Source organism: Alexandromys fortis, unplaced genomic scaffold, assembly GCF_014885135.2.
Source record: "Alexandromys fortis isolate MF-2015 unplaced genomic scaffold, M_Fortis_MF-2015_v1.1 scaffold_150, whole genome shotgun sequence".
Taxonomy (NCBI): Eukaryota; Metazoa; Chordata; class Mammalia; order Rodentia; family Cricetidae; genus Alexandromys; species Alexandromys fortis.
In genome coordinates this window covers 1383374-1520463 of record NW_026068027.1, presented here as the reverse complement: position 1 = coordinate 1520463, position 137090 = coordinate 1383374, and the positions used below count along the sequence as shown (strand labels likewise).

At 49.2% G+C, this 137090-nt stretch overlaps 8 protein-coding genes and 2 non-coding genes across 23 annotated transcripts; 3 read left to right on the top strand and 7 right to left on the bottom strand.

Moving 5' to 3' along the window:
• Positions 1–15399: 15399 nt before the first annotated feature.
• Lpcat3 (lysophosphatidylcholine acyltransferase 3) lies at positions 15400–53707 on the top strand. The gene is made up of 13 exons (XM_050164183.1): positions 15400–15642; positions 47717–47824; positions 48905–49011; positions 49752–49845; positions 49996–50033; positions 50428–50606; positions 51182–51290; positions 51883–51969; positions 52061–52224; positions 52567–52714; positions 52788–52946; positions 53043–53171; positions 53330–53707. Exons 1-12 carry the CDS (start codon positions 15492–15494, stop codon positions 53157–53159), a joined length of 1461 nt encoding a protein of 486 aa, XP_050020140.1. The 5' UTR covers positions 15400–15491; the 3' UTR covers positions 53160–53171; positions 53330–53707.
• Positions 53708–53911: 204 nt separating this feature from the next.
• On the bottom strand, positions 53912–61047 carry Emg1 (EMG1 N1-specific pseudouridine methyltransferase). 2 transcript variants are annotated; one of them, XM_050164185.1, is made up of 6 exons: positions 60800–61043; positions 55210–55311; positions 54969–55110; positions 54578–54636; positions 54347–54496; positions 53912–54174 (listed from the first exon to the last, which is right to left on the bottom strand). In XM_050164185.1, exons 1-6 carry the CDS (start codon positions 60965–60967, stop codon positions 54061–54063), a joined length of 735 nt encoding a protein of 244 aa, XP_050020142.1. In that variant the 5' UTR covers positions 60968–61043; the 3' UTR covers positions 53912–54060. The 2 variants fall into 2 exon arrangements, with proteins under 2 accessions (XP_050020142.1, XP_050020143.1); XM_050164186.1 differs by lacking the exon at positions 54347–54496 and having other exon boundaries at positions 60800–61047.
• Positions 61048–61181: 134 nt separating this feature from the next.
• On the top strand, positions 61182–66155 carry Phb2 (prohibitin 2). The gene is made up of 8 exons (XM_050164184.1): positions 61182–61469; positions 61630–61714; positions 62017–62096; positions 63158–63342; positions 64014–64143; positions 64260–64363; positions 64766–64843; positions 65148–66155. The coding sequence occupies exons 1-8, from the start codon at positions 61343–61345 to the stop codon at positions 65226–65228; spliced, it is 870 nt and encodes a 289-aa protein (XP_050020141.1). The 5' UTR covers positions 61182–61342; the 3' UTR covers positions 65229–66155.
• On the top strand, positions 64432–64681 carry LOC126514932 (small nucleolar RNA U89). The gene has a single exon (XR_007595710.1). It is a non-coding gene; the product is annotated as a small nucleolar RNA U89 (small nucleolar RNA).
• A 3851-nt stretch (positions 66156–70006) lies between the features above and the next one.
• On the bottom strand, positions 70007–88414 carry Ptpn6 (protein tyrosine phosphatase non-receptor type 6). Of its 2 annotated transcripts, none has more exons than XM_050164181.1 (16): positions 87849–88414; positions 82049–82171; positions 81606–81800; positions 77884–78073; positions 77623–77739; positions 77409–77522; positions 77182–77278; positions 76808–76887; positions 76474–76623; positions 74737–74868; positions 74455–74609; positions 71281–71348; positions 71036–71187; positions 70849–70940; positions 70339–70481; positions 70007–70194 (listed from the first exon to the last, which is right to left on the bottom strand). In XM_050164181.1, the coding sequence occupies exons 1-15, from the start codon at positions 87860–87862 to the stop codon at positions 70367–70369; spliced, it is 1794 nt and encodes a 597-aa protein (XP_050020138.1). In that variant the 5' UTR covers positions 87863–88414; the 3' UTR covers positions 70007–70194; positions 70339–70366. The 2 variants fall into 2 exon arrangements, with proteins under 2 accessions (XP_050020138.1, XP_050020139.1); XM_050164182.1 differs by lacking the exon at positions 87849–88414 and adding an exon at positions 82257–85976.
• A 142-nt stretch (positions 88415–88556) lies between these two features.
• On the bottom strand, positions 88557–90938 carry CUNH12orf57 (chromosome unknown C12orf57 homolog). Of its 2 annotated transcripts, none has more exons than XM_050164188.1 (3): positions 90782–90938; positions 90026–90202; positions 88557–88785 (listed from the first exon to the last, which is right to left on the bottom strand). In XM_050164188.1, exons 2-3 carry the CDS (start codon positions 90147–90149, stop codon positions 88634–88636), a joined length of 276 nt encoding a protein of 91 aa, XP_050020145.1. In that variant the 5' UTR covers positions 90150–90202; positions 90782–90938; the 3' UTR covers positions 88557–88633. The 2 variants fall into 2 exon arrangements, with proteins under 2 accessions (XP_050020145.1, XP_050020144.1); XM_050164187.1 differs by lacking the exon at positions 90782–90938 and adding an exon at positions 90416–90762.
• On the bottom strand, positions 90718–90779 carry LOC126514936 (U7 small nuclear RNA). The gene has a single exon (XR_007595713.1). It is a non-coding gene; the product is annotated as a U7 small nuclear RNA (small nuclear RNA).
• Positions 90939–92256: 1318 nt separating the features above from the next.
• Atn1 (atrophin 1) lies at positions 92257–105978 on the bottom strand. 3 transcript variants are annotated; one of them, XM_050164024.1, is made up of 11 exons: positions 105836–105978; positions 105128–105198; positions 99227–99402; positions 98842–98979; positions 98590–98703; positions 95808–97789; positions 95413–95635; positions 94469–95165; positions 93440–93583; positions 92945–93125; positions 92257–92822 (listed from the first exon to the last, which is right to left on the bottom strand). In XM_050164024.1, exons 3-11 carry the CDS (start codon positions 99251–99253, stop codon positions 92789–92791), a joined length of 3540 nt encoding a protein of 1179 aa, XP_050019981.1. In that variant the 5' UTR covers positions 99254–99402; positions 105128–105198; positions 105836–105978; the 3' UTR covers positions 92257–92788. The 3 variants fall into 3 exon arrangements, with proteins under 3 accessions (XP_050019981.1, XP_050019983.1, XP_050019982.1); XM_050164026.1 differs by having other exon boundaries at positions 95808–97786; XM_050164025.1 differs by lacking the exons at positions 105128–105198; positions 105836–105978 and adding an exon at positions 99690–99745.
• A 3931-nt stretch (positions 105979–109909) lies between these two features.
• Eno2 (enolase 2) lies at positions 109910–119334 on the bottom strand. Its single transcript, XM_050164027.1, has 12 exons — positions 119179–119334; positions 117959–118062; positions 117427–117522; positions 117263–117321; positions 116886–116955; positions 116379–116512; positions 115945–116167; positions 113587–113784; positions 112648–112849; positions 112253–112361; positions 111151–111209; positions 109910–110866 (listed from the first exon to the last, which is right to left on the bottom strand). Exons 2-12 carry the CDS (start codon positions 118041–118043, stop codon positions 110797–110799), a joined length of 1305 nt encoding a protein of 434 aa, XP_050019984.1. The 5' UTR covers positions 118044–118062; positions 119179–119334; the 3' UTR covers positions 109910–110796.
• A 245-nt stretch (positions 119335–119579) lies between these two features.
• On the bottom strand, positions 119580–129382 carry Lrrc23 (leucine rich repeat containing 23). Of its 9 annotated transcripts, none has more exons than XM_050164153.1 (8): positions 129243–129382; positions 128301–128473; positions 128089–128198; positions 127427–127680; positions 124921–125051; positions 121693–121829; positions 120361–120654; positions 119580–119919 (listed from the first exon to the last, which is right to left on the bottom strand). In XM_050164153.1, the coding sequence occupies exons 2-7, from the start codon at positions 128424–128426 to the stop codon at positions 120381–120383; spliced, it is 1032 nt and encodes a 343-aa protein (XP_050020110.1). In that variant the 5' UTR covers positions 128427–128473; positions 129243–129382; the 3' UTR covers positions 119580–119919; positions 120361–120380. The 9 variants fall into 9 exon arrangements, with proteins under 9 accessions (XP_050020110.1, XP_050020109.1, XP_050020107.1 ...); XM_050164152.1 differs by having other exon boundaries at positions 128301–128467; positions 129243–129350; XM_050164150.1 differs by lacking the exon at positions 129243–129382 and adding an exon at positions 128918–129166.
• Positions 129383–137090: the final 7708 nt, after the last annotated feature.

Here is a 137090-nt window from a genome sequence, read left to right as displayed (position 1 = left end):
TTGGCTGATTTACAGCACACTTGAACTTCTGGTGTCCTGATATCTGCTCTGAAACTGAAGAACTTGTCTGGGAAGTAACAGGATCCCATCCTCTATAATGGGGAAGTTAGACCTCAGTGAAGCAAAGACATCAAGTCCCTAATTCTGATGAAACTCCTGTATCTGTGAAAGAGGCACGCCCATCTTTAGGGGAGGTAACAACCATACTCTGGGTTTTTTTTTTGTTGTTGTTGTTTTGTTTTGTTTTGTTTGTCAAGACAGGGTTCTCTGTGTAACAGCCCTGGCTGTCCTGGAACTAGCCCTGTAGACCAGGCTGGCCTCTGTCTCCCGAGTGCTGGGATTAAAGGCATGCACCACCACCGCCTAGTCAATCCTCTTTGTTTTAAGTTATGTTCTGTGCATGTGTGCGTGCATGTGCGTGTTCAGGCAAAAGATCCTGAACTTTCCATGACCCTTTGCCTGCCAGAGTGAACAGCTTGTTTTTACTGTGCTTGCAGCTGCTCTGAGCATGAGACCTTCATGAGTTCCTGACGGCAGGGGAGTGGTTTCTGGTGGGTTTGCAGCTAAAAATCCTAAGAGCTGGGGCATGGCCATTAGTTAAGGAGAGCTTAAGCTGCCCTGGAACACAATAAAATTGGCATTCTTGTTTCAAGAATGACCTGTGTCTCTGTGTGTTTTTTAATCTCCAGCCCCTTTCCCAACTCACAAACCACCCAGTAGTGCAGGTGCTTCATGCGTGTGTGTGCACACGTGTGCATGCATGTGTGGAGGTCAGAAGACAATTTACAGGAGTTGGTTCTCTTCTTCCACCACGTGGGTCCCAGAGATTGAATTTGAATAGTCAGGCCTCAAAGCAAGAGCCTTTAGTCGGGTGGTGGTGGCACACACCTGTAATCCCAGCACTCAGGAAGCAGGGGCAGGCAGATCTCTGTGAGTTCGAGGCCAGCCTGGTCTACAAGAGCTAGTTCCAGGATTCCAGAACAGGCACCAAAACTACAGAGAAACCCTATCTCGAAAAAAAAAAAAAAGAGAGAAAAAGAAAAAAAGCAAGAGGCTTTACCTATGAGGCCATCACACTGGTCCAGAAGTGTCCTCTGCATCCCAGCCTTCCTACTCCCTTCTACAGGATTACCCCACTGTTGACATCAGTCTGTGCCCCATCCAAGTAATTTACATTGTCCAAAGCAGTGGCTCTTCTGGTTGTGTCTCTCTAGGGGCAGGGGATGCACTGGACAAGGACTGTTGAACTCCATCTTGAGTGCAGATGCAGAAGCGGGCTAACTCTGCACCTGACCGTGTATGGAGACATCGCCACCAGCCCAGCACCACCCATGAGGCACAGACTGATAATTTCATTCCTCAGAGGACAAAGGGTACTGCTCCATAAGCTTATCAGAGTCAGTGGGACCCTGTCAAGAAAAACAGGCTGGAGAACCGATCAAACACACCAGAGCTAAAAGGAGCACCACACCCTCATCTGGCTCCCATAAAGAAAAGGACATCAACACTGTGCTGGCAATGACCCCAAAGGACCTGTCATCTGACCACCCAGTGTGTGTATCAAGAGACAGACAGGCAGAGAACTGACTATCCCACTGGCTTCAGCTCAGTTGTCACCACTGTTAGCGTGACCTACTCAAATTTCCATCTGTCTGTCTACCTAGTTGTTTGTCCTTCTGGACTCACGCGATGCTCGTCTCTCAGCTTGACTGAACCCTGATGCTCAGCTGAGCTGTGACCTTGCAGACTGGAGGCTCGGCTCTTCAGTGTGTCCTCACCAACCACTGGAGTTCCTGTTCTATGACTAGGACAGGGACTGGTGTGTGTGTGCCTGTGTGTATGTATGAGTGTGCTTGCGTGTATGTGTGTATGTATGAGTGTGCAAGTGCTCGGACATAGATGTGTGCACTTGCATAAGAAGGCCAGAAGTCAATGTCAGGTATTTTTCTCTGTTGACTTCTGCCTTTTCTATAGTTGGGTTTTTTGTTTTGTTTTTTTACTCTTTTGGAAGCTTGCCACCAGCTCCCAAATAAATACACAGAGACTTAATCTTACTTATGAACACCCGGCCTTTGTTTGGCTTATTTCTGATCAACTTTTCTCTCTTTTTTATTGTATTTTTTTAAGATTTATTTATTTATTATATATACAACATTCCTTCCATGTATGCTTGCATGCCAGAAGAGGGCATCAAATCTCATTATAGATGGTTGTGATCTATATCCCCATGTGGTTGCTGGGAATTGAACTCAGGACCTCTGGTAGAGTAGTCAGTGCTCTTAACCTCTAAGCCATCTTTCCAGCCCCCCCCCTTTTTGTTTGTATTTTTTATTGATATTTAGCTCTACATTTTTCTCTACTCCCTTCCCTGCCTCTCCCCTCCCCACTTCAATCCTCCCCCAAGGTCCCCATGCTCCCAATTTACTCAGGAGATCTTGTCTTTTTATACTTCCCATGTAGATTAGATCTATGTAAGTCTCTTAGTGTCCACATTGTTGTCTAAGTTCTCTGGGATTGTGGTTTGTAGGCTGGCTTTCTTTGCTTTATGTTTAAAAAACACCTATGAGTGAGCACATGTGATAATTGTCTTTCTGTGTCTGGGTTACTTCATTCAAAATAATGTTTTCTAGTTCCATCCATTTTCCTGCAAAATTCAAGCTGTCGTTATTTTTTTCTGCTGTTTAGTACTCCATTGTGTAAATGTACCACATTTTTCTTATCCATTCTTTGATCGAGGGGCATTTAGGTTGTTTCCAGGTTCTGGCTATGACAAACAATGCTGCTATGAACATAGTTTAGCACATGCCCTTGTGCCACCATTGAGCATCCTTTGGGTATATACCCAAAAGTGGTATTACTGGGTCATGAGGAAAGTTGTTTCTCAATTTTCTGAGAAATCTCCACACTGACATCCAAAGGGGTTGGATGTCAGCTTGCATTCCCACCAGCAATGCAGAAGTGTTCCCTTTCCCCCACAACCTCTCCAGCATAAGTGGTCATCAGTGTTTTTGATCTTGGCCATTCTTACAGGTGTAAGATGGAATCTCAGAGTTGTTTTGATTTGCATTTCTCTGATGACTAGGGATGTTGAACATTTCCCTAAGTGTCTTTCAGCTATTTTATTTTTTTAATATTTATGTATTATGTTTACAATATTTTGTCTGTATGCCTGAAGGCCAGAAGAGGGCGCCAGACCTCCCTACAGATGGCTGTAAGCCACCATGTGGTTGCTGGGAATTGAACTCAGGACCTTTGGAAGAGCAGGCAATGCTCTTAACCACTGAGCCATCTCTCCAGCCCCTTTCAGCCATTTTAGAATCCTCTGTTGAGAGTTCTCTGTTTAGGTCTGTACTCCATTTTTTAATTGGATTATGTAATCTTTTGATGTCCAATTTCTTGAGTTCTTTGTATATTTTGGGGATCAGACCTCTGTCCGATGTGGGGGTTAGTGAATGAAGGTCTTTTCCCATTCTGTGGGCTGTCATTTTGTTTTGTTGGCCATGTCCTTTGCTTTTCAGAACCGTCTCAGTTTGAGGAGGTCCCATTCATTAATTGTTTCTCTCAGAGTCTGTGCTGCTGGGGTTATATTTAGAAAGTGGTCTCCTGTGCCAATGCATTCAAGTGTACTTCCCACTTTCTCTTCTATGAGGTTCAGTGTGGCTGGCTTTATGTTGAGGTCTTTGCTCCATTTTAACCAACTTTTCTTAAATTAGCCCATCTACCTTTTGCCTCTGGGCTTTATCTTTCTCTATTCTATATCTTTCTTTACTTCTTACTCCATGGCTTCCTGTATAGCTAATCTGGTGGCTGTGAAGCTGGGTGACTGGGGGGCTGACCCCTGAAGTTCTTCTCTCCTTCTCCTTTTCTTGCTCCTCCCCGTTCTTCCTTCCTATTATTCTCTCTGCCTGGCAGCTCTGCCAAACCCTCTCCTGCCAAGCCTAGCAACCCTGAGACCCACATGGTGGAAGGAGAGAAGTGACCCTTGAAAGTTGCCCTCTGACCTCCCACCTGTGAGTTCGGGCATGCGCATGCAGGCCAGCATATATGCAAACATATGAAATATGATAATTTTAACAAGCTGAGTGTCACTTAGAGTAGAGCCCATCCCTGAAGTATGTATAAGGATCTACATTCCGTCTCTAGTCACACACATACACACACATACACACATGCACGCTCACACACACATTTCTTATGAAGACAGAATAGTGGGTAGCCAAGCATGGTGCTGCATACCTAACCACTCAAGAGGCTGAGGCAAAAGGATTGTAGCAAGGTCGAGATCAGCCTGGCCTACATAGTGAGTATGAGCTATATAGTAAGACCCTGCCTTGAATATATATACGTATATATATATATACGTATATATATGTGTATATATACGTATATATATTGTTTAATGCCAGGAGTGGAAGTTCCGACTTGTGATGCCTACAATTTAGAGGCAGATGCAGGAGGATCAGGAGTTCATGGCCATCCTGAGCTACCTAGTAAGTTTGAGGCCAGCCTGAACTACATGAGACCCTGCCCCCGAAACAAAAACAGTCCTATTAGGTCATTTAAGCAGTAACCTTGAACTCTATAGTTTTAACAGTATATAGATTTATTTGTTGTTCAAGACAAGTCTGTTGCCAGCTGCACGCCTTCTCCCACTCACAGGTACGCCACACAGACCAGGTGGCTTGAGTAAGGTGAGAGGAGACAGAAACTGGAAAGCGCACTTTAGCAGAACCTTGGCTTTGAAACAATACACTTGAGAGTTGCTTACAGTCATTGGCCAGCGTAGGTACCTGGCCTGACCACAAGGAAGTGGAGCAGTTACAAGGGCATACACAGAGACAAGAGCGCAAGCTGTCCCGGAGATTGGGTTTCAGAAGTGTGATAGGGAGGAAAAGAAGGAGCGGTAACTTGAGAGAAGTGGGGGGAGGGTCTTCCAGGACGGAAGGCCCTGCAGATGATAACAGACAGAAACCAAGAGGCCAGTTGAGATGACGTTCTGTGGTTAAATATGTTCCCCAAGACTCATATGTTGAAACTTAATGACCGGTGTGTTCATATTAAGAGACTGGAGGCTGAAGATGTGGCCCACTTGATATGGGCTTGCCTAGCACACAGGAAGGCCTGGGTTCAGTCTTCACCAACCAAGCGTGGTATTACAGACCTGTAATCCTAGCACTGCACAGAGTCACGAGGACCAGAAGTTCAAGGTCATTCTGGGCCACCGGATATTGAGTTCTATGCTAGTGTGGGCTACAGCAGACTCTCTCAGTTTGGACTTGTTGGAGATCACAAGCCCGGAATTGTAGCTCAGTTTGTAGTGAGCTTGCATCGAATACACAAAGTCTTGGGTTTGATCCCCCAGCACCGCACAGGACGTCTGTGCGATCCCAGCACTGAGGAGGTGGTGATGGGGGGGGAGGGGCTCAGAAGTCCAAGGTCAGTCTTTGCTAAGTAACAAGTTCAGGGCCAGCCTGTGTTATCTGCGAACGCGTCTCAACAAACAAAATTTTAAAAAACAGGGTTAGGAACCTAGCTCAGTTGGTAGAGTGCTCGCCCAGGATATATAAGGCCCTGGATCCCATTTCCAGCACCACATAAAACCAGGCATGGTGCCAGGCTTGCTTGCTTCTGCCTTCTTTCTTCTCCTACTTTGCTGTGCTTAGATGTAACCCACGGCCTCGCCCAAGCTAGGCAAGGACTCTGCTAGCCTAGCTTTCGGTTTTAGTTTCCTTATGAAATATCAGAAAGGTAGTAGAGGTCAGAAGTCAGGAACTGGTTCTCTCCTTCCACAAGTGGGTCTGTTGGACTCTGGCGTCCAAACACCAAGAAGGAGTCACCCCCAGAGACCATCTCACACACTACAGCCGATGCAAAAGCATGAGGATTTTATTAATTCTGTCATGACACGGTCCCCCAGCATTCGCGAAGCCGAGGGACCTCGAATAGCGGGTACAGTCTACTTTTAAAGGGGCCACAGAAACAAGGGGGGTTGTTCTTTGACTATTCTGATTGGCTTATTTGAAAGGGCTAATACCAATAATTGACTGGAGAGCTGTTGCCAGATCAGATGAGGTAAGAGGTCATTTTGACCCCGTTTCCCAGGGGACCGAACCAAAGCATACGTATATGGGTAATTGTTCAGGAACTGAGTACGTGCGAGTGTAGCTGTTAGGTCCTTGGTTCCCAGGGGAGGAGGGGAAGCACTATGGCACAGAGGCTGAGAGGATTCAGAATTGTCAAAAATGGCTTCAGGATTGTCTTAAAGTCTTACAGGTCCTGGGGGCTGAACTTCAAACTCTTAGCAATCCTCCTGTCTCATCCTCGCAGATGCTAGAATTATAGGTGTGTGTCAAACCTCATCTTTGTATTTTGAGAGTCAAAATCTGAGTTAGTAAGTTCTCAGTGGGACCATGTTAAATTGTAAGATAAAAGGCCTTAGAACCAGTCTCTCTCTGTCTCGCACATGCACTTTTTCTCTTAAAGAGAGAGAGAGAGAGAGAGAGAGAGAGAGAGAGAGAGAAGCTGGGCGGTAGTGATTCATGCCTTTAATCCCAGCACTCAGAAAGCAGAAGCAGGCAGATCTTCTGAGTTCGAGGACAGCCTGATCTACAGAGCTAATTCCTGATCTAGCCAGAGCTATGCAGAGAAACGATGTCTTGAAAAACTTAAAAAAAAGAGGAAGAAGAGAAAGAGTATAAAGTGAGTGTCATGAATCACTACTAAATCTTAGCCAGCAATTTTTTGTTTTGTTTTGTTTTTGTCTTTCGAGACAGGGTTTCTCTGTAGCTTTGGTTGGTTCCTGTCCTGGAACTAGCTCTTGTAGACCAGGTGGCCTAGAACTCACAGAGATCTGCCTGCCTCTGCCTCCCAAGTGCTGGGATTAGAGGCGTGCACCACCACTTTTTAAAATGAATGTAAATAGAAACAGTCAGAGAACATGTGGTAGTATGTATTGTGTGTGTTTGTATATATATGTACATATATATGAGTAATACATATATTTATTGTTTTGATATATTTTGCAGTAGGTCCCAGTTAACTTTTAAATTTTTTTTTTAAATTTTATGTACATGGGTGTTTATGATTTGTGTGCCTGATGCCCTCAGAGGCCAGAAGAGGGCACCTGATCCCCCTGGAACTGAAGTTACTATATGTGTGCTGAAAATCAAACCAAGTCAGTGCTCCTAACTGCTGAGCCATCTCTCCAACCCCCTAGTTAATTTTTTTCAATATTTAGAAGCTGAAGTCCTAGAGAAACCCTCAGCGTTGGTTAAAGAAGAATGCCTACTGCAGCCTGGCCAGCCCGGGGCATATCAGGAAACCTTATCTCAAAAGAAAACCCAACAAAAAAGATAGTGCCTGGTTCCTGCTTCCACAGCCACTGCAATACTCTGAGCTCCACCTCTCAGCGGCAGGCAAGTGAAAGCTGGCCAAACCCTGGGTGACCCCATCCCTCCCTGAGGAAAAAGACTAAACACTGACAAAGGAGATGCTAAGAAGCCAGAATGCCATCCTATGCCTTCTTCCTGTAAATGCCCGAGGAAGGCTCAAGAAGCAGTCAGATGCCTCAGTCAGTTCCTCAGAACTTTCCAGAAAGTGCTTGGAGAGGTGGGAAATCATGTCTGCCAAAGAAAAATGAACACTTGAGGTTACCACAAAAGGAGGGCCAGACTGTTGTGTTCTGAATATTGCCACCAAATTACATCCCTGCTTATCCGCTGTGACGGGAGGAATCGGGAGGAGATGGATGACCACTGCACACACCAGCAGCTTTAGGGAAATAAGGATATTACTGTCTACAGAGGGAAAGGAAATCCTGGTGGGGAAAAAAAAAAAAAAGACACTGCCAAGGCTGAAAAAATAAGAAAAAGAGGAAGAGATGGTGGTGGCCACTATCGGTTCTAACTGTTATTTCTTCTTTCTATAAAGTATGTAGCTCTCTTCTCAGAAACTGACCACATACTAGGTAACAAAACAAACCTCAACAGATACAAAAACATTAGAATAACCCTATGTATCTTATCTGATCACCATGGCTTAAAATTAGAATTCAACAGCAACACTAATTCCAGAAAGCCCACAAACACATGGAAATTAAACAATGCTCACCTGAAGCACCAATGGGTCATAAAGGAAGAAATTAAAGACTTCCTAAAATTCAATGAAAATGACCACACATACCCAAATTTATGGGACACAATAAAAGCAGTGTTAGAGGAAAGTTCATAGCACTAAATGCCTACATAAAGAAGCTGGAAAAATCCCACAGTAGTGAGATAATATAGCACCTGAAAACTCTGGAACAAAAACAAGCAAACTCACCCAAGAGAACTAGATGACAGGAAATAATCAAATTGAGAACCGAAATCAACAAAATAGAAACAAAGAAAACAAGACAAAGAATCAATGAGACAAAGAGTTGGTTCTTTGAGAAAATCAACAAAATAGACAAACCTTTATCCAAACTAACCAAAAGGCAGAGAGAGAATATCCAAATTAATAAAATCTAAAAGAAAAGGGAGACATAACAACAGACACGGAGGAAATCCAGAGAATCATCGGGTCATATTTCGAAAACCTGTACTCCACAAAATTAGAAAGCTTAAAGGAAATGGACAACTTTCTGGATAAATATCACTTACCAAAATTAAATCAAGATAAGATAAGCAAATTAAATAGGCCTATAACTGCTAAAGAAATAGACACAGTCATCAAAAGTTTCCCAACCAAAAAAAAAAAAAAAAAAAAAAAAAAGCCCAGGACCTGAGGGCTTCTGCTTAGAATTCTATAGGATTTTCAAAGAACTAATACCAGCCGGGCGGGTGGTGGCACACGCCTTTAATCCCAGCACTCCGGAGGCAGAGGCAGGCGGATCTCTGTGAGTTCGAGACCAGTCTGGTCTACAAGAGCTAGTTCCAGGATAGGCTCCAAAACCACAGAGAAACTCTGTCTCGAAAAACAAAACAAAACAAAAAAAGAAGAACTAATACCAATACTTCTCAAATTGTTCCACACAATAGAAACAGAAAGAACATTGCCAAACTTTTTTTATGAGGCTACAATTAGCCTGATACCCAAACCACAGAAATACATTACTAAGAAAGAGAATTACAGACCAGTCTCACTCATGAATATTGGTGCAAAATTACTCAATAAAATACTGGCAAATCAAATCCAAGAACACATCAGAAAAATTCATCCACCATGATCAAGTCGTCTTCCTCCCAGGGATGCAGGGATGGTTCAACATACAAAAATCTGTCAATGTAATCCACCATATAAACAAGCTGAAAAATAAAAACCACATGATCATCTCATCAGCTGCCGAAAAACCATTTGACAAAATACAACATCCCTTCATGATAAAGGTCTTGGAGAGAGCAGGGACACAAGGAACATACCTAAACATAACAAAGGCAATATACAGTAAGCCAACAGCCACCATCAAACTAAATGGAGAGAAACTCACAGCCATCCCACTGAATAAGACAGGAATAAGACAAAGTTGTCTTCTCCCCATATCTATTCAGTATAGTTCTTGGGATCCTAGCTAGAGCAATAAGACACCAAAAGGAGATCAAGGGGATACAAATTGAAAAAGAAGTCAAACTCTCACTGTTTGCTGATGATATGATAGTTTACATAAGTGACCCCAAAAATTCTACCAAGGAACTTCTACAACTCATAAACACTTTCAGTAATGTAGCAGGATACAAGATTAACTCAAAAAAATCAATAGCCCTGAGTTCGAGGCCAGCCTGGTCTAGAAAAGCTAGTTCCAGGACAGGAACCAAAAGCTACTGAGAAACCCTGTCTCGAAAATCAAAAAAAAAAAAAAAATCAGTAGCCCACCCACCTGTACACAGATGATAAATGGGCTAAAAAAGAAATCAGAGAAATATCACCCTTCACAAATAGCCACAAATAGAACATAAAATATCTTGGATTAACTCTAACCAAGTGGAAGACCTGTATGACAAGAACTTTAAATCTTTGAAGAAAAAAAATTGAAGAAGACACTAGAAAAGGGAAAGATCTCCTATGCTCTTGGGTAGATAGAATTAACAGTAAAAATGGCAATCTTAACAAAAGCAATTTACAGATTCAATGCAATGTCCATCAAAATCTCAGCAAAATGCTTCACAGACCTCAAAAGAACGGCACTCAACTTCATATGGAAAAGCAAAAAACCCAGGATAGTCAAAGCAATCCTGTACAATAAAGGAACTTCTGGAGGCATCACAATCCCTGACTTCAAACTCTACTACAGAGCTACAGTACTGGAACAGCCTGGTATTGGCATAAGAACAGACAGGAGGACCAATGGAACTGAATCAAAGACCCAGATATTAATCCACACACCTACAAACACCCGATTTTTGACAAAGAAGCCAAATATATCAAATGGAAAAAAAGAAAGCATATTTAACAAATGGTGCTAGCATAACTGGATATCAACATGTAGAAAAATGAAAATAGATCCATATCTATCACCATGCACAAAACTCAAGTCCAAATGGATCAAAGACCTCAACACAAAGCCAGCCACACTGAACCTTATAGAAGAGAAAGTGGGACGTCCACTTGAATGCATTGGCACAGGAAACCACTTCCTAAAGATAACCCCAGTAGCACAGACACTGAGAGAAACAATGAATAAATGGAACCTCCTGAAACTGAAAAGCTTCTGTAAAATAAAGGACATTGTCGACAAGACAAAACGGCAGCCTACAGAATAGGAAAATATCTTCATTAACCCCACATCAGACAGAGGACTGATCTCCAAAATATGCAAAGAACTCAAGAAATTGGTCATCAAAAGAACAAATAATCCAATAAAAAAAATGGGGTACAGACCTAAACAGAGAACTCTCAACAGAGGAATCTAAAATGGTTGAAAGATACTTAAGGAAATGTTCGACATCCTTAGTCATCAGAGAAACACAAATTAAAACAACTCTGAGATTCCATCTTACACCTGTAAGAATGGCCAAGATCAAAAACATTGATGACAACTTATGCTGGAGAGGTTGTGGGGAAAAGGGAACACTTCTGCATTGCTGGTGGGAATGCAAGCTGGTACAGTCCCTTTGGAATGTCAGTGTGGTGATTTCTCACAAAATTAGGAAACAACCTTCCTCAAGACCCAGCTGATGGGGAAACCTTGTTAGACAATTATCTTTAAGAGGTGGATCCCAGTTAAGGCATGGCTTTCTGGGACAGAGAGAAAAGGGGTGCATGGCCCAGGTGCACTCTCTCTGTGTGACTCCCGCAGGGCACAGCTGGGCTTGGACTTCTCGTTTCTGTTTCATGAGTTTTTCACTTGTAATAAATAAAATTATAACTGTTTTATCCTTTAGCTAGCCTGGTTATTTCCCAAATTGAGCTATTTTCTACAGGTGGGGCCCAACGTGAGGCTAAGGTCCAGCAGCTCCTACCTGGGGCTAAGGTCCAGAGGCCCTACCCAGCCGTGGTCCAACTTACTCAACTTGCCTTCTTCTACAACCCAGAACCGCCTGCCAAGCATGTGCCTTTAATCCCAGCACTTGGAAGGCAGAAGCAAGCAGATCTTTTGAGTGCAAGGTCAACATGGTCTACATAGGGAGTTCCAGACCAGCCAGGACTACATAGTGAGACCCTGTCTTAAAATAAATAATAATAAAATTAAAAAGTCAGATGTGGTGACTCACATCTGTAATCCTAGCACTTTTTTTTTTAAAAAGATTTATTTATTTATTATGTAGACAACATTCTGCCTCCGTGTATGCCCACCTGCCAGAAGAGGGCACCAGATCTCATTACAGATGGTTGAGAGCCAACATGTGGTTGCTGGGAATTGAACTCACAACCTCTGGAAGAGCAGCCAGTGCTCTTAACCACTGTGCCATCTCTTCAGCCCCAAGCCTAGCATTCTTAAGTCCAAATGGGATAGAGTGACATAAGAAGTGGCCAGAAGTTAAAACAGGCAGTCCTTGGGCATCTGCATCAGGAGAACCAGAGTTCCAAGCCAGCCTTGAGCTATCAAGTTCCAAAGTTCCAGGTCATCCTAAACTGAAAGTATAAATAAGTAAATATAAGAACAACAACAACAACAAAACCAAAACAGATGGAGATGAGGATGGGCAAATGGCTCAGTGGTTAAGAGTACTTGCTGTTCTTGCAGAAGATGTGGGCTTGGTTCTGAGCACCCACAAACCATCTGTAACTGCAGTTCCAGGGGTCAAACATCCTGTTCTGGCCTCCTTGGGCACTGCACACATATAGTGTACACACAGACAAGCAGACACAAACACACTCAAACAAATAAAATAAATATTTTAAATGAATGACTGGGTAAATGTATCAATTTGTATATGATATATTTATTGCAATGTCATTAATATAAAGTTTAAAAACAGCCTGGAGGTGGTGGTACATGCCTTTATTTTCAGCATTGGGAGGCAGAGGCAGGTAGATCTCTGAGTTTGTGGCCAGCCTGGTCTATAGAGTGAGTTCCAGGACAGCCAGGGCTACACAGAGGAACCCTATCTCACAAGGAAAAAAAATTAAGCATATAAACAGGGCATGGTGGCACACACCTTTCATCCGAGCACTCAGGAGATAGAAGCAGATGGGTCTCTGAATTCAAGGCCAGCCTGGTCTACAAAGCAAGTTCTGGTACAGTCAGGACTACATAACAGAGAAAAGAAATAAATAAAATAAAAGCATATAAAACAATATTCCATATTATTTCTAGATATACACAAAATATAAAGTATAAAAATAGATAAGGGAGGGGGCTGGAGAGATGGCTCAGCAGTTAAGAGCATTGCCTGCTCTTCCAAAGGTCCTGAGTTCAATTCCCAGCAACCACATGGTGGCTCACAACCATCTAGAAACGAGATCTGGTGTCCTCTTCTAGCATGCAGGCAAACATGCAGGCAAACACTGTATGCATAGAAAATAAATCTTTTTAATTTATTTTTTTAAAAATATTTATTTATTTATTTATTTATTATGTATACAGTTAGCCAGAAGAGGGCACCAGACCTCATTACAGATGGTTGTGAGCCACCATGTGGTTGCTGGGAATTGAACTCAGGACCTTTGGAAGAGCAGGCAATGAATGCTCTTAACCACTGAGCCATCTCTCCAGCCCCTTTTTAATTTATTTTTATTGCTGCTCCCCTCCCTGCCTTTCCCCTCCCCACTTCAACCCTCTCCCAAGGTCCCCAAGCTCCCATTTTATTCAGGAGATCTTATCTTTTTCTACTTCCCCTGTAGATTAGATCTATCTATGTAATTCTCTCTTAGTCTCCTCATTGTCTAAGTTCTTTGGGGTTGTGATTTGTAGGCTGGTTTTCTTTGCTTTATGTTTAAAAACCACCTATGAGTGAGTCCATGTGATAATTGTCTTTCTGTGTCTGGATTACTTCATTCAAAATAATGTTTTCTTTTTTTTTTTTTTTTTTTGGTTTTTCGAGACAAGGTTTCTCTGTAGCTAGGTCCTGGAACTAGCTCTTGTAGACCAGGCTGGCCTCGAACTCCCAGAGATCCGCCTGCCTCTGCCTCCCGTGTGCTGGGATTAAAGGCGTGCGCCACCACCGCCCGGCCAAAATAATGTTTTCTAGTTCCATTCATTTTCCTGCAAAATTTAAGCTGTCGTTATTTTTTTCTGCTGTGTAGTACTCCGTTGTGTAAATGTACCACATTTTCCTTACCCATTCTTCGATTGAGGGGCATTTAGGTTGTTTCCAGGTTCTGGCTATGACAGACAATGCTGCTGAGGTCTGATCTCCAAAATATATAAAGAACTCAAGAAATTGGACATCAAAAGAACAAATAATCCAATTTAAAAAATGGAGTTACAGACTTAAACAGAGAACTCTCAACAGAGGAATCTAAAATGGTTGAAAGACACTTAAGGAAATGTTCAACATCCTTAGTCATCAGGGAAATGCAAATCAAAACAACTCTGAGATTCCATCTTACACCTGTAAGAATGACCAAGATCAAAAACACTGATAACAACTTATGCTGGAGAGGCTGTGGGGAAAAGGGATCACTCCTGCATTGCTGGTGGAAATGCAAGCTTGTCCAACCCCTTTGGATGTCAGTGTGGCGATTTCTCACAAAATTAGGAAACAACCATCCTCAAGACCCAGTAATACCACTTTTGGGTATATATCCAAAGGATGCTCAATCGTGCCACAAGGACATGTGCTCAACTATGTTCATAGCAGCTTTGTTTGTCATAGCCAGAAAATAAATCTTTTTTAAAAAATGTTTCTACGTAAATGTCAAAGTGGAACATAAAGAAAAGACGGGAGTGCAATGCTTCTTTAGCATGTGCAAAAAACCTAGGTTCAATTCCCCAGTAAGTGGGGTGGGGAGGAGGGTGCTTTACGAAGTGTTATGGAAGTGTAAACCATAGCTGAAGTCCTTATGAAAAGAAACTGCGAATGCCTTTGTCACACTCTTCCATAGAGTATCACTTTCCCTGTGGTCGCCGGTGGGAAGTGAGATTGGAAAGCTGCATAGGAGGAAAGGGCTCATACTCAGAGTCGGGGGCCTCTACTGTGCGAACTTTCATCATGAACATACATTACTTAAGCAGTGGCAAAAACTAATCTAATTGTTAATTAAAGCAGCAAGTGTTAAGTAGGCTCTTTTTAATATAAATAGGCATATCCTAATTCCATTGCCTCCAGAGAGAAGGTCGCATTTTACTACAGGAACGGAACTAAATAAGGAACTAGGGTTGTAGCTCAGGCGGGAAAGCAAGCACGCGAGCCGGGTTTGATCCCCAGTACGTGAACAACCGAAAGGCGTCCGCACGGAAAGGGCTACGTAGAATAAAAGGGTCAAAAAGTGTTCTTGGGCCACCGGGCTCCCCCAGACCCCTCGGGAAAGGCTTGGGGACTGCAGGACCCTCCCCAGGAGGCGCCGTTAGGGGGCGCTCGCGAGGCGGCGGCGGGCATTCGCGCCTCTCCGTTACATGCCCCAGTAACCCCAGCGCCGGCGACCGAGAGTAACCTCGCGGTCTGGTGACGCCCCCGCCCCCCCCCCCCCGCCCCGACTCTCGCCTGCTCCTGTCTCAGCCAATGGGAAGGCAGCGAGCGAGCCGGCCGGACAGCCGGCCGACCCACTCCTTCCCCGAGCCGTCCGGACCGAGTTGTGCAGTCACCTCGCCTCGCGCTCCCGGCTGCTCCAATAGCAGCGGGGTCGCGATCGCAGGCCCCGCCCTGCCGCCCCGGCCCGTTTCCCTTCCCTACGGGTGTCACCTTTGCCTTACAAACGCTCGGCCCCGCCCTCTTCCTACCTTGCCGCGCTCGGCCCCGCCCCTGGCTGGCCTGACCAATAATTGGGTGGGTCTAGAGGCACTGGGCGGGCCCGCAGCCAATGCGCACGCCGTGGGCGGGCCCCCGGCCGGAATTGGGGGTGAAGCCACCGCGTTCTGCCCACATTCGGGGCGCGGAGCTGGGGGTCCCCGGGGGGCGCCCGCAGTTAAGATGGCGTCTGCAGCGGACGGGGACGTGGGAGAGGCGCTGGAGCAGATGCGGGGACTGTGGCCGGGTGTCGAGGATCTGAGCCTTAACAAGTTGGCGACGTCCCTGGGCGCGTCGGAACAGGCGCTGAGGCTCATCACCTCCATCTTCCTGGGTAAGGACCCTCCTGTCTGCCTCTGCCCCCTCGCGGAGTCCCAGGGAAATAGGCAGAATGGGGACGGGAGCTGCCTGTCTGCCCCGGACCTCTCAGGAGGGCTTTGGGGGTGCGGGCGTAGGTCCTCAAGCACACCAGCCAGCTATCGAGGGCAAGACACAAGTCTTGTCTCGAGTCTGGGGGCGCCGCACCACTTGCCATTCTCTTTGGCCCATGTTGTGCCCTTTGGCTCCTCAGTCATCTCCCGCCTTGTCATCGATAAGCCGGACCGTGGCGCGGCGACCTGTGTCTATCTGTGGCTCTCGAGAGTTCGACTCTGGCCATGAGAACTGCTTATCTGTTAGTAACAGCCCCCCTTCGTGCGCTCTTCTTAGAGTAGACATATGCCCTCGAACTTAGGATATTTTAGCCCTACCGGCTTCCTCAGGCCCTTAGTCCATACTTACGTCTTCTCGGTCTATGTACATTGCCAGGTGTATTGTACTTTAATGTTTTCTGCCCAGTTTCGAATATTTTCTTATACCGTACTGTTTTTCCCCTTTAGCTACCCACCTGTCATTTGAAATGTGTTCTTATACTGGGTTGGGAAGCAGAACTATAACGCCCTTAAAAACTCCATGCTTGTTCCAAGTGACTATTATAATTCATATGGTTCAAAGGCTATGATGTGTCTGGATTTATGATGTCACAGTCAGCCAAGTTATAACTATTTTATAGGCTTTTTTTTTTTAAACCACAGTCTCGAGTGTTTTTAGTGCGTGGAGGTAAGCATGGCAAGACGAAAAAGCTTTGACTCTGAAGTAAAGGGATCTGACCCCCTCACCTCTGCTCACAAGTGATGGGACCCCGGGCAAGCCAGTTCATCTCTCCGCGCCTAGTTTTCTTATGAATGAAATGAGGACAGCTGTGCCTAGCACAGGATTGCTGTAAAGTCGTAAAACAGTTCCTAAGTCAAGATCAGGGATGGCAGAGTCGATTCAGTAGACTTTTGAGTAGTTCGAACTTTTGGGGAAGGCTGTATAACTTTAACTTGAGAGAAAAGTAAGGGAGCGCTCGGCCAAAGGCAACTGGGGTAAGAGCAGAGGGCTAACAGATCTGAACTGTAGGAAGTCTGTGATAACCTGGGTGGTGGTGGCTCCTGCCTGAACGTCCCAGCACTGTGGTACTGAGACAGGAGACTTGCGAGTTTGAGCCTGGGCTCACGGTGTGAGAACTTATTTAAAAAGTTGGAGATGAGATTGGGCTGGTGCAGAAGGGTTTAAATTCCAGGAAGAAATTTGGAATTTGTCCAAGAGTCAGTAGAGATATTGACATATAATATCACCAGAGGGTGTTAACCCAATCTAGATAATGGCAGGAGGTTTAATTCATATTTAAACAACCACAGCCAGTACCATCGTTATTTGCCTATTACGTCTCAGACCAAGATGGCCTTCCTTTCTTCCGATAAAGGTTATTCTCGTTCTTGGTAGGATCCTAAGGTTTTAGAGACGGATGGAACCTTGACTTGTGCAGCGTCACTCAAACATTACCCAAATTTAACAGCACCCCGCATCTCCGGCTTTAAGTACCACAGCCTGGTTCCTCTTTGAACCTTGCTTCTGACCCAGATTGTTGGCGTGAAGATTGGCAATTAAGAATGCTTACATTCATTAGGTAGGAGGCCCTCCGCTGCTTTCCCAACTGAGTATTGGACGTCTAGGACAAGTAGCAACAAACTGTCAGGTCAGCCTGTTAAGTGGAACTAAGGTTGGAACTGGGACTTGGGATCTGTCTTTGTGTGCCGACATCAAATACTGCCCGGCGCTGCTTTGTGCTGTTGTCACAAAAATAAGCCGATGAGGACATCATCTCCATATCCTTCCCCACTTCTTTCATCTTCTGCCATTATGACACATAACCAAGTAATAAGTGCCTGGTACAGCAGCCACACTGCCAGCCTTGCCTGTCCATTCTGCCGCTCCCAGGGCCCCTCTTCCCATCGCCCTGTTTCCTTTGGTAACTTGGAGGCTCTCGTTTTCGTATCAACTCAGGGCTGTTTTTTTTTTCTTTGTGGTACTGGGGACTAAATCCAGGGCCTAAGTCATGCTAGGTAAGCACTGTCCCACCGCACTGCATGTCCAGCCCAATTATGTGTCTATCTATGATGGTGTTGTGTTTCTAGGCATAGGCTAAATATATACATATAAACACAAATTGACACGATTGGCCTGTGCATGGAGGGTGTGTTTTGCCTGTAAATACATTTTCCTTATATAGAAGTGATTTGTTTGTTTGGTTTGTTGGTTGATTGGTTGGTTTGTTGTTTGTTTTTTTGTTTTTTGGTTTTGGTTTTGGAGACAGTTGTGTGGTGTGTATGTGTGTGTGTGTGTGTGTGTGTGTGTGTGTGTGTGTGTGTGTAGCCCTAGTTTTCCTGGAACTCCAGACTGGCCTTGAACTCACAGAGATCCGCCCGCCTCTGCCTCCCGAGCACTGGGCCACCACGCCACAGGGGCATCATGAGTTCATGGTCACTCTTTTTTTGCACAGAACGTTTGAGTCCAACCTGGGCTGCTTGGGACTCTGCCTCAAAGAACAGAATAAAAATGAACAAAATTGGGGCTAGAGAGGTAGCTCAGAGGCTGGAAGTGCTTGCTCATATTCCAGAGGACTCAAGTTCAGTTCCCAGCACCCATATTGTGGGACTCACAACTATCTGTAGCAGCTCTAGGTGATCTGGCACCTCTGACCTCGGCCAGCACCTGCACGCATCCACACACAAGTACTCAGAATGAGAAGTAATAAAATGTTGTCTTAAAAGGCCTCAGTGGTGAGGCTGGAGAGATGGCTCAGCAGTTAAGAGCACAAAACATTTTTTAAAAGTAAGAGGGAAAAAGAAAACAGTGGTGGGGTGCTGGGAACTGAACTCCAGCCCAGTTTTCTACATTCTCTGTGGGTTGAAGAGCAGTAAAACACTGGCTTTCTGGTCTCCCTGTGAACACCTATGGTGAGAAGTAATTCTTTCCTTAGTGGAGAAATGTGTTGGAAACAAGTTTCGGGAAATGGCGTTGGCCCTTCTGTCTTATTTTTCATATCCCTTATGCCCCTGCACTGAACTCGTGACCTATTAGTGAATACAGAGAGCAATCCGAAAAGTCCTACTTCAGAGAGTATAATTTGGGAGAGGAAGGTGGGGAGTGTTGGGAATTGAAACCAGGGCTTCCCACAAGGCAAGCAAGTGTTCTATCACCAGGCCACATACCCCATCTTGGTTTGTTGTTGCTGTCGTTGTAATTTTTGTTTTTTGAAGCAGGGTCTTACTATGAGCCCTGAAACTCACTGTGTACCAGGTAGGACACGAACTCACCAAGTTCTGCCCGCGTCTGGCTTGAGTTCTAGGATTAACGGTGTGTGCCATCATGCCTGGCTCACCGGTGAGCTTATTATTTTAATCTTCAGTGCATAAGGCAAGAGGAAGGCTATATGACTGCTATCTTGGAGTACTTTGAACAGCCAGAAGGCCACTGATGCCGACGCTCCTGTTAAGTGTGGTTGCTATGAGTCCTGGTGCCGACACACGCTACTGGGAAAATCCCCTTCAACAGCCTGAGTCTCATCATTCCTTCACATGATTTATACCATGAGTTCCTCGATAGATTCAACAAGGCACACCTACTATGGACAAGCAGTGTTCTCGCGAGAGCAATGAGAGCCGCGTGAGGCATAAAGCCGTGTACTCAGACGGTATGGACTGTCGGGATAGGGAATGGGCGTGAGATCACTGCACTGACCCCAATAAAAGGAAGAAACCTAAGTGCTAAAAGAAGTACAAAGCATTAGGAGATTTAAAGATGGACTATTTCATAAATAATGAACTTTGGATATTGAGTCAGGTTTCTTCTTTAGGCTCAGGTGGTAAATGAGCACTTTGGAGCCTGCTGCAGGAGGGTCACTGCTAATTCAAGGCCAGCCTGGGCTACTGACTGACAGTCTCACAAAAACAAATTTTTTGTTGTTTGATTTTTGAATGGGGAATGCTGTGCCTGGAGCTATAACTGGGAAGGTGACCTACACTGGTGGCTGTTGGCGAGGGGCGGGAACAGTGTCCTGGGGCCAGGTGACTTAGAGGCAAGGTGGGTCGGGTCTGCTGAGGAGAGAAGCTACATCTCTGACATTTGGGGAATGCAGAATTGTTTGAAGGTGGATTCTGAAAGTACTTTTATCTGCTTCGCTGCCGTTGCCAGAAACCAAAGAGTCCACCCGTCACTGAATTTCCACACCCCAGTCACCAGTTCCTATCAGTGCCATCAACAAATCTTTTCTCCAGTCCTCTCGATCACCACCCCTCTGTGGTAGGAACCTCCCGCCCCCACCCCAGCAGCTCCTAATTCTCTTCTTGCCCCTCTCCTCTCCAAAAGCAGCGGGAGTCATCCAGTCCTGTGTGTCTCCTGTCCCACACCACCATTCAGGGGCTTCCATGTCTGGCCGGTGAGTCCCTTCCTGCTGCCCTGGCCTTGTTTCAAACAAGTGCATAGCCTTTAGCCACATGGCCTCCCTTCAGTTCCCCAGAGAAAGGTGGTAAGCTCTTCCCGCTCCTGAGCCTTTGTACACACTGACTCTACTGCCCAGGAAGCTCTGCTCACTCACTCCCGTGACACACCTGTCCACCTGCTGGGTCTCTCAGCACATTGTTGCTTCCTCTGACTCGCATTTGAAGTCCTGTCCCTTGTTATGTTTGCTTAGGCCGAATGAGTATCCTTCCAACCATATATTACGACAGCGTGCCCAGAGTTTATAGCGTCGCACTTGACTCCATAAACAGTTGTTGGCTACGTGAATGTATGAAGGAGTGAAGTAGAAACAGGTGAACTAGAAAAAGTAATCCCCCCTCAAAAACAAGTTCAAGGCCAGCCTGGGACCAACAGTCTACAGCAGTACTGCCTAAGGTGCACACGGTCTTGAGCTCCATCTTCAGCTTAGCAAGCAGACAGTGACTGACGGACCTAACTTTCATCTTCCGTCTAGATAGCCAGTCACAGAGATAAAAGAGAAAGTCGGGGGCTGTGTCAGTGCCGGGGTGCCATCTAGTTTGAGATTTAAATTCCAAAGAAATTGTAAAACCTGAGCATGAATTGGGGAGAGAAGTTCCGAAGGTTCAGGCAGGGCAGGGGCTGTGGCTCATTTGATAGGAGGCCTGGGTTTGATCCCCCGTCCTGCGTAAACCAGGTGTGGTAGGCCACACTGCGATCCCAGCACCCAGGAGGTGGAGGGAGGAAGCCCAGGATCAGCCTCAGCTACCAAGCGGGTTTGAGTCGAGCCTGTTCTACAGAAGAGCCGGGTGGAGGAGGTGATCCTCGGGCACTTCTGAAACTTGCCAGTTCTCATAAGGTGACTGCGCACTGCCATGCTTTCCTTTGTACAGACTGGAAACTGGGGATCTGGGTGAGTTACTTAAGGTCATCGTTCTTCAGCTCATGGTGGAGCACCTGTCCTCCAAAACCTTTCTGTTGACTCTGTGGTTAGCCAAGGTGTTGTCAGCACGTGGAATAATAACCTCAGCATCAAAGCCCAAGCTGGCCAAATGGAACAGATGGCCACTCCGCCCAGCATGGGGTTCTGTGGGCGTGGAGTGGCCATAGCTTTCTTGACCAACTGCTCAGAATTGCAGTTAGGAGTAGGAATTCTTTCCTTGGAGGTTCAGGATTCGCATCTAATGCTAGTTACTGTTTTTTTTTTCCTTTTTTTAAAGATTTATATTTATTTATTATGTATACTGTTCTACCTGCATGTGTCCTTGCAAGCCAGAAGAGGACACCAGATCTTTTTACAGGTGGTTGTGAGCCACTATGTGGTTGCTGGGGATTGAACTCAGGACCTCTGGAAGAGCCGTGAGTGCTCTTAACCTCTGAGCCATCTCTCCAGCCCGCTAGTTCTTTTTAAAATAAAAACCAAAGGAGGCCCACGGATTAGCTCCCTGTGGACCAGAGCCACACTAGTCCCCTCAGGGAAAAATCATCATTCAGTGCTATCTTTCTGGGGGTAGCATTGAAATCACACCGGCAAAGCTAACGAGGTGGAACTTAAAACTGAATCACATTAGCTAAACAACAGGGATTTCTGACTGTGACACATACTTCTATAAAACAGGAACATGGCCTGAATGACTTTCACAGGCCCCGCCAATTCTAAATATCTAGGTCTCTCATCTTCTGTGTTCCTGAACTTTATGCTAATTCATAGGCACGGTTTTCTCAGCCCATTGAAACTTCCCTTTGTGAATGGCCAAGGATGACCTTGAACAGGATCCTGGTCCTGCAGCCTCCACCTCCCAGGGGCTGGACTGCTAGTTGGTTGTGAGCTGATTAGATGTCCCATTGTACCTCAGGCTGGCCTGGAAGTCACCTGGTAGCCCAGGCTGGAATCAGACTCATAGAATCCTCCTGCCTCAGACACCTGTCACACCTCGTTTGCCTCTTGCTTTCTGTTTTATTTGATACCAGCCTTACTTAATAGGCACTAGACTATATTCACATCATCAGGAAGGATTTGAATGGTCCTTCTCTTGCCTCAGCCTCCAGAGTATCTGGTCCCAGAGACCTGCAACACCAGGCCCTGGTTGAGTAATCTGGGGCTGTTGGAGACCGTGTCTTGTCTTCAGCCCAAGTCCTCTTGCCTCAGCCTCCAGGTGCTGGGATCCCAGGCTTGTGACCACGCCTGCCATGATCTGCCTGTTCACCAGCCTTGCGGATACACTTGCTGCCCTAGAGCTTAAAGGTTGAGTATTTCATCATCTATTTTGTAATGCCTGATGTCTGGATTGTCTCCAGCTTTCTGAAATGTCAGTGTATACTAAGATCTTTGGCAAAACAACTCTCTCAGATTCTTTATAGCTTAGTGTTCCCCACTGGCTAGCATGCCTTGTTCTTCAAATCCTCATTATTGAATCAATTTGCTAAAAGATCATGAGCATCAGTGCCGTAAACATTGTTACTGGAGCCTCAAATGCGAGGGTCAGTTGCAAACTTGCTGCTCATAGCAGGGTGGGGCCGGAGCTGCCCGCCATTCTGCTCTTTGTGTCTATCAGATCAGCTACCTGAGCCACACAGAATTTATTCTGTTTTGTTTGCTTTTCTGAGGCAGGGTCCCTTTAGCCCGGAACTCGTGACCTATACTATAGGCTTGCCTTGAACTCAAAGCAATTCCTTGTTGTTCTTCAAATCCTGGATTATTGAATCGTCTCTCAACTCAACTGATGTTACATTTACTAATGCAATTACGAAATTGACTTGTGGCTTTAACAAGAATTAGATCCCAGTTGCACCTGTCAGGGAAAGAAGTTCTGCTACCTGTTCTCAAGCCCAAAGGTTTTAGAAAGTATGTAGGTGTGTGTGTATGTGTGTGTGCACGTTCATGTGTGTGTTTGTGTGTGTTCATGTGTGTATCTGTATTTGTGTGTTTGTGTGTGTTCCCAGCAGTTAAGAAGTCAAAGTCCAGGAATTTGAAGATGCACGGGGAGTTCTCTTGTGAAACAGATAGAACTCCTTGGAGACCATGAAAGCTTATCTGTTGTTTTTTTGAGACAGGGTCTCGTATTGTAACCCAGGCTGGCCTGGAACTCACTGTTGTAACCCAGGCTGGCCTGGAACTCACTGTTGTAGCCCAGGATGGCCGGGAACTCACTGTTGTAGCCAAGGATGGCCTGGAACTCACTGTTGTAGCCCAGGATGGCCGGGAACTCAGCTCCCCCCTTAGCTTCAGCTGGGAGAGCAAGCATCAGATGTTACACCTTGCCCGTAACTCGTTTATTCAGAAAATGTCATAGCTGTCATTTTTCTCTCCCTGTTTTCAAAACAAGAAAGGGATATGGTGCCTAAAACACGAGAAGAAGTGAGTCATTTCTGGGCGGCAGTGTTCTTTTGGCTTGAAGTGCACCGGTTTTAGATCTCATTTCCTTCCTATTCTAATTCCAGCCTTGAAGAACGAGCTCTGGGCACCTTGAATGCGCTAGCTGTTCTGTGTCGAATCGCAGATACAGTCATTGTTAATGATGAAGGCTTCAAGGCCGCGTGTCATTGCATCCCAATTAGAGGGACGGTTTGTCAGAGGTGGGCAACTACCCGAGATAATCATACTCAGGTTTTAGTTTGGCCTCAACACATGAAGTCTTTTGAGACACCAAGTAGCCCTGGCTGGTCTGGAGTTCCTGAAAATCCACCTGCCTCTAGCTCCAGCATGTTGGGATTAAAGGCCTGTGTCACCACACCCAGCGAATAAGATAGTCTTATCACAGTTTCCAGAGCTCCTCCCAGGCCAGAGCTCTGCTTCTCTTGACTTGAAGAACTTAATGGACCTCTTTCTATTGTTAACACCCATCCCCACCCCACACACACCCTCTTAAGAGATAACCCTAAGATCATTTAGGAGTCAGACCAGGGATCAGAGTCCCAGTGGCTTCTCTGGCTTCTGGTAAAGAAGAGGCCTCCAAGAAACCAAAGGATGTTTCTGGCCTTTAGCCAAAAAAGAAACTGGTTCCTTTTCTTGGGGTCTTACCCTTCTAGTTTTTTATTTTAAGATTTATTTATTAATTATGTATACAGTGTTCTGTCTCCATATATGCTGCAGGCCAGAAGAGAAGAATTGAACTCAGGACCTCTGGAAGAGCAGTCTGTGCTCTTAACCTCTGAGCCACCTCTCCAGCCGCCCTGATTGTTCTTAACTCCTGCTCTCATCTTTCCTCTGAAAAAGCAACCCTACCTGCCAGAGGGTGTGTGCATGTGTGTGTGTGTGTTTGTGTCGGCCAAAGTTTGTGTGCATGTTTGTCAGTCAAAGGTATATGTGCACATGTGTGTAAGGGGTGTGTGCATGTGTTTCAGCCGAAAGGGTGTGTCTGTCTGTCTCTGTGTGTGCCAAAAGTGTGTGTATGTGTCAGCCAAAGTTGTGTATATGCATGTGTGTCAGTCAAAGGTGTATGTGCGTGTCTCAACCAAAGGGGTGTGTGTGTCTGTCTGTCTGTGTCAGCCAAGGGGGTATGTATGTGTATATGTGTGTCAACCAGAAGGGGGTGTGTGTCTCATGGGATCCTCTAGAGCTGGAGTTACAGGTGGTTGTGAGCTTCTGTGTGGATGCTGGGAACTGAACTTGGATCCTCTGCAAGAGCAGCAAGGGTTCTCGGCCACTAAGTACTCCATCTCTTCAGCCCTGACAGGAAAAAGTTGTTGTTGCTTTTGTTTTTGTATGGTTTGGTTTGGTTTTTTGAGACAGGGTTTCTCTGTGTAGCCCTGGCTCTCCTGGAACTCACTCTGTAGACCAGGCTGGCCTCGAACTCAGATTCACCTTACTCTGCCCTCCATGCTGGGATTAAAGGTGTACACCACCACACCCTGCGTGAAAAGTCTTTAGTGGACTATTTAAATATCTCACTCTAACTACATTTAAGAATAAAAAGCCTATGCCAGGCGTGGTGGTCCATGCCTCTAATCCCAGCACATGAAAGGCAGGGGGTAGCCTGATTTACATAGTAAGTTCCAAGATAGCCAAAGCTACATAATGAGACCCTGTATCAAAAAACCAAAGAAAAAGCTAAAAGCTTTTTTTTCAATTAAAGATGTTTCATTACCAAATATTCATATTGCTATGGTATTTTCATAAGAAAAACAAAAAATGGGGGGGGGTAGAAACGTGACACACACCTTGGGAGTCAGTGGCAGGCAGGATCACTGTGAATCTGGGGCTAGCTTATTCTGTATATTGAGTTCCAGGCTAGCACGATTACACAGTGAGACCCTGTCTCAAAACAAACAAATCCGTATGTGGTCCTGTCTGCTACATAAAATTTATATAAAGTGAGGCGGTAATTTTTGGAAGTAATAAGAATTCACTATAAAAATAAAGGATTTATACACATATGCATATCTTGGTATTATCTTGGATCTGTTTGCATGCTGCCCTGAGAAATGGCATGCTTGTAGCTCTTGAGTTTTCGCTTTGCTGTGACAGCAATTCCAAATTCAGATCAGCTGGACACTACTCTAGATTACTCTCCGTAAATAGGAAACTACTGTTTCCAAGCCAGCAAGCAGAAGCCAGCTGAAATAGTGCCTTAAGGCTCCTGGCATATACCTTGGACAAAACTGGACAAAACTGATTGAAGCTGGAATATAGACATGGGACCTGACCAAAAGCACCGAACCACGATCGCCGCTAGAATGCTCATTCTTGTTTTTAATCCACAGTCTTTAGTTAAGGGATAGTCTGTCTCACTCTCTTTTTATTGATTGATTTTTGGTATTTTGAGACAGGGTTTCTCTGTGTAGCCCTGGCTGTCCTGGAACTCACTCTGTAGTCTAGGCTAGCCTCTAACTCAGAGATCCGCCTACCCCTGCTTCTTGAGTGCTGGGATTAAATTTGCATACCACCATCACCCACCAATGAATCTGGGTTTTCTTTTAAGACAATATTTGCTAGGTTACCCAGGCTGACCTAGAATTGACAGTCTTGCCCAGTCTAGCCTCAAACATGCAGTGATCCTCCTGCATCAGTCTTCCAAGTAGGTGATATTATAGTCATGCATCACTAAATCCAACTGACTCCATTTTTAAATTCTTCATCGATTGCCCTTCTGAAAAATTAGGAAATAAAAGCAAGCGGGAACTCCTCTGTAGCTAATAGTGTTTACTTTGGCTTTGTGTCCCTGAGGAATAGGACCTTGGGTCTCATTCTGAACAAGCTGTGGACTCTGAGCCACACCCCCAGTCCACTGTTGTTGTTTTGAAACAGCTTGGCTCTGTAGTCCAGGATGACCTTGTACTCCCTGTGAGGTTTAGGGTGGCCTTAGTCTCACTATACCCTTCTTTCTCTGGCCTCCTGCATGCTGGGAAGGCAAGCACCTTACTCCCAGCCATAAGCATTTATTTTTAAAATACATACAGCCAACGTCACACATATGTCCTTCATTTGTTTCTGCTGTCATACAGCAGAAGTTCTAGTCCCTGCCTTTCCATTCGGAACATGAAGACCTTAAGATCATTAGGGGTCCCCAAGTCGTCATTTCATAAGACGCTTCAGAGTCTGGGGTCTCTGTTGTTTGGGTTTGGGACCGTTCTGGAATAGAGGATTGAATGCAGAACCTTGCCTGTCTGTGCCAAGCAGAAGCTGTCCTCTGTCACTGAACTACACCCCACACTCTTGTTTATAATGAAATGTTATTGTACTAGTTTCTAAAATAAAGACTTCTTATACATTTTCTAAGTTTCTTTCCAAACCAAGTAATATTGAGACACTGGTATAGAAAGGAACAAGTCATTTCTGACTGGGGCAGCCAACAGTTAGTTTGATGGACTAAGTTAGTAACTCTTTTACATCTGAAACAATAACACACAAAGCAGGAGAAAATATTTGTAAATTGTGTATTTCATAAGTGTCTAGTATATATCCACATACTCTTAGAACCCAATGAAGACTGGACAAAGGTTGCAGGTGCAGCAGCCCACACCTGTAATCCCAGCATCCAAGAAGCTGAGGCAGCAAGATTACCCAAATCTGAGTGAGAGCGTGTGTCCAAAAAAAAAAAAAAAAAAAAACGAGAGAAGGTAGTTGCCAAGCTGGTGGCACATATCTGAAACCCCAGTACTCAGGAAAATGAGCCAGCAGAATTACTTCAGTTCTAGCCCAGCCTTTGGGTAGATGGTAAAGCCCTGTCCAAAATAATAATAATAAAATAAAAGACAAGTGTGGTGTCACGTGCCTATAAATTCCAGCACTTGATGTAATCCCAGCGTTTGGGAGGTGGAGACAGGAGGATCAGGTTCCTGGCCACCCTCAGCCAGATACCAAGTTCAAGGTCAACCTGGGGGACGAGAAACTGCCTCAGAAAGATTTTTAAATTATGGGCAAAGGTTCCGATCAGTACTAACTGCTGCATGAGGTGATACACCCCTATAATCCCAGACTCGGGAACCCAAGGCAGAAGGACCTGAAGACTGAAGCCAGCCTGGCCCATATTAGGAGACTGTCTAAAGCAAAACAAGCAACCATGTGGACCAGCTTGAGCTGTATAGCTTGTGTCAGACAGACTAACAGAATGATGATGTCAAGGACTTGGAGACGTTGGACCAGTTTACACTGCTAGTAGGAGAGTAAAATGCTGTAGTCTGTGGAAAGTTTGGCAGTTTCTCAGAAAGTTAACTGCAAAAAGAAGTGCCCGAAGTCATTTTTACCTGTACTGCAGGTACCAGTTCAGTGCCTCTAGCGGAAGACCCAAGAGTGTGGAAAACATCTCTTCACAGGAACCAAAGTGACTTATAGTAGCTGAGAAGTGGAAACAGTCCATTGCTCTACCAACTGATGAATTTAATAAACAGTATTTTACTCAAGAAGTTGATAGGATACTGACTGTGAGGATATGGTCAAAGTATATCATGTGTGTTTTGTGTGTGTGTGTGTGTGTGTGTGTGTGTGTGTGTGTGTGTACGTGCTCATGTGCATTGCTCTGGCGCAATTATAAAAGAATAACTTTTTAAAAAGAGGGAATGAGAGACTACAGAGGTGGCTCAGTGGTTAAGAGCACTGGCTGCTCTTCCAGAGGGTTCAATCTAGCACCAACGTGGTGGCTCACACCTGTCTGTAACTCCAGCCCCAGGGGATCCAGGACACTCTTCTGGACATGGTACATAGGCATACTTGCAGGCAAAATTCTCATACATAAAATTTGAGAAATAACAGTAATAGTAAAAGAGATGAGAGAGCTATTCAGTTGTCTTTAACTTACTATATGAGATGTGAGAAAATGAAAAACAGTAATAATAGAATGTGTTCATGTAGTGAGAATAAAACAGTATTTGTGCTTAATGGAATAAAATAATCAGATAGAGCATCTCACCTCTGTGTACTCCACAAATGCCATGGTGGTGAAGGGAGAGCATTTTGTGCCACGTTTCTTTTGGAATCTTGTTTTAAAGCTGACAGGTGGTAGAGATTTTCCCCCAGGAGCCCGAACCCACACCTGTGCATGTCTGCTGCTTCTTCCAACTGCTATTTTCCTAACCCTTGTGCTTAAACCTATATTTAAAATCTTTAGTAAGGTCTTCCAGTCTGTTTCATTAAACAGAACTTTGATGACAGTGTTAAATTGGGAGGATGCTGCCGGTGTGTCCTGGGCGATTTCTAATTAGGGCAATCTCAAGGTTTTGGTTTGGTTTGGTTTGGTTTGGTTTCTGGTTTTTCAAGACAGGGTTTCTCTGTGTAGCTCTAGCTGTTCTGGAATTCACTCTATAGACCAGGCTGGCCTCGAACTCAGAGATCTGCCTGCCTCTGCCTCCCGAATGCTGGGATTAAAGGCATGCGCCACCACCACAAGCTCATTTTATTTTCTATTTAAGAAGTAAGAGGAGAGCAAGAATCCAACAATTGGACAGTTCAGGCTACTTTTCCTCCTGGTAGCATCATAACTAGGCAACGCAGAGCTTACTATTTTATTGCTAAGACACCTCTTAGACAGACATCTCACCTACCCTTATCTATGTTACAGAAGTCAGGCTTGTTCCCAGTAATAGCAAGGGGGCAGTATTGGGACGGTTGGGAAGAAACCAGGTGATTCATAAATCCCAGGGCAGTGTGACCATGCTGGCCTTGAGCAGTCCTAGCCCAGAGCAGAGCAGACTGGACCGGAATGGACTTTCTCTCCCCTGGAAACCAGGGTCTTAAATAAAGGGAGCAAGGCCTTGGTTAGGCTTCTTTGAGAGAGAACAATAACCCGTACAACCTGAATTGCAAAAATTGGGCACAAAAGCCGGGCAGTGGTGGCACACACTTTTAATCCCAGCACTTGGGAGGCAGAGGCAGGGCGATGTCTGTGAGTTCGAGGCCAGCCTGGTCTACAGAGAGAGTTCCAGGACAGCCAAAGCTGCACAGAGAAACTTTGTTTCAAAAAAAAAAAAAAAAAAAAATTGGGCACAACGGCCAGAGATGGGTCAGCGGCTAAGGGGACCCAAGTTTGGTTCCCAGCACCCACATTGGGTAGCTCACAAACTGCCTGTAACTCCTGCTCCAGGAAGATCTGGGCTTGGGCACCTGCACTCATGTGAATACACACAATTAAAACTAATAAGAGTAAATCTTTTAAAAATGGGATAAAGCAATTCCAAGAGAAAGAAAAGGCGGAACAAGAAGATGTGAGAGCGATGAGCAAGCAGAAGTAGACTCGCTCCTCTCTGTGCACTGGCGGCTCCACCCCCTTTTCCTGGGCAAGAAACTCCTAGGCTTCAGGAGTGCCACCAGTCTTTCCACTCCTGGCCTTTCTCAGTTCCTTGCTGCTGAAATTAGTCTAGGGAATGCAGCTTCCTCCATCCCGATGCCTTGTCCCTGCTCCCTGTCATTCTGGCTGCATTCTTGCTGAAGATGTCTGGATGTGCACAAGACTTGTTCTACACATAAACATGTTAATGACCAAGGAAGAGGTAGGTTCCCTATACTAAGAAACTTTCCCATTCTGAGCCCCCTGAGCTAAAAGTAACTGTTTATCCCAAAGTCCAGCCAACTGGTCCTGCTGCCTCTCCCTTCAGATTTTCTTGGGAGGTGCCACCCACATCCCAGCTGGCTTCTCTGGGAGTCACAGTCCTGGCAGAGTCTTCTCAGCCTGGCCTCTTCTAGGGCCTGACGCTGGCACAGGCAGCCAGGATCCTTCCCCACCTGACACTACAGATTTATTGTGTGATGGTCAATTTTTTTTAATACAGAATTTTTGTTACTCAAAGATTATACATAATAATCTTGGTTTTTTTTTTCTTTCTTTGTTTTGATTTTTAAGGAAAAAAATGTCACCTGGCATGGTGGCACACACCTTTAATTCCAGGACTCAGAGACAGAGGCTGGAGAAATGGCTCAGCGGTTAAGGGCACATACTATTTTCGTAGAGGATCCAAGTTTGATTCCCAGCGCCCACATCAAGCTGCTCAAAACTGTCTGAAACTCCAGTTCCCAGGGATCTGACATCCCTCTGACTTCCTCCTACACATACACACACACACACACACAAATAACAATAATAGGCATTTTAAAAAGAAATGGTTTTAGAAGAAAAAAGGCCAAGACAGGTGGATCTCTGTGAGTTCGAGGCCAGCCTGGTCTACAGAGTGAGTTGCAGGACAGCCAAGGCTACACAGAGAAACCCAGTCTCGAAAAACAGACAATAACAAAAGTCAGGCATGAAACAAATCAAATTTTATTTTTTGTTTGTTTTTTGTTGTTGTTTTTTTTCAAGACAGGGTTTCTCTGTAGCTTTGGAGCCTGTCCTGGAACTAGCTCGGTAGACCAGGCTGGCCTCGAACTCACAGAGATCTGCCTTCCTCTGCCTCCAGAGTGCTGGGCTTAAAGGCATGTGCCACTACCACCCAGCACAAATAAATTTTAAAAAACAAAATCCAAGGCAAACTGAGCATGGGAGTCACCAGGAGCTTTAAAACATTTCAGAGACTACCCAGTTTTTTAAGAAGTTGGGTATAAATATGCTTATATGAAATATTTGAACATTTATGAGTAGATATCTTCAAGTTATTTAAAGTATAATATTCTCCCATTAATCCATAGGGCTGCAGTCTAAGACTGAGTGAATCCCATCAAGCCTGTGTCTCCTGTTCTAGACATACACACTGGTAATGAAGCTTAATTGCTAAATTAGGTACATTTAGAATCAGCAATAATTAATAATAAAGGAGCAATTATCAGACTGTACTGTGCCTTAGGGTTTTTATTGCTACGAAGAGACACCATGACCATGGCAACTCCTATAAAGGAAAACATTTAATTGAGGTGGTTCGCTTATAGTTCAGAGGTTCAGTTCATTATCATCATGGTGGGGAGCGTGGCGGCATGCAGGCAGACATGGTACTGGAGAGACAGCAGAGAGTCCTATATCTTACAAGCAACAGGAAGTTGACTGAGACACTGGATGGTATCCTGAAAACCTGTCCCCACACTGACAAACTTCCTCCAACAAGGTCGTACCCACCCCAACAAAGCCATACCTCCTCGTAATGCCACTCCTTGTGAGAGGATGGGTATGGCCAAGTACATTCAAACTGCCACATGCTATACTATACAAACTACACATACTGTCACACATGTAGATACATGGAAAGGATAGAATGCATACAAGCACACTCACACAGCTTTTTGTGCTGTGACTCTTCAACCACCCGGAGTGGCTCACACCTGTAATCCTAGCTCTTGGAAGGCTGAGACAGGAGGACTGCCATGAGTTTGAGGCAGCCTTGGCTACATCGTGAATTCCAGACCAGCCAGAGCTACAGCATGAGACCCAGCCTCAATAAATAGGTAATAAGACCCCTGGCTACTCTTCCAGAGGTCCTGAATTCAATTCCCAGCAACCACATGGTGGTTTACAACCATCTGTAGTGAGATGGGGTGACCTCTCCTGTATGCAGGTGTACATGCATCCAGATAGAGCAGTCATATACATAAAATAAGTAAATAAATCTGTAAAAAAAATCCATTCCCTCGGTACCATCACACTGGGAACAAGCTTTCAACATATGGACCTTTGGACTCGGTAATTTGCAAAGAATTAAAATGTGATTAAATGGCCCAGTTAGTAGCGACAGGAGGGCAGTTAGGCTCTCTGAGTGCCTCCAAATCCTCTGAATGTCTGTTGTCACTCGTCTTCTAAGATGGGGAATGACTATGTCAGCCCTTGTCTGTTGCTGTTGTAGGAGATACTGCGCTTGTCCTCACTTATGTCTGCTCAGCCTGGAAGCGCTCCTGAGGGCAGCCACAAGCTGATGGGGGAGTCTGGCCCCTGTGTCAGCACAGTTTGCTCACTCGGCTGATACTGGTGGAGCCACCATTTCACAGATCAGCCGTTAGCACTGGAGTGGAAAGCCTGGCTTCCTAAGACTGCTTGGCTTGAATGGAAAAAGGAAAGAAACACTCTTGGTGCGGTTTTGGGCAAGTTGGGGTTAGATTGTTTTGATGGGTTTAGGAACAAAAAAAAAAAGTTCTTGTAATTGTTATTGTTTGAAACTGGGTCTCATGTAGCCCAGGCTGACCTACTCCTGTGTTGCCAAGGCTGGCCTGAAACTCCTGATCCTCTGCCTCAGCTTCGCAAGTGCTAGGATTTACAGATGTACACTATCTATCCTTGACTTAAAAAAAAAAAAAAGTTTTGTTTTGTTTTTCGAGACAGGGTTTCTCTGAGTAACAGAGAATTACATAACACAGCTGTCCTGGCACTCACTTTGTAGATCAGGCTGGCCTCGAACTCACAGAGATCTTGCCTGCCTCTGCCTCCCAAGTGCTGGGACTAAAGGCATGCACTACTATGCCAGGCTTAAAAAAATATTTTTTAACATTCACAAAAATGCTTTTTCTTTTTCACCATCCATTAGTTCATCTTCAGAATATTATTACCTTCAGCCCCAGATGTAGTAGGGCACACCAGGAGCCTCAATCCCAGCACTAGAGAGGCAGGGGGGTCAGGAGTTAGGAGTTTAGAAATAGCCTTGGCTACCTTGTAAGTTCCAATTCAGCATGGGCTATATACAGAGATCAAAGTCATCACCAGATCCTCCAGCCCAGAGCTGTAGCTCAGTGGAAGAGCTAACTGTTAGCCTAGCATGCATGAGACTCGGGTTTCAATCTCCAGTCCTGCAACATAGCAATAATATCTCCTATTCTTTTTCTTCCCCAGGACGCTTGACCACTTGTCCTAATTTCCTAGTCCCTTGTCACTGTTATCAAAATGCTGGAACTGGCCCCTGGGTATTAGAGAAGGGAATTGAGTACCCACTAATTAGACTAACAAAGGCTAGGAAAGCACTTTGTTAATGTTGCATTAAAATGAAGCAACTTTGTTTTGAGATTGTGCGTTACTATAGATGTTGCCCACGACGTCCTGGAATTCCTAGGCTCAAACTATTTAGCTTCCCAACTAGCTGGAACTGCAGACACTTTAAAATTATATATATATATATATATATTTAATGTTTGAAAACAGGGAGTTAAGCAAGCATAAAAATGGGGGAGGGGTGACCAAGTGTGAGAATACAGATTGTTATCGGAAGACCAGAGAATATAGCTGTAGTGTTAAAGGAACTGTTAGTTATTACTGACACCACTCCAAGGTCACCGCCAAGTTCCCAGGCACGGGCTAGAGTTTAGATGAAGTCAGGTGCAGATTCTAATTTGAGCCTTGCTCTAGTAACTTCAGGACACCATTTATCCCCGTTAGGGTTCCGTTTCTTAACTGTCTAACTGTCTAATGAAGGGTTTGAGCATATGATTTCTAAGGTTTCTTCAGTTCTAGGAATCCGTGACTCAGCTGAAGACATGCAAGGTTGCTGGAGTACGAAGGTACGGTGGCACCCTGCCCACACTACCAGGCAGGCTTAATCTGTTGATCAAAACGAAACTGTTCTGAGCGTATCCAGAGCTGAGCTTCACCCTCTCCTAAAAATCCCTGGTCTGCCGTAACCAAAAGTAAACCAAAGAGCCAGGCTTGGTGCCTCCCTTTTCTTTTTGAGACAGGGTCTCTCTACATAGCTCTTGAACTCACTATGTAGACTAGGCTACCTTCAAACTCAGATCCATGAAGTGCTGGGATTAAAGACATGCTCCAGCAAGGAGTTAGAGGCCGGAGGACCAGGAGCTAAAAGCCCAGCACAGCTACACAGTGAGTTTGAAACCAGCCTGAGGTGCATGAGACCCTGCCTCAAAACAAAAACATCAGTAGAACTTCATAAATTTCCAGCTCCAGCCTCCATGGGCATCTGCACTCACATGCACATACTCCAGCTTCTACGGTTCCATTACATCTTTATCCCTTTATGTGTTGTGTACGTGGGTCTGTGTGAGCACTCAGGCCATCTGGATGGCACCTATAACGTTTGAGAGTAAACTCTGTGTGTGTGTGCGCGCGCGCGTGTTTTTTTTTTGTTTTGTTTTTTGTTTTTTTTTTTTTGAGACAAGGTTTCTCCTTGTCCTGTCCTGAAACTTGCTCTGTAGACCAGGCTGGCCTCGAACTCAGAGATCATCTGCCTCTGCCTCCCAAGTGCTGGGATTAAATGTGTGTGCCACCACCGCCCAAATGAACATCTGAAATGGCCTTCCTTCTCACACATGTGGGAGCCTGGTTTGCCTCATTTTCTCTGGGGGCTTTGTTTTTTCCCAGGCTCTTTGGTTTCCAGTCCTTCAATGTAGGCATTTGCAAGCATTCAGCCTTTGTCTGCCTTTTTTGGTCTTGTCTTGGTGTTTATCTTTCTTTCTTGTTATCTATCACCAATTCCTAGGTAGCCAGCCAATCTCTACGCACTTTGAGTGGTACCACCTTTTTCCTAACTGCCAAGTCATGTGACAGGGGACCTTGAGATAAGTAAGTTCAAGTCAAGGTGCGTTCACCTCAGTGTTACTTTGACCAGTGGGAGACTCCTGGGCAATCAATTCCATACTTTTAGCATCTGTCTGTGCCTGTCTCTAAAACTGATCTGTCCTCCCCATTTCTCTCCTGGAAAAGGAAAAGGACTAGATATTAGGTGGTGCAAGACTAGAATATCAATTCTCAGGAGACAGAGGCTCACAGATCTCTGTGAGTTCGAGGCCAGCCTACTGGCCTACAAAGTAAGTTCCAGGACAGCCAGGGCTACATAGTGATACCCTGTTTAAAAAAACAGAGTGATGAAGCTGGGGCTATTAGAATATCTGGGGAACACACACAAGGCCATGAGTTCAATCCCAATCACCACAAAATTAAGGGTATTGTGGATTGCCTGGGCTGAAAAAGTATCCCAGGATACCACAGAAGTAAAGCAAACAGGAACAGCACTGTGCATGAGTGCACGTGTGCACATAATATATCTCTCCAAGTGACAAGCTCATGGGAGCCCTCTGCCTCATCTAGCCATCTTAAACTTGGACGCAGAAAGGAGAATATCATGAGAGAGTTATTGCAGTGTTCATTAGAACTGAAAAACACAGACCAGGCATGCCTGTAATCCAGGCACTTGGGAGACTGGAGCAGGAGGATTACAAGTTGGAGCTCTATGGAGTTCCAGGCCAGCCTGAGCTAAACAACAAAAGTCTGTCTCAAATAAACAAACTTTTTTTGACATTTGATCAAGGTGACTGGTTTGCTGTGCAATCTGTCAGACAAAATTACCAGCAGTTTAGTTTGCTGTTTTAATTGCCTTTACTTTAGACTGAAAGAACAGGGAAATCACACAGTAAGAATAAAGAATAAAATTATAAAAAGACTGGCAAGGTGGCTCAGCACATAAAAGCACTTGGGGCTCAAACCTGGAAACCAAGTACAGGTAAAAGCAGAGAACTTTTCTCAGAGTGCCACACAAACACTCTAAACCACACAAGCACACAGGTGTGCGCACCACCACACAAACACTCTAAACCACAGGTGTGCACAGCACCACAGGAACACTCTAAACCACAGGAGCACACAGCTGTGCGCACCACCACACAAACACTCTAAACCACAAGAGCACACACACCACACAAAGACTCTAAACTGGATTTTTTTTTTCACGTGGATTGTCTGGTATTTAACTGGCTGCAGAGACCCCTCTGCAAAAGGAGGCTGGGGCGCTAAGCCAGGCAGGGAGCTGCAGGAGTCTGAAGGTGAAGAAACCAGCTGAGCATGAGCACCCAGAAAAGCACTAGGGGCAGCTTCACACTAGTGTCCAGGCCCCAGGAAGTCCAGCTCCACTCTTGCCCTGGGCGGGGTTCAACCACATCTTTGTGCGGTGGCCAGCCAGCCACTCCCTGTGCTACAGTTGTGACTTTTAGGAGTGACTCCAGAGTTCTTTGCTCAAAGCAGGAGGAACGCAAACGTGAAAGGGTGGCAGGTGGTCCCAGGGGCACTGGCTCTGCCCCGAGGTCCTGTTCCAGCCTTGTGCCACGCTGCTCTTGCACTCCAACACGGTCTTTTGGGGATTTATCTTTATGTTGGAGCGTCTTGTGCATGTGCAATGCACCCCCGATTTCCTTGTTTTTGGCTCTTCCTCCCTGGGTGTGCCTTATTCACCCCTACTCTAGCAATGATGGATGTCTTCTCTAAACCCTACGGAACAGACTTCCATACCATTAGCACTTGCCATAGAACACATCTGATTTTCTTTCATCTCTAAAGAGCAAGCTGCAAGCTCTTTAAGAGTGAAAAGTGCAGGGCGGTGGTAGTGTGCGCCTTTAATCCCAGCACTCAGTAGGCAGAGGCAGGCAGATCTCTGTGAGTTTGAGGCCTGCCTGGTCTACAGAGCAAGTTCCGGGACCACCAGGGCTACAAGAGATAAACCATGTCACTTTGAAAAAAAAAAAAGGAAGGGAAGGAAAGGAAAAGAAAAGGTGTTTCTGACAATCTGCCGTATTCTTCTTTAATGCAGTGCTAGCCGTGTGATGGCTGCAGTAGGCACTAAGACACTGTGTGTACAGTAAAGAACAAAGACTGAAAAATAACTAAGTATACAGTATGCTAACAGCAGTGAGTGCCAAGGGGCAAATTAGACAGCACTGGAAGACTAGTGTGTGTTGCTGGAATGGCTACATGGACGGAGAGTGCGTACAGTGTTAGGTAGGACACTGTTGAGGTGACTTTTACCAAAATTTGAAATGCTGAGGAATCTTATGGAAAGATCATCCTATGCCGGGAACTCTTAATGTGAAGACTCTAAGGCTGACCCCATTAGGACATTCCAGGAAGAGGGCAGATGGGTGACAAGCAGGGGAAGAGATGAGTCAGAGAAAAGGGGCAGAGAAGGTGACTGGATGCTGCATGTCCTGGTTGGACAAGAGCCTTTGCTCCGAGATTGGCCTTCAGAGGGTTCCGAGCAGATTTTACTAGCTGACTCAGCGCTGAATCGTCTGGGTGCTGCAATAGCATACGGAGTCCAGAGCACAGGGAGACTGGTCAGGAGGCGACTGTAATTATAATGGTGACTTGGCCGGGGGAAGCAGAAGAGGGGAAAAGAAGTAGGCAGAGTCTTGATTGACTTTAAAGGTAGGGCCTACAGAACATGCTGGTTGTGAATAGGGAAGGACGCTAAAGATGATGACAGGGTATTTGTTCTGAGTAAACAGAAGAGTGGGTTACAGTCTGAAATGCGGAGGAGCCAAGCATGGTGGTACACGCCTTTTAATCCCAGCATGGGAGGAGAGGCAGGTGGTCTCTGAGTTTGAGGCCAGCCAAGGCTATATAGCCAAGGCCCCGAGAGGGGCAGGTTCTGCTATGCAGCAGCTCAGCTTGCACCTGGTGAGTCCAGGCTATTCCCTGGGCAGATGACAAGCAGGCACCAAATGTGAAATCAAGAGAGAGGGCTCTAAGTTAGAGAAGACATCTGATGGGGTAAACAACACACGGATGGGATTAGACTGTATAGCTAGTTGAGATCACTGGACACGTCACTGTTCAGGCCGAGGTGACAGATGCAGCAGATGCTCATTTCACTAATGACATAGCACCTCAAAAAGACTGGCTCCACACAGCTCGAAGTGACAGGAAGCAGCAGGACAAGGATTCAGGTTGGTCTGTCACTCTAATGTCAGCTCCTCTACCAATGCAGTGCCTTAACTTAGTAAGCAGCATGCTCTTAGATGAAGCGTGACACAGAGCTGCAACCCCAGAAACTCCAGAGACTGAAGCAACAGGATCCTAAGCCAAGGCCAGCCTGGGCAGCACAGTGGACTCAAAAATAAAACAGGACTGCTGGGCGCTAGATGGCTAAGGGGTAAAAGCACTTGGCACACAACCTGCATGCAATCCTTGAAACCTTTATAAAGGTGAAAGTAGAGAACTGGTAGCACCAAATTGACCCTTAGCTCTGCACGAGCACGGTGGCACGTAAGTGCCCACTTGCACACTCAACATAGTAATGATAAGAGCCGTGATAGAACGCTTGCCTAGCATCTGTGAGGCCCAGGGTCAAACTCCAGTACCAAGAAAGAGGGAAGGGATATTATAATTGACAGAAAGGAGCTGGGTAGTAACTCTGAAGGTAAAAGCATTTGCTGTGCAACCCTGACAACTTGAGCTTCTTCCCTGGAACCTATGTCAAGGTCACATGATGTAGTTAGTGCACAAATAGTTCTGTTTGCACCCCCAGTGTGTATAAGGAAGCTGGTACAGCATGTGAGGGTCAGTAACTGTTGACCAAACACACAAAATGTGAAGTATGTGGGGCTGAGGAGTTGGCTCGGCATGTCAGTGTACTTACTGCTCTGCCATCCCTAACTCCAGTTCCTGGGGCTCCTGTACCCTCTTCTGAACTCTGTGGGCACAAGGGACACATGGTGCACATACATACATTCAGGCAAAACACTCACATACATGAAAGAAATCTTCAAACAATTTTATCTACATAAAGTACAGAGGCGAGCACGTTGTCAGATCTCCAAAGACATAAACTACGAGATGTAAGGCATGGTGTGCGGCATTGTAGTGACATGCCAGAGGAAAGTCTCAACTCTGTGCCAGGCAATTAAGTCATGAGTCCATGATACATTAGGACATGAGTTCCCTACAGTCTGAAGGAGACACTTAACTGGGTTTTGAAGAATGGCCAGGATTTTGCTTTGTAGAGGTTCTTAGAAAAGCTGTTCCACACACAGGAAATGGCAGGGCCAGTGTACAGCCACAAAAGACCAAGAACATCTTTGAATAAAACCAGACAGATCTGCTTTAATTAAAGCAAAAAAAACATGGCAGGGGGTGGGGCAAAGGATATTAGTTAGAAATGTAGTTTAGGAAACAGCCCTTAAGAGGCTGGAGAGATGGCTAGGTAATCAAGAGCACCGGCTGTCCTTCCAGAAGACCAGGGTTCAAGTCCCAGCACCCACATGCAGCTCACAGCTGTCTATATCTCCAGTTCCAGGGGATACATGTAGGCAAAACACTGATGCACATTAAATAAATAAATCACAAAGAACGGAAAATGGCCTTAAATCACAGACTTTGGGGCCAATGTGATGGCTCAGTGGGTAAGGCACTTGCTTTACTTATGAGGAACTTCTAGGTGGCAGAGGCAGGCGAACCTCTGAGTTCAAGGCCAGCCTGGTCTACAGAGTGAGTTCTAGGGCAGCCAGGGCAACACAGAGAAACCTTGTCTGAAAAAAACAAAAACAAAAAAATCAGTTTTCAGTACCCACATGGAAGCTTACAACTGTCTGCAACTCCAATTCCAGGGATCTGACATTCCTCATCTGGCCTCCCCAAGCACCAGGCAGGTACATGATACACATATGTACATACAGGCAAAACATTCACTATATAAAATAAGAAATCACCTTTTTTTTTAAAAAAAAAAGTGGTTATAATAATGAAGAGATACTTTGGAAAGCAATCAATAGAATTTGATTTGATAACGAGATACAGGAAACCAAAGAAAGCCAAGAGTCAGAGACCAGTCCAAGCGTTTGAATGTGGGTGTGTGTAAGAGAAGGTTGTTTTAGGTAGAAAATCAGCTCTAGTTAGATGGCATTTGAGATAGTATGAAATATCGCACTAAAAATATCCAGGGAGGAGCCCAGGCATATGGGACTAAAATAGGTGAAGTTAGGACTGGCTTGGTTTGGCATGAAGAGCATATTAAGTTGTGTGAACACTGAGGCACTATAGCAAAAATAGGTAAGCTTGGATGTTTTAGGAACCAGGAAAGAAGTCTTGGGGGGGAGGGGCATGATTCAGCACTTAACGAGCATGTGTGCGGCCCTAGGTTCCATCTCCCCTCTCCAGTGGTGTGTGGGAGGGGGCTGTCCTGTAGAACGGATATCAGCAGCTGGCCCAGCAACATGTAGCACTTGAGCTCCGTCTTCTTCCCCTCACTTGACAGACAGCTTATTTTCTTTGACCTGGGTCATGTGATCTACTCACTGACTGACCAAATGGGGCCATATCATTCCTGCGGAGTTCATAAATGGCTGCTGCAGGTATGAAAGACAAAATGTATCAGATTTTATTGAAAACCGTTCACTTCTGTTTTCTTCAAATGAAGCCTCGCAACTTTACTGCACATGTTGCACAGGAGATGCTAACATGGAGTGTGACTTCCCTAGTCCCAACACAACTCAGTCAGAAGCACACAGACAGCTGTGATGAGGGAGCCCAGCCTGACTGTGCTGTTGGTCTGCTGTCCCCTTTGTCCCCATGTCTGGCTGCAGCCCTGGAAAGAGGGACACTGCTGTCTGTCCCAGCAGCCTGCCATACAGTGCACAGCAGGTCCTGGATGCTGCTCTGTTTAGAATGAGTTTCTCTTCTAACAGATTCTTTGACCTCAGGGCGTACATTAGGCCCTCAGGCTGTACATTAGGCCCTCAGGCTTCACCTCTGAAGGCTGACCTCAGCAGTCAGAAAGGAGAGAGATTTTATACTGCCAGGGGTGTTCAGAACCCTCTGGGCCAGAAGCATCAAAACCCATTGGGAGAGATTAAATGAAAGACAGTGGCTGTCAAACTGAGTTCACTCTCGGCCATCTTTAGGATGTTAGCGAGGTGGTGCTGAAGCCGGGCTGCTCTAGGAATTGCTGGCAGCTCCTTTTCAAGGCTCTGCTGGGCAAACAGGTGCTGCGGTGCTTTGACATTTTTTCAGCTGATTGTGATGTTGTGATGGTTGACGCTGCATTGAGCACTGGTTCCCACAAAGAATTAGGATTCAGAAACAGCTTGTAGGACACCACTCTTCCTAAAAACAGCTCTTCCCTGAAGGGATGACCCAATCCCCAGGCTCCAAAGCCTGCTGAGTTGGGAGGCAGCCAAGGCCAAGATTTGGTGTTTACATACCCACCCTGGGCCTGGGTTGTCACAGCAACGCATCCAGCACCGTCCATCCTCCCTCCCTTGGCAGCTCCTCACCACTTCACCCTCTCTCGCAGCCTGAGTGTTCTCGGTGACCCCGCTTGCTCGGTTCTTTTTATTTTCTTGCCAGTTCCTCAACTTTGCGAGTCTGCAGCAGTACTTGACCTGTGTGGGACTGAACAGCCTGCGCTCTTCCGCACTTCCCAAAGCTACCAGGCCTGTCTGCCGAGTCTACAAGAGCACACCCAAGACCATGGTTCTTGTCGTGTATCTTTTCTTGGTCTCATAAAATTATGCTTTCTGAAGCCTGTGGGAAGTTAGAAGTAGGGAGAGGAACTATTCCTGGCAGGCCTGTTGAAAGCTCAAGAAGTGACTATTGATCCCAGAATAGCAAGGGAAAGGACGGAGAAACTGTAAGAGGACTCTGCAAGAACTCAGAGTTCAGGACAGTGTAAGTCCTCTATAGTTGAGAAGCTTCCCACACCCCAGAGGGCAGAGAGTCATCAAGACCCTGCTCTGGGATAGCGATAGCAGTGACCTGTATCATTAAGAAATGCTAAATTTGCTGGGCAGTGGTGGCTCACACCTTTAATCCCAGCATTCGGGAAGCAGAGGCAGTCAGATCTCTGTGTGTTCCAGGCCAGCCTGGTCTACAAAACAAGCTATCAGGATAGCCAGGACTGTTTCACAGAAAAAAACCAAAAAAGTTAAAAAAAAAAGGGGGGGGGGAAGAAAGAAAGGCTAAATTAGGGCTGGGGGAGCGTATGTGCATAAAGCCCCAAGTATGATCCAGGCATGGAGGTGCAAGCCTGTAATCCCGGCTCGGGAGGTGTAGGCAGAAGAATTAGGAATTAAAAGCCAGCCTCAGCTACAGAGCAAATTCAGGCACCCTAGGATACATGAGACCCTATTTTTGTTGCCTTTTTTTTTTATTGAGCTCTACATTTTTCTCTGCTCCCCTCCCTGCCTCTCCCCTCCCACCTTCAACCCTCCCCCAAGGTTCCCATGCTCCCAATTTACTCAGGAGATCTTGAGACCCTGTTTTTAAAAAAGAAAAAATATTAAATTCTCTTTAACTCAGGCCAGACAGTGGTGGTGCACACCTTTAATTAATCCCATTACTCGGGAGGCAGAGACAGGTGGATCTCTGTGAGTTTGAGGCCAGCTTGGTGTATAAAGCGAGTTCCAGGCAGCAAGGGTTGTTAAACAGAGAAACCCTATCTCAAAACAGCAACAACAAAAACTCTTCAGCTCAAGGGAGCAGAGTAACGTGTTATGTTCTTTAGATTGGGAGCATCACACGTGGTTAACGGTTTTAGTACTCAAAAGATAAATTCTCTCTATCCAGAAATGATGAGCGTTCCGACAGTTAGAACCTCTTGGACTCAGCCTCCCGTCTGAATTCTGCCCCCAGAACCTGTGTAACAGTGGAAGAGAGTGAACGCCACTAAACACTCATAGCACCATACTCATGTGTACGCATATGTGTGTCCGCACAGACACATAGAATTAAGTACAGTTTTTAAAGTAAAAGGCTTAAGGTATTGGATTTTCTTTCAGGCACATTTTCAGGCAGCACAGCCTGGCCTCAATTGGGGCTGTGCAGCCACAAGTGTCCTTGAACTCCTGATCCTCCTCTCCGCCTCCCAGGTGCTGGGATTTCGAGTATCTGCTCTCTGTAGCCCTTGGATTGAAGAAGGGCTTCATGAGCTACCAACTGAGCTACATTCTCTTTTCCAACCCTACCCACCCTTTCCTTTTCTTTTATTGAGGCAGGGTCTCCTTATATAGTCTAGGCTGGCCTCAAACTCTGCCTTATCCCCTAGCCTCTGAGTGCTGAGATCAGTACCACCAGACTCGGCTCTGATTTGTGGCTCTTACAAGTACTTCCTTGCTGACCCATTCCTTCCCTGCACAACGTCTGTTCACATGAGACTTCATCTTGTCTCGTCACTTCACCGTCTGACTAGTCATAGGTGTCCCACTCTCCCTTGAGTTAGTAATGCCGTATCATGCCATCTCTGCCAATAAGAAAGCGTCGCATGCCACCCCTTCCCATTAAAGCTCCATAAACAGAATGTCTGGCATAAAGGAAGTGTTGCATAAATATTTATAGAATGAGGGAATAGACCAGGATGTTTATGGAAGTAACAAGAGCTGGCGCATGGATTGCAGATGTGAACTGTACCAGTCCACTTATATGCACACTTTTTGTTTGAAAGATATTAAGAAAAAGGTATTTCATCAGCACACAGACAGAAAGAACTGCATCTAGCTAGTAATTAGTTTTGTCATTTACTGTCACAATACAAGCCCTAGTACCTGGGAAACAGAGGCAAAGGGTCATGAGTTCCAGGCCAGCCTATACTATATAAAGACAACCAGGCATGGTGGCACCACCTTCAATCCCAATATTCAGGAGGCAGAGACAGGAGGATCTCTGTGAGTTTGAGGTCAGTGTGATCTAGCAAGTTCCAGGACGGCCAGAGCTACACAGACCCTCTGTCAAATCAAACAGCCAACTATGTGGTAATCCGTTTGCTTAAAACAAGCAACTGGTGATGAAGCTACTCTGGGGGCTGAGGCTTACCAGTTCACGGCCTGTCATGGCTGCAGAGACTTCAGGGTCAACTTGGGCAGCTTCATGAGACCCTGTCTGAAACCAGTGAAATGAGAAGAGGGGCTGGAGATACAACTCAGTGGCAGAGGACTTTCCGAGTGTGTGTGAGCCTCTAGGTTCAGTCCCTCACGCTGCAAATAAAAACAAGCCGGGTGCTGTTGTCACACACCTTTAGTCCAGCACTTGGGAGACAGACAGACAGACAGATCTCTGCTGTGTTTGAGGCCAGTCTGCTCTACAGAGGGCATTCAAGGACATCCAGGGCTACACAGAAAAACCCTGTCACAGAAATCACAGAAAGGAAGAGAGAGGGAGAGAGGGAGGTAAAAGACATAATTAAGCATTTTCTTTGATTGACTCTTTAAAATATTAGTTATCACAAGCTCAAAACAAACCATATTGCCAATGATAAACTAACTGCATTTTAAATTTTAAGTACTTTATTACATTTACTTATTTTGCTTGTATGTGTGTGTATATGTGTGTGTGTGTGTGTGTGTGTGTACACATGTACATGCATATGCAGATCAGAGGACAACTTGCAGGAGTTGGTTCTCACTTTCCACTGTGTAGGCCCCAGAGATCAAACAAACTCAGCCATCTCCCTAGCCCTACATTTTTTATTTTAGAAGCAAGAACCATGGCAGTTGTATCCTATAACCAGCTCAAAAACACTGACAGAATCTTAAGATATCCTTCCAAAACACCAAGAGGGAGACTATTCTCCACACATGCCAGTACAAGCATGTCAGCTAAACAGCTTGGTAGAATGTTGGGGATGAGTCTGCAGCGAAGCCATATGTATGTATGCTCCCTTTGGTTTAGGGATAACAAATGTATTGAGCCTTTGATTAAGTGAGCAGACTAAGCTATGTAGAACTCAATGGCACTTTAGGAACACCCCTCCCCCCTTCAAAGAGTTTGCTTATAGTCCTTGGATCATATCCTGAACGGAATTGGAAAAACAGTTTTCTACTGTGCCAAAACAAGTTTTATAACTTGGTTGGTGCCCAAAGTTCGTCCAGCCCACTAGATAGCTTGGTATTAATTTATGTCTTATCTTCTCAGAAGTCTGAGGATGCTGTCCTCAGAGGACAGACCACAAGTGTAAAATACTATTTCTGAGCATAACTGAGCTTCTTCTTGTCTTTGGTTTGGAGTTTTTTGTATTTGTTTATGCAGGTTCTTTAAATAGGCTAGTCTGATCTCAAATTCAAGATCTCTTTTCTTGGCCTCTCAACCTCCCAAGTGCTAGGATTGGAGACCTGTGCCATCATACCCAGTCCCTGTTTCTTTTTATAATTATTCAGTAAGGAGAAATTTTTTGGTGTTTTGTTTTATTTTGTTTTTCGAGACGAGACAGGGTTTCTCTGTGTAACAGCCCTAGCTGTTCTGGAACTTGCTCTGTAGACCAGGCTGACCGCAAACTCACAGAGGTCCGCCCGCCTCTGCCTCCTGAGTGATGAGAGGAAAGGGAACACAGTGAGGAAATCCTTGGCCAAAGCAATACCAAAAACCAGCTGGGCAACTCCTAACTCTGCGTCTCTCTTTCTGATATTAAAACACTCTTTAGATCTCAACTCTGTTCTGCTTTGTTGACTGTAACACACTTCTCTTGGGCTGTTTCCACTCACTGTTAGCAGCTTTCTTTGGCAGGCATCCCATGGCTCTGGCATCTCTAACATCTTGGGGTCTCCAAGGCAATACAGCTTCACAGAATGGCCTCTCTAGGTCTCCATTCAGAAACACTCCTGACACATACCTGGCCTCACCTGCTTTCGTTAGTCAGGGAGGCAAATTCCATAACCCCTTTCTTGTATCCTTGACTCTAAACTCAAAACCACTTGGCTGAAACTGCCAAGTTCTGCTTGCTGGGGCTGGAACATGGCCTCCTTGTTCAAGTACATATTCACCAGCTTTCTGTTTTTAGTGGTTTCCTTTCTGTCTGTGCTTTTGTTCTGGATCTTACTCTATAGACCAGGCTGGCCTTGAACTCCACCTGCCTCTGCTGGGATTAAAGGTGTGCGCCCCCACACCTGGCTCTAAACTTTTCTTCAGTTCCTTTCCACAAGTTGGAAGCTTAGCTTGGAGGTCTTGTCCTTTATTCTGTCTATAAGTAGGCTTTTTATAATCTTTTCATCTCCTTGAACGCAGGCTTTAGCTCCATTATACTTACTGGTGCCCCTTTTCTCCTCAAACTTTAGTTTGTAATTTTCCTTGTGAAGATTGCGCCTTCTCGTTATAGATCTGCATAAGACTGGCCACTGATAACCAGATGACAGCCAATGCTAGGCTCTTTCGAAATCCTTCTGCCATTGCTCTTAATCCATAGCTCTTCAATTTGGCCTCAGGCAGATTTTTTTGGACAAGGGCAGAAAACAGCCACATTCTTTGCCAAGGTATCACAAGAACAGTCTCTAGGCCGCATGCTAATGTTCTTCTCCTCCGGAAACTCTGGAGCCAGGCCCCCGACACTTCAGACCACCACTGTCTTCCATGTTCCTAGTAGTATGGCCCATTAAGCCTCACTTAAAGTGTCCACTTGTTTTCCTAGTCTAGGGTCCTAAGTGTTCTACTATTTCTCCAAACAAAAGCATGGTGTGGCTATGCCAGCAATACTTCACTCCTGGTACCAGCTTCTCTCTTAGGGTTTATTGCTGTGAAGAGATACTATGACCTATGGGGCCATTTTCTTTCTTTTTTGATTTTTCAAGGCAGGGTTTCTCTGTGTAGCCCTGGCTATCCTGGAACTCACTCCGTAGACCAGGCTGGCCTCAAACTCAGAGATCCACCTGCCTCTGCCTCTAAATGCTGGAATTAAAGGCGTGCGCTACCACCACCCAGCTTATGGGGACCATTTTCATTCAAACCAGCACACTAGGCAAGCATTCTACCAACTGAGGGAGATACCTAATCCTTCTTAGGTTTCTTTAAAAAAATAAAAATAAAAAAGGCAGAATCTGCTATGGAGCCCAGGCCGGGTACTTGCTGTGTAGTCCACATCTGCCAGGTACTCACTGTGTAGCCCAGGGTGGCCTCGGACTTTCGAATTCTCCTGCCATAGAGCTTGAGTGCTGAGATTGCTGTTGACACTGCACTGTTTCCTCAGTTGTTGGTAGTGGAAATGGATTTGGTTTTCTGTTGCCTCAATTAAAAATACTTGCAGTTCGATAGGCAGTGGTGGCACACCTTTAATCCCAGCACTTGGGGGGCAGAGGCAGGTGGACCTCTGAGTTTAAGGCCAGCCTGGTCTAGAGTGAGTTCCAGGACAGAGAAACTGTCTGGGGGAGGGAGGGAACCCTTGCAGTTCTAAATGTATATTTATTTAAAAAAAAAAAAAAAAAAGAAGAAGAAGAAATTGATTTGTGAGTACTGTTTTGTCTTCTCTGTTGGCACCCATATAATGTATTTCCTTGGAGGGTCAGGGAGATGATTCAGTGGGTAAAGAGCACTTGTCAAATAAGCCTGGAGACCTGGGTTTGATCCCTGAATCCCACTTAGAGTGGAAGGAGAGAGCAGAGTCCACAGACACTGTGGTTTGACAGAGCGCACAGCAGCACAGGTGTCCTCACACATATACATCACAACATAATAATAACAGTTTTCTCAGTCCTGTGTTTTTTCCTCTCTGGCACCAGGCACAAGTAACCCTTTTCCTCTTTTTCTCCCATCCAGGCTATCCGTTGGCTCTGTTTTATCGGCATTACCTTTTCTACAAGGACAGCTACCTCATTCATCTCTTCCATGCTTTGACAGGCCTCTCAATTGCTTATTTCAACTTTGGTGAGTGGATTGAGCAGAACACTGCCCTAAGAGACCTGGGGTGGGAGGGGGCAGGGAGAACGGACCAAAACAAATCCTCTTGAGAGAAACTCACAAATTAGGAAGTCCTGGTTTTAGGGGGTTTTCAGTGAGTCCATAGGAATGCACACACATGTATATTTGGGGGTCAGGAGAGATGGCACAGCAGTGAAGAGCACTTGCTCGTCCAGAGGACCCGAGTTCAGTCCAACACTCATGTCAGGTGGCTCAAAACCACTTGTAACTCCAGTTCCAGGGGACCCGGTGACCTCTGACTGCATGGGCACACTCATGCACACACACACACATAAATAAAAATAAAGATAAATATTTTCAAACATTCTGAAAAACAGTATATTAAATAATTCAAAATAAGGTACACTAATATTCTTCTCTGAAAAATCATGAACCAGGCCCTCTAGGTCAAATCATACTCAGTACCACATATGTCAAAACATCACTGGGTACCACATAAGTATGTATATTTTTATGTACCAGTTAAAAAGTAAATTTAGTGTTACACACTGTGGCACACACCCTTTAATCCCAGCACTCAGGAGGCAGAGAGGGCCAGTTTGGTCTACATAGTGAGTTCCCAATCAGGGCTACACAGTGAGATCCTGTCTCAAAATCAATAATAATGAGAATACTTACCATTATTTAGGAGCTGCTGAGATGGCTCAGCTGGTGATGATCTTCTCACACGGAGGAAGATCACCAACTCCCTCTAGTTCCCTTTGACCGCCACACTTAGCATGGCACACTGATGTAGAAATGTTTGTTTTGAGACAGCCTCAAAACAGTCTCAGGCTGGCCTTGAACTACATAGACGATGATCTTGATCCTCCCGCCTCTACTTCCCAAGTGCTGAGTTGGAGACATGGAAGACCATGCCTGGTCCAGTGCACCTGGGGATCGACCCCAGGGCTTCCTGCATGCTAGACAGGCACTCTGCCAACTGAAGTGCATCCCCAACCCCCACAGCTGCTTACCGTGTTGTTTTTGTGTGGTTGGGGATCTCGGGAGGAATGACCCTAAGTGCTGCTCTCTTCCCTGCACCAGGCCACCAGTTCTACCACTCCCTGCTATGTATTGTACTCCAGTTCCTCATCCTGCGACTCATGGGCCGCACCGTCACTGCCGTTTTCACCACCCTTTGCTTCCAGATGGTAAACTTTTCTCCTAGGAGCTCAGGTTGCATGGACAGCAGGTGTGGGGAGGGGCAAGGCAGAGGGTGGTAGCATGGTGACCAGGAGATCTAGTTTGTAATCCCTCCTTCTACCACATGGCAGTCTGGCTGTGGGCAGGTCGCTGGTCACAGGCCCTGAGCAGGTTGTAGGAGTAACTCTGCTGGCCTCTGGACTATGCCATCACCGGGCTTCCTTGGTTCTCACCAGGTTTAGCCCAGCTGGCCATGAGGGCAGTCACTCAAAGGCAGGGCAGAAAAGTAATTTAGAATGTGCTGGAGAAGCTAGGCATGTCCATCTGTCTCCCCAAGCAAGCCCATCCTCACTGCGGTCTGAAAAAACATTTGTAGGGTCGTCTTATTTTTATTTATTGAGGTAGGTCTCACTCTGTAACTGAGGCCAGATTCAAACTGAATAGCTCAAACTGGCTTCAGTCCCTCTCAAGTGCCAGGATTCTCAGTCTGCACCAACAGGCCTGGCTCATAAGACCCTCTTAATGTTTTAACTGATGGGACCAGGAGAAAGGAAAATGAAGGAATACAGGGGATTTCAAGTGAAGGGGAAAATTAAGAGGTCAAGCCTGGTGGCATAGGCTTGGAAGGCTAAGACCACACTATGATGTGACTGTCAGCTGGAGGTCAAAGGCCATCCAAAGAAAGAGGGAAAGGAGGAAAAGGAAGAGCAGTACAGTGATGGTGGAGTAAAGACTTCCCCTCTCCCAGGCCTACCTTCTCGCTGGATATTACTACACAGCCACTGGTGACTACGATATCAAGTGGACGATGCCACACTGTGTCCTGACATTGAAACTCATTGGTGAGTGGAAGGGTCCTGCCTTCCTCCTCTACCTCATCCCCCCCCCCCCAAGCTAAAATAAACTAACTAGACTGAGTTCCTGTCGGTCCTGGCTTCTGTCCTCAGACCACACCCTCATGTCTCCTCTCCCCTTCCCCTCTCTCTGCTCAGGTCTGTGCATTGACTACTATGATGGAGGCAAAGACGTGGTAAGTGTGCACTCTGGCAAAGAGGCTAAGGATTAACCAGAGGGAAGGAGAAAGGCTACTGTCACCAAAAGACTGGACCTGCCTCTGCCTCACTCCCTAGCCTGTGAGCTACCTTTCAGATAGCAACTGGGCAAGGACCAAGCAGGGTGACTTGTCAGAATCCAGCCTTTACACAAAGTCCAGAGCTCGGTGCCAGCGAGGCATCTGCCACAGCAGCCACGGGCAGCTGTTGATTAAGCTCCCCACATTTCTGCATGGAGCAACCCTCCACCCCTGCCCCGCAAGAAGCCAAACTAAAGAATTCCAGGCAGTGGTGCAAAGGTTGGGAGTGCTCAGACTGGCTTAGGGTAAGATTCAAGTCTGTTCTGAACCTTGCATTCTCTTCTCAACACAGAATTCCCTGTCCCCTGAGCAACAGAAACACGCCATACGGGGTGTCCCTTCCCTGCTGGAAGTTGCTGGCTTCTCCTACTTCTATGGAGCCTTCTTGGTAGGGCCCCAGTTCTCTATGAACCACTACCTGAAGCTGGTGCAGGGACAGCTGACTGACAGGCCAGGGAAGACACCAAACAGGTAACTGCTCCTCCTGGTTGAAGACTTCTGTGACTTCTGAAGTGACTTTCTTGAAGGCCGGCCCTAGCACATTGGCCCCACTACAGTGCCATGTGGGAGGTGTCTACATGCTCCCCAGTGTACACTGCCCCAGCCATTTGCCCACCTTATGCCCCTCCCTTTGAAGCCTCCTCTCACATAGTAGGGAGACACTGTTCAATATACAAAAATGTATAATATATAGATATAGGTATATACTTTAGAACTCCTTCAGGGAACTTGGCCCCTGGACTTGAGCAGGAGTGGACATTGCTAGTTGTTCTGTACATGACGCCTGGTGAGATTCCAACTCAAGCATGCTCTGAGGGTTAGGCACAAGCACCCCACACATGGCTCCCTCTGCCCTGCCCTCACTCCTGTAATGCAGGTTTGCAGTGGCCAAGCACACAGCTGTCTTTCCTGGAAACAGCTCCAGGCACAGGATCCTGGTGCCACTGCCTGCAGTAACCACACCCTGAAATGCTCCTTTCCGTGACTGCAGGTCAGAGGGTGAAGGGCGAGGCTCTGCTGTGTGTGACCCACTTGTTCCTTTCCAGCACCATACCTGCTCTCAAGCGCCTGGGTCTGGGCCTTGTCTACCTGGTGGGCTACACCCTGCTGAGCCCCCACATCACGGAAAACTACCTTCTCACTGAAGACTATGATGTGAGTGGCTGCCAGCATACCACTGTGACTACTGCCTCACCAAATGGGATAAGAGAGAAGTAGGCCATGCCACCTAGAGATGTGTGCTGGATTCTGCTCTAGGTCTGTGAGAGTTGACATCAATGCCACCCAGGCCTCACCTGCAGGAACAAACCTTCATGGGTCCGGGGCAGCACCTAAAACAGCCTCTGCCTTGCTTTATGCAAGAGTGCAGTGGCTGGTGGCTCTGCAGTCTGCTTTCATTTGACTGATGGGCTCAAAGAGGGAGGGAAAAGTGGCTCTTGCTCCAGTTCCCCTGAAAACCTCCCAGCAGTTCCATGTCCATTCTGGGTAGCTATCTGAAAATTAACACGGACTGTGAGCATCCAAGGACTGTGGACATCCCTGTACTGACCGTATAAACGCCCAGACTTTGCAAAGCCAGAGGCGGGTGGCTATTGGCGTCTCTCTGCTGCTTACAGATAGGTAGGGCTATAGTGTCGTGGCACATGTGGCATCAGGCACTGCTAGGAGCAAAGAAGCCAGCCCCAAGTTTGAGAATACCATGTAGGGGACTGTGCCGTCCCTGATGCTCATGTGCTCTCTTCTCAAGCACCACCCTTTCTGGTTCCGCTGCATGTACATGCTGATCTGGGGCAAATTCGTGCTCTACAAATACGTCACCTGTTGGCTGGTCACGGTAAGTAGGGAAGATAAGTCATATTTAGACAAGCTGGGGGTGGGGCTGGGAGGGTGGAGTGACAAGAACCCTAAGCCGTCCCTCCCCTCAGGAAGGAGTGTGCATTTTGTCGGGGCTGGGCTTTAATGGCATTGAAAATGGGAACGCAAAATGGGACGCCTGTGCCAACATGAAAGTGTGGCTCTTTGAGACAACTCCTCGCTTCACTGGCACCATCGCCTCCTTCAACATCAACACCAATGCCTGGGTGGCCCGGTAAGCACTGAGGACAAGGATGCTTTGTCGGCTCTGCCCATGCTTCCTATCTCTCTGCTAAGCCTCCATTCTCACCCAGGCAGCCCCACCCAAAAAAACACTGGAAAAGTCCCTCAAGCCTTGGCTGCAGATCCTGGTCTTGCCCTTGTTTGTGTCATACCCATAGTCCCTCTGTTGCATCTGAACTATGACAGCTTTCCTCCATCTCAAGCCTTCCTATTAGCACTGCCTCCTGTACCCCCAGTGGCCACAAGTGGGAGCCAGTCAGCACTCCTCTCCTGGGGCAGAGCCCAGAAGCAGGAGTCAAGTCTGAGGTTCATCCTTACCCACCCTCTTCTCTAGTTACATCTTCAAACGCCTCAAGTTTCTTGGAAGTAAAGAACTCTCACAAGGCCTCTCCTTGCTGTTCTTGGCCCTCTGGCACGGCCTACACTCAGGATACCTGATTTGCTTCCAGATGGAATTCCTCATTGTTATTGTAGAAAAGCAGGTAGGACTCAAGGGCGGTAGGAAACCGGTTGGGGATAAGGACAAGACTAATGACCTCTACCCTCCCTCCCCAGGCCGCCAACCTCATTCAGGAGAGCCCCACCCTGAGCAGCCTGGCCTCCATCACTGCCCTGCAGCCCTTCTACTACTTGGTGCAACAGACCATCCACTGGCTCTTTATGGGTTACTCCATGACTGCCTTCTGTCTCTTCACCTGGGACAAGTGGCTTAAGGTAGCGAGGACCTGACTGCAAGGCTGCCAGAGTCACCAAAACCTCCAGTAGTGAGAGACAAGCAGGCTCAACTCTTTCTGCGGTCTGTCTCCACAGGTGTACAGATCTGTGTACTTCCTTGGACATGTCTTTTTCTTCAGCCTGCTATTCATATTGCCTTATGTTCACAAAGCAATGGTGCCAAGAAAAGAAAAGTTAAAGAAAAGGGAATAATAGATTTCCCTGGTAAGTAGTCTACAGGTGACGGCTTGGAATGCTATTGGAGATTCGGGTGGATTAGCATAGCTTGGCCACTAGGGAGCGCTCTGGGGTACTTCTATACTCGCTAGAAGGGACCAGGTGCTATTCTGGCCACCCTTCTAACCACACACTTCGCCTTTTAGGTGGCCGAGAGCTGGACTGGTGCAGAAACTACTTGTCCCTTCTCACAGCACTCCTCACCCCAGAGCAGACACCGGGCACTGGACGTCACAGCACTCCCAGCCGTGCCTCTGCTACAGCCAAGTTCACCGGGCCAAAGGAGAAGCTCTTGTGGGAGGAGCAGAGGGGCTGCACCCCCTTTGGACTCCCCCATGCACGTTGCCTTATCTCTTCCCTCTAGCCAGGAACCTGTTGTTTCTCTTCTGCCAATCCACTACGATTGTATATGTGCCGATACCACCCCCCCATGGGGGGAGGGGAGGGTACAAGGCCCTGCCTGCTCCACTTTTTCTATCTTGGAACTATACCAGATAAATCACTTCTGTTTGTTCAGTTTTTCACTGTTAGCATTCCTGACTGCTTTCTTTCATACATGTTTGCTGTGCTCGCTGAAGCTGAGCTCATCGGGGTCTCTCCTCGAGAGCACAAGAATCTAAGATATCGGGAAGGCCTACCTTCAAAGTCCGGAACAGCAGAACCCAAGGGGGACAGTTTACACTACCATGTACTGCTGAGTTTAAGAACCCTCAAAACAATCAGGTGTGCAAAAAAGGAAAAAAGCACAGTCTTTATAGGAAATACAGTGTTGGCTCCCACTCTGCCATCTTGGTACAGAAGATGATCTTCCAGCAGACACATTAGGAGTCCACAGACGTAACGCCAAGAGTCCTGTCTGAACTAGGCTCTGCTGCTCTCAGATGACACCCCATACTTCTTCAAAGGCTGTGGTAAGTTTGGCACAGGTAAGGGCAGCAGAAAGTGGATAGTTGCTGATGGACACCATCTTCTCTGTGTACTCCACACTGACCTGAGAGAGAAGGAGCTGGTCAGGCAATGCTTCCCTGTAGCGGGTTCAGACCTCATAGGTGAGCTACTGTCTCAACGGCAGTATATTTCAATCTCAAACTTCTACAAAAACTGGAGATTCTAGCTCTGTCTGTTAGAGACACGGCAGAAACGTCAGAGAAGCCAGACTGTACCTTGCCGTGGGCAAAGGCCCCCACCACAAAAACAACTGGGTCACTGCTGGGCACCAGCTCTCGCACATCAGTGACGTCTGTGATGGAGAAGGAAGTGCCAATTTTCATACAGCCAACTGGGAAGTGGTCAGACACCGGATTCTTAATTACCTAAGAAGAAAAAGCAAAGTCAGCCCCAGAATCAGCCCCAGAACCAGCCCCAGAACCTACCAACAGGTTTTCCCAGCTCACCTTCAAAAGCTTCTGAGGGCCATCAGCTGCTCGGACACTGAGTTTGTGTAAAAGCTGAACTAGGAAGGGGAAAAGCGAGAGTTCAGAAGTGGGATGAAATCACATTCTCCCAGTGACCTGCAGAGAACACCCCTCCCCGGAAACTAGGCTATGTGTCCCTTTACATCCGCATTGTATCCTCAGAGATGTTCCGAACAGACACTGTCAGGCTTGTCAACTTTATCCCTCACACAGAAACCTAAGAACAGGAGTCAAATCTCCATATATGTGGAAAACTACCAGGGGCCTGTTCTGGCAGTAGCTCCCCACTGCTGACGGACTGAGTATGTGACCCCTTTCCTGTCTTCACTTTGCCAAGTTCACTCAGAACTTAAGTCCTAAGGCTTCTCACCCATGAGGCCACAAAAGCGATCGAAGGTTCTAGGAATTCGCGTTTGGGGGTTCACTTCAATCAGCACGTTCTTCTGTGTATGGATATAAACCTGGAGCAAGCCAGCTCGGTTCAGGGGGCTGTCCATCAGCATCAGTAAGCTCTGAGAAAGGGAGACAGCAGGGTACTGTGAAGCCGGGAAAACAGCAGTGTTGCTGCCTTCTGTAGACAGCTCAGAGGCCATTGGCTCTATCCCAGTTACCTGGTGGGCGATGTCTGGTCTGACTTCCCCTGGGTCCCGTCCATTCTTCAACAACATGGACTTGTGCTTGTCACAGTTGAGTAGCTCATAAGTTTTCCCTACCTGCAGAACAGAGAACATGAGAGCAACGGGAATTCAATTATCTCGCCCAGTAGTTCAAGGTGTGGTCCCTGAATGATCAGCATCATGACAAATTCAAGCCCACTCTAGACCTAAGACAAAACACTAAGTAGGGCTAGAAAGCTTCTCAGGGCATTAGCATGTGGCTACATTTAGCTTTATCTGTAAGAGACAGACACAGAGCCAACTATCTTACAGCCAAAAAGGAGGGGTATAAAGACACACCACATTGACTTTTTAAGGCCTGTGGCTATCAGGCAAGGTCACGGAAGTTCTAGAATCAGGAGTTCATGAAAAAGACTCATCATAAGAACAGTATGTATATGTATGTGCTGAGAACATGCCAGCCTGGGCTACAGCAAGACCCTGCCTCAACCAAAAAAACTCAATAAGCAAATCGTTGAGAAAAAGGGGTACTGTAGCTTAGTGGCAGAGGGCTCAGCACGGCCCTTATTTCATCCCCAGCAGTACGAAATAAAAGCATGGAAGTTGGAATAAAATGGGAAGGCGCTGGAGAACTAGGTTTATATATAAAATTGCCCTGTAACCCAAGAACCCTCTCAAGCAAAGAGCCAAAAGTTCTAGTGTCAGAAGTATGTGACACCTGAGAAGTGCCCTGCATGTCCATGCATGCCATAAAAGGGGCAAGTGAGGGCTGCTCAGGGCTGGACTCTGTCAATTTCAGTTTAAAATCTCAAGGGACATGAGGATGGTAAGACCAAGTGTAGACCTGGCTGGAGAGCTCAGCAGACAAGGGTACTGGGTGAAAGGAGGGAACCAACAACCTGTCCTTTGACCTCCACACACACTCGAGTACACACACACCACATGCAAAAAGAAGTCTATAAACATGGCCATCAGCAGGTAAAGGACCTGTTGCCAAGCCTGACCTGAGATCATTCCCCAGAACCCACACGGTAGAAAACCTACCCCTTACCCCCTCTGGTTGTCAGTGAGTGAACACATTGGCTGGGAAATTTTTTGAAACAACCAAAAAACATAGTTATGTACAAACACAGGCTCTGCAAGGTAGTGTATCACTAGAGCTTTTCATGTCTAAAGATAAAGTGACAATACATTTCTAAATATTTGGGAGAGTGAAGTTTTGAAATTAATAATCAAATAGTAGGAGAGATGACTCGGTGGTTAAGAGACATCACTCTTGCAGAGGACCCGGATTTGATTTCCTAGCACCCATCTGAACACTCTGGCCTTCAAGGGCAAACACATGTGGTACACACACATATGCAGTTAGAAATAAATAGTTTTATTTTTGTACATGCGTGCCTACATGTATGCCTGCACACCACATACATGAAGTGCCAGTGGAAGCTGAAAGAGGACACTGGATCCCCTAGAACTGGAGTTAGTATGTAAGCCACCATATGGGTGCTGGGAATTGAACCTGGTCTTTTGGAAGAGCAACCACTGCTCTTAACTGCTGAGCCGTTCATTTCTCCAGCCCCACATAAGTTAGAGCAAGGACTGAGAGAGAAAGAGCACCTGTGGCGCTTGGTCTTGCAGAGGACCTGGTTCAGTTCCCAGTGCCCACCCACAATCACCTGCTCTTGCTCCAGATCTTTGACTGATTGACCAGCTAAGGTGCCTAAACACGTAGTACACATAAACTCATGCAGGCATACACATAAATAGAAACAATTCTTTTTTTTTTTTTTTTTTTTTTTTGGTTTTTCGAGACAGGGTTTCTCTGTGGCTTTGGAGCCTGTCCTGGTATTAGCTCTGTAGACCAGGCTGGTCTCGAACTCACAGAGACCTGCCTCCGCCTCCTGAGTGCTGTGATTAAAGGCGTGCGCCACCATCGCCTGGCTGAAACAATTCTTAAATAAAATGTCAGAATAGGGCCGGGTGGTGGTGGTGTACACCTTTAATCTCAGCGCTTGGAGGCAGAGGCAGGCAGATCTCAGTGAGTTCCAGGACAACCAGGGCTACACAGAGAAAATGTCTCAAAAAAACAAAAAAATAAAGGCAGAACAAATGATCAAGAACGTGTTCTTAGGATACCCTTAATCATAGAAGAAAATGAACCTTTTGTATGATCCAGTTTCAGTCCATTAGTATGATAAAACTGGAGGTTTTGTTCTGATTCGAGATTTACTTAGTTTTACGTGTATGAATGTTTGGCCTGCATGCCTGGTGCCTCCAAAGGTCAAAGGAAGGCATCAGATCCCTTGGAACTGGAGTTACAGATGTTTGTGAGCCGTCAAATGAGTGCTGGAACTGAACCTGGATCCTCTGCAAGAAGGATCTGCTTAACCAACTGAGCCATCTCTCCAGGCCCGGATTTTCTTTTAAAGAGCCACAATAGAAAACATCAAGATGTTTCTTAAAGATACAACGGAAATTTTGAAATGTTATAGTCTGCTCTCAGAGAAACACAGTAAACAATCACATGACTCCACAAGCTGTGATACACAAAAATGGCTCCTTGATAACAGGAAGTATATAGGAGGTACCATTCCACTGTCACCGCTCAACTCCTACATCAGCCGTGTGTGCACAGGAGAAGGACAGGTTGGTGTCTGGAGTCTTCCTCTCTTCTGAGAGAGTTCCTTACAGAACCTGAGCGCACCAATTCAGCTGAGCTGGCAGGCCATCAAGCCCTAGGGATTCATCTGTTTCTCCAATGCTGGAATTTCAAATTGAGATGGACTGTTTTTCTTTTCTTTCTTTTTTGTGGTTTTTCAAGACAGGGTTTCTCTGTAGCTTTGGAACCTGTCCTGGAACTAGCTCTTGTAGACCAGGCTGGCCTTAAACTCACAGAGATTCGCCTGCCTCTGCCTCCCAAATGCGTGCGCCACCAACCGCCCGGTGAGATGGACCTTTTTCTTTCTTTAAAATTTATTTTTATATGTATTAGTATTTTGCCTGCATGTATGCCTGAGTGAGGGTGGCAGGTTCCCTAAAACCAAAGTTACAGATAATTGTAAGATGCCACTTGGGTGCTGGGAATTGAACCCAGGTCCTCTGACCACTTGAGCCATCTCTCCAGCCCCTCTTTCTCTCTTTCTCTCTCTCTTTTTTTTAAACAGGGTCTCTCTATGTATCCTGGGCTGGCCTGGATCTGCCTCCCCATCTGTCTCAGCGAGAGCTGGAATTAAAGGCATACAAGAGCATGCCCAGCATGGACTGGGCGTTTTACATAGTTGCTGGGGTTAGAACTCAGGTCCCCATGTTTGCATGGCAAACAGTCCACTAACTAAGCCATCTCGCAGCCTGTGATACAGCAGTTCCTTGGCCTAACCACTATGAAGAGGAAGCAGCAGCAGCAGCACCAGTTAGATGTGGGAGCTCACACCTGTAATCACAGCCTCCAGGAGGCCACCAAGTGCTAGGCCAGCATGAGGTAGAGGGTGAGGGCCTGTCTCAAAAAGTAAAACAGGCCGGGCAGTGGTGGCGCACGCCTTTAATCCCAGCATTCAGGAGGCAGAGACAAGCAGATCTCTGTAAATTCGAGGCCAGTCTGATCTACTGAGCAAGTTCAGTTCCAGAACATCCTCCAAAAGCTACAGAGAAACCCTGTCTTGAAAAACAAGACAAAGTAAAGTAGAACAGCAACAGATACTCAATAATTAGCCAAATATGGTGCCCCATACCTACAATTCCAGCACTCGGGAGGCTAAGGCAAAAGCAGAAGGATGGCAAGTTCTAACCAGTCTAGGTTATATGGTAAGACCATATATCTATCTCAAAACAATAACGAAGTAATAGTGATACAAAAGCCACTATAAAAAGAGTTTGCAGTTACCAACATTCAATGTCCTCAAGGTAGAAGAGAACTTAATGCTTTCAAAGAACTTAAAGTGGGGCTGGAGAGATGGCTCAGCAGTTAGGAACACTGTCAAAATTAACATTAATAGGCAGTCAGATGTGGCGGTGCACGCCTTTAATCCCAGCACTGAGGTGCAGAGACGGGCAGATATCTGTAAGTTCCAGGTCACTCAGAGTCACACACTGAGACCCTGCCTATAATAATAATAGGGGCTGGAGAGATGACTCAGAGAACCCGAGTTCAAGTCTCAGTACCCAATGGCATCTCACAACTGCCTGTACTCCAGTTCCAGGGGATCTGGCATCCTTGCACAGACATACATGCAGGCAAAACCCCAACGCACATAAAAATAAATAGGTGGTGTACCACTTTAATCCCAGCACTTGGGAGGCAGAGTTAAGTGGATCTCTGAGTTCAAGGCCAGCCTGGTCTACAAAGAATTCCAGGGCAGCCAAGACTGTTACACAGACAAACTCTGTCTTGAAAAACAAACAGGTTTTCTAACTGCAAATTTTAATAAAGCACAAACTTTTAATAAGGCACAAATGAAGCCGGGCAATGGTGGCGCACGCCTTTAATCCCAGCACTCGGGAGGCAGAGGCAGGCGGATCTCTGTGAGTTTGAGACCAGCCTGGTCTACAGAGCTAGTTCCAGGACAGACTCCAAAACCACAGAGAAACCCTGTCTCGAAAAACACACACACACACACACACACAAATGAAGAGAAGATGGACAAGACTCACTTCAGTTATTAGGAAACACCACAGCTTTACAACGTGAGGACACACTTTCCTTACCGTCACTAAGGACCAAAATTAGAATCCAGGTCAGGTCAGGAATGGTGAAAATCACCGACAAGCAATCATTTCTCGTATTTTGGAGGCTGAGTATGGAGAGTTCCAGGCCAACCTTGGCTGCATGTCAAAACCAACCAACGTGTGTTTGTGTGTATAAACTTCTGGCCCTACACACCAAAGAAGTTTAGCTCTGAAAGGTGAGACACAAGAGATGGAATAAAGGGGCTGGAGATGGCGGTGGGTGGTGTTAGGAGTGAGTCATGCAGAGGACCCAACTTGGGTTCCCATCACTAATAGGTGCCTCACAATCAAATGCAGGCTTGCACACATAGATAGGTAAAAGTAAAACCAATCTTTAAAGGGGGTAGGGTGTGAGTGTGTGTGCGCGTGCTAGCAGACATACACAAACACTGCACAAAGTTTTAAGATAAGACTGCTCATTTGACTACGCTCAGGGAAATAAATGATAGATTAAAAAAATAAAGGCGAAGGCTTATTAAATAATTGATCCAAACATGCTTCAAGATAAGCAGAAATGTAGAACAAGCTGATAGAAGAGTCTTTTTACCAAAATAAAATACTAAATCCTTAGCAATAAAAGGCTGGAAAGTCATTGGCCTTTGGGATTTGAGACCTTAATAGGTAACGCCTCCCTCACTTTCCACTTTATACCACAGACTCCCTGATAAGTCAACTAAAAGCAAGGTGAAAGCGCGAATGCGTCAAGAAGAGCAAAATAAAAGATTGCCAGCCCAGGACTCCAGCAGCCTGCGAAACTAGGTCATCCTTCAAATTTCACTGCTCAGTTTTTTCCATCCATCCTGTGTCCCTGGTCCCCACAGAACCTAATCGACTTACTACTCCACACTCTGTTCCAAACTACCTTGACTGTCTCCAGACTGGCGCCTTCCAGCACCACAATGAGTCTACGGCCTCCGCTCTTGCTTCCTGCCCCAAACCGGGGTCTCTTAGGCGGCGCATTATCCCAATCCTGCTCCTGCGCTGCAAAACGCCGTTCACGAGGTTGGAAACCACCACTGGGCGCAGCCATCTTGTAAGCAGACCGGAAATTGCGCTAACTTCCTTAAACCAGAACCTCGCGTCGGTCCTCACTGCAAACTTCCTCCCAGCTGCCATTTTGAACGAGGGCGCTTGGAAATGGCGATAGCAGTAGTCCGGACCTACCGAAGGACACGCCTCCGAAGGAGGCGGGACTTCCGGATGCGCTATTACTGTGCGCGAAGTTCGGGTCCGCCTAAGCAAAGGGGCGGGTCAGGGGGAAGCGCACTTCCGGTGCCCTTTCTCCTGCGAGCACCACGGCCCCCAATCCTCGTGTGCAGGGCGAGGTCTGAAAACTGGAGTGGGGTAGAGGCTGGCGGGCACCCCCTCCTGACCTCCGGTGCCGCCGCCTTCGGGAGGACCAGACATGGCTCAGAACTTAAAGGATTTAGCGGGACGCCTGCCCGCCGGGCCTCGGGGCATGGGCATGGCGCTGAAGCTGCTGCTGGGGGCCGGGGCCGTGGCCTACGGCGTGCGCGAATCCGTGTTCACCGGTGAGCAACCTCCTTCGCTGGCTGCACCTCTTGGTCCCCTACCCCACTGACCTGCCTCCCCAAGCTGTCGGCGCCTACCCATTCCCGCATCCCCGTCCCTTCTGCGCCGACCAGTACTTTCGTCAACGCCTTCTCCTGATTCCCACCCCTCTCCCCACAGTGGAAGGTGGTCATAGAGCCATCTTCTTTAACCGGATCGGCGGCGTGCAACAGGACACAATCCTGGCCGAGGGACTTCACTTTAGGTAATGGCGGGCAGAGCAAACGGGCCCTGACCCTTCACCCTTGACGGCTGTGGCCAGATTTAACTGCAGGCTTCAGAGCTGCTTTTTCCCTTCCTCACTCACCCCCCCACCGCGCTCCTAGGACAGTGGGTGCTCCGAAACTCCAGCAGTGCATAAAGGGCTGTTCTCCAAAGGGAAAAGAGAATCTCCTTGTCTGTGGTCATGGGGAGGAGCAGGCCCCAAGACGAGTGGAGGGGGAAAACTGGTCAAAAATCAATAAAACTGCAATTTCCCAACTCCTGTCCCTGACCTCTCCTCTCCAGGATCCCCTGGTTCCAGTACCCCATCATCTATGATATTCGGGCCAGACCCCGAAAAATCTCCTCCCCTACAGGTTCCAAAGGTAAGTGTGGGCAATCGGAAGCTGCATGGCAGGTGGGGACACAAGTAAACAAACTGAGCCTGGCAAAGCCACCAGAAATGGTAGTGTTTCTGAGGTCTTGGTTTCTGTATCTTCCAAAGAGCGTGCCTCATGGCTTAAAACAGTAGTTCCAACACGCGGTATGCTGGCACGTTTTTGTGGGGTCAGCCACAGGTATGAACAGGTCACCCAAAGAAAGTTCTTTATTTCCCCAACCATTATAGTAGAACTCTGGCCCTCAATAAATTTAATAAGAGGTCTGAATCTCAGTAGTTTGAAGGAAATGCCTAACATTCCAACCGCTGTAGATAGGACCACCTACCTGCCAGCACACATTCACCCGGACACCCCTAGACAAATGTCAGCCAATCAGGGGTCCTAAACCTCACAAAAGCCCCTCACCCCCACTTTACTACTATAAAAACCCAGTTCTAATTGAGCTCGGGGCTTTCCGGTTATTCCAATATGTTGGACATGCGGAGAGACTGAGTTTGCAAACTTGATTAAAATACTCTTTGCTTTTACATACGGGACTCAGTGTCCTTGTTGGTTTTAGGGGACTTCGCGGATTTGGGCAGAACAGTTTTGACGTACTTTCTGCCTAACAAACTGGATCCTAGAATTGCCTTTCTTTATGGTCGTCCTTGCTCCCTGGTGCAAGTCTTTTTAAGGCCTTTTTCTGTTGACTGGTTGAGTACATCCGCAGTGTATCTTGGCTCTGGAGAAACTCTCCACTCTTCACTGGCTGCTTCCTTGTAGACCATACTTAGGAGCCCTGCCTCATTCACGCGTACACTCAGAGGCAAGTGGCCCACAGCACTGTGCTTCTTTGTGCTGTTTTTGATGTGTGTCATGCATTCATTTGCTAAGTCATAGGCCTTGGGAGTAGAAAATTGACAGCTCTGGTCCTCAAGTCCTTGGAGTCTAGGGGGAGACCCACAGTTGTGCCCACACTGGAGGTTGCACCCAGTACAGTAGCAAAAGCCTGGGGGTCCGCTGATGGGGAACTTGCCTTAACCAGTCACTACTGGCCTCGCCCTTAGACCTGCAGATGGTGAACATTTCCCTGCGTGTACTGTCTCGACCCAATGCCCAGGAGCTCCCCAGCATGTACCAGCGCCTCGGGCTAGACTATGAGGAGCGAGTGCTGCCGTCCATTGTCAACGAGGTGCTCAAGAGTGTGGTGGCCAAGTTCAATGCCTCGCAGCTGATTACCCAGCGGGCTCAGGTCTGATTCCTAGTGCTGTCTGCATGGTCCTGGGTACTAAAAGGGCATTTTATAGAAGTAGAAGGATGTGGGGGTGGAGCTGTAGTTCAGCTGGTGAGTGCTTGCCTAGCGTACATACACAAGCCCTGGGTTTAATCCTAAGCATTATTTAAACCAGGTGTAGCACACGCCTATGACCCCAGCACTCTGGAGGTAGCAGCAAGAAGATCATAGATGTTTAGGGTTATCTTTGGCTGCATAGCCAATTTGATGTGGGAAAGCTGTGCTGATTATCACTCTGGGAAATAAAGCGAAACAACTCTAGAACCCGATACCAGGTGTTAAGAAGGAAGCATAGGAGGAAACAATGGTTATAATAGTCTTACCCACATCTAAAGAAATTCTTTTCTTGTTTGGCAGGAAGCTAAGCTGATATATATATATTGCATGGAAGAAAGGGAAGATTAGGGGTCAGTGTGACATGGGGCAGTCATGCCACCTTTCTGGTCCTCTTCTGTCACATGAAGACATTGAATCAGATTTTCTAATGAATGTGTGAGGACTTAAGAAGGGGTGGCTTTGCTGTTCATACTCGGGAGCTCTGGTATTCGGGTGGTTGTAGCAATACCACCTTCCTTCCAGTTCTGATCCCCTCAAGCCACCCCTCCCTTCCCTTCCCTACTCTTGCCCAGGTGTCCCTGTTGATCCGAAGAGAGCTCACAGAACGCGCCAAGGACTTCAGTCTCATTCTGGACGATGTAGCTATCACCGAGCTGAGCTTTAGCCGAGAGTACACAGCTGCTGTAGAAGCCAAACAAGTGGGTAAGCCACCTGAGGAGTAGATCAATGGGCTCCTGGAGGTGAGAGAAGGGGACTGCGTGTGGTTGGAGTCTTGCCACCCCACAGCCATAACTTCATTCATTCACTTGCCACCACAGCCCAGCAAGAAGCCCAGCGGGCCCAGTTTTTGGTGGAAAAAGCAAAGCAGGAACAGCGACAGAAGATCGTGCAGGCTGAGGGGGAGGCTGAGGCTGCCAAGATGATATCCTTGTGTTGCAGAGAGCTTGGCCTGGCCCCTGGGCCCCTCCGCTTTCCATCCTCCCTCATGGGCTGGCTGATGAGACCAAGGCGAATGCGACTGTGCCTGCTGACCCTTGGCGGGGGAGGGGGGATGATGAGATCTGAAATCTTGGTGGGGGTACCTGAGACCTGACTCCCCGCTTTTAAACAGATCACTAACATTGCTGGCCTTGCTTTCATGTCTGCTGCCACCACAGTTCTTGGCAGCAGCCTGCAGGGAGGCCCACAGAGAGTGGCCAAAGTGTGAGTGGCTTATGTGAGCGCAACCTTGAATCTGACAGCTCAGGGGTCAGGGCGGGTGGGGGGGCGCACATTGTGGCGGGTGTAACCTAGCCTAGATGAACCCTTAACCCTGCCTGCTTACCTTGGAGAAGCACTGAGCAAGAATCCCGGCTATATCAAGCTCCGAAAGATCCGGGCCGCCCAGAACATATCTAAGACGGTGAGAGGAAGACCCCACTCTCCCAAGACTGCCCACTGAGAGAGAAAGTATCCAGTTACAATCACACGATGGGATTAGAGCTTGACTTTACTCTTCACTTGGACAACTTCCTTGGTGCCTTCCCCAAGAGTGACTCCTCAGACTTTGTGTTTGTAGGGTGTGTTACGGAAGTGTGACACCGAGGCTTCTCACTGCTGTGTCCTCTACCAGACAGAGCAGGAGCCTCTTGTTGGTTACTGGGTGGGCCACTGAATGGCAGGGAGGCTTGAGGCCTCTAACACAGGATCCATTCCCTGTCCTGTAGATCGCCACCTCCCAGAACCGCATCTATCTCACGGCCGACAACCTTGTGCTGAATCTACAGGATGAAAGCTTTACTCGGTAAGAGATGGCTGTGCAGAGAGCAGGGTCCTTGGGTTCTGGAATCTGTTCATCATGGGGCCCTTGACAGTTTCCCTGAACACCAAGGTCAGAAAAGTCAGTGACTGGTTGGCAGTTCTCTTGTTACATTCTCAAGGACTGACTTTACAAAACAAAATGGGATTTCTTGTGTAAAAGGAACTTTATTTATAAATACTTCAGTGAAAAGTGGTGACCGACAGAGTTCGGAATTCTGGCTGGAGAACCTGAATGCTGCTTCATTGGCAGTGAAAATATCAGGGCTGCAGAAGCCAAAAGAGCAGTCATGAGGGGGCTAGTATAAGGGTCAAGGGCAGCCGGGGCCTGAAGCTAACAATCATGTCTATCTCTTCTTTCTGTTTCCTGCTGACTCCATGATGTGCTGGCTGTAGGGGAAGGTAAGGAACTGCATCCCTGCTGGGACATGGGGGCCACCTACTCCCAGACCTGCCTCTGCGCTCCCCTCCCCACAGTCAGACCTTCCTTTGGGAAGGGGATAGTTTGGTGTGGTTTGCATCTCACCTTTATGGCGCCCATAACATCAGGAACATTTTTCCTTTGTTCTACAGCGACAGCCTCATCAAGGCTAAGAAATGAGCTGTGGGCTGGAGAACTCCACCACCAGAGGAGTGGATGCATTTCTCGCTAGTTTTGAGGAGCCAGCTAGGGAGGTCAAGCACGCCCCACCCTGCAAGCATCATGTGACAGAGTCCTCTGTACTTGGCCCTCTTGGATTAAGGAAGACTGAAGACCAGCTGTTGCTGAGGGCTTTCCTCCTCCCTGTGTTGGCCTGGGGGAGGGGAGAAGCAAGTGTGATTTCTCGGAGATTCCCTACACTGTTGTCCCACCCCCATGGGGGGAGATAACCACCATCCCAGAAATTCTCAATAAAACTTTTATTACTTAAACTGAAGCCAGGGTTTTGCCTCTGAGTGGGTTAGAGAGGGTGCACTCTGGGTCTCTGCCAGCAGGTGGCACAAGCAGTCTGGCAGTACTAGTGATCTGGCCTTACAGCGGGTCCTCAGAGCCTGTTGGCTCCAAAACAGGCGCTAAGATGGGTGGGAACAGCAGATCTCAGTCAAAGGCCCAACTACACACTCCTTCACCGCAGCCGCCGTGTCTACCAAATGAACCTGCTGATTTAATAACATCTTTTGTGAGCTGGGGCAGCTGTGGCTTTGCTGAGCCAAACTGAAAATTTGATGACCCCAACGGGAGCTGCTTCCTTGGTTACCAGCTTCTGTGTAGCTATGGGGAGATCATGTGTGTTCCAAAGCCCTGTGGGCCATGCACACTGTTAGCACTGCTACTTAGTCCCTAGATACGATGAGCTATTTGCGTGTAGGGTTATCCCTACGGAGGTGGGCTGCCCGCCCCCACCGCCCTGGAGCCCAGCTGAACAAGAACCTATTTTTGCACAGATTGCCTCATTCTGAAGATACTACATCCAAGTACTGGAAAGTTAAAGCCATTGCTCATAACCCTCACTAGAACCTTTGCCATCTTTTTCCTTCTGGGTAGATAAATAATGTGAAACTATCAAAGCAATAGGAGGAAAGGTGAACCTCAGACAGGGCTGGAGGGTGCAGTAGCTTCAGCTCCCTGGCTTCTCTCAGGCCGAAACCAGTATCCCTTGTTTCTCACAGACACTCAACATTCCCAGGATGGAAAGACGGTGGAAAAGCCTAGGGACCAAGTGTGTTTCCAAATCTTGCTGCTGTTCTGGAGGCAGCCATTTTGTCTCTTTCCCATTGTTCCCCTTTGCCAAGTGAGTCACACATACACACCCCATCCAGAAGGTTAAAGGTCAGAGGTTGCTGGTCTGGTGGCCTCCACGGTCTTCAAGGCTCTAGGAAGGTCACTGTTGAGGGAACTGACCCGGGGGCCATCTTTACCAGACAGTGTTAGGAGCTTCGTACTTCAACCATCCAACACTGCACTGGAAGATGGACCCAGAGCCGGCCAACGTAAAACCAGACGACAGCTGATCAGGTGCTAGAGCTGGCTGGCTGCGGACTCTTGGAGTGCGGTCCGTGCTCAATCCCAAGGCCAAAGTCGGCGTCAGGTAGGTTCTCAGTCTACCAGATGACAAATCACTGGGTTGGAGGAGGGGCCGGGGCCATTGTGTTCCTCCGGTGGGCGAGCAGCCAACCCGAGAACCATTTCTGCAGCACCCTTAACTCAGGAGAAGGGGCTTTCAGGGTATGTGGGGCAGAGGAAGGAGTTTGCTATCAGGTAGGGACCAGGGACCTGAAGCAATGGACGACGCTGACACGGGGACAGGGGCCTCCATCATTACCCGGCAGTATTAGAGACTCCCAACCAGCACCCAAACACTGCTGGGTAAGACGAGGGCCCCTGCCCAACCAGTCCACCTCCAAGATCAGTCCTGGCTAAGCCCAAGCACCCTGTGGAGAAGCCGCAGATCTCTGGCTCCCATCCCCCACCTCCGCGTCATTTGGGACACTTCCGGGTGAGCCTTGCTACTCAACACCAAGCGCACCCCGAGTTGCCCATCCTTGAGGCCAAAATCAGCTTCAGCAGCCCTGCTCCCCCCCCCCCGGTACCCCTCTGCTGTCCACCTGAGAGCCAGCCCCCTACCACTCCACAGCCCGTCCCAGCCCCCAACACACCAGTTCACTGCGCTCTACAGCTCCTAGCGCAGTCCCAGGACCCCGTGAGCGGTGGCCTTTACCTGGCACCAGACCCGCCTGACCCCCAGAGTGGTGCAGAAGAAAGGAAGGGGTATCAAGGCCCCGATTCAACCGCCTAGAGCCAGCCTGGCCGCCACTCTTCCTCTTCCTTCTTCACCTGCCGGGCACCACTGGCGCCTCACCTGGGCCCCGCCCGCCTGCTGCCCTGCGAACAGGTGTGTCCTCCTGCCATAGGCTGCCCCCCTCTCCGCCTTAACTCCTTCCCTCCCAGCACCAGCCCTGGGCACCTCCTCTTCAGGCCTGGCCACCTTGCCAGGCCTCCCGCCCTTTCTGGCGGCCTTTCTTCTCCTGCCTACTCTTTCCCTGTTTCTAAAGGAATAAGGAGAGAGGCCATCTTTGGAAACCCTTCCAGCGGCTCCTTCCCCAAGCCAAAAGCCCTCTCCTCTGAGGCCGCCAACCGAACCCTCAGGCCGAGTCCGAGGATCCTCTCTGAGGTCAGTGTGGGGTCAGCTAGGCAGGCATTGGTCTGTGATCCTCTCCAGTGCTAAGCCAGAGTTGGAGAACTCCTTGAGAACTGGGAAGGACGGAAGCCAACCAAACCTGTGGATCCCCTAGTCTCCGCAGCTTTGCTTTCCCCCTGATGTTGGAGTGTCTGTCCCAACGACCTAAAGGCCCCAGCCCCCACCTAGGGAGGAAAGCGGGGACCTGTTCTTGCCCTACATTCGCTACACCCCGAGAGATGGTGCTTGCAACCCACCTCTCCTCAGAGCCCTCTTCTCTGCTGGCCCTCGAAGAAGTCCCGAGCAGTTAGGAATAGGACCTGCCTTTCTTCTGTGTGGTTCGGTGTTGCTGGGAGAGGGGCCCTGCGGCGCACAGGTGATGGCCCCACCCATGCACCCCCTGGAGGGCCACCTAGCTCCAGGGAGCTATCACGTTGCTCAATCCCAGAGCCGTGGCTTCCCCTTCCTTTGTTCTCCATACTTTTCCGTTGTAATTATTTTTGTGGCCTATTTCTGGCTTGGTTTCCCAGACATCTCCCAAGTCCCAGTAGGATAAGTTCACTTGTCACCTTCAACTGCCCCCAGCACGGCCCTAGAACCTGTTAACACAGGGGGTATTCAGGCCTATAAGCTATCCTTCACCTGGTGGGAGCCAGCTCTTCCCAAGGTATGACTGGCACACCCAACTGCCCAGGAGATTACACTTATGTATAAAGAACCCAATTCTAGATAAAAGAAAAGGAAGGGGCACAAAAATCATAAAATGATCTTCAGTGTCCAGGACAATGAGGGCCTCAGCAATGGGATGTCCCCGTGTGCTTTGGGGATTGCAGATCGGGAGCGGTTACGCTAAGTCAGTCAGTCCTCCTGAAAATCTTCCTAGCTGTTGGCTCTAGCAATCAACAGCAGGATGTCTGGCAAATCTGGGGTGGGCCCTGCTGAGTCTGTCAGGACATGGACTCTGGAGGCCAGGAGTCCCGGAACCTCGAGCAACCTTGCTCCCTGGGCCTCCCTTTCTCAGACTTCTGCACTGTAAAATAAGGATAATAGAGGTCCCCAGGCGAGAGCCAGGGGTACAGATAGCTCAGTGAGAAAGCTGCTCACTACCTGCATGTAGGATGCTCTGAGCTTTGTCCCATACGACAAAATAAAGAAACAAATAAAATTTTAAAATTTATATATATATATATATAAAAGAATGTATCTAGTATTAATTCATTCTATAGTCCCTTAAATAGGGCCCAGGCCTGTTGCCAGTGTGTAATGTAGTAGTGGCCACTGTTATTGGCACTCGCTATGGCAATATCTTCACTACCAAGCCGAGGAGGGCAGATAAATCCAGATCACAGATCACCCTCTGCTGTAAGAAGGCTGGAGCCCTTGCTAAGCACACAGGAGACCTAGGTGCCATCCCCAGCATGAGAGAGGGAGAACACAGAACAATCTAAGCCCTAGGAGGGCCGCAGGCATCTAGCTGTGTGAAGCAACGTCCAGAACTGGGTCTATCTAACCCAGAAGATTGAACTTTTACACAGTCACACATGGCAACCCAGTCCCAGCCTGCCCAGAGCCTCCAGATACACGGGGCACACAAGGTTGGAGGCAACACACAGAGGTCCAGGGGCTTTATTTACAAGAATAGAAATCTGGCTTCGCCTGGGGGCTTGCTGGGTTATATACAGGTTCAGAGGATCATAGCCATTTAAATTACAAAATGATGGGGGTGGTCCCAGGGTCTGGTGTGGGCCACAGGTCTTGATCTGTCCAGTGGAGGCCTCTGCAGGGATTAAGGCTGATGCTGCAGATAAAAGAGAGGAAGTGGGTCAGAGGGTATCTGGGGCCTGGGTACACCCTGGCAGAGGAGAGTGAGATTGTGACCACCACCCCTCGCATGTCAGAACTGGAGCGGGGGAAACGGGGACAGGGGGAGAAGGGGCCTCACCATGGCCACCTGCAGATGAGTGCCCAGTTCACTTCCTCTTGAGGGAACCTTTGCTCTTCTCCTTGTCTGCTGACCGCTGCTTCTTCACTTTCTCTTCCTTCTTGTTCTTGCTATGCACGTTTTCATACACCTCCTCCTTGTGTCTGGGCATGGGGGAGGGAGAGAAGGCATCTGGACACTCCGCAGATCCCCTACTAGCGGCCCCTCCAGAACTCACTGTCACTTAGTGAAGCCAGGAAAGCCAGAGAGCCCGCTCACTGTCCATACACTAGACCCAAAGCTCCCGGGGGCAAAGACTGCACTCACAGGAGTCCACAGCTGGTCCTCAGCACAGGCCCACCCATAGTCACAGTGGGCGCTTCAGAAAAAACTGAAGAACAGAGGTAGTAGGGAGAAGGTTGACCTTGAACCAGGGTCTCCCCAGCCTCCACACTAGTCCACTCCAGAAAGGACAGTCAAGACTGGGCAGGAGAAGGGGGAGATGCTGGGAGGACAAGCAGGATCACTCACTTGGAGGAGGTACGGGAGGCCTTGGCATGGGCACTCCTCATAGCGGGAGGGTAGGTGATATTCCCATACTCCGACTCCTGACCCTTCCGGGACTGTGGGCAAAGGTGTGGTGGGAGGATGGTGGTACCAGCAGAACTGGGTGATGCCCACTCTCCCCTCCCACCCATCAGCCCCACTCTGGACACACTTGTATGATCTCCAGCTTCTTCTTGGTTGTCTCAATGTACTGGGCAATGGCCACGTAAATGAACTTGTACTGCGCCTCCGTCTGCACCATGCCAGAGCGCTGTGCCCGTACCATCTGGATGGTCTTCTGAATGTCAATGTCACAATCTAGTCCTGGACAAGGGTGGCCATGGAACGTCAGGGTGGGCAAGGCCAAGGGACGGCTTGTCTCTCCCACACCTACCCGCACGGCCCAGGGGTCCTCACCCTTGGTGGAGATGCTCTCCATGAGCATGTCAATGACGATGATCGTGCCTGTTCGGCCGATGCCGGCACTGCAGAGAGAAAGGACCACCATCAAAGGCCCAGCCCTTACTAGGAAATGGGAAGTCATGAAGAACCTACAGCACCAGCCACAAGGGTTAGTAATGTGTCCAGGTCATTAGGCCAGCAAAGTGCACCTCTGCACCCATCCTTCTGCCCCAGTCACAGGATGGACAAGCAGGTGCCTATTTGGGGGTACAGATACCCTTTCCCTCCTTCCCAGCATTTGTTCCCCACATCCTGCTCCCACTCCTCACTCCTCCCAAATGATGGCTATTCTCATTCCTTGGAGAAACAGAATGTCACACCCTGCCATTGTCCTACCTGCTCCTCAGGTACCTGGGCTCCCCCCATTCCAGCCTTCAAGAGTTACATTTGGAGTGGGCGGGTAGTAGTGCACACCTTTAATCCCAGCACTTGGGAAGCAGAAATAGGCAGATCTCTATGAGTTCAAGGCCAACCTGGTCTACAGAGCTAGTTCTAGAACAGTCAAGGCTATACAGAGAAACCCTATCTCAAAAAGCCAAAAGGAAAAGAAATGAAAGAGTTATATTTGGAGCCAGGCAGTGGTGGGGCATGCCTTTAATCCCAGCACTCGGGAGGCAGAGACAATTGGATCTCTCTCAGTTTGAAGCTAACCTGGTCTACAGAGTGAGATCCAGGACAGCCAGGGCTGCACAACACAGTGAAACCCTGTCTCAAAAAGTCAAAAAATAAATAAGAGAGTCACACTTGGAGCTAGGCATGGTGGCACATGATTTTAATCCCTGTACTCAAGAGGCCAGCCTGGTCTATACAGAAACACACACACAAAGTTACATTTGGGATGGGTGTGATGGCTCAGTGACTATTATGACTGTCACACAAGCAAGTATAAGAACCCAACATCAGGCCAGGCGGTGGTGGCGCACACCTTTAATCTCAGCACTCAGGAGGCAGAGGCAGGTGGATCTCTGTGAGTTTGAGGCTAACCTGGTTTACCAGAGCTAGTTCCAGGACAGGCTCTAAAAACTAGAGAAACCCTGTCTCAAACAAAAACACAAAGAACCTGATATCAGATCCCCAGTGCACACAAAAGCACAAAAGGGCAGGCACAGCGGCCAGGAGGTTAGGTTAGCTCATTGGCCAGCCAACCTAACTGAAGTGATGCACTCCAGGTTCACGGAGAGACCCTTTCTCACAAAAATAAGAGGGAGAGCCTGTAGTATTAATCCCAATACTCAGGAGGCAAAAAGAAGTGGACCTCTGTGAATCTGAGGCCAGCCTGGTCTACCTAGCAAATTCCAGGCCACTGAGCCACATAGTGTGAGACACACATACACAGACACATGTATATGTGTGTGTGCGCACACACGCATGAGTGGGTGTATGTGTGTGTGCATGGTAGAGAGCCATAAAAACACTAGGGCCTCAGACCTCCATGGACATGCCCACATGCATGCCCACACCACACACACACATAGAGTTACATTTTGCTTAGGGTGTGCCTTGGTGGTAAAGCATGTTTTTAATATGCTTAAAGCCCTAGGGTCCCACCTCCAGCACATACAGAGACAGACAGACAGAGAGGTGGAACTTTCTCTCTGTGGAACTTCATTTCTCTTTTCTTCAACATGGCAGAAAGGTAAGGGCTGGCCCAAGACTCAGGTGTGGAGAAAGTGCAGTAGTATGCTTCCCTTCCCCCCCCCCCCCCCCCCCCCCCCCCCCCCCCCCCCCCCCCCCCCCCCCCCCCCCCCCCCCCCCCCCGCCCTCCACCCCTACCCGTACCCCCCTCCACCCACTCGGAGCAGACAGATGATGCAGACCCCAGACCTGCCCACAGCCCAGTCCGTGAGGCTGCTACCATAAGTCGAGCTGTCTAATTTCAAACCTAGATTGTCAAAAATAACCCCCCCATACCACTTCCTTCCTGTAATTTCTAAATAAAGGCTATGGGGATTTCAAGAAGTACGTGAATGGGGGAGGGGTGGCAGAGAGGTAGTTCTTGGGGATGAGCTGTCCCCAAGATAGTAGCGTGCAGAGCTTGACCCCAAGACAGCATGGGGGGTACTCCCAGCCCAGTTGCAAGACAGCTGTTAGTGAGGGAAGGAGGAAGTTTAGAAGCTTCCACAGGCCTGGGTTACAGGGACAGAGAAGGGGGGACAAAACTGGTTCCTGTTTCCTCAGGTCATACAAAAGAAGCCATCAATGGCTGGGCTGTGGTGGTGCATGCCTTTAATCCCAGCACAGGTGGGAGGCAGAGACAGGTAGATCTCTGCAAGTTCAAGGCCAGCCTGGTCTACAAGAGCTAGTTCCAGGACAGGCTCCAACGCTACAGAGAAACTCTGTCTCGAAAAACCAAAAAAAAAAAAAAAAAAGAAGCCATCAATGGTGCACACACATATACATAGACATACACACATACACAGTGAACTTTTTTTTTAAAAGAAAGATCTTATGCCCAGTGTAGTGGTGCATGCCCTTAATCCTAACTCCAGAAGTAGAGACAGGCAGATTCCTGTGAGTTCAAAGCCAGCCTGGCCTACAAAGTGAGTTACAGGACAGCCAGGGCTGTTACACAGAGAAGTCCTGTCAAGGAAGGAAGGAAGGAAGGAAGGAAGGAAGGAAGGAAGGAAGGAAGGAAGGAAGGAAGGAAGAAAGAAAGGAAGGAAAAAAAGGTCTTAGTTACATGGCCTGGAACTCATGATCCCCCTGTCTCAGTGCCCAAATGCTAGACTATAGGCATACGCCACCATGCCCAGCAATGAGCAGCGAGAGGTGAAACCCAAGGACCCACAAGCAGGTCCACCACAGGCCTGGAGTAGTGAGGGCCCAGAGGAAGCTGGGGTCCGGGAAGGCGTACAGTAAGTCCCTAGCCATGTTGCTGGCAGCACTGCTCACCTGCCAGCTGCTGTTTCAGTTTTACGTGTGCAGGTGTTCCGCCTGCATGTATGTCTGTATACCATGTGCATGCAGTGCCCTTGTAGGTTAGAAAAGGGTGTTGAATCCCCTGGGACTGAAGTTAGAGAAGGTTATACATCACTATGTAGGTGCTAGGAGTCAAACAAGGTCCTCCGAGCCATCTCTGTAGCCCCCGCTGCTGCTTTGTAAACACTACCTTCACGTTATACCTCTCACCTGCAATGTACAATGATGGGCCCTGCATGAGGCAAACGTTCCTGTCGCTGGTTGATCTGGTCCAGGAAGCTGAGGACACCCCCGGGCTCACTGGGAACCCCATGGTCAGGCCAGCTCAGGTACTGGTAGTGCCATATCTCCCGAACCAGGTCCCCCTAGGCCAAGGACACAGAGTCAGTGCCTGCTGCATCCACACGATTTTCTAGTCCCACCCACCCACCCCAACTACAGAACAAACAGAAGGTGAGGCCCCTGGAATGTGCAGGGGCTGGGGACACTCACATTGTCCAGCGGGGAGATTTGTAAAGTGCGAAGTTTGTATTCTGCTGTATCGTGCTCCGCACAGTTGGTCACAGAGTAGAGCCCGTAGACTCGCTGAGTGCCCACCTCTGGCCAGTATGGAACACATTTGTTCTGAAAGAGAGGGGGAGGGGTAAGGCACAGAGGCAAAGCTCTGGGGCTTTCTAGGCCCCAGGCATAGTGAATTTTTTTTGCACACGTGTATAGGTACATACATGGGGGGTACATGTAGAGGCAGGCATAAGAATGAGGCTGGAAATCATCGTCCATCACTCTTCCACCTCATTCATTGAGGCAGGGTGTCTCAATCAAACCCAGAGCTCACCAATATGGCAAGCCTTGCTAGCCAACTTGCCCTGGGGATCCCCTGCATCCTCCTGCCAAAGCTGGAACTGTAAGTAAGCTTCTCTGCCCACCCGGAATGTACAAGAGCTTCTGAGGACCCCAACTCGAGTCCTCACGCTTTCATGGCTCGATGGCTGAGCCTTCTCCCCATCCCTGCCCTGGACATCTGTTAAAAGAGGGATGAGCCTGCTCAGAATCAGACCTGGGGCCTGGCTTCAGGCTAACCACTACAAGATAGGAACTATCAACCATCTAATCTTACAATCCATTCAGTGACCACTGAAGCTGTAGCAACTGAGCTGTGGTTCAAACTCAAGAAAAATGCAGACAGTGGATGCAGTTTAGTGAGAGTATGTGTGCTTCGCACATACAAAGCCAGAAGTTTCATCCCTAGAGCTACAAACCCTGGAAGACCAAGCCAGACACGGTCCGTATCCTAGGACACAGGATGATACACAGACAGGAGACACAGGTATACAGAGCATGTCTCAGGAGCAGGGCTAGGGAAGGAGCCAATTCTCCCACAGGGCTAAGAGGGCAATGCAGGATAGCCTCACAGAGTAAGTAGGAATGGAGCACCCCAAACCGGAGTCTGTGAGGCATGGCGGTTCAGGGAGCCATTTCCTGGCATAAACTGAGCTAGTGCCTTCACAAGAGGTGATGTGCATTACAGGGAGCCATGAGGACCTGAGGGAAGCCACCAGGCTTGCAGGGACAGCTTTCCATCCCAGAAGCAACTGGGAGCCACAGAAGGGTTTTCAGAGCGAGCAGCTGGATGCCATGTGCTTCTGAGAGGAAAACTTCCCAGTGCGCAAGGGGGGAGCAAGGGGGAGCCGCTGATGGCAAGAGGCTTGGGGCAGAGAGGACGGGGGGAAGAAACGGATGCATGAAGAATGCTTGCCCTGTTCTGTGGTGCTGAGGATCGAACCCAGGGTTCCAGGACTGGGCATGCGCTCTGCCACTAGGCTATATCATCACACAGGGCATCTGGAGCTGAGGAGGGCTGGGTGTCCAGGAGTCACAGTGTATAGAGGAGACTATCTCAGGTCTCAGCTTCCCAACAGGCACTGGGCCTTTGCCACTGAGGTATGTATATGTATGTACACCCATAAAACTAGATCTCCCTGTGAGCGTACATGTATGAACACACATGTGCTATAGCATGCATGCGGCAGTCAGAAGATAACTTGCAGAAGTCAGTTCTCTCCTTCTACCATGTGGGTCCCAGGGATTGAACTCATGGGGTTAGGCCTGGTGGCAAACACATTTAAGCCTCTGAGCCTTCTCACCAGCCCCTGATCTTCCTTGTGTATGGTGGTGAACAAGGACTGAGGAAGAAAATGTGAGGGACAAGAGGGTGGTGCTTTGCCCTACCCGGCCTTTCTCCACCTCACGGGTGGTCATGACGATGATTCGGGTGTTCTCCTGCCAGGTCATCTGCCAGAAGTCATTGACTGTGGCCTCCAGACAGCCCTGGCTGGCAATGTAGGTCTTAGCGTTCTCATCTGGACCTAGCAGTTGGTTCTGGATGCAAACACAGAGAGACCCATCCCAGGACTGTAAGTGGGCATACATGTGCTCATAGCACCATCAACCCTACCCAAGATACCAGCTCCAGCTTTTCCCAGAGGCACTGTACCCATGGACCCCAAGACACAGGGAGCTCTAAGAGACCAGAGTCTGTTCCCACATGGCTCGCCCAACTTACCTTGACATAGTTGGCATTGATGTAGTCGGACCCAGGGATTTTACTGTCTCGTCCCTGCAGGATCACTCGGCTGTGGTCAACTGGCATGGGTAGAAAAGAAACTGCTTGGGCCGGCCATACCCTGTGGCAGACCCTTCCCAAGCTAACAGATGGTCTTGTCTCCAAAACCATGAACTCATAGAGGACAGGGCAGCAGGCAGAGACAAATGTGTCTGGGGTGGGGGCAGAGGCTTCGGGAGCAGGAGGGTGCCTGGTAGCTATGGGAGGCTCAAGGAAAGCAAAGAGGCTTCCTGGGGGAGGAGAGCTCTGCTGGGCAGTGGGGAGGTGGAGTCTGGGGGGGGGGGAGCGGTGAGGGGCGGAGGGGCGGAGCTCACAGGGAAGAATGTTCTTGTAGCGGTTCTTGCTCTTGTTCTCAGGCCGCTGCCCTTCCAGGCGCTGGTGCAAGTTTTTTACCTCCTGCTTTTGCAGACTCTGAAAGGTGAGAGAACTAAGCCCCCGCCCCAGGCACATGCGCGGGTGGAGAGGTCAGAGCCACGTCACAGGGACATAAAGAAGGCAAGGTGGCCTCATCTATCCCAGCTCCACTGTCCCCAGTACCCACCTCAAACTCCTCCCAGAAGCCAGCCTTGGCTGTGTCCTCGGACTCCTGCTTTTTGTTCAGTTCCAAGACCCGGTTCTCGATGTCGGCCGCGTTTACCCGAGTGGCGTAGTAAGGCTGGGGAGAGGGAAAGCAGGAATCAGAGACTGAGAGACCTCAGAAGCCCACATCTCCAACAGCTCAGGGGAAGGGAAGAGGCAGCAGGTTGGCTCCTCACCTGCCGCAGGTAGACAAAGGCACCTGAGGCCTCCTCAATGCCCGTCTTCCTGAAATGCTCCACCAGGTCTGTGAGGCTGTCAAAGGTCTCTGAGCCACCCACAGTATAGCGTCCTCCCTGAAGGACACCAAGTAGGGCTACCCCTCAGGACTGAGACCCCGTCCTGGCACCCCCAGTCTTAAATCCAACCCCAGAAGACCCTCCCAACAGCTCTGGATGAAGTTCTGGCATGAGGCCGTCCCCACAGCCCAGCTGACTTACCTCACACATAACCTTGATGTGAGTGACCTTGAGCGGGGAGCCAGGGCCAGCTTTGGGCTGGTCGTTGAGCACGGACAGCACGAAATCACCAGGCTGGCTGAGACTCTCACGCACAAGAAACGTCCAGGGCTCGCCCTTGGCCTGCAGCAGTGTCTCTGCCTGCCCTCCAGACATGTGGCCATGGTACCACCTAGGTACATTGAAAAGATTGGTGACCAGGCCCGAGTGGGCACTGACACCTGCCAGATCTGAGCTATAAGCTTTCAAATCCACCGCTATCTCACAAAAATGCTGAGAGGAAGGAGCCAGGCTTGGAGCTAGAATCCCCGCTCCTCAGAAGATGTGAGAACAGAATGAACTGGAGGCCAGCATGGTCCTCGTAGTGGCGCACACCTTTAAACCCAGCACTCAGGCAGAAGCAGGTGGGTCTCCGAGGCCAGCCTGGTCTACAGAGTGCATTCCAGGACAGCCAGGGCTGCACAGAGAAACCCTGTATCAAAATCAAACTAACAAAAAGACCCACCTGCTTCTATAAATAAATAGCTGGGTTATGATGACTCACTTTTATTTTGTTTGGTTTTTCTCTCAAGATAGGGTAACCGTAGCTCACATTTATAATCCCAGCATTCAGTAGGCTGGACTACCTCAGTGAGGCCAGCCTGCTCTACATGGTAAGTGCCAGGCCAGCCTGAGCTACAGAATAAGACCCTGTCTCAAAACAAAACAAACAGCCAGACATAGTGACACACACCTGTAATTCCAGCCCTGAGCTAACAGAGACAAGGGGATAACTGTAAGTTTGAGGGTAGCCTGGTCTACATGGTGAGTTTCAAACCAGCCTGAGCTACAGAGTAAGATTCTGCCTCAAAAAAGAAAAAAGAGCAGAGGCTAGCAGTGGTGGCGCACTCCTTTAATCCCAGCACTTGGCAGCAGAGGCAGGCGGATCTCTGTGAGTTCGAGGCCAGCCTGGCCTACAGAGTGGGTTGAAAGGAAGAAAGGGAGAAAAGGGCTCCGTGTGAGACGGCCGAGGGTAAAAATGTTTGCTATCAGGCCCCACAGCCCAAGTTCGATCCCCAGGACCCACGTGGTAGAAGGAGATAACCAACTTCGACAGACAGGTTGTCCTCTGACCTCTACACTTACAAATGTAACAAACAATCATTTAAAACAAAGAAACAAAACAAAAGCTGAGAGGTTGCCATTTTCCCAGAAAACAGAGGCTAAGCACTTGCACACTGGGCCTAGGTCCCCAACTAATAAAAGAAAAGGTTCCACAGAGTTCAAACCATGGAGACTGAGGTTATAGCTCAGTGGGACACGTAAGACCCTGGGTTCATTCCCCAGCACCAAAATAAAGGGAGAAAGGAGGGAAGGAGGAGGGAGGGAGGAAGGGAGGGAGGGAGGGAGGGAGGAATGAAGGAGGGGGGTCCTAACAAAAACCTAGAGCCTCTTCTGTTTACAACAAACGGGCAAGCAATACCTAGAATATTTGGAGAAACAAAAAGAGGGGTCCCCATGAAACACAGACTTGGACTGGGTTAAAGGAGGGACAGTAAAATGTAGAAGGGCCCAAACCACAGATGGCAGTGGGTGTCAGAAGAGACTGATGTCAGGAAGGACCGATGGAAAATTCCTCGGGGATGTGGGGGCCCCAACACTCCATTGAGGAGAGTGGTTTCAGGGTTCCAGGGAGCCCAGGATGGTGTGACTGAAGGGGCTGAAGGGCAGAAAGCAGAACTAAGGGCCTTGCCGTGAAGCGCCCCTTCCCAGGAGGAAACTGTAGCCCCACAATGCCTAGCCTCACAGGAAACCACGTGATGGAAAAAACACAAAACTCCTTCTGGGGAGAGAGTGAGAAGTGAGGTTGTGAGGGTTTCCTCAGCTCAGGGACAGAGGGGGGGGCAGCATTTTCCAACCGCAGAGATGGAGGGGGAAGGAGAGCAGGGCTTAGTCCTCCTGATCCTTCTCAACTCTGCCAGGGGATACCATAGCCTAGGGCCTGTCAGAGGCTTCTACCCCTACCCACGACTACCTCAGGGACAAGTCAGGGCCCCCAAGCAAAGTGAGGGGGTTCAGCTCCTTCCCTCAGGGACAGGATGAGGAAGTCTCCATGCAAATGTGAACTGACCACAGGCAGAGAGTTCACCATTGAGGGGACAAATGCAAATTTCCCTGAAGAGGCGGGGCAAGGACACAAGGAGTATTGGCCCCTGGCTGCCACTTACCTCAAGGTTAGGAATGAAACTCAGCTTTCTAGTTGCCCATCCAAAGTGTCTCTTGGAGTCATCTGCTACCCCCCTAGTGGTGCAGCATGCTTCCCCGCACCCCATCTTTCTCCACTCTGTCCCATCCTGCTCCCCTGACACCCTTTCAGCTCCCACTTCCTCCCTATCCTAGTGAACATACCAGCTACGATTCTGCTATACCTCCATAGTCGGCCTCCTTGAGGAGAGCAGCTCCTGGCTTGGGACAGCAACAAGGGAAGACAAGGAGGTAAAAGCGAATCTGAGAGGCCAACCCACCCTGAGAGTTGCAGGTCAGAGGGAGAAGAACAGACAGCATGAGGCGTGCCTCCCTTTCTGTCTGCCACCACATGGGAAAGTCTTCAAGGAAGTGTAGACCAGCTTCGATGAACTTGAGCTCCTGGTCTTCCTGCCTCCGCCTGGGACTGCCACAGCACTGGGCTTATGCAATGCACGGAATCAAGCCCAGGGCTTAATGCACACTAGGCAAACTCTCTGATCCGCTGACTCTAAGTTTTCATCAGTGACTTCAACAAAAACATTGAGCTAATGTGTAGGCACGAATCTCAAAAAAGACTAAAAACCGCTGGGAAGTAGCTCAGTGGCAAAGCACGCACTCAGCATGCACAAGGTCCTGGGTTCAGGCCCCAGCAGGGGAAGGGGGGGGGGTCAAGGTTCAGAATCATTTCAACAGTAAATACACAAACACACAGAACAAAAACAAGTTGGCATGGCCCCAGAAGTCCAGGAGAAGCCCCTAGTGTTATTCCACTGCCCTTTACTTTAATGGGAGCTGTTTGTCACTATGCTGCCTGACTAAGGTGAGCCATGGTGTAATGAGGGCATCTATCTGTGTGCCTTCTCTTGGTACACACTCTGGGGAGACCGCATGAGAGTAGCCTGGTTACGGGGGCCATGTCTTTGCAGCACTAGTGGGGATGTCCGGAGTGTTCCCTGGAGCCAGGCGAGCCTGGACCCTCTACCCCTCTAGACCTGTGACCACGTCAATGACCTTGCTTCATCCAAACTCTGCAACCCATCCTCGCTGTGTTGCTGAGATAAAGCCCTGAGCACCCCAATAAAGTGATCTCTAAGGCCTTACTAACATGGGGACCTCAGAGGCTCAGACTGTGGAGAGCTGGGGAAAGGCAACAGAGTTCCATAGAAGTAAGAGCTTTCTAGCAATAGGGCCAACCTGATGGGAAACACCAGCCACAAGAAGTAGCCTCACTGTCGCTCCCAGGACTAGGTTGCTAGGCAGCATGAACCCTGCAGCAAAGCAAGGGGAGCCCTTCTCTTGCTGCCACGGGGGACCGGGGATGGGTGAGTTGTAGGAAAGAGTCTCAGAGCACTGAGCTGGAACGCGGGTGGGAGAGTGGGGATGAGGCACAGTCTGTGGGTGAGCAGGCCACCTGGGCTGGGTGCCCACCTCCTTTACACTTCTCTCAAGGGCCTGGGCCAGCCTGCAATGCCCCTCACCTCTCGCTGGTGGGGTCGGAGCAGTTCAGTGGGTACTTGAGGTGGATGATGGTGCCGTCCCGGTCCTGGAGGATGCCTTGCTGCTGTGTGTAATACTCCACCAGCTCTGTCAACGTCGCAAACTTTTCCCCTCCGTACAGGTCATAGAAGTCCCCCGAGTTCTGGATCCGAATATGGGTCACCTGGTCATCCACCCTGCAGGGTACCAGGAAGTGAGGCCCCAGGTACAGGAGCAGAAGTGGGAGGGGATGGGGGACAGACAGGCTGAGGGGCCGGAATGCAAAGGCACACGGGAATGGGGTGGACACGGACAGTTCTGGGGACAAACTGGGGCTACAGGCAGGGACACAGGGGGAGCAATACAACATGAGGAAGCAATGCAACCCAGGGAACCGAAGAATGTGCACACATTGAGCTGCCAAATCGCAGGGAGGGCCACCCACCTGACTGAGAGGGAGAAGTCACCCTGGTTCTTGCGACTGGGCCGAGCCAGGAAGCTCCCAGGGACTCCACGGCCCTTGAGCAGGGTCTCTGCATCAGGTCCACTGAGGTCCCGATGAAACCACCTGAAGGTGCACCAGGTGGTGAGGTAACGTCCCTTGAGGGGCAGACCATCCTTCCGGCCTGCCTCCCATGGGTCCCAGGTCTTACCTCACCATCCTGGGGCTCTTGTTGAAATAGCTGCAGAGAACGTGAAGGGAACAGCCTGCCTGGGCAGGTGGGAAAACTCTGGGCCTGAGCCTCAAGCAAGGCTCTCCGAGCCCAAGCTCCGACAACCCCAACCTGCTGTCCTGCTACCGGGCTACTACTCCACTGGCCTGGGACAGCCAGTTGGGCGGAGACAGGAAGGGGCGCGGCCGACCCCTTGGGGGAACTCACTTGTACTTCTCTTTTCAGAGCAAGGGAAGAGAAGCAGAAGGGTGGCAGGGTGGGGGAGGGCCCACTTGCCACAGTCTGCCATCAAAGGCACAGGAGTATATGACACTGAAGAGTCGGGACTCCAGAGACAAGGACACACGTGTGTGCCCCTCGGGCCCCTCCAGGCCAAGATTCACACAGGCGAATCCTCGTGGCCATCGGCTCACGGTTTTGTCCCCGCTTCTCCGCAGCATTCTTTGGCACAATCTAATAACGACGGTGTGCAGTGACACTGTCATTTAGTGGAGTGTTGCCACATGCCAGACTCGTTGCTACAATGCTATTTACATTCCTCCCGTGAGTTACACCTCACCACACCTCATCACACAGGCACCATCCTTTATACCCACTTTACAGACAAGGAAACTGAGGCTAAGAAGTTTGAGGAATTGCTCCAGGCTTTTCACTTAGTAAATTGCAGGCTTCAGACTTAAGTAGTTTAGTTTCAAAGCCAATGATTTTTAAATACTGCCTGCCAACCCTCAGGACCCAAAGAACAGTAGTTAACAGACCCCTTGTCCAAAAGAGACACTGTCACAGCAGAGCGCCCCACAGAAATGACCTCACTCGGCACTGTCAACTGTGGGCCTTTTCTACTGGTAGGGGCCGTTTATAGGCCTCTTTCCTATACCCTGACTCTGCTAGGGCACACACGTGCACATGCATGTGTGTGCACGTGTGTGTGTCCTGGAGGCTAGGGTGTTGGCCAAGGTCCCAATGTGGCAGATGCTCACAGAGAGAGTAACCTTTAGGAGCTCTCAGACCAAAGATGCCCTGTGTGTGTAATCCCCAGTGTAAACACAAAAACAAACAAATAAAAACAAAATGCAAACACTACCAAGTCAGGGTCAGAAGAAAAACAAGTTGCTAAGCAGAAGATCCAAGAAGTTTCTGTTGGTGGCTGGGCAGTGGTGGTGCACATCTTTAGTACCAGCACTTAGGCAAAGGCAGGAGGATCTCTGTGAGTTCAAGGCCAGCCTGGGCTACCTAGCAAGTTTCAGGACAAGCTCCAAAGCTACACAGAGAAAAACTAAAAAAACAAAACAAAATAAAACAAAACAAAAGCTCCTATTGGTGTCTCCCTTCAGGAGGAACACAACTGCTAGAAAGCAGAGCTGAGACAGAGTCCTTTATAGCCTTTGGGGCGTATTTGTTTGTGGTGTTTTGATTGGTTAGTTTTGGTATTTTTGCCATGATGGAATTAGAACCTAAGCCCTAGCCATGCATAGTGGCACATACCACTTGGGAGGCAGAGGTAGGCAGATCTCTGCTTGAAGCCAGCCTGGTCTACATAATGATTTCCAGGACAGTCAGTGCTATATAGTGAGACCCTGTTTCAGATAGATGGATAGGTAGGTAGGTAGGTAGGTAGGTAGGTAGGTAGGTAGGTAGGGTAGGTAGGTAGACAAACAGACAGACAGATAGAACAAACCCAGTCCCTTCACTCTGCAGGCGGCAAGCATCACTGAGGCAAATCCTCCACCCTATTTCTTTTTCTTATTGATTTGATTCCTCTTATATTTCTGCAGTCCTAGGGATTGAACCTAGGACCTCAAACGTGCCAGCCAAATGCCCCATACTGAGCTACACCCCAGCTCTCTTTTTATTTTTTTATTTTGAGACAGGGTATCAATCACTAAGTTTCCCAGGCTAATCTGGAACTCACTCTGTAGTCTTGAACTTGCAATCCCCCTGCCTCTGCCTCTCTAATAGCTGGGAGTATAAGCATCACCAGCACATCTGGTTCCCTTACACTTTTTTCAGAACTGTATGATGCTTGAGGTGTAGTACAAAGGTAGCGTGCAGAAGGTGCTGGATTCCATCTCTGCACCAAACCCAAAGTCATGAATAAGTGGAGAGTTAGCTGTACGCTTAATATTTATTTATAGTATATATGGTATGTATCAAAAATAGAAAAAAATAAAAGAATATGAAAACCAGCAAGGGCTAGAGTGTGGCTCTGGGTGAAGCGCTGGCTTAGCATGTAGGAAGCCCTGGGTTTCACAGTCATGCTAGGTACAGTGACACACACCTGGAATTCCAGTACTTGGAAGACAGAGGCAAGAGGATAAGTACAAGTTTGAAGCCAGCCTGAGCTTCATAGAGAGTTAGTTCCAGGCCAGCCAGGGCTACATAGCAAGACCCTGTTTTAAAAAACAAACAAACAAACAAAAAATACCCTCTATGACAAGTCTTTTATCATTCTTGGGGATATCAAGTATCTAGAACTCCCATGGACCCAGCTCACCCCAAGGGTCAGGAAAACCACGTGCAAAGCTGGTTCCAGCACGGGGATTCACAAGCACCCTGGTTGTTCCCATCCCAACCTTCAGAACCCAAGGAAGTATCCAGTGAGAAGACTCGAGAATACACTTACACAGTCAAGGTTACATGGATGCTTCCTGGTCTGCCCCTGCGGGCAGATGAGTAAGGATTCACACAGCCATATCCAAGCATACCTCATAAAGAAGCACAACTCACAGGCCCCCCACCATGTGTCCATCCATATACATACCTCACTGGGGGCAGACCCGCAACACGCAGGGACACAGGAAGTTCCAGGTACCTGCTTAACACCACACTGACCACACCAGACCTAGGATTCTTCCTTCCAGGGTTAAGCTCACTTGTCTAAAGGAACTTAGAAGGCACCTAATACTCCTGACCCTTTAAGTGTATCTAAAGAGTGTCAAGCCAGAAAATGAGACATTCCGATAAGACGGACCACCCCTGCAGGAAAATAATGGCAATCCCCTAAGAAGCAAGGCACAGGACCCTGGAGTCGGAAGAACATTAGGACAACATACACAATCATCCCATTTGAGCCCTTGACCACCTAGGATGTAGGGATTTTGTCTTTGTTTTCAACAGGCACAAGGAGGCTGACAGTCCTAAACGCCTGGTATCTAGAAGAGAAAGAAATTCCTCTGGGAAGCAGGGTATGAAAGAAGACAAGATCAAGGCGATGCAAGAGACAGGTCCTGGGTACAACGATCTTACATAGTTACCGGACGTCTCTGGGCCTTGATCTTCCCACCTAATAAATAAGCTTAACAAGATTTCCTAAATTCCGACCTAAAAGGCTAATAAAGCAACCAGGTGTGGTGGCTCACGCCTAAAACCCCAGTATTCAGGAGGCTGAAGCCTGGGACAAAAGGCCAAGTGTGACGGCATATGCCAGCCTTGGGGAGGTCATTCTTGCCTAAGTGGTATAGTTTGATGCCATCAGCCTTAACATTTGACAATGGTTTCTGTCTTCCAATTTCGCATCTGTGGAGCCAGCCAGCTGCACAGACCTTTTCCCCTTGCCGAAATTTCCTCAATAATACAGTATAATGATTTGCATAGCATTTACATTGTCAGGTAAATACTTGGAGAGGATTGAAAACATGCATTAGTACATTATAGGTTAAATGCAAATACATCTGTACAGCTCGATGTCTTCTGGTTTCCCTGGAACCAATCCCTCAATGGACACTGGCAGGTGATTTTTTTGGGGGGGGGGGGAGGTTCGAGACAGGGTTTCTCTGTGTGGTGATAATTTTTATTCTACTCTATTTTGTTCATTTTTTTTCTTTCCTTCCTTCCTTTCTTTCTTTCTTTCTTTCTTTCTTTCTTTCTTTCTTTCTTTCTTTCTTTCTTTCTTTTGAGATAAGATTTCTCCCTGTAACAGTCCTGGCTGTCCTGGAATTCACTCAGTAGACCAGGCTGGCCTTGAACTCACAGAGGTCCACCTGCCTCTGCCTCCTGAGTGCTGGGATTACAGGCAGGCGCCACCACCACCCTGTATTTACTTATTGCGAAAGAGATCAAACTCAGGTTTTTATGTTTGGCAAGTATTCTACCGCTGACAGTAACCTATTCTTTCTTTTTATTATTTATTTATTTAAACAGGATCTGACTGTGTGGTTCAGGCTAGCCTAAACTCAAAAATCCTCCTGCCTCAGCCTCCCCAGTGTTGACGTACACCGCTACACCCGCTGAGACAACTGCATTATGGTTAATTTTCATGACAATACTGTACTGTTTACTTGCTACTATGTGAATTTTAGGAACAAAAATAGAAACTCAAGACACGTTAAGTAACTTGCCCAGAGTCACAAGCTTTGAGTGAGCGGTGGGTTGAGTGGGAAGGTGAAAAAAATAAAGCTGTCTGTGGCCAGAGAGTTGTCTGCCACGGCACTGCCACCGCAGGCTAGTCAGATAACTGGCACAGCAAAGCATGCTGGGAGATGACAGAGCAGGTAATTGCCACAGGCAGATGGACCAGGACTCAGAGGTGCGTGCATGACATCACCACTTGGGCTGTTCAGTGTAATCCCATCAATGCAGCTGAGCCTAAGTGTTCAAGGGGCTGGACCCCAGCAGCAGAGCTCTTGGCTGAGGAATCAAGCAAAGGTTCTGTACCAGGAGATGCTGTGCCAAGCCCGCTGGGAAGACTCAGTTCCGCCCTCACACACGGGAGGAAGAGTGCAAACAGAGCAGCTCCTGGCAGCAGGAAAAGCAAAAACCAGTGGGGACTCCGTACAAACAATGACAGTCGCCGGCTACCCAAATCCCACCCAGGTCTAAGCTGCCCATGGCTCCCTCTGGAGTGAACACTTCCTATTCTGGCTTCACACTTGCTATTTCTGCTGGTCACAACATGGCTGTCTCTATCTCATTACTGGGTCTTAACTCAAATGTCACCTGATCAGAAAGCACCCCCCCCCCTTTCAGCCAGTAATGTCTCCAGCATGCATTACCTGCCAGCACCTTTCTGTGTTTCTTTTGCTGGGCGTTAACCCATCAATCATCTGAAATAATCCTAGCTATGGCTTAGGTATCCATTCTATCACCTCAGCCTGGCAGCCGGCTCTCTAAACAGAGACCATATCTCCCCATACAGCAGCATCTTCAGCTGTACCCAACCCCCGGGAATACTCAATTTATCTACTTAAGTCTGCTCCCTTTGGGGAGCAGGGAAGGAACACACAGAACCAAGGCTCAGAAGGGGGAGTTTGCCTAGGAGTGGCAGAACGTTCTCAAATGTGCCTCAGTCATGTCTGAGGTGAAGTGAGCTACCCAGTGGGGACAGGTCCTAGACGGGGCAGAAGCAGAGGTTACACATTTGGGGGTGAGGGGCTGATGAAAGAAAAAGGGAGGCAGAGGAATATGAATGAACCCTGGGAGGCGGGGTGGTCCTGAATCTTGTGGGAAGGAGTTGACAAAGACAGGAAGCTGACCCAGGACAGGGGCTGATGGTGGTGACAAGACTATTTATGGTGGCAAACTCCGCCCAGACTAACAGGAGTCTGTAGGACACAGGTGGCACAGGGGACTTACCCGCGGGACAGCATCTCCCTGGAGGAGCGGGGGAAGTCACAGGAAAAGGGCGATGGGGGCGGGGCCAATCCAGTGGCACAGCTGTCCAGGGATCCAGACCAGACCTTCAGGAAGAATATTCTGGTTGTCACCCACTTCCTCCGGTTTCCAGTCTGTCAGACCTGTGGCACTTTGAGGACAAGCCCCCGGATGGCAGGTCTCCGAGGGAAGGACAGGTGGGGCGGGGCTGGCCCGCGACCGCCCACCACAGTCAAATTCCCCAGAGGCCCGAGGCAGGCCAGCAGGCTTCAGGCCTGCCAGGGCCTACTTCTCTTGGAAGGGGAGGAGCCACCTGCTGTTCCACCTGGAGCTCAGGCTGACAGAGCAGCAGGAGGGCGGGTAGGGGCAAAGACCAGGAAGTAACCCTACCCAAGGGACCGCCCCCAGCACGGTACCTCTCTGGCCCGGGAAAGAAGGGGGCTCAAAGAAAAGCCTTGAAGCCCACTGTTCGGAGGAGGTACCGCCTTTGTGAACAAACCTCCCAGGATGCCAAGAGGCCCATTTAGCCTGCCACCCCACCCCCTGGCAGGACAGGAGGAAAGGGGCTCTTGAGAGCAGGGTTGGTCCCAGGCAAAGAGTATAGGAAGGAAGCTGAAGCGGGGGAAAGGCCAGGGGCAGTCGGAATCAACAAGTGGGGGTTGCCAAGACTACAAAGGACCGACACGAAGGTTTAGTCACAGGCATTTATTATCTTCTGGAGAGCAAGGTCGTCTTCCCTGGCAGTGGCACACGCGCAAGAACAAATCTCAGGAGGCTGCCACACTGCTTCCGGAAGCTGGCCCATGGGGCGGCAGTGTCATGGGTGGCAGGAACAGGGCCTTTAACTTGCCGGACAGGCTGGCAATCTCAGGATCCTGCGCTTCGTAAGATTTGACTAGGCGGGCAAACTTAAGGACACCTGCAAGAGGGAGCAAGGAAGGACGCCTGCTGGAGGCCAGTGTGCCAAGGCAGGGAATGGAAGCCCTATAGTAGACAGACACAAGTGGGTGGCCCTCGGCAAAGCAGGACAGATCACACCCGTCCTGCATGGCTTCCATCAACCCCCACCCCAGTTTCCACTAGGCACAACTGGATACAATGTGAAAAAGTCCTAAAGTGCCCAGGCATGGCGGTGCACCCCTTTAGTGCCAGTACTTGACAGGCAGAGGCAGGTGGCTCTCTGAGTTCGAGGCCAACTTGGTCTACAAAACAAATTCCAGATCAGCCAGGACTACGAGGAGAAACTGTTTCAAAAAAAAAGGTGATGGCGCACACCTTTAATCCCAGCACTCGGGAAGCAGAGGCAGATAGATCTCTGTGAGTTCGAGGCCAGCCTGGTCTACAAGAGCTCCAGGACAGGCTCCAAAGCCACGGAGAAACCCTGTCTCAAAAAACCAAAAAAGAGCCAGGCGGTGGTGGTGCACGCCTTTAATCCCAGCACTCGATAGGCAGAGGCAGGCGGATCTCTGTGAGTTCGAGACCAGCCTGGTCTACAAGAGCTAGTTCCAGGACAGGCTCCAAAACCACAGAGAAACCCTGTCTCGAAAAATAAAAAAAATAAAAATAAAATGAAAAGAAAGAAAGAAAAGAAAAAGTCCTAAAACAGAACGTTCCACTCTCGGGTGAGCCATGTTAGCTGTTTTGTCCTCAAGCAGCCTAAATAAGAACAAGACCCCAGTCTACAAGCAGCCCCTGGCTAGCTGGGCCAAATCAATCAATGAATATATATGTTCCTGGAAGAGAGATCTCAATCCCCAACACCAAACTGCAGAAGTCTGTTGTCAGGCAGACAAGAGCTCAGGTTAGACTTAGGCCTGGTGACTCAAGCCTAGTCAATATCACCTACTCAGAAGGCTGATAAAGGAGCCTTTTGCTTCAAGGCCAGCCCGGGCACCTTGGTGAGTTCCTGGTCCAAAGCTGAGTAGATACAGGTCAGAGGTGGAGAGCTTGCTCAACATAAGGCCTTGGGTTCAAGAGTCAGTACTTTTAAATTTAGAGAGTGAAAGGGGAAAAAAAGCTGAGGATAAGTAGGCCCTGAGCTCTGAGTACCAATGTTTGATGTGACTGCCGCCCTGTGGCGAGAAAGAGATCGATTCGGGGGCCACTGATCATGAGCCCCACCCCCAATCCATCCCACCGCCATTCCATGTGGGACCCACCTTCCCCGTCGCAACTGAAGCCATAGGCTTTAATAACCTCCTGCTGGATCTGTGTGGCTACTGGCAGCACGAACTGCAGCATCTTGCCCATATCGTTGCATGCATTGTCTCTAGCCTCGTCCATGCGCACGGCGTTCTCTGGGGCCGAGAACGCTTGGATCACCTCCGCCAAAACCACTGCAAGACCGAAGCATCCCAGAGAGGTCCGCGGAGCAGGGCGGGCGAGCCCAAAGGAGGGAAGAGGCAGGGAATTAGTGGACCGAGGAGATCGGTAACCCGATAAACTCGTCCTCCCAACCCTTTGCCCTACTGGGCAAAGGCCCCACTTGGAGAAGGAATGGGTAGTAAGGCCCTCCCCCTAAAGGCGGCCCACGCCCGGACCAGGCTCACCCTTGGCCTGCTCTGCGCTCAGGGCCGCGGGCTGGGCCGAGGCGGACGCCATAGAACCCCAGTCGCTACTTGACTATGGGAACACCGAAGAGATCCGAAGAAGCCAGCCGCCTCGACCACGGCTGCGGGCCAGCGGAGGCGGAAAGGAAGCTATAGCGCGCGAGGCGGAAGTCTCCGAGCGTGGACCTAACTAACACACACGCACGGAAGTCCTAGAGAAATAGGGAACCACAGCGAGAAAAAAACCCACACCAGCCGCCAAGCTGGACTCGTTGCTACTCTTGTTAACCAATGAGATTGGGAGGGGTTTTCCAGCAAGAGCCAGAAAACCTGCTAGACAAATTCTAAAAGAGCTGTAACACTCACGAGCATTGTTAGCAGCGAGCTCGGGAAAGGCACGAACTCCACTTTCGGTGAGGGTGAGATCAGCATGCCATCTTCCCACCCCCAGAAGTATATAGATAGCAAAGCACACTTTTATTACCCAATTCGCTAAATAATATTCTAGAAGACTACTAAAACCGGTCGTTTCTTGAGTTTGTCACCGTCTGGTAGAGGGCTATGCAAATGACCCAATGCTGATTGGCTAAGAACAGCCAATCACAGCTCCTTCGTTGCTGTGAGCAAAAGCAGGTCTTCGCATTAATAAAAGCTTGGAGCGAAAGCCGATGTAATTGGCCTTATGGAGTGGTAGGCGATGTGGCCCGATGCCATGTATTCTTGTCCTTCTAGGCTCTTGTCACCCATCCCCTCCTCAAAATGCAAGGGTTATCCAGAACGTCAGGCCCTACGGGGCATAGTACCGCACTTCTGTGGTACTAACACAAAAACTAAGAGGTAGGAAAGCCACAAGTTCAAGGGCAGCCTGGGTTACGTGACCTTGCCTCATTAAAAATAGAGGGGCTGCAAAGAGGGGTCACCTTGCCTGACAATTCTCAACTGCCTGTAACTCAAGCTACAGGGGATTCAACATCGTCTTCTGGCCTCTGTTGGCCCTTGCATTCATGGGCACAGACATGAACCCATACATACAATAAAAATAAATCTTTAAGAAAATCAGTAATAGGGCTGGAGAGATGGCTCAGTGGTTAAGAGGACTGACTCTTCTTCCAGAGGTCCTGAGTTCAATTCCCAGCAACCACATGATGGCTCACAACCATCTACAATGAGATCTGGTGCCCTCTTCAGGGGTGCAGGTACACATGCAGGCAGAGTATTGTATTCACAATAAATAAATAAATAAATCTAAAAAAAAAAAAAAAAAAAAGAAAATCAGTAATAGCCGGGCGGTGGTGGCGCATGCCTTTAATCCCAGCACTCGGGAGGCAGAGGCAGGCGGATCTCTGGGAGTTCGAGGCCAGCCTGGTCTACAAGAGCTAGTTCCAGGACAGGCACCACAGCTACAGGGAAACCCTGCCTCGAAAAACAAAACAAAACAAAAAAAGAAAATCAGTAATACAAATCTTCTTGGTCTACTGAGGTTATGTAAATTCAACTGTTTCAAAATCATTTATCAAACTAGGCTATGGAAAGGGAGTTAGATCCCTGAAGTTGTTTCTGGAGCAATCTGGTCAGGTCGGTGACAGGGATGATTCCAAGGTGAGAGTAGGTCAAGTTCACTGTGGCCTGTTCTTACTCTCAAAGGCCTCAGCTGCCTTAACTTCCCAGTCTTAGGAGAAACCAGAGAAATAGTGTGAGGCACCCCCATAAGCATGACTGGGGATGCATGGTCAAGCCCCCCACATCTTTTCCCATTTCCCCTAAGACCATCAGACCTCCCACCCTACCCACCCCACCAGACCCACAAACCCCCCCCCCCCAAAAAATAAGTCACAGACAAATTCCTGGGGAAGTGTGAGGATGTTTTTGTTTGGTTGGTTTTGGTCAGGATGTTTTTTAAAGAGCATCATATAGATATTTATATATATAAATTATTAATGTGGGACGGGCAAGGGGCACACATCGCCGAGGGGGGTGCACACAGGGGGATGGGGCAGGGGCAGCACACAATGCTACGCAAAACAGCCACATCTACCAGATGAGATAATCACACCAATGGGTCAGGGGAGGAGCAGCGGCGCCAAGGATTGGGCATTGAGGAGAAGAGAGGCAGGGGGTAAGGAAGAGGGACCTGGTCCAAGATACTGTGCACTTTCTGTCCCCACCCTTGCCACTTCCCACCTCTGCACACAACCCTGGGCCTTAACCTTGTCTGTCCCTTCTTCCCTCCCTCCCTCTGCCCAGCTGCAGAAGCTCTGCCAGTGGGCAGCACCCTCTCCTCGGCTTTGGGGGGGATGGGGGTGCGGCAAAAGGGTGGAGGAGTCCTCCAAGGTCTGGGTAAAGGAGCAGTGGGCGCTCTCTGGATCGCAGGTTCTACAGCGGCTTGTCGCTCTCCTTCTTCAGGTGACTAGTAAGAGGCAAAGCATCAGAGAGATGAGACTGAGAAAGGAGGGCCCCTCCCACGGGCCTGGTATCCTCTTGGTATACCCATACCCACCCCCCCTTGTGCTCTGGGAGCACCTGCCATACCTGTAGTAGTCCTCCTGGGCGGGCAGTGGCACGCTGTGCAATGGGTGATGGGCATGCAGCCACTGCTGCTGTTCCAGCGCCAAGCGCTGCAGCTCAGCTGACTGGGCGTGCATGGCCTGCAGCTGATGAGCTGCTGACATGGGAGCAGAAAGGGAAGCTGGTAGGTCCCGGTAAGGGGCAGCTGTGGGAAGGAAGGACAGGAGCATGTGATGGGTGGATAGGGATGGTCAGCCACTTCACAGACCGGAAACTAAGGCTAAGCTGCAAAGTTACACCGCCTGCCCTACGATCGGCCAGGGCTAGAATGGAACCAGAAGTGCCAACTTCTCTGCCTGGGCCTAGAACCTGAGCCTCTTTTAGGAGGCCCTCAGCCTCTGTTTCTACCATAACTGCTCACCTCTCTCTCCAAACTCTACAGGCCCACTCTGCCACCCTAACCCCTCTGTTCTGGCCTTCCCTCACGTGAGTTTTCTCCATCCCAACTTCCATCCTTACCAAAGAGCTGGTGACGAAGAACTTCGTTCTCGTGCAGAGGGTGAGGAAGAAGGGGATTAGGGAGGGTCCCAGCTGGGTAGGGGATCCGGGTAAGGTGAGACCCTGAGGCCAGGGGGTCAATGAGAGGGTGCACCGAGGCGGAGGCTGGAGGGCAGAGAAAGGAAGGTGTCACCAGGAGGCAGGGTTAGGAACAACCATGCATTGGGGTGGAGGGATTTCGCCTGTGAAGACAGACCCAAGGGATCCAAAGCAGAATGGAGCAGAATGGAAGCTAGAGACTCCGAGATGGAGAGAAGAAACTGCTGGTGAGAGGGACGGATAACGGAAGACAGATCACAGTTAGCAGAGAGGACCGAGGAGGAAAGAAAAGAACGCACTGCTCTGAAGGGATGAAGGATACCTTTAGAAAACTGGTCATTTTTTTTTGAGTTCAAGAACCGAGACAGGAAAAATATTAAGAGGTGGGATGAATATGAGCAGAAGGCACTGTATGAGAATGCCTAAAGCCTGCTATGTTGTATACTTACTAAATACATCAATCAATGCTCTAACGAGGGAGAACGGATGAGGGCGAGAAGGAACAAGCAACTGAAAATGAACGAGTCTAAAGCCAACCAGGCAGTGTTCTGGGCTGTAAGCGCTACAGTTGAGCACTTATATATACAGTATGGCACCAAAACCAAACTTACATGGGTTTCTCTAAAAGATTCTAAATCTGCAGATGGGCAGAAACACAGAAGACCCCTAGATGTAAGGGAAGGAGATGCTGGCAACAAACGAGATTTGTATACAGAGGAACAAGAACGCTGGCGTGTGAGGGGCTTAGAGAAAGAATATGAAGACAGAGAAGAGGCAGTCCTTCAAAAGGCTCCGGCTTTGTGCGTTATCAAGGGCAGAAGGCTGGGATAGGAAGAGGGCATGAGAAATGGAGGGAAGTCCAGCAAAGATGAGAACGGTAATCTCAGGAGAGGGTGACTGATGCCTGACCAGCAGAGCCGCAGTTCAGTGCGAGGACAGAGAGCGTCTCACCTGCATGAATGGCATCCTGCTGGTGCAGGTGAAGGTGGGAGTGGATGTGGGAGTGCTGGTGGTGATGGGGAGTCACGTTGAGCATCTGCAGCCGGGCCAGAGGGTCATTGCCCAGGGCTGCCACCCTTTCTGCATGCTGCCTTTCTGCTGCCAGCCGCTCAGCGTAAGACATGTCAGGACGCAGGGCTGGCCCAGCTGCCAGCGCTAGCCGTTCTCGCTCTAGAGGCCCCAGGCTCGGATGGAACGGGAAAGGATGCAGGCCAGGCGGCCCAGGCTGTAGAGCCAGGCCCCCATGTCGGGGGAAGGGATCCAGGCCTGGCCCGGGGACCCCATGTAGGGGTTCCAGCTCACTAGGCTTCACCTCAAAGCCAGGCTTGAGCCGGTCACGGAGGTCACGTTCACGGGCTTCCCGCTCCCTTTCGCGGGCAGCTGGGTCGCTGCTGTACAGGGCTGGGACATTGTAACCCAGAAGCCCCGGGTCCACTGCCCCCAAGGGCACATAGAATGGGTGGTTGCGATTGCCAGGAGACATGACGTGAGGTCGGGCGTATTCGCTGAGAGTGCGCAGGGCAGGAGTATCAGGACCCAGGTAAGGGGGCACTGTAGCCACAGCGCTGCCAGGCTCAAAGGGAGGCCGATGGGGCACTGGACCCAGAGACGGGCACTCCACTGGAGCACGGCCCTCCTGGGCCAGCTTCTGCAGGATACAGAAAGGAGGGGTCAGAACTGCAGTTCCGGGAAGTCTCAGCCCCACGTCGCCCGACTGTCTCAGTGGGGAAAAGCCAAAAACGCCTCACCCCACTCCCAGCTTTCTTTTCCTCCTGCCTGGAAGCCTGAGCTTTCGGGGCTGCAGTGGCTCCTCCCCTCCGCCAGGTGGCGAAGCGACCGGAGTGGCGAAGCCCGGGACCGGGAGAGGCGCGCGGCGCACCTTGTGACGCACTCACCACACTGCGCTCCAGCTCGCGCTCTTTCTCGCGCTCGCGCTCCTTCTCGCGCTCCCGTTCGCGCTCGCGCTCCTTTTCTTCGCGCGCGCGCTGCTCGGCCTCGCGCCGCACTTTCTCCACCAGGTCCGCGCGCTTCTTGGCCAACTTGGATCCCTCCAGCGGCACGAAGTACAGGTCGCTGCGCGCGCACGAGTTGAAGCCACGGTCCAGGTGTTTATTGAACCTGCCGGGCGGGCGCAGGGCTGTGAGCCCGAGCCTCAAGGGCAGCCCCCTCCAGCCCATGTCCCTAAAGCGGCCCCCACCAGCGTGTGTCCCTGATGTCAATAGCACGGTGATCGTCGTCCCTTCGTCTTCCGCTTCCAGACCCACCTGCACCCAACCCCACGGCTGCTCACCTGGCTGACTGGCTGGCGTGGCTGGGCACGTCCACCACCTTGGGAGGGGGCGAGGGGCTTCGGGCCGGGGGCACCGGACTCTCGGGGGCTTCATACTCTTCAGCTGGCTCCTGTTTGATCTGCGTGGCAGTCAGGGGCGGCCCTGTCGCTGGGGCCGCGGGTGGTGGAGGCAGAGACGACAAACTCGAAGGCCCCGCAGGTGGCAGGGGCCCCGGCCCCACAGTGGGTGAGCCTGGCTTGAAGGTCCCTGGGCCTGCTGGCGGAGAGGTGCCTCGAAAGCCAGGCGGGGTCCCCGTTCTGAAGGAGGGTGGTGACCCCGGTTTGTATCCAGGCGGGGTGGCGGTCTTATAGGACCCAGGGGATGGAGCTCTCTTGCTGTACTGAGGGGGCCCAGGTGGTGAGGCCGTCTTGTAGCCTGCAGGCGAGGAAGCCACGGTAGCGATGACAGTAGAAAGTGTAGCTGAGGAAGTAGTGACTGGAGGAACGGGTGGGAAGGGGTAGGATGCCCCTTGGGGACCCTGGGATGAGGAGGGGTGCGAGCAGGAGTAGGAGGCTTGAGAGGAAGAGCCGGAAGCGTTGGAAGAAGAGGAAACTGGGGGGCCATTGGGACCTGCTTGACTATAGGACACCTGGCCATGAGGTGGAGGCAGGTGCGCTGGCCCCGGTGGGTAGGGCCTCAAAGACCCCAGGGAGGGAGACATGTTGTAAGGGTGCGCATGGTGGGAGCTGTTGCTCTCTAGGGGGTGAGGATATGCCCCAGGTGGAGGGGGCCCAGAGTTTCCAGGATGGTGTTGTTGCTGTTGCTGTGGCTGCTGCTGCTGCTGGTGATGGTGATGTGTAGGGGCTGGTGGGTGGGCTGTGGATTGGCCCCCAGCAGGAGGGTAAGGGCCTGGATGGGTGTTGTTGTTGGCCAAGAGGCGGCCATAGGGAGGAGGAGGTGGAGGACCCTGACTCCACACAGCCTGGGATGGGAGGGAAGGCTGGGTATACTTGGGTGGCTGATTAGAGACAGACATACTTGTGGGCGGAGGGAAGGAATGGGGATAACTGGGCAGAGCTTGGGAAGCTGGGTATTGGGAGGCCGAGGAGGAGGAAGAACTAGAAGCTGCTGCTGCAGAGCTACTGGAGGATGAATATGGATACCGCATTGGGGGCCCAGGGGCAGAGGAGGAAGAAGCTGGGGGTAAAGGGTGGGGTGAGGGAGCCAGAGTTGGACCCTTCTCTGGGCCAGGAGGAAGTCCACTCATGCCCTGACCCATGGCATGGGGAGAGGGCAGATGCCCAGGGATTGGCTGAGCCCCCATGCCAGGAGGAGAGGCTGAGGCATTGTTGAGAGGTCTTAGGGCAGGTGGAGGAGGCAGGTTTGGGGTCACGTGGGGGAAAGTAGCTGATGGTGGAGCAGAAGGTAAGTTCCCACCACCTACTGGAGCATTAGGTGGCTTTGTTGGAGGGGGACCACTGGCCCCGGAGCTTGATATTGGAATTGGGGTGGTGGGTGGGGGGTGCTGCTTGCCTCCACTAGGGGTACCCACTGAAGAGGCAGCTGCTCCCCCTTTGGGACCCATGGGGGGCCCAGATAAAACACCTGCACTAGCATTCCCAGGGTAGAGCTGTGGGTGTGGGGGAGGGGCTCCAGGAGGCTGGAATAATCGAGATGTGGGTGGCTCCATTGGAGCATGATATCCAGTAGGTGTCACAGAAGGATGGGGTTCAAAGCCGGGCTCTGGCTGTCGGGGAGTGCTGTCTGGTGGTGGAGGGGAAGGAGGAAAGAGTGGAGGTGGGTGGTAGGGGCGGGCCGGGCCCTGAGACAGGCCGGAAGATGAGTCGGAGTCGTTCTCCACACTTCCAGGGCTGTAGATGCTGGGAGATGTGCTTCGGTTATCCTGATCTATGTCCCTAGGGTCACTGCTGCCATCGTCATTAATGCTGCGCCCATCCAAGCTGTCCAGATCCGAGGGAGACTGTGGTCGAGGGAGCTCCTGCTGTCAGGGAAGAGGGCTCGGTTTTCCTCTCTTCCTTTACTGCTTTCCCAGGACTCACGGCTGACTGCAGACCCTTCTTGCCATCTCTTGTGTACCCTATGTGCATCCCTGATCTCCTTTGGCTATCCCCCAGTGCTTGGTTTCCTTTTGTTTTCTTTCTTCCTTGCTTGCTTTTTTTTTTTTTTTTAATTTTTTACTTGCTTGCTTTTTTTAAAGACAGGGTTTCATATAGCCCAGGCTGACCTACAGATCACCAATAGCACAGGATGACCTTGAACTTTTTGTTTATTTTTTGAGATAGGGTTCTCTGTGTGGCCTTCGCTGTCCTAGAACTAGCTTTGTAGACCAGGCTGGCTTGGAACTCACAGAGATCCACCTGCCTGTGCCTCCCTGATGGGATTAACAGTGTGTGCCACTACTGCCTGGCTGACCTTGAATTTTTATCTTACTGCCACTGAATGCTAGGGTCAGAACTGTGCCCAGCTATTAAATGCATGGACTGAGCACTATGTACTAGGAACTCACTCTACCAAGTGAGCCACATTACCAGCCCCATTTCTGTATCCTAATAACTTACCTGTCCTTTCCACAAAGGAGGCTGTGATGCCCTTCCCTACCCTCTTGGCCCTGCCCTGTCACCTACTGTTCTAACTGAAGCCAACCATATTATAGACAGGACCACTACAAATAAGCACCCAACAGGACTTTTCTATCTGAGCAGAGTCAAAGTAGGCGTGGTGCACAAAAGACTAGAGAAAGAACAGTCAGAAACAAGTCACAGTAGGCACCGGGCCTCTCACCTCAGTTTTGGTCTTTTTGGGTGCACTGGTCTCCTCGCTTTCGCTCTCTGAGATCTCTTCACTGCGGCCCTGCTTGCTGGCCTTTGGAGTAGAGGTCTCCTCTACTCGCGCCTTCTGTGAAGGAGGAAGAGCACGCTGTCTTCTGTCTCTTAAGCCCCCGCCAGAGTTACTCTCTGCCAGACCTGAAGCCCCCCTCCAAATCCCACTTCAGCTGTAGTGCTGTGGCATCGGTGGGGGCCAGAGGAGGAATACCTTGGCAGTCTGCCTGGACTTCTCAGCTTTGCCATCACTGCTGGACGTGCTGACCCCTCCAGGGGAGGCCCGGCCCCTTGATCTCAGCTCTTCCCTGGGCCCAGGGGCCTCTTTCTTCCGTCCACTCCTCATTGACATCTGTGAGCAGGATGGAGTCAGGTAGTGGGGTAGTGTGTTCCACTGCACCTGGCTTTACTCTATACATTGTTTCTATTCTCCACTTTACTCTATACATTGTTTCTATTCTCCACTTTACTCTATACATTGTTTCTATTCTCCACTTTATTCTATACATTGTTTCTGCTCTCCACTTTAGGCCCCTCCCCCTAGCTTCCCTGCTCCTGCCCTTTGACCTGTCATACTGCTCACTAGAGCTTCTACTCACTGAGTCTTTATTCTGTCGTGTCTTCATTCTTCAGGCTGTGGAGACCCCATTCTCCTCTGCCTGGGCAGCTTAATACAGAATCTCGTATGCTGTACCCCGAGCTCCCCACAGCTGTGGTCTGGGAAGCTGGGAGCAGTTGTAGGCACGTGGTACTCGCAGGGTGTTCTCTGTGAAACCTGTTAGGAGAAACCATCAGCGTCTCCATGTTACAGCAGAAACAGCAGGGGTCTGAGAAAGAAGCAGAGTCCTAAGCCTTGGGGTCAGGAGGCACAGGCATGAGAGACTGCGACTGCGGCTTGCTCCACAGGCTGCATCAGCTAAGGGATGGGGACTCACAATATAACCTCTTTCACCTCTAGGGAAGGCAGAAAATTCAGGTGTGCCTATGAACCCCACCCTAACACAGCAGGATTTTACCCTTCACAAGTCCTAAAGAGAATCGGTAGCCTGGTATGGGAAATACCTATAGTGCCAGCACTCAGAAGGCTATGGTATGAGCATCACATGTTCAAGACCAGCCTGAAAAAGACAACAAAATCCTGCCTCAACACACAAAACAGCAGCAGGAAAAAAAAATCCGCTCTTTAATTGTAGAGCCTTACAAATTCAGAAGCAGCATAAAGAAACGAGGCTGAAGTATCAGTTCACTGAGTATCTTTGTGTCAAGCACATTACATACGATGGCCTGTCACATCTCCAGCACACTCTAAAGGGGAACTAATAGGTAAGGGACTGCAGCCTGCCCCACCTCCCACAGGGGCGAACCAAGCCCTCTGCAATCTTCTTCAAAGGCCACACTCGCTCGCCCGCCCTTCTAAACTCTCCTCAGAAGGGGGAGAGAGTTCTAAGAAGCCTACATCACTCGCTCAGAGAGCAATCTTGATTCAAGTCAGACAATGTAGACGAATGTCCCATACTGAGCAGCACAGTCTCAGCAGCCTCAACCCCAAATCAAGGTATCTTCAAAACTGCAGAACATTCCAGACAGCCTCCTAAGGATCCATCCTCTAGTAGTTGGCCTTTTCCGCTTACAGGGATTTTGTCCAGAGATTTAGTCAACCTAAACTGACGCTATTTGGGAGGGAAAATTCCCAGAAAGTTTCAACAATTACATTGCCACCCCAGGCTCAATCTACAAGAATGATGTGCGGGCACAGCCTGCAGTAGGGGCCACCTTTCCACGAGTCCTAGGTCCCCTCCAGCTTTCACTGCTCAGCCATTGTCTACCTTCTTTGCGTGGCTTTGAACAGGTACATGTTAGCAAAGATTTACATGGAATTTACTGTACCCGATCTACAGGTGACTTTAAAAGCACGGGAGAGTGTGTACAGGTATAAACAGACACAGCATCATTCCCTACAAGGTACTTGAGTATGTGTTGATGTTGGTGTCTGTGGAGGATACTGGAACAAAGCCCCCAGGGATCAAAGGGATGGCTGTATTGGGGTTTCCTGGGCTCAAAAGAAAAGTCAAAGCTTTCACAGTAACCAGACTCAAAATACTCTGACTGGCTGAGGGGTGTGTGTGTGTGTGCACGTGTGAGGGCAACCTGTGAGTCAGTTCTCCCTTCTCACCATGTGGGACCCAGGGATCAAACCCAGGTGTCAAGGTTTGTGGCAAGTGCCTCTACTCAGTGAGCCATCTCACCAGCCCAAATCAAAATAATTTTTTAAATTTTATTTTATGTACATTGGTGTTCTATCTGCATTCATGTCTGTGTGAGGGTGTCGGGTCCCCTGAAACTGTTAATACAGACACAGTTGTGAACTTCCGTGCGGGTGCTGGGAATTGAACCCAGGACCTCTAGAAGAGCAGCCAGGGCTCTTAAGAGCTGAGCCATCTCTCCAGCCCCCTCCAAAGACTTGACTACCACAAAAAGACAAAATGTCAGCGAACATGCAATACAGGCTTACAAAATCAAGTCTGCTTCTCACTTGGCATGGGCAGCCTTCCTGGCTGTCTGCAGCCACACAGACACGGATAGCATCATCCACCTGTGCTCTCACTTGGCCTGAGCAGCCTACCTGTATCTAGCAGTACAAACACGAATATCGCCAGCTACCCATGGATCCAGCCAGATCTTCCAGTCTTCGGTCCCCGGGTGCTGGTGCACTGAGCCCAGGGCCTCAAGCATGCCAGGCAAGTACACTGAATTTGCCCTGTGTGTGTGTGTTTTTTTTTTGTTTTTTGTTTTTTAGTTTTTCGAGACAGGGTTTCTCTGTGGTTTTGGAGCCTGTCTTGGAACTAGCTCTTGTAGACCAGGCTGGTCTCAAAACTCACAGAGATCCGCCTGCCTCTGCCTCCCAAGTGCTGGGATTAAAGGCGTGCGTGCGCCACCACCGCCCGGCTGCTGTGTTTCTTGCTAAGAGGCAAACCATGCCATAAAACCATAATTTTTTAAAATTTAATTTTGCTATGTATGAATGTTTTGCTTGAATGGATGTGTACCATGTGTGTGCCTGGTCCCTGGGGAGGTGGGAAGAGGGCAGCAGATACCCTGGAACTAGAGTTAGTATGGGTGTGAGCTATCATGTGGGTGCTGAGAATAAAACCTGGGTCCTCTGCACGAGTCACAAGTCCACAGGTGCTCTAAACCACTGAGCCATCTCTCCCGACCTTTTCTCTTGTCTGTTTCTCTATTGTTGTTGTTTTAGTTTTTCAAGACAAGGTCTCTCTGTGGAGCCCTGGCTGTCCTGGAGCTCACTATGTAGACCAGGCTGGCTTTGAACTCACAGGGATCTGCTTGTTTCTACTTCCTGAATGCTAAGATTAAAAGTGTGTGCCACTATGCCCATTAAGATATTTTAAGAGCAAAAACTGCTGTGGTCATAGTTTTCCTTTCTATATTTTCCACTGATGTCGTGTGTACACACATGTAGGGTCTGTGTTCCTTATCTGAGACAGCGTCACACTATGCTCTTTGTGCCAGCCTTAAACTAAACCCGGTAGTCTTCCATTTCAGTTTGCCAAGACCGGGTTTGTAAGTGAGCAGCTCATCCAGGCAAGTGTACCATTGTCAATGACCTTTAAACCAAGTGAATGTCAGCGGGTCCATCTGTTACCGTTTTGTTTTGAGGGAGGGTCTCAAGTACAGGTATCCCCCAGGCTCGGCAGGTCCTTTGAATCAGCTGATATTAACCCAGGTGAAAATAGACTAAATTTACCCATCTACTCTGAGCTGGAAAGTGCAGTTCTCCACAAAATACAGAGTAACTGCTTTTGCCCAACCCCACTGAACCATATTGAGGCAGGCAATGAGGAACACGTAAGTCTAACATTTCCAGGGAACTTAATAACTTACACTGAAGGGGCACAAAATAGATGGGACTGAGCCCCAAGTCTAAAGTTTCAACTGATGTTTGCCCAGTAAACCAGTTTACTTCAACTACAGCTATAGCCACATTTTGAAAAGTTGTTTTGTGGATTAGTTTTAAAATACTATGCATTACCAGGCATGGGGACAACATCTGTAATTCCGTCACTTGGGAGGTGAAGGCAGGAGGACCCAGCCACCCTCAACAAATAGAAAGTTCAAGGCCAGCCAGTTGCATAAAATCCTGTCTCAAAAAACTAAAACTACAAATGGGAAAAGAGAAGGAGGGGGAGTAAACAAATGTCCAAGAGCAGAACCGAACCGAAGAGGAGCAGACAACAGTGTCAGCCATGACAAGAAGAACACTACTGTGGCTGCATCTGTCGCCCTCCCCCTCCCATCACAGGACTGGTTTACCAAGTCAGTTTGATTCCTAAAGGATCCAAAAGGTCAAAAACTATACTAAAGTTCCTTGGAGAACAGAGCAATCACTGTATGCCTTTCTTACCTTTTTAATCAGCTGAAATCTGATAAAATTTGCAATGAGTAGCTTTGGAAGAGGAAAAAAAAAAACAGCATCAACAGGGCAGTAATTTCCGGGATGAGGAGTGGCAGAGGGGGATGGAGTTGAGACTGAGGTCAGATCATGGTTAAGTCTGGACTTGGGTGGTATTCTAACACCAACTGACCAAGTGGCACTCCATTCTGCCTAGAAGGCTGTTGCTAACACTTACAGGGCATCTACCATGGACAACAGCACCCATCTACTGCCATTTCCTTACTGCAAAAGAAAAGCATGGGAGACCAAACTCAGCAGGCAAGGAAACAGAAACCAAGAGTCTCTCAGTAAGCACAGGAGAGGGAAGGAGAGGGACTAGGAATGCAGATCAGTGTGCAGAGTGCTGGGCTAGCAGGCAAGAAGCCCTGGGTTAGATTCCAACACCACATAAAACAGGGTGTGGCTCATGCCTGCAATCTCAGAGGTACAGGTGAGGAGATCGCAAGTTCAAGGTCATCTCCTGTAGTAAGTGAGTTCAAGTCAAGCCAGCTTGGGCTATATAATAGAATACCATCTCAAAAACCAAAAACATAGATTACTACCAAACCAATGACTGGAATCAAACCATGAGGCTCACATGGCGGAAGAAGAGAATCAACTCAATACCAAGTTACCCTTTGACCTCCACATGTACACCAGGGTACACACACAAAATAGATAAATGCAATTAAAAATTTTTTTCAAAGAAAGAAACTAAGGAACAAATAATACAAGAATGTCAGAAAATGACCATACAAGAATGTCAGAAAATGACCACGTCACAGGCTCCCTGGGAAGAGCTTACAGAGTATATTTTTTCAGCGTCACTGAGTAGGCTCCATCATTCCAGACCTGCCTGCCTATCACTTGAAAATAACCAAGATATCCATGAAGCACAGACCAACCAGCAGCTAACAATGCGGTAGCCTAAGTCTTGTTAGAACCCAGGACTGCTGAAGGAGCCACAGAGGCCATTTCATCAGACAATGAAGGTGGCACTCAAAGACAAGAGAAGTGACTTGCCCAAGGTCACAGAGACACAGCCAGAGTACACCCTGGTCTCCCAGCTCTGTTCCAGAGCATCCCGTTCTGCTCCAGGCTGTGCCATAGCCCTCTCCCCTGGGCCACACTCACCTGAGACAGGCATGGAGAGCCATGCCATTTCTGTGAGTTCAGGAAAGTAAAAGGTCAAAGATTGGTTGAATGAAGGGGGTCACCCTGGGAACTGACACAGAGGAAAGAAATCCAAAGAGGACTTCAAGAAAGTAAAATCGTGTGAAGAGTCAACCACGTATAAAACACAAGGGTGGGAGAGGCCAGAAGAAACTGCCCAGGATGATAGAACTTGGTTTTTTATTCTGTTTGTTTCTGGAGCTCAAACCCAGAGCCTCTGTATGTATATTAGGAACTAACATACCACTGAGCTACCTCCAGCCCAAGACCATATAGTTTGAACAACAGTATATTCGTCTTCCCACCATACCCAGGGAGAGGCTTGCAAGGATGACCTGCAAGCAACAGTGCTACCTGTTCCAACAGATCGCTGGAGGAGAAAGGGTGTACCTCCTCAGGAAACCCCTACTTGGGGCAAAACCCCTCCCAAGAGCCCATAGGACATAGCTACAGGCTGAGGCCTGATCTATGTACTGAACCCCCACCTATAGAACTTCCCACTGGATCACAGCCATGGCAACAAAATGGGTGAAAAAAAGTGCCCCTCCAGAGACCATCCCAGGGGTCCATCTGGCAGCCACTATTACCACCTCAGTTGCCAAAGCAACTCCGACCTTCTTACAGTATCCTCTGGGAAGGGAGCTTTAGGGTAACCTGCCCCAGGCACAAAGGGAGACCTCCGAGATCAAAGCAGTAACAAGGCCTCCCAGATAGAGCCCAGCTGTGAGGCAGCCAATGCTGAGGGGATGAGGGTGGAGGTCACAATTCCTTGGAATGCCTACAAGATTGCCCAATTCTCTCTTCTTTCCCAACCTCCCAACCTTTCTAATTCTCCCTTCTGTATTCCTGCCTTTCTTATTAGTGTTGGGAGACTCACACTGCCGAGCCTCAGTGCCCCCTTCACGAAGTAACTAGGTCTGGGATTAGGAAAACAGGGTCAGAGGTGACCTAGAGTGGGAAAAGAAAACTGAGTCACAAAAGATACGGCCTTCCCATTTCCACCCCAGGCTTCTCAAAGATGGGCCTCTCTTGGTCCTTCTCCATTCCCCCAGGTTCAGTCCCCCCCCTCTCGGCAGCAACAATCCTGTTCTTACCACCCACCACACCCCTTTCCCGGTTCCCAGCTCCCTTCGGTTCCAAATACCCGCAATCCTGGGTTCTGGAACCCGGGTTCTGGGCCTGTGGGGCTTCTGGAGCCTTCATGCCCCACCTCGCTGCCATCTCTCCGATCCGTCCTGCCTTCTCCGCGAACCACCCGCACAGCATCCCCCGTTTTACCTCCGCCAAGTCTCCACCTCGGCGTTCCTCCCCTTTAGGCTCTGGTCCTGGCGACGCTCGGCCCCATCAGCCCTCCTCCCGAGACACCCCCCCACCTCCTGAGCTCGCGACTCCCGGGCCCGCGTCTCTCCTCCGGGCGGCCCCACCCCCTGAACCCCCAGCCTCGGGCCCGGCCGTGCCCGCAGTGAGGGAACGCGACCGGGAAAATAACAAATGGAGGCGGCGGCGGGAGGGGGGGCGGCAGGGGTGGGGGCGGGGAGCCCAGGGCCGAATCGGGGCGGCCCGGGCGGGCGGCAGCAGACCTTACCTGCGAGCGGCTCGGGACGGCTGGCTGGCTGCGAGTGCAGTCGGGCTCCGGCGCCTCCCGGGGACGGCGGCGGCCACTCCCCGCCCTCCTCGCTGCGCGGCTTCAGTCGCTGCTGCCGCGGCGGCGGCGGCGGCGGCCCCGGCACCCCCGGAGGGTGGCCCCCATGCCTCGCTCCCCGCGCAGCCCCGATCGGCTCCTCGCACTCCCCGCCCGCCCGGAACGCGCCGCCCGCCCCCGCCGCGCCGCCCGCCTCCGCCCGCACTCGCGGCCCCAGCGAGGCCCGCGACCCCCGACCCTCCCGCCGCTCGTGCCGCGCGCCCCTAGCCCGCCCCGAGGCCAGCCGCCCACAAACGCGTTCTGGCCCGAGGCCCCGGCCCGGCGCCGGGCTGCGGGCGGGCGGGCAGGCGGACGGGCTGGGCGGCGCGTCCGGCGACTCGCACAGGAAAGCGGACGGCGGAGGGAGGGCGCTCGGGAGAGGGGGATGGGAGCAGGGAGGAAGAGGGAGAAGGAGGGAGCGCGGAGGAACGGAGGAGAGAGGGGCCCGGAGGAGACGCGAGGGAGGGAGCGCGCGGCAGTCGGGGGGCGGAGGATCGGGGAAGGGGAGGCGCCGGGCGAGTTTGGCCGAAGCCGGCCGGGGCGCGGAGGGAGAGGGCCTCGCGGTGCCGAGCGTGGGGAGCTCCCGGGCCCCGCGCGCGAGAGGGGTGGGTGGGAGGGGCTGTAGACTGTGAAGGCAGACATAGGGAGGCTGAAGAAGTTTGGGGACAAGGGGCTGTGGCAGGGGTGAAGTGGGAGGAGTTTGGGGGGGTCCTGAAGTAGAGATTGGGATAATGGGGCTATATTGGAAAGATGGGGAGGAAAGGCCAGAGCCATAGACTGGAGGTGTTTAGGGGCTGTTTCGGAGAGAATGCGATGGAAGTTTGGAGACCTGGGCGGAAAAAGATGAAAAGATGAAGAAGACATACTCGAGAATGGTGTTTCGGAAGAGATAAGAGTTTAAAGGGGGGTCGGTGTTGAAAAGAATGCAAACCTCGAGGATTTGGGAGTGATGGAGTGAAGCTGGAGGGAGTCCAGATACCTCTGTGGGAGCGCAGGCATGAGAGGTCCCAGAAGAGATTTTAAAAGGTGGGACCAGATGCCTATTCTAGAGGGAGACTGGGTTTGGGGTGGATTGATCAAACCTGAGGGTGGGACTTTCAACCGAGCTAAGAACTGCTTCCTTTGGCAAATAAATTGGAGAATGAATTAGAGGACTGGAAGGAAATGCAAGATAAATAGGGTCTTTGTGGCATCGTGGAGGGAGGGTCAGTGATGGGCAAGAGAAGAGCTAAAGATGGAAACGGAGAACGGCGCGAAGAAATGACAGAATGGGGAGGCAGGCCCTGGCATGTAGAGGTAACTGAGGAACGGCCCTTCATATTCGGGCCCGTTTTCCTTCTCAAGTCTGTTTGAAGTCACTACTGGCTTCTTCGGTCGTGGTCACAGAAGGGACGAAGTGGAAAGGACCTCTACACACCCTTAGGTGCCTTGGGTTCCCTCTAACAATCGCTGGAATATGGAGGTAGTCCCCCGCCCAGACCACAGCGTGATCGAGTCCTGTCAGTGTGCCCGTCAGGTCCAGTCTCCAGCCATGAAATCAGCACCCCCCGTCAGCCCACCGGGGCCTTCTTCTGGACTCCCTGTCTGGCCCCGCACCAAGCAGCAACGTCTCTCAGGACAAAGGACACTAGAGACAGGGCGATTTTTGGCAGCTGAAATTGGGAAGGCTAGAGAAAGGGAGGGAGGCGGGCTGGGAGGTGGGAAGAGCTGGAGCCGGAGTCTGGATTGGGAGCCCTTAGGAGTTCACCAGATTTGGAGTGGGGGTAGGGCATTTGTGGGGCCAGTCTAGCTGCAAACCAAGTGGGTAGAGTAGGAGGCACTGGACGGGCAGACTACCTTCGGGAAGGAAGGAGGAAGGCTGGCCTTGTATCAGCTCACTAGGTAGGTCCTGTGTCACCATTCCTTAGGCCAGATTCAGCCAAGTTCTTGAACTTACCCCAAAGCTCCAACAGATTCCGAAGCACTAGGGAAACCGATCGAGAATCCTCCCACCATCTCACCACCCTGAAATCCCTGCCTCTGCAGGGACTCACTTTACCCCCATGCCCATCTTCTTGTCCCCTTCCAGGGCCTCCCAGAGATCAGGTCAGCTCCCTGGCCCCCTGTGGCCCTGGCTTCTTTTCCTCGGTCCTCCAGGAAAGCCTCTGCTCCTTCCCTCCACCAACTAATTTTGCTCCAAGACTCCTCCTCCCTCTTCCCTCTCCCCATTGCATTTCCTCTCTTTCCTTTAGTTTCCCACTGGGCCTGGCCCAGGCCCTTTCCAAATCTTTTCTAGACTGAGCTTTTCTCCTTGTTTAACTACTAAGGCAAATGCCTGCATGGTAACTTATCTAAGTCTAAAAAGAAAAAAAAAAGGCCTAGATAAGGACAGGGAATGAGAAAAGAAGCCAGCACTACCCCTTCTAGTTCCTCTGGTACCCAAAGCCAGGCTCGTAGCTAGGCTCCTGGGAGCATCACACATACACCCCACCCCCATCCTTCACCCCAGCTCCTTCTCTGGCCCCAGCCCCCCACAATCCACTGGTCTCCAGGCAACGGCACAAAAGGAAAGTAGAGAGGGGCCTTGGAGGCCCAAGCAGAGCTAGCTGTAACCCAATCCAACCCAGTACCTGGAAGGGGTGGGAGCGCTGTCAGAGAGACACCTAGCTAGGATGGAGGAAAGAAAAGACGGGGTTAGGGAAGGTGGCTGCAGCTACAATAGCCCTGGCCAGCCTGGGAGCTTCTGAGAAAGCAATCTCGGAGAAAAGTGTAGTGAGCCCCATGGGAGACATAACGGGGTGCTAGGAGAGAGGGGAAAGATGAGATGGTTACATAGAAATTAAGAGGTACAGGGAAGGAGAGAGGGCAAGCTGAAGGATACAGGAAGGAGAGCAAAAAGAGTGCGGCTCCCGCCCATTCGCCAACGAAAGGTTAACCCTAGAGGATGAGTGAGAAAGGGTGTAACCTTGAAATTCTTCCCACCTCAACCTCACCTTGATGTCTAGTATGGTGTCCTGTAGGACTTGGGCTCCCCCTAGTGGCCACAGCTACCCATGGGCAGATCCTGCATGCCAGCGTGAGCCCTGGCACCCAAAGCATAGTCATCTTTAAGAGGGTTTGACCCCCAGGGTGGTCCCTAGGCTGAGTGGTCAACACCACAGTCCCACAGGAGCTGAAAGGTTAGAGGGCCTCTAGCCATACATTGATGTCCTCCTCATAGGCGAGCTGTTGAGCCCTTCAGGTGTCATGTCCAGTTTACTAAAGAACTCGGATTCCTCAGGCCCACCTTTATTCCCAATAACATTCTTCCCTCCCCTTCTTCCCCCGTTCCGCAGTCCAAAGAAATTGGTTGCCTTGAAGTCCTGTCTTCAGAGCCATCCAAAATTCTGTTGAGGAGGCCCGTACAGGAATGCTTTAGTTGCTAGTCTATCACTCACCCCAACTCTGCTCTAAGACTTTGGGAACCAAAAATACCTTACTCCTCACCCCAGATACACACTAACCCTTGAGGGACTCCTGGACCGAAGGTGAAGAATCCTTAGTTCATGAGAGAAAGGAAAAAAGGGAGGAGGAGGAAGAGGAGGAGGAGGAAGAAGAGGAAGAAGAAGAAGAAGAAGAAGAAGAAGAAGAAGAAGAAGAAGAAGAAGAAGAAGAAGAAGAAGAAGAAGAAGAAGAAGAAGAAGAAGAAGTAGAGGAGGAGGAGGAGGTAAAATCAGATCTCTGAGTTTGAGGCTAGCCTGACCTACAAAGCAAGTTCCTGGACAGCCATGGCTCCACAGAAACCCTGTCTCAAAACAAACAAACAAACAAGGCAAAATCAACATGGATTCCCACCTAGACAGAGATGCCACAGACTTGGTCATACGTTCAGTGGCTTTCTTTTTTTTTTTCTTTTTTTGTGCCCTCCCCAGCTCTGCTGTCTCATTTCACCAATATCCAGTCCTTTTGTCTTCCCTCCTCTCGTATGGAACAGAGAGTACAACTCCTCGGACACGGGGGTGCACTGTGATTCAGACTTTAATGGTGGTTCTCATTTCAGAGCCACAGAGACGTGGCAACTGTGGGACATGGCGTGGGGGAGTGAGGCAGTGCTCTGGTGCAGCTGGGGAAAGACTAGGGAACAAAGGCTGGGGAGAGAGCCGTGGGGGGGAAACCCCAGGGCACACAGTGGCATTCTGTGAAGTACCAGGCTTCAGTTAGTACACCAAATGAAACGATTGCTAAGGCCCTTTTCTGTTACCTTCCCATGCTAACAAAACCTCCCATCCTGGGTCATCTTGGGATGCAGCCACATGAAAATGCGGTTGCCGAATCCTGTCAAGTCACGTCAATTTCAGACTATAGTTATGGGGAGCTGACTGATTGACAAGCTGAACAATAAATAAATAAATAAATAAATAAATAAATAAATAAATGCGAACGCACACACAAAAGCTTTGCCAGGCATGATCACGCATCCAGCACTCCCCAGACACCAAGTCTATATATAGTTCATGGCAGATACACAACATGAAAATGGCAGAGAGGCACACATGCCACACGGTCCCATCCTAAACACCTCAGCACACCGGTCCTGAAGCTCCTGTCAGACACTGATGGCTCCTCTGGACTCCGTTCTAATCTTCATTCTCATTTACAGTTTTTTTTTTTTAAGAGAAGAGAGAATAGATAGGCAAGTGGGAAGGATGGAATCCCAAAATCTGGGGCCCAGAGAAGAGGAAGAACAGCAGCAGCAGGGGACTGGGGAAGCCAAGAACAGCCAGAGCAGGTGAGTTGAGGTGTTCTGGGTGACTCTGGGCGCATCAGGGTGAACCATGGCAGGTCAGGACAGCAAGGGGGCTCCAGGAGGATGAGACAGAGATGCCAGTCTTCAGGCAAGCGAGGGTTCACAGCACACTGGGATTTCGGAAATTATGTCCCGCAAAGCGAGCTTCATCCCCCAGCTCTTCCTCAATTCTGAGAGATGATCCAGAATATGGCAGTCAGGGGAACAGGAGGGATCTGCTTTCCTCTCTGGGTCCCCCCAGGCTCCTTCTCTGAGGACTGCCCCAGGGTGAGCATTTCCTGGCTTATGGTGTAGCCTTAGTGACCTGTCAATCAGACCCTCCCTAGCCCCGCTAAGTGAAAGTCTTCCTAGCATCAGCTACTCTCTAGGTCCTGGATGCTAGATGTGGGAAGACGGCCTAACGGGGCGTTCAGTCCCAGACCTGGGGTTCTTGTTTTTCAGGGACCCTCCTCACCTCATGAGCTGGTTGTACTTCGCCAGACGTTCGGATCTGCATGGGGCACCAGTCTTTATCTGAAACATTCAGGGGATATACAGCTTAAAGATTTCCTTCCCCTGGTTGGATGACCCTACTCCCCTCCTGCCATTTTCTGAGACAGTTTCATAGAGTGCCAGGCTTGCCTTAGATTCCTGCTTCTCCTGCCTCTGCTTCATAAGTGTTGGGACTATAGGCATGTACCACCAAGTCCGGGTCATTTGTTTGTTGATGGTTTATTTATTTACTTTGGTTTTTTAAGTCAGGGTTTCTCTGTGTAGCCCTGGCTATCCTGGAACTCACTCTGTAAACCAGGCTGGCCTCAAACTCAGAGATCTGCCTGCCTCTGCCTCCTGAGGGCTGGGATTAAAGGGATATGCCACCACTACCCAGCTTGTTTATTTGTTTTGAGACAGGGTTTAACTATGTAGATTTGGCTGTCTTGCAACTCACTATGTAGACCAGGCTGGTCTTGAACTTATAGAGATCCTCCTGCCTCTGCCTCCCGAGTGCTGGAACCCAGGACTTTGCACATGTACTGAGGTTAGCAACTGAGCTAAACCTCCAGACCTGAAACTTCTACTCTGAGGTTGTATTAATTAATTGTAAAAATCAATGCTTTATTGATTTTGTGTCTGCGTATATGTCTGTGAGTCCGCTCCTGCCACGGTGTGCACGTGGAGGTCAGAGGACAGCTGGTGGGAGCTGGTGCTCTCCTCCAGCACGTGGGTCCCAGGAATCACACTCGAGGTGTCAGTCAGGCTTGGCACCAGGCACCTTCACCTGCTGAGCCACCTCACTAGCTCAAAACCACCCCCTTTTCCTCTTGTTTGTTAAGACAAGGTTTCTCTATATAGCCCTGGCTGTCCTGGAACTCATTATATAGACCAGGCTGGCCTCGAACTCACAGAGATCCGCCTGCCTCTCGAGTACTGGGACAAAAGGTGTGTAATGCCAATGCCTAGCAACACTTCTAGCTTCAAACTCCCCTGACTGTCAGACTTCCGGCAGGACCACCTGGGCCTAGCACCCACCAACCCTACGGAGATCTCTCCTAAAACCGCAGACTGGCTCCACTCACCTGGCCCGTGCACAGTCCCACTACCAGGTCAGCAATGAACGTGTCCTCTGTTTCTCCGGAGCGATGACTCACCATAACCCCCCAGCCGTTCTCCTGGGCCAGCTTGCACCTGCAGGACACACCAGCACTGACCTGCTGCCCCGAGGCGCAGGCATTCCCTACCAGCCCCAGGCTTGCTCCCAGTCAAGAAACGGCTGGAGGAGGAAAATGACTAAGCGGAAAGGCCGCGGGGAGGGGGGAGGCGGATCGCGAAGTGCAGAGAAAAGAGGAGTGTGAGAATTGCAAAGGGTACCCAGCTTTCACCAACACTCCAGGGCAGACGCGGGATAGGAGGCCTTGGAAGAGGGAGCCAGAAGGAACAAGGGCCAGGCCGGAGAAGGCCGCAAACCACTCACGCTTGGATGGCTTCCGTGACCGAGCCGATCTGATTGACCTTGAGCAGCAAGCAGTTGCAGGCCTTTTCCTCCACGGCGCGCTCGATGCGCTTTGGGTTGGTCACTGTCAGGTCATCACCCACTATCTGGATGCCGACGTTGGCTGTGAACTTGGACCAAGCTGCCCAATCATCCTGGTCAAATGGGTCTTCGATGGAGACCACTGCCGAGGGAGCAGAGAGGGACCATTAATGCTGCTTGAGCTCTGGAGGGACACCCGCCTTTGACTTGCCCCCTGACAAAGCCTCCTCATCCTTGTCCCCCCCCCCCCCCCCATCTTCCCAAGCCTGCTTGGACTCCTGTCATTTCATAGTTTTGTCGGGGCCCAGGGAGCTGTCCTTCTCATACCCTCTCTGAGTTCTATTCTTATTGCCAGGGAGTCCGCCCTCATTCCTACTCTAACTCTCCTTCTGAATTGGTGTCTGTTTTACTTTGCCCTCCCTCAGGAAGATGGAGGCCAGCAACCTCCATGGAGTGTGGCAGAAGCCCTTGGTAGATCTGGGGACTCTGTAACTCTTTCCAGGCAGCAATGCCAACTCCAGTATCTACCTTCATCAAAGACGCTAAAGCCTGCCACTTTCCTCTTACATCCATCCATGTCTCCCCATCCCTGCTCCTTCCACCCCCCCCCCCCCCCCCCCCCCCCCCCCCCCCCCCCCCCCCCCCCCCCCCCCCCCGCGAGGACCTAGTAGCTCTGAGAGCCCAGATTCTGAACCAGATGGAGGAGATCCATTACAGCTACAGGACACTCAAACCTCCTTCCCCTTCTCCCTGCTTCTCGGGTTCCTCAGGACATTACCTGGTACCAGAATGTACCTGGTAAGGTTCACAGTTGCCCTACAGGGTCCCTACCTCTTTCTGCTCTCCCCTCTTTCTCTCTCCCACATCCCTAGCTCTCACCAGGATAGTTCCGAACAAAGTCCTGGTAGAGTGCCCCCAGCTGGTCCCCACTGATGTATCGGGAAGGATCAGCGGGGGACTTGAAATCCAAGTCGTATTTGCCATCACGGTAAAACTCAGAGGCAGCGACGTCCATGCCGATCACGATCTTTTCTGTGTAGCCAGCCTTGTCAATGGCTTCCTTCACCAGCTCCAAGGCTAGAGACAAGCACAGTGAAGTTATGGGTAGGAGAAATGGGTCGGAAGGAAAGAAGGAGAAAGAAATGCAGAGTGGAAGGGGAGGTGTGGCTAGGGTCTGGAGAGAGGCTAGCCAGGGAAACAGAGGAGTGTTAATCTGTTACTAGTAGTGCTGGTTCCCCTCCCCACACCCCTCGCCCACACCTCTTCCTGGTGCTGCTTCTTGAACCCAAGGCCTCATTCATTTGAAGCAAGATGTCTGCCCCTGAGCCACATTCCTACCCCCTTTTCTTTTTCATTTTGAGAAAGGGTCACACTAAGTTGCCCAGGCTGGCCTTGAACCCAGTCTGTAGCTTGGGCATACCTCGAACTTCCAATTCTCCTTCCTCAGCCTCTAAGTAGTTGAGATGATAGGTCTGCACTACCAGCCTGGCTAGCAGAGTGTGTGCGCGCGCGCGTGTGCACATGCATGTGTGTATTCTGCCTGCATGTATGTATTTGCTCCATGCCCATGCTGGTGCCCACAGATGCCAGAAGAGAGTCTTAGATCCCTTGGAATTATGTGGGTGCTGAGAACCAAACCTGAGTCCTCTTCAAGAGCAGCAAGTATCCTTAACCACAGAGCCATCTCTGCAGCTCCTAATAGCGGCTTTCTTTGGTACCACATCATAGTAGCCTTTTACATATATATTATCTCATTTAGTCCTCAATGATATTTGTAGAACTTGGATTATTACTTTTTGGTTTTGTTTTGAGATTGGTTCTCATCCTGTAACCCTAGCTAGCCTGGAATTCTCTGGGCAAACCAGGCTGACCTTAAACTCAGAGATGTACCTGCCTCTACCTGAAATTAAGGGTGTGCACCTCCATGCCCTGCTCAAATGCTTGGTTTTTCTTTGTTTTGTTGTTGTTGTTGTTTTTTCCATTTTCTGGTTTTTCAAGACAAAGTTTCTCTATATAACCCTGACTAATCTGGAACTTGTTCTATATACCATACTGGTCAAGAATTCACAGAGATCTGTCTGCTTCTGCCTCCCAAGTGCTGGAATTAAAGGCATTATCAATCCCACACCCTCTCAACCTCACCCCCGGCAAATAATTGGATTTTTTTGTTTTGGTTTGTTTTTTTGTTTGTTTGTTTTTTGTTTTTTTTTTTTTTTTCTTCTGTGAAACAGTCCTGGCTGTCCTGGAACTCAGAGATCCTCCTGCCTCTGCCTCCCAAATGCTGGGATTAAAGGCATGCGCCACCACCAACTGGTAAATACTTGGTTCTTTTTTTTGTTTTGTTTTGTTTTTCGAGAGAGGGTTTCTCTATAGCTTTGGAGCCTGTCCTAGAGCTAGCTCTTGTAGACCAGGCTGGCCTCGAACTCATAGAGATCCGCCTGCCTCTGCCTCCCGAGTGCTGGGATTAAAGGTATGCACCACCACCTCCCGACCAAATACTTGGTTCTTAAAAGACCACTTCTGCATCTTATTATCATTATCATCATCATCATCATCATCATTATTATTATTCTCTTTTCTTTCTTTTTGGACATGGTTTTATGTAGCTCAGGCTAGCTTCAAACTCATAGCAACCCTTAGGCCTCAGCCTCCCAAGTGTTGGGTATTTCAGCCAATAACTCTTCTGTGTTCAAATAAAGTCAAAGACTCTGATTCCGAGCAGAGTCTGTGTACTTTGTGTACCCATCTGCATGCATTTGCATGCGTGTACATTTGTGTGTGGTGTGGTGGCCTCAGCCTGAGCAGACGCTCTACCCCTGAGCCATACCCCTCCCCCAGTACCTTCACTTGTGACCATGACCTTTACAGTCCCCTTCTGCAGCACAGAACATGGACCCTGGGAAGGGGACAGGACTGATGTGGAATTACCTCCCTAGAGCATGGTATATGTCCTCCAAGTCTGTTGTGTTATAGGATGAAATGGACCTTACCCAGACCGCGTCCCAATAATCTCTGTTCCAGCGAGGACCTATGCTAACAGTTTGGGCTGGGCAGGTAAAAGACTGATATCCAAGGTCTCTGTGTGACATCCGAAGGCCCCCTGGAGCCCACCCTAAGGGCTGGTACCTCTTGAGATTTTCAGAAGTTCAAGCACCTGCCACCAGTCCCCTCAGGGCCCACGTGTGCCACCTTTCCCAGCGTGAGACTCAGAGCTGGGGTAAGGGCTCCAGGCCTCACCTTCGCTGTTCTCCAGGATATTGGGGGCAAAGCCACCTTCGTCCCCCACATTAGTGGCGTCCTTGCCGTACTTGTCCTTGATGACCCCCTTGAGTGTGTGGTACACCTCTGCCCCAAGACGCATGGCATCCCGGAAGCTCTCAGCACCCACTGGGAGGATCATGAACTCCTGCATGGCCAACTTGTTCCCAGCATGAGAACCGCCGTTGATCACATTAAAGGCCTGGGGAGCCACAGATGGTCAGGGAGTCAAAGAGTCACAGAGGAGCCAGAGAGCCTTCCCTCCTGCCCCGGGATGGGATCTCCAGCTCCCCCACATGCCAGGCTCAGGTTCCACATCCCCACCCTTTCTCTCTAGCTGCCCCTTCTCCTTCTTCCCCTCACCCCTCACCAGCATGCACGTCCCCTCCTTCTCTGGAAGAGACTAGGCTCACCGGCACAGGCAGGATGAGGTCTGAGTTCCCAGCCAGTTGAGCAATGTGGCGATAGAGGGGTAAGTCCCTCTCGGCTGCCCCAGCCTTACACACGGCCAGAGACACACCCAGGATGGCATTGGCCCCGAACTTGGCTGGGAGAGTAGAGAGGAAAGCACTGAGCAAAACTGCCCCTCCCTCTTATAGCCCCTGCCCCTCCTATACTCCCAAGGAAAGTTAGTTAATGAGATCCACCCAACCTCCCGCAGCAACTTATTCATTTTCTACCACAAATAGAGGGGTTGGGGGGGAGGTGACAAGAAAAGGAAGGCCTCGCCTCTTCCTAAACACCCCTGGACAACCTCGTGCCAACTCCTAGCTTTCTGTCTTTCTGTCTAATGTTGCTCCCTCCCTCTGCAGTGGCTTTGGGCAAGGGAGGAGGAGGTCCCCTGATGCCCACTGTGCCCCCAACACAGCCCCTTGCGTTCTCTGTGCTTTCTCTCTCCTCCCAGCCCAGCCCCTGCTTACATTTGTTCTCAGTCCCGTCCAACTCCAGCATCAGGTTGTCCAGTTTCTCTTGCTCCACCACGGAGAGACCCTGTGGGCAGAGCCCCCATTACTCAGAGCCAGGATAGAGGCTGGGCCCTAAGACAGAGGGTCCCCTCCTTCACACACAGTCTTCTGGGTGAGCAGGGTCCACCAGATCCGAGACAGTAGCCTGCTCTGCCAGCTTTAGGGACCTTGAGCTCCTGCTGGGGCAGTAAGCAGTATTTCCCTACCCTTCCCTCTGTAGCCACAATTCCTAAAGCATGGGCTCTTTTTGCCTCCCCTTGTCCCTCCCTGGGGCCAAGATTTCTTCTAGGATTGGGGTCTAGCCGCCACCCCCAGGAAAGAGCGGGGCTCACCGAGCTGATGAGGGCTGGTGCAATGGTGGTGTTGATGTGGTCCACTGCCTTCAGGACACCTAGAAAGAGGAAGAAGGGCTGGTCAGTTCCAGGAGGGGGTGGAGAGGAAAGGAGGGGGATGTCATCTAGGGGGCTGGGGCATGCTAAGAGAGGGCCACCATCACCTTTGCCTAAGTAACGCTGTTTGTCCCCATCCCTTAGCTCCAGGGCCTCATAGATGCCAGTGGAGGCTCCGCTGGGGACTGCAGCCCGGAAAAGACCTGGAAGAAGACGTACAATGAGCAAGGAGGGACCTTCCAGCCTAAACTCCTACCTGCTACATCCAGACTTCCCCACAGACTGCTCCTCACACACACCGAGCCAGCTACACAAGCAGGGCCTCCTCACCCGCCCATCTGAGGCCTCACAGACACATGTGGGAGGCCGCAGAAACAGCGCTATGCTAGGCAGAGCATGCGTGCTCCTGCGCTGGCACAGGCACACAGACACAGAGGCAGGGCCGTTCCCACTCTGAACTAGAACACAGACCCATCTAGCCCGGCTCTACAAGTTGAGGAAGATCAGATTCCACAATTCAGCTATGGAAACATGGCCTAGCACCCCCTGGTCCCTGGGCATGAAGGAAAACCTCTGAAATCTGCCAGACCCAGCACAGGGGAAGTGGGGGCTGTGGAAAGCCCATGCCCCGCCCATCACCTTTGGCAGTATGGAGATCCACCTCCACGGTGGGATTCCCACGGGAGTCCAAGATCTCTCGGGCCCAGATCTTCTCTATAGACATGATGATGGTTGGGAATCTCCTTGGATGGGAGAAAGATAAGAGGCTTGGAAGGGTGGAGCCTGAGACCAGTGGGAGGGGCCAGAGGCTGGGAGGGCTGGGAAAGAGGTTACTGCAGTGGCTGGGGGTGGGGAGGAGCAAACTGCAGTGGGCCTCTGTAGAAGGAAGGGGTTCTTCCCCCCCCCCGTGGAGATAGGGAAAGGTCAATGCAGTGAGGAAGGGGAGCTCGCTGCAGCAGGGGCGGGGTACATCTCACGACAAGCTGGGAGAACCCCGCAGTGAAGAGGGGAGGGGCATGGCAGCTATTCCTTCGCCCCTCAGCAGCTTCACCGACCAGTGGGGTTCCCCTAGACTTCCCCAGGCAGGATGGCTGCCAGGCTGATATTTTTTCCTTGGATCTTGGAACGGGAAGATGAGGGGTTGTCTGGGCAAGCGGAGCCCCAACTTGACAGCCCCCATACACAGGGTCTATAAAACACTCTCCGGGGTCATCACCTCTCTCCCAAATATGAGTTCCTCCTCTTTTCAAGAGGAGTCTGGCTGGGGACAGCATCCTGGGGTCAGGCCTCCAGACCCTAGGGGCTGCAGTGAGGAATGGTGAGGTAGTCCAGGCTGAACCCATCGTCTTCTCTACCCCCAGACAGATTCCCCACTCCTCTCATCCCTCCCCCATGCATCGGAGAAGAGGAAATGTCAAAGGAGAGAGGCGAAGAGAAGGAGGGACAGAAAAACGAGTCTAGAGCAAGTCTGAGGCAGCCAAGGAAGGGTGAGAGAGGGTATCTTCCCAAATGCAAAGCAAAAAGGACGTGCCGGGAAAACACGCGCCACAGGCCGAGACATCGAACTTAAGAAACAAATCGGCAGGACCCTAGGCGAAGACCGGCGTGGGGAGAGGGGCAGGCGAGGGTGGAACCGTGCAGTTAGAGAAGCGGGTGCAGAGAGCTGGTACCTAAACCGGGAGGAGGTAAGAGCCAGAAAGCCGGGAGCTGTCCGGAAAGGCCTGGGATGGAGGATGCTGGGGAGAGCAGGTGACAAGCAGGTCTGCAGCGTCACCCTCCCGGTGCGCCAAGCCCAGGACAGAGGGGAGTGAACACGGCAAGGAGCAAGTAAGGGGGATGCGGCCCGATGCGGGCCTCACCTCGAGGACTGCAGACTCAGGCGGTGGCAGTGGCGGTGGTGATGGTGGCGAAGCAGAGAGAGCAGGAGTGGCGGCGGCTGCGGCTCCCAGCGCGGGCGGGGGGCGGGCAGGGGGCGGCGCCTACAGAGCCCGGCTGGCGCATGTGACCCGGAGCCCCCGATGAGTCAAAAGCTGCAGGCGGAGACGCACGTACGAGCGCGGGTGGTGGTGGGGAACGGGTGGGGGAGGGGAGGGGCGATCCAGGACCAGGATGGCCACCCCCTAAGCGCACTTGCGCTCATAACCCATGTCCAGCCAACTAGAGGGAAGCAGGCGTCGCCTCACTCCAGCACTGCGGCAGGTACTGACCCATGCTGGTGGAGAAGCCCATCACGCGGATCCATGAACTCGGTCAGACTCGAGAATATCAAAATACTGTTTTATTTGAAACCTGAACTGTCACGTCACACCACAGTCCACCTCCTCAGCTCCTTTCTCCAGACAACCCCTACTCCATCCTGGTTACCCCAGACCTGCTTGAGGGCTGTCCCCGATCTAGGCTCCAGACAGAGCTTAGGAGTTTAGGCCCATAGAGCAAGTCACACAGAGATGACCACCAAAGAACCTGGGCCTTGGGATATGATGAATTTTTAATTCGGAGACAAAAGACAGCAAGTATCTTCCACTTCCATCACAGGGCCATGAATGTTGTGGTCCCCCACTGGAGTCTTATCAATTCTTGAGGCCAGCCTCATTGGTCTCCTGGAAGAAGAGGACAGAAGGGCAGCTTGTGTCCCACTAGAAAGGCCCACATCCCTGGGCTTCTCAGACTCTCTGCTTCGCTGCCCTCCTTTTGCCTCCCCACCTGTGTCCTGCTATTTTTAGATTCAGATTTAGTGCAGGATCTTTTCCCTGGCCCAGCTGCATCCTCCATGTACCTCCAGCCACCTCCTTTCCCCACGAGCTCCTCCATGCCCCAGACCTATCCCTTTGCAGGGTATGATTACCTATCAGTTCCTCTGTCTGCCACTCACTTTTCTGGTCCCCCATGTCCTTTATCAGCTCTTCCTGGGCCTCTCATCTTTTCTTCATACCCAAGATACCTACAACCCCTAAGTCTACTCTCTACTAAGGGTTCTCCTGGCCTCCTCTGTGTGCACAACCTTTGACCTGCAGTTGCCCTTCCGGCAGCATCTCCCTTACTATGGGTTTAGGAAGAGCTGCTAAGACGGTGGCCGATAAGGTTCCATGTCTTGGTCTGCATCCAGATCCTGTTCCTGTTCCTCCTTCAGCCTCTGACGGATCTCCTCTGCCTCAGCCCGGTCCTCATCCTCAAAGAACTCTTTGTCTAGGCGCTCTAGGTTTGCCATCTGCACCAGGGCCTCCTGGCGGTAGTCAGTCTCATCTGCACACGGGTTGTCCAGCATCACCAGGGCTCGCAACTTGGGCAGGTCCCGCAGTTTGGCCAGCTCCCCCAGGTCAGCAATCATATTGCTCCTGTGGACGAGGTCACGAGGGCTTACCTCGAGAGCATGGGCTTTGATCGCTAGCCAGGAATTGGGCTTCCTCTGCAAGAACACCGCCAGCTGGGCCCTAAAAGCAATGACTGTTGAGGACTGATCTGCCAAGTGTGCCTCTACTTCTCCACTGCTGGGATTAAAGGCGTGGGCCACCACGGCCAGGCTACATTTTATGCCTAATATCAGTGAAGGGCTGTCCTCTACAGGTGATGCTCAGCTCAGGAGCAAAGAAACCAGAAATGGAAAGGTAATGGGGCCTAGGAGAGAGAGAAGGGCTTTATATAGGATACAGACAGGAAAGTGGCATTAGAGTCAGATCGAATTGCTTACAAACAGGGATTAGAACATAGTGGTGAATTCCTATAATTTAGCTCCGCAGGAGTTCAAGAGGTTGGGACCAGCCTGGTTAATGTAGCAAGACCCCATGTTTGAAAATGAGAAAAAAGCCAGATATGGTAGTGAATGCCTTCAATCCGAACCCTCAAGAGGCAGAGGCAGGCGGATCTCTGAGTTGAAAGCCAGAGAAACCCTGTCTCGAAAAACCAAAACCATTAAAAGAAAGAAAAGAGAGAGAGAAGAAGAAGAAAAGAAAAAACAGATTCTTTTAGATGTTCAGAGCTCAAGAAGATCTTTGTGTTGCTCTTTGAACCAAATGCAGGAGAAAGAAAGGAAAGCAGAGGAACTAGGGAGATGGCTCAGTGGTTAAGAACACTGGTCTTCCAGAGGCTCTGGGTTCAATTCCCAGCACCCACATGGCAGCTCACAATTGTCTGTGACTCAGGTACCAGGGGACCCAACACCTATGGCAAAACACCAAAGCACATAAAATAAAAGTAAATGAATTAAAAATATTAAAAATAAATGGAAGACGGAAGGAAGGAAAGCAGAGGACAGGACCCAGAAGGAGAACAAGGGAAGGACCCAGCTGTGGGTTACTGGGAGGGCCATTGACTCAGAAGCTGCTGTTGGTGATGGCTGGGTGCAAGGTGGGTGTTAGAGAGGCTGTACCCCATACCTCAAGTTCAGGTACTGCAGTGATTTCATCTCCTTGGAGAAGCCATCCAGAGTTTCAATCTGGTTGTCTCGGAGATGCAAAGTGGTCAGGTTGCTGAGGTTCTCCAGGCCTTCTATCCTCTTCAGCATGTTCTGAGCCTACACTCAGCATGCAATACAGTATGACTCAGAGAGGGGAGCAGAGGGAGGGAGGAGGGGGTAGAGAAGGGACAGATAAGAGAGTGTGGTATAGAGAATAAGGAAGTACAAAAGTAGGTGAGGTGGCCTACTCCTAACATAAGGCAGGAAGGTTGTCATGAGTTAGAAGCCAGCCTGGGCTACTTAGTGAGTCTCCAGGCATGTCTGGACTATAGTGTGAGTGAGACCATATTTCAAACACTACTCCCCAAAATAAAAGATAAAGAAGAGGCCTGCAGTATTGCTCCATGAGTCAAGCCTGACAACCCGAGTTCATGCCCCAGTAGCCCACATGGTGGAAAGAGAACTAACTCCTGCAAGTCACCTCTGACTCCATCTGCAGGCTGGGCTGTGATTATCCCCAACGAAAAGGAACTGTAAAGTAATTTTAATTTAACAAGAAAAAGAAGTCTAAAGACCAGGTTTCCCAGAACTAAAAAATGACAACAACGATGATGATAAAAATAATAATAAAAAAATCATTACTGGAAACTAGTTTCTGGGCTAGGGAGGCAGCTTGGTGGTAGAGCTCTCTCATATGTGCAAGGCACTGGTTTCAACTCCAGATACGAAGAAGGAGGAGGAGGAGGAGGAGGAGGAGGAGGAGGAGGAGGAGGAGGAGGAGGAGGAGGGGGAGGAGGAGGAGGAGGAGGAGGAGGAGGAGGAGAGAAAAAGGAGAGAAAAAGGAGAGAGAGGGGCAGGTGCTGGTGGCACACACCTTTAATCCCAACACTCAGGAAAGAGGCAGAGGCAGGCAGATCTCTGTGAGTTTGAGGCCAGCCTGGTCTTCAAGAGCTAGTTCCAGGACAGGCTCCAAAGCTAGAGAAACCCTGTCTTGAAAAACAAAGCAAAAAGAAAAGAAAAAGAAGGAAAGAAAGAAAGAAAGAAAGAAAGAAAGAAAGAAAGAAAGAAAGAAAGGGAGAGAGGGAGGGAGGGACGGAGGGAGGGAGGAAGAAAAGCAAAAGAAAAAAGAAGCTGCCACTAGGACAAGAGCTCAGTTGTAGTCTCCTGCTGTGTTCTCAGAGGTCTTCTCCATCTTCAAGGTCATCTCTAATTATGGAAGAACTGCTTGAAGCTACCATTGGTCCAGGAACCCCACTCACCCACGGAACAGTGGCTGTAGTACCATTCTAGAAAGCTGCATGTCCAGCCTAAACAGACACTTAGAGCCTGGTTTGGTGGTGCACAGCTATGATCCCAGCACTCACTTGCAGAGACAGACAAGATGACAAGTCTGAGCTATTTAAGGAGTTCAGACTAGCATACAGGGAGATCCTATCTCAAAAGTGAAGAAGACTTGGAGTCAGAGCAAATAGCTCAGCAGTTAAGAGCACTTGCTGCTGTTTCAGAAGACCTAGGTTCAGTTCCTAGCACCCACATGGAGTTCCTAGCTCCAATTTCAGGGAATCTGACCTCCTTTCTGATCTCCAAGGGCACCACACACACACACACACACACACGCACACACACACACACACACACACAGCACGACCCATACATACATACATACATGTAGATAAAACACTCGTAGACATAAAAATAAATAATCATTAAAAGTAAATTAATAGAACAAAATAACAAGATATTGTGACATACATCTGCAAATCCCAGCACTTGAGAGACTGAGGCAAGAGGATTGCTATGAGTTCTAGGCCTCCCTGGGTTATATAGGCCAGTCAGGACTACATGGTATGACCCTTAAAAACCGAACCAAGCCTGGCAGTGGTGGTGCATGCAGGAGACAGGGACAGGCCGGAGAATTCGAGGTCAGGCTCCAAAGTTACAGACAAATTTTGTATTGAAAAACCAAAAACCAACCAAACAAACAAAAAAACAAAAAACCCAAATCAAAAACAAACAGACAAAACACAGGCCATGGAGATGGCTCCGTCAGTAAAATTCTTGTTATGCAAGCATTAGCACCTGTGTTCATGCCCCCAGCACTCATATAAAAAGCCAAGCTTGGGGGTGTTCAGTCTGTCATGCCTGCTATTGGGGTAGAGACAGATAAATCCCTGGAGCCCACAGGCCAGGCAGACAAATTAATCAGGCGTTTCAGGTTCTGTGAAAGAGCCTGTCTCAAAATACAAGGTAAAAAGCCACTAAAGAAGATGCTTGAAGTCCACCTCGGGCTTCCACACACAGCACGCCTGTGTGTGCACATTCGTGTGTGCACACGTAGACCAGAACACACAAGTAGATTATAGCTGGGCAGTGGTGGCCCATGCCTTTAATTCAAGCATTTGGGAGGCAGAGTCAGGCACATCTCTGAGTTCAAAGCCATCCTGGTCAACAGAGAAACTTCCAGGACAGCCAAGGCTATAAAGAGAAACTCTGTTTCAAAAAATCAAAACCAAAAAATATTTGATTATAATGGTCCTTCCTGGAATCCTGGCAGTGGGAAGATCAGGAGGAGTTCCAGTTCCTCCTCAGCTATACAGTGCGTTCAGGTCAACCAGGGCTACAGAAGACCCTGTTTCGGGTTGGACACTGGTGGTGCACACCTTTAGTCCTAGCACTTGGGAGGCAGAGGTCGGTGGATCTCTTGAGTTCAAGGCTAGCCTAGTCTACAGATGGAGTTCCAGAATAACCAAGACCACGGTTTAAACCTTGTCTTAACCACCCCCAGCCAAAAAAGACTCTCTCTCGATAAATAAATATTTAAGTGGCTTCCTTGGCCTGCTTTCTGTACTTGAATAGCACATTTTGCAACAACCTGTACCAATACATTTTCTCTGTATTTTCCACTCATCATGTATTGTAGCCCTGTTAGGTTGGAAACCTACCTCTCTTGTTCCCTCCCTCTTTTCCTCTGAGAGTCAGAGTCTTATTCTGTAGCCCAGGCTGGCCTCTAACTTTCAGCAGTCCTCCTTCCTCAGCCTCCCAAGTACTAGGAATATAAGCATAAGACTGTATGTATTGTCTTAGCATTATATTTCCACAGCATCAGACATCATGCAAGGACTTGTCATCCTCGTGGTGAGGAAGCTAGGTAGAAGCCAAGGCTGTGTGTGATCCCTCCCCTGCACCACCCTAGGGCCCAGTAAGCTACCAGGAAGAGATTCTTCAGTTTAGGAAGGTTGATTCCCAATGTGCTTTCTAGCTGGTTCCCCCGAAGCTCCAGGGTGTGCAGGCTCGTCAGTCTTTCTGGGTCCAGACCACTAACATGACGGATGCGGTTGCCTGCAGAAAAGGACAGAGTCAAGTGCACAAAGGTCCCTTCTGGATGTTCAGCCTTAGAAATTTTGGCGCCTCTGTATCCTCTCTCCCTCTGATGCAGGGTGGAAGGGAAGAAGGAGCAACCCCGGAGCAAGATCTCTGGAGCCCCAGGGCAAGTGAGCCTAGAGGGTTTGTCTGTCAGTGCTTTGAGAATGAATTAGTGACCCCTAAGCAATGCACTGGCCTGACTCCTTCCCTCCTGCACATTTTTGGCCAAGTGATGTTTCCCCTAAACAACCAGCTTGAAATTGTCATCTGTGCTAGGCCTAGTGGTTCTAGCTACCGAGGAGCCTGAATTGGCAGAATCATAAATCTAAGGCCTTCCAAGGCTACTATTGGGTGAGTGAGTTCAAGCCCAACTGGGGAAACTTATGAGATCCTGTCTCAAAATTAAAAATAAGTCGGGGATTGAGAGATGGCTTAGTGACTCAGAGCACTGACTGCTCTTCCAGAGGATCCGAGTCCAGTTCCCACAACCGCATGGTGGCTCACAATCATCTGTAATGAGATCTGGCACCCCTTCTGGTGTGCAGGTGTCCATGAATACAAAGCACCCATACATAAAATGCATAAATAAACCTTTTAAAATCTTATAAAAAGTAAAATTAAAAAAGTTACAAAAACTGGGGATAGCCGGGCGGTGGTGGTGCATGCCTTTAATCCCAGCACTCAGGAGGCAGTGGCAGGCTGATCTCTGTGAGTTCAAGACCAGCCTGGTATATAGAGCTAGTTCCAGGACAGGCTCCAAAGCCACAGAGAAACCCTGTCTCGAAAAACCAAAAAAAAACTGGGGATATGGTCAGTGCAAGAGTGCTTGCCTGGCATGCACAAGGCCCTAGATTCAATCCTTTGTAACACACACAAACACATGCACGCACACACACGAGAGAGAAGAGAGAGGCAGACAGACAGAGACAGAGAGACCAGAAGAGGGAGATTGTTACCTGTGCCTTTCACAATGACATTTCCCCAATCTATTTTTCTATAGAATTTATCTCCTTTTTGAGTTTTCTGTTTTATTTTTTGAGACCAAGCTGACCTGTAACTCCCTATGAAGCCGAGACTGGCCTTGAACTCTAGCAATCTTGCTTTAGTCTCCAGTGTGTAGGAATTAGAGTTGCAAGCCACCAAACCTGGCTTTTATTTATTTATTTATTTATTTATTTATTTATTTATTTCCGAGACAGGGTTTCTCCGTAGCTTTTGGTTCTTGTCCTGGAACTAGATCTTGTAGACAAGGCTGGCCTCAACTCACAGAGATCCGCCTGCCTCTGCCTCCCGAGTGCTGGGATTAAAGGCGTGCGCCACCACTACCCAGCTTTTACTTACTTTTTTAAAAAAAAATTTATGTATTTATTATATAGACAGTGTCCTGGCATGTATGTCCACACATCAGAAGAGGGCACCCCAAATCTTGTTATAGATGGTTGTGAGCCACCATGTGGTTGCTGGGAATTGAACTCAGGACCTCTGGAAGAGCAGTCAGTGCTCTTAACCTCTGAGCCATCTCTCCAGCCCCAATTTACTTCTTATGCTCATTGTTAGGTGCCCCTCACCCTAAACTAGAGTCTGCATAAGAATAGAGATTTGCTCATTTCTGTATTCCAGCATGAAAGAACTGTCATAAAGAATATTATAAGAAGGGGTCAGAGAGATGGGTCAGTGGTTAAGAGCACTGGGTGCTCTTCCAGAGAACCTTAGTTCAGTTCCCAGCACCCACATCAGGCAGATCACAGGAGTTCTGACACTTTCTTCTGGCTTCCGCAGACACCTGCACATATGCACACACCCGTGATTAAAAATAAAATTAAAAAAGAATATTATAATGAACTATAATAAATGTCTTTTTTTTGACCAGGCCTCATATAAGTATAGGCAAGGTTTTATGTTTTTTTTTAATTTATTTATTTATTAAAGATTTCTGTCTCTTCCCTGCCACTGCCTCCCATTTCCCTCCCCCTCCCCCTCCCCCAATCAGGTCCCCCTCCCTCATCAGCCCAAAGAGCAATCAGGGTTCCCTGCCCTGTGGGAAGTCCAAGGACCTCCCACCTCCATCCAGGTCTAGTAAGGTGAGCATCCAAACTGCCTAGGCTCCCACAAAGCCAGTACGTGCAGTAGGGTCAAAAACTCATTGCCATTGTCCTTGAGTTCTCAGTAGTCCTCATTGTCCGTAGGCAAGGTTTTAATACTGAGTTATACCCCCAGTCCTGCACGTCCTAAACACTATGAGTGAGTCCATAGAGACAGCTGAGTGACTCAGCCAAGAGTCATATACTGCCTACTTCCGTCAGCCCTGTGCAAGGAAGGGAAGTTCTGTGTAGTTCTTCCTAAGGACGCACCTTTGAGATCCAGGCTTACTAGACGGGGATGAAAGATGCCTTCTGTGTCCACAATCTGGTTGTAGGAGAAACTGGCAATCTGCAGGTAGGGCAGCTCGTTCATCCGGGCACTTCGCAGCTGATTGCCATCAGCCTTGAGCCACAGGAGGTGGGTGAGACTGTTGAGTGGTGACAGGTCTGTAATGTGGTTCTCAGAGATGTCCACGTAACGAAGATGGATGTAGGAGCGCAGCAGGTTGATGTCCGTGAGGTCCCTAGGAGATGGGGGGAGATTCACCATAAAAGATAAGAACCCAGCAAGAACTGAGAAGAGATACTGAGCCAAGGGCAGCAGAGACAGTTTATAAAGGGATGACAGAGTAGGAGGGGGAAGAGGAGACAGGTGGAGTCTTGTTCTTGTTTCTCAGTGCAGCGATCAAAACCAGAGCCTTGTACATGCTAGACAAGCCTTCACTGTGGAGTCTCAGCCTGGGCTTGGAGATGTAGCTTCGTGGTAAAAAGGCTTGTCTAGCCTGTACAAGGTACAACCTGACCATGGACACTAAAGACGTCTTCCTTCCTTCTCTTCCCATTAGGTCAGATGAGAGAGTCACCAGGTCTAGCCAAAACACCGGAGAACAAGAGAGGGGAGGCTGGCGGTGCTCCAGCTTCTTGGTCCTCACCTGTCTTTAGCCTCTAGCTTAATGTACGCATGAGCCAGTCCACTGCCAGTCTTGCAGAGTAAAGAAAGCCCTTCCTTCATCATGGCCTCCGTGAGGGGGGTGGGCATCCACTGTAAGAGGAGGGCAGTAAAGACATCTCTATGCAGCTCTTCTCTAGCCCTCCCCGCTAGCCCCCAGCCCCCAACCCCGGGACCCCTCCTCCCGGCTCTCACTTCCTCAGAGACTTCTTCCCCATCCTTCTTGTAGTCTTCCCACTCCTCCATCTCCTTGTCCTCCTCTTCCTTCTCCAGATCATCCTGGTCCAGCTCAATGTCGTCCAGGTCATCTTCATCCGACATCTTACTCCCCTCTGCCCTCTGGAGTCAGCTGAAACTCAGTCCTGGCACTGAGAAAAGAGGTCTTAGTTCCCACCCCATCACACCCTCCGGTTCCCTCACCTTCATTTCCAGGTACCCTGTATAGCGGGCTACCTCTGACCTCCCACCGTGCAGCTTTCCTCATCCTAGAGAACATGTTTGGGTTCCCAGCCTCTGTTTGGAGGACCCCGCTCCCTCCGGGACACCCTCCCAAACTCCTGACCATTCTGGCCTTCACAGTGGCTCCAACTCTGACCCAGCCAACCCATGTTCCTGCTTCCTGGATTCCCTTTGATAGAGTCCTACATGTCCTCCTAAAATCTTCCTCCACCAGACCCTCCTCCCCTCTTTTACCTACCTACACCTCACCTCCGGGTTCCCTGTCACCCCCTACCCCGTCTCCATTCATTTCTTCTAAAGCCATCTCTCTGCTTAACGCCATTGCCCTAAGGCGCAGTCTCCAACTCCCCCACCCTGCTCGCCTTCGGAGGGGGGCGCAGACCCAGGTTCTCTTCCTCTAGCAGTAGTTACGGAGAGGATTTTGATGCTGAGAGGCCAGGACTACTTTTGTTGTTGTTGTTGTTGTTGTTTTGGAAGACGCAACTGGGGGAGGGTAGTCGAAGCTGTGTACCGTTGTTATGGCAACGGGGGCGGGATGGCTTGGCTTTGCAGCCTGCTTCCGTTAAGAACCCGGAGTAACCCAACCGTAAAGCAACAACCCCAGTGCCCCTACAGGCACCTTCAACCGGTAGTTCAGTGGTTGCCAAGTTACGAGGCCAAATTCCCACTCCCACGAACCTGGAGGAGACAAGGAGAGTGTCACGAGGCTAATTGTCCGAGGACATTAAACAATGGTCCACTTAGAACAGCACTGCAGAGAGGTGGGAGGGAGGCGGGGTTGGCCGTTATGTCCTTAAAGGGACCAGATGTCCGTTGCAGAGGTGCTATTGTGCTTTAAGACTATCCCTAAGAAGCAGAGGGGGTTTGGAGGAATGGAGAAGCACGAAATGCCAAGGCTGGGATCTGCTGCTGCTCGAGTTCAGCTCGTTTGCTATTTTCTGGTAAGCCTCGGAAGGTGTGCTCACAGAGCAGAAGCCCTGCCTTAAGAACGCCCTGCAGGTGACAGAGAGATGGCTCAGCGATTAAGCGCGGTGGCTGTTCTCCCAGGATTCCCAGCACCCACACACTCCAGCTCTAGGGAGATCTGATGCCCTCTTCCGACCTCCAAGGGCACCAGGCAAACACATAAAACAATACACATAACATGATAAAATTAATAAATCTAAAAAAAAATGGAGGCCCGGCTTGAAGCCTTGGCAGATGTGCAGTTTAGAAGCCATTTAGCTTCGATTCTGTAGAATAAACTTTAGCGGCTGGCAGCAGTCTGCCGAGTAACTGGTCTTTTTAAGTAGGCGGGGTTGTTTTGAAGTCACTTTTCCTCCTTAGCCTCCCAAGCACTGGAATTACAGGGACGGCTGCCAGAGCCCAGCTAATGCTATCTTGTGGAATCTAAAGAAAACAGAGCAATTAGGTGATACAGGAAGATAGGGGACTATTTATCTTGTTACACGCTTTAGATAAAATGCAAATTGGAGGCTAGAGAGACGACTGGGTGGTTGAGAGCTTTGGGTCCTTGCAGGGGACTCAGGTTTGATTTTCAGCACCCACAAAAGGGGGCCCATTATCCTAACACTCCATCTCCAGGGGAGTCAATGTCTTTGGCCTCCACGTCCATACTTCCCCACCCCCACAGGCTTATAGTTAAATCTTTTTAAAGATTGCAAAGAGGTCTGATTCTGTGTGGGCTGAAAGTCAGGAAGTGTTCCTTTGGATTTGTCTAGCTTGAGGAACAAAATCTTTCCATTTGTTGTCAGTGAACTGGGGCCTTCGGGACAGCAGGGACTTCAGAGTATGAACACTAGGTTCCCAACAGCTCGATGACTCAATCGCTGTGCGTTCTTCAGGTCATGCCGCACAAGCCTGTATTATCTAAAAATACATATTGCTAAATGATGCATGGTGACATGCAACTGTCAACAGTAGCTCTTGGAAGTTGAAGCAGGAGGGGTTACAGCTTGGACTACCTCAAAATGAAACAGCACACACCTCAAAGGATTAGAGAATTTTCAATAAATGGTTTTTCACTTGGTTACCCTTCAGTAAAGAAACTCCTGTCCCCGATTCTCTCCTGAGTATTCTCAGTACTGAGGTGGTCAAGAAGAGAAAAAAAAAATGAAAAACAATGTTTTGAGATAAGATGTTCACTATGTAGCCCAGGCTGGCCTCGACTCACAGCAATCCTGCCTCAAGCTCTGGCCAGCTGGAATTAGAGGTGAAAGAGTAAAAGTTAATATTCTGAAAGCTGGAAGTGCTTTGCAAAAGGAAATGATTGTATTAAGCCAGCCATGGTGACAACAGTCTTGCAGTCCACAGTACTTGGTCACCGAGGTGTACCGGGTTTTTCTTTTAGGCGAGCAATCTGCTCCCAAATCATGACGCAGAGACTTCTTATGAGTTTTGAATGTTTGGCCTAGTTTAGGTTCATTTCTGGCTGGCTCTTTTAGCTCAACCTGTTTCTCCTTATCTACCTTTTGCCTCGAGGCTTTGTGCTTCTCTTTTCTTCTGCGTCTCTTCCTTTCTCTGTTGCTCACAGTTGGCTGGTGTCTGCTGGGTTTTGCCCCAGGCACATCGCTGCCCCCTTCTCCTTCTCTTCACATTCCTCTCGTCCTAGAGCCTAGGGCCTAGGTTCTCCAATTTATTCTCTCTGCCTGCCAGCCCCACCTAACCTTTCTCTGCCTAGCTTTTGGTCATTCAGCTCTTTATTAGACCAATCTGGTGCCTTAGGGAGGCAAAGTGAAACAAAGGCAATACAAATTAAACAAATGCAGCATAAACAAAGATAACACATCTTTACAACTTTATAACAAAGGCAGCAGAAACAAATGTAACACACTTTTACATTGTTAAAGTAACATTTCACAGCATAAACAAATGTAACACATCTTTGTCTAGTTAAAATGTTATTCCACAACATTGAGGCAAAAGGATTGCTAGTAAATTCAAAGCCAGCCTAGACCGTGTGCAAAGGGCAAGGTTAGCCTTGTCAACGGTACAAGAGGGGAGACAGTTGCTTCCTGTTACCTTCAGCAATCTGAGGAATTCCCTTAATCCCTTAGGGACACAGTGACCACAGGTCAACCCTGGATTCCTGGCTTCAACGGGGAAAGTAACCTCAGACTATCACATGAAATCTCAATCTTAATTTAAGTATAGCAGCTTAAATTAAACAAGACTCAAACACTGACAGCAACAGCCAATATGCCGGGTGAATGAGGAACATCTCACACGGTTCTGAGAGAGAGAAGTAGTCTTCTCAGGGATGAGTCTCCTAAAAGGTGGTCACCAAGTGGTCAGCCCCAGAAACAAACAAGTACCAGGAACATTAAACAGACCCAGCAGGTTGCATTGATATATTTATCTGCATATATGTATATATAATTGTAATAATTAGAAAAAGAGGCCATAGGAGAGATGGAAGAAAGGGAAGGAGGTAGAAACTGTATAATTATATTTTAATAAAATAAAAATTAATTAAAAAATTTATAGCTAGCTAGTATGAAGCAGTGTTTAATTTTTTTATTATTATTGAAAGATATTTGGAGGTGGGGGAGTAGCTGGAAGGATGGCTCAGCAGCTAAGTGCACTGGCTATTCTTCTAGAGGACCCAGACTTGATTCCTAGCACCCACATGTCAGCTCACTGCATGTTCCAGGAGAGCCAATGCTCTCCTCTTGCTTTCTTGGGTACCAGGCACACATATGGTACACATACAGACATACATTCAGGTAAAATGCTCATCCACATAAAAAAAAAATCCAAAAAAGATATTTTGGGGGCTGGAAAGATGGCTCAGTGGGTATAGTGCTTGTCAGGCATACATGAGGATCAAAGTTCTTCTGGCCTGCAGACATACACACAGACAGAATATTGTATACATAATAAATAAATAAATATTAAATAAAATAAAAACAAACGCAACAAAAATAAAAGTTCGGAAGTGGAGGCACACACCTTTAATTCCAGTGCTGGGGAGGTGGAAACTGGATGTTCACTGGTTAACGGATGTTCACTGGTTAACTAGTTTAATTAAGTCATGAGTTCTATGTTTAGAGACCCTGTCTGAAAAGATAAAATAGAGAAGAACAGAGAAAGACACCTGAGGTCCACCTCTGGCCTCCCACGAGCATGCACAGAAACACACTCACTCACTCACTCACTCACTCACTCACTCACACACACACACACAGAGAGAGAGAGAGAGAGAGAGAGAGAGAGAGAGAGAGAGAGAGAGAGAGAGAAACATTATTTTAATTTTTTAAGACAGGGTTCTCTGTGTATCCTTGGCTGTACTGAAACTCATTGTGTAGATCAGGCTGGCCTCAAACTCACAGAGATTCACCTGCCTCTGCCTCCCGAGTGCTGGGATTAAAGGTGTGCACCTCCACAATGCGGCTAACCTTTTTAATATAAACTCTAGGCTTGCCAGTCAAGAGAGGGAAAGAGGTCTTTGAAAAGAAAGGGTAAGCTCACCTGAGAGCTCCACCCTTACAAGTTTTACCACAGTGGTAGAAAAGATGTTGGTGGTTTGAAGCTATTTTCTTCAAAGGGTCAACAAGGAAGATGAGCAGGTGGATCCTGGGGCCCCTGAGGGTATTACAGTGGCTGGATCTCACAGGAATGCAGGAAGGCAGAATAGAGATATTCTACTGTAAACCAGGCTAATTCTGAGATACCCAGAAACTGTTACCTCTGTCAGCAATCTCCACAGAGAATGCTGTTAATAGTGTTGGACAGGAATAAGAAAGGATATGTCTTTGCTGGTGAGAGAGACTTCAGACTGTAGGGGGAGGAAGACTTTGTGTGGTAATTTGAATGTAATCGGTCCCTATAAACTCAGGGAGTGACCTGTTAGGAGGTGTGGCTTTGTTTGGAGTGGGCATGGCCTTGTTGAAGGAAGTGTGTCACTGTGGGGGTGCGTTTTGAGATCTCATATATGTTCAAGCCACGCCCACTGTTTCAGTTTCCTTCCTGTTGCCTGTGGATCAAAGATGTAGAATTCTCTGCTTCTCCAGCACCATGTCTGCCTGCCTGCCACCATGTCCCACCATGATGATAAAGGAAAGACCCAAGTGATGGGAAAAGGTATGGGTTTTATCTGAGGAGAAACAGACATATTAGATCCATCTTCGAGTGCACTTTTGTTAGACTTTTACTCTGGGACAGGTTTTGAGGGCTAAGTCCCCAGGGCCAAGCCTCGTCTAGTCTCTGCCTTTTCAAGGGGTTCACAATGTTGGGGTTAAGTACACACATAATTCAGTACAATGAAACAGGTGCTATCATACATAACACTGACCAGCAGAATGGGGCTTTTACTGAGTGGCAGGAGAGTTTCATTATTGTTATTATTTCTGCTTTTCATGCTAGAGATGGGACCTAGGGCCCTAAGCATGCTAAGCAAGCATTCTCCCACTGAGCCACACCCTATGCCCACGGAGATCATTTTACAGTATTTGTGTATATACAATATTATATATTTGGGGCAGATTCCAGACGGCCGATGTACCTGTATCACAGGCCTGCTCAAGGAAAGCAGGTGGTTCTCCTGGCTGGAACAGTAGGTGAGTGTGGGGGTGTGTACAGTGGGAGGGAAAACAGAGCTGGATCCCAGCCGGGAACTTGGCCTTTATCCTGGAAGCTGTGGGGAGCCACTGAAGGTTTTGTTCTGTGTTTAGTTGGCAAGGGCTACATGTACACTATGCAATCAGAGCTAGATTCTCTACCATGCTTGATAGCCTTCCCCCAGTAGCTGGTCAAGTCAGAATATACTTTAGTTACGATGACTCTTGGAAGACTGAGGCAGGAGGATTGCTTCAAGTTCCAGGTCATTTTGTTTGGCCTACTTATTGAGATTATGTCTCAAAAAACAGACTAAATGGGGCTAGAGAGATGGTTCAACGGTTAAGAGCACTGGCTGCTCTTCCAGATGATCTGGGTTCAAACCCCAGCCACATGGCAACTCACAACTGTCTGCAACTTGAAGATCTAACACCCTCAGACACACATGCAGGCAAAACACCAATGCACAAAAAATAAAAAATAAAATTGATTTTAAAAAACAAACAGACAAAATAACAAAAAGCAATATATTTTTCAACCCCCAAATATATTTACCAGCTTATATATTTTGAGAACAAATACATTTATCTTTCTTTTATGTATCCTTAGCAGAATGTATCACAGGTGTTAATAAACAAACTGCTGTAAATAACAGAGGAAAACAAAATTTAAAATATGAAAAAGCTGGGGACTGGAGAGATGTTCAGCACTTTGATTGCCAGCACCCACATAGTGACTCACAATTGTCTGTAACTCCAGTTCCTGGGGCTCTCATGCCCTCTGACCTCTTCAGGCACCAGACATGCAGTGGTGCACAAACACATGCATGAGCAAAACATAAAATGAACCTTTTAAAAAAATATGACAAAGATGAATGAAGTCAGATCTATCATCCACTACAAGGACTCTGTTTTTAGATTCCTGATCTGTTTAAAGATGAAGCCACTGATGCTGTGACCCTCGAGTGGAGGTCAGAGATCCTCTCCCTCCCCCTGGAGATTCAGTCCTGGAGACCGAAATCAGGTTGTCAGGCTCGGCCTTAAACGCTTTTACCCACCGACCTGTGTTACCAGTGCATATATGTTCCATTATATACGAATGTGTCACCGGCCTGTGTCACCAGCACATATACATTCCATTGTATTTTAAGTTACTCTCTGCACAGCTGGGGACTTCTAGAGGTAGCTAGTACACATGGTCTGTTTTGTTATCTCTTGTTTGTTTGAAACAAGGTATCTCCCAGCTATCTTAGGATTCAATGTGTAGTCCAGGCTGGCCTCGGGCTCACAGAAATTCCCCTGCCTCTGCCTCCCAAATGTTAGGATTAAAGGTGTGCAGCACCACATCCAGTCTTAAAACATCAGGTTTTATTTATTGCGTGTGTGGGCATGTGCATGCCACAGGGCAAGTGTTGAGGATGGTTCACAGGAGTCTGTTCTCTGCTTCCGCCGTGTAGGAGATTGGAGTCAGGTAGATGTCAGTCAGACTTGGTGTCAAACAGCTTTACCTGCTGAACACTGTCACTGCTTCCACATTTTATTTACTTAAACATTGTCTTGCCAGGAGGTGGTGGCACATGCCTTTATTCCTGGTACTCAGGAGGCAGAGGCAGGCAAGGCAGATCTTTGTGAGTTCAAGGCCAGCCTGGCCCATAGAGCTAATTCTAGAACAGCCAGTGCTACACTAAAAAACCCTGTCTTGAAAATATAAAAACAAACAAACAAAAAACATTTTCTTTGTTTCTCTGTGTCACAATCTGAGAGTGGCCTTGTTGGGTTGCAGCCAGACTGTCAGCTGCGGCTGCCATTGTCTGGATGCAGGACTGGAACTGAAAGACTTGCTTCTGGGCCGGAGAGATGGCTCAGAGGTTAAGAGCACTGGCTGCTCTTCCTGAGGTCCTGAGTTCAATTCCCAGCAACCACACAGTGGCTCATATATACTCCATAATGAGAGCTGGTGCCCTCTTCTGGAGTGCAGGCAAACGTGCAGAAAGAACACATAATGAAACAATGTTTCCATGATGGCACACTTACACAGCTTGGCCAGACCGTTGGTTACTTCTGGCCTTCTCTTTAGAAGCTGAGCATCCTTAGCTGTGACAGAGGTTCACATCAGACCCAATGATCCAAGAAAGAGAGAGAACAAGATTAGAAGTCATTCTGCTTTTATAACTTCATCTCCAGGACTGGGCTGTAACTCAGTAGGCAGAGTGTCTAAAGTCCTGAATTCGATGCTGACACCCCATAAACTTGGCATGGTGCACATCTGTCATCCTAGCACTGGTGAGGCAGGGAATCAGAGGTTCAAGGATATCCTTGACTACATAGATTCTGAGGCCAGTCTGTGACACAAGACGAAACCAAACCAAAACAACCATCAAACACTCTGTGTGTCGGTGCAGGTCTGCAATCCTTGGAGACTGAGGAAGGGGGATAAAAGGTAAGCCTTGCGGTACAGTCTGGAACCTAATGAGACCCTGTCCAGGGTCGAGTGTGGTGGTGCACACATTGAATCCCACCACTCAGAAGGCAAAGACAGGTATATCTCTGTTAGTCCAAGGCCACCTTGCTCTACATAATAAGCTCCAGGCCAGCCACTACTACATAGAGAAACCCTGTCTAAATAAATGTCAAAGCACACACACACACACACACACACCACAAGCAAATAAAAAAAAAAAAAAAAAAAACAAAGCAAAACAGAAAGCTGGGCATGGTAGTGCATGACTTTATTGGAGGCAAACACAGGTGGATCTCTGTGAGTTTGAGAGCAGCCTGGTCTACAGAGCGAGTTCTAGGACAGCTAGGGCTGTTACACAGAGGAAACCCTGTCTCCAAAAAAAAAAAAAAAAAAAAAAAAGAAAAAAGAAAAAAAAACAAAAAAAAAAAAAAAAAAAAAAAAAAAAGAAAAGAAAAGAAAAAAGAAACAAACACAGAAAAAAAAAAGCAAAACAAAAACAAAGCTTTCAGC

What these genes read in the sequence shown, in the direction of transcription:
- Lrrc23 (XM_050164153.1), bottom strand. Translation starts at nt 128,426, where the DNA reads ATGTCGGATGAAGATGACCTGGACGACATTGAGCTGGACCAGGATGAT. An exon ending in AGTAAGCCTGGATCTCAAAG is followed by an intron (nt 125,052 to 127,426) that starts GTGCGTCCTTAG and finishes CCTTTTCTGCAG; the next exon opens with GCAACCGCATCCGTCATGTT. An exon ending in CTGCAGTACCTGAACTTGAG is followed by an intron (nt 120,655 to 121,692) that starts GTATGGGGTACA and finishes CCTCGTCCACAG; the next exon opens with GAGCAATATGATTGCTGACC.
- CUNH12orf57 (XM_050164187.1), bottom strand. Translation starts at nt 90,467, where the DNA reads ATGGCGTCCGCCTCGGCCCAGCCCGCGGCCCTGAGCGCAGAGCAGGCC. An exon ending in GAGCGCAGAGCAGGCCAAGG is followed by an intron (nt 90,203 to 90,415) that starts GTGAGCCTGGTC and finishes TCGGTCTTGCAG; the next exon opens with TGGTTTTGGCGGAGGTGATC. An exon ending in CTTCAGTTGCGACGGGGAAG is followed by an intron (nt 88,786 to 90,025) that starts GTGGGTCCCACA and finishes TCCCTCTTGCAG; the next exon opens with GTGTCCTTAAGTTTGCCCGC.
- Atn1 (XM_050164024.1), bottom strand. Translation starts at nt 99,253, where the DNA reads ATGAAGACACGACAGAATAAAGACTCA. An exon ending in CACGACAGAATAAAGACTCA is followed by an intron (nt 98,980 to 99,226) that starts GTGAGTAGAAGC and finishes TCCTGCTCACAG; the next exon opens with ATGTCAATGAGGAGTGGACG. An exon ending in CCAAAAAGACCAAAACTGAG is followed by an intron (nt 97,790 to 98,589) that starts GTGAGAGGCCCG and finishes CTTCCCTGACAG; the next exon opens with CAGGAGCTCCCTCGACCACA.
- Ptpn6 (XM_050164181.1), bottom strand. An exon ending in TCAATGCCAACTATGTCAAG is followed by an intron (nt 76,624 to 76,807) that starts GTAAGTTGGGCG and finishes GTTTGCATCCAG; the next exon opens with AACCAACTGCTAGGTCCAGA. An exon ending in GTGAGGTGGAGAAAGGCCGG is followed by an intron (nt 74,869 to 76,473) that starts GTAGGGCAAAGC and finishes CCTCTCTTTCAG; the next exon opens with AACAAATGTGTTCCATACTG.
- Lpcat3 (XM_050164183.1), top strand. Translation starts at nt 15,492, where the DNA reads ATGGCGTCTGCAGCGGACGGGGACGTGGGAGAGGCGCTGGAGCAGATG. An exon ending in CATCACCTCCATCTTCCTGG is followed by an intron (nt 15,643 to 47,716) that starts GTAAGGACCCTC and finishes TCTCCCATCCAG; the next exon opens with GCTATCCGTTGGCTCTGTTT. An exon ending in CCACCCTTTGCTTCCAGATG is followed by an intron (nt 49,012 to 49,751) that starts GTAAACTTTTCT and finishes CCCCTCTCCCAG; the next exon opens with GCCTACCTTCTCGCTGGATA.
- Emg1 (XM_050164185.1), bottom strand. Translation starts at nt 60,967, where the DNA reads ATGGCTGCGCCCAGTGGTGGTTTCCAACCTCGTGAACGGCGTTTTGCA. An exon ending in GACCAGACATCGCCCACCAG is followed by an intron (nt 55,111 to 55,209) that starts GTAACTGGGATA and finishes TCCCTTTCTCAG; the next exon opens with AGCTTACTGATGCTGATGGA. An exon ending in TCGCTTTTGTGGCCTCATGG is followed by an intron (nt 54,637 to 54,968) that starts GTGAGAAGCCTT and finishes TCCCCTTCCTAG; the next exon opens with TTCAGCTTTTACACAAACTC.
- Eno2 (XM_050164027.1), bottom strand. Translation starts at nt 118,043, where the DNA reads ATGTCTATAGAGAAGATCTGGGCCCGAGAGATCTTGGACTCCCGTGGG. An exon ending in ACAGCGTTACTTAGGCAAAG is followed by an intron (nt 117,322 to 117,426) that starts GTGATGGTGGCC and finishes TCCTCTTTCTAG; the next exon opens with GTGTCCTGAAGGCAGTGGAC. An exon ending in GTCACGGAAGCCATCCAAGC is followed by an intron (nt 112,362 to 112,647) that starts GTGAGTGGTTTG and finishes TGTGTCCTGCAG; the next exon opens with GTGCAAGCTGGCCCAGGAGA.
- Phb2 (XM_050164184.1), top strand. Translation starts at nt 61,343, where the DNA reads ATGGCTCAGAACTTAAAGGATTTAGCGGGACGCCTGCCCGCCGGGCCT. An exon ending in CTCCCCTACAGGTTCCAAAG is followed by an intron (nt 62,097 to 63,157) that starts GTAAGTGTGGGC and finishes CCTCGCCCTTAG; the next exon opens with ACCTGCAGATGGTGAACATT. An exon ending in TGTAGAAGCCAAACAAGTGG is followed by an intron (nt 64,144 to 64,259) that starts GTAAGCCACCTG and finishes TTGCCACCACAG; the next exon opens with CCCAGCAAGAAGCCCAGCGG.